This window comes from Dermacentor silvarum, chromosome 6 (assembly GCF_013339745.2).
Source record: "Dermacentor silvarum isolate Dsil-2018 chromosome 6, BIME_Dsil_1.4, whole genome shotgun sequence".
Lineage (NCBI taxonomy): Eukaryota > Metazoa > Arthropoda > Arachnida > Ixodida > Ixodidae > Dermacentor > Dermacentor silvarum.
The window spans coordinates 102,137,219-102,259,114 of NC_051159.1; the positions used below are offsets into that span (position 1 = coordinate 102,137,219).

Below are 121,896 nucleotides of genomic sequence, written 5' to 3' on the forward strand. Positions count from 1 at the left end.
TGCCCTTACGTGAAAGAAATGAGCGACCGAGCGCGCAAGCGGTGATGGCAGGTGTTTTCTATTGTTTCATCACTTGACTGACAACCTATAGGATTGTGTCGTCTACGTCTGCCCAGCAACTACAGTTCGGTGAGAGCACTTTGAGTTTGGTATTGTTTTCAGAGTCACGCTTACTTAAAGAACCTTGGCGCTGGTGAAGATAAAAGCAATAATTTGCTTTTGTAGTACAACACACGCGCCCGCCGAACTAGACGTTGGTGCTGCGGGCCTCAATGAAATCGGTGGCGGTAAGGGAAGCGTTATCCGACTACCATGCTGCTTATTGATTGTTCGCGCGTAGAGTAGATCAAGTGTTTGCGTTACGTTTTGTTTTCTCTATTTATTTCTTCTTTTTAGTTGCGTTAGACTGTGCCAGCACGTGTGCTAGCTCTCGTTATTTCGCTTTATGTACACAGTCGCAGCGGAAAAAGATTAGCACAACTGACTCGTGGCCGCCGCGGCAAAATCGCGATACGCGGCGCTGTTGTTACCGAGCGCGCCGATAGCGAGAGTGCCAAGCGCATTCCATTTTCCAGAACAGGGGTGGCCGGCAGAAAGCGAGCTATCTTAAAGCCCACCTATTAAGTGATATCTTACGCGGAACCTTACGGCAGAATCGTGCGCTGCCGTAGCTGCGCGCATGAACCCACTTTTCTTTTTTTTTCCATTTTTTTCCATTTTTTTTTTTTTGCGCTGGCATTGCGAGCAGCGGTGTTTTTTATCGCAGTCTTCTCTAAAACCAACAATTTTCTAGGCGATGCACTGTAAAAGGCCATTTGCGACAGTGCCTACGTCAGAGGGCAGCAATATTTTAACAGCACACTGTTCGCGTGAATTTTCCCAAAACGACATAGGATGCCGCGAATTGACGAGGCGCCAAGAGTCTAGGTCTTGACCCTTGTTCAAGAAGGTTGGACATTGTTAGTGCTTTTCGCGAACAGGGAAGGATTAAAGACGGTGCTCGAGATGGGCGCCCAAGATTGACCACAGAAGACAGGTAAATTGTGGCCGCTGCCTGCTGTGATCCTTTTATTACGGCCCAGGAGATACAAGCGGAACTTGGTCGTCAGATATCCTGAATACCATCAGAGAACGCCTTCGCTCAGTCGGGCACCACAGTACGATAGCTTGCCAGAGGCCTCTTTTGAAATGACAGCACAAGAGGCTTAGGCTGGAGTTTGCCACTAGGCACCTTTTGTGGACAACTGAAGACTGGGTGGACGTAGTGTTCACGGACAATTTGACCTATTCCAGCAAGTGGGACCAACAGCGGCGTGTTTGGCGACCGGTTCTCACCCGGTATAGGTCACGTGGTTTCCATTCTAGGAGGACAGAAGTGCGACACTTTCATTTTTTTAGGTATTTTATTGCCACTACGACAATAACAAATTATACGCCTGTTCATGGCAGCTACAGCAGTGGTCATATTATTTTTTCTTTTTATATTCTTCATAAGTTCTGAAATTCGTAGCTAAGGAATTTTTCAGTTCCATACTTCTATGATGGGTTTTCAAAAAGAATTGCTAGGCTGCCGGGTAACAAACAAGATGTTCATTTTTAAGCATGGAATGCTTTTAGCTCAAATTGTCGGTGACCTTCAAGTAACCTTGAGCCAAAACCCAGAGCCGTTAAATGAGAACATCCGGGCATCGTTGCTGACAAGCAAATTTATTTACCCGTAGGCATGCGTACAACTGTTGTACGAACGTAGAGTACAATATAACGTACCACACATGCAATACATCGTACTCGATGTAAACAGAACAGATGAGCAAACAAAACAGTAAATTGCGTCTGCTTGACATTGACTTTGCCACACATCAAAAACGCTACGACAGTGTACATGCAAAATCGTAAATGTCAGCCTCGGATTCATGAATGACACCCGAAGCACACACAAGTACAGTTTCTACTCAGGCTAACAAAATTTGGGCATTATTCTGGCTGTAGCAAAACTTTGCCTCGAGACACGGTTAGGTATACCGCGTAGATCAGCGGCGAAGAAACTCTGCTTCACCGAGCTTGAAGAGCTGTTCTTCAAGATGACCCCATATTATCCCCCGTAGTTTGCGCACTCTGGGGTACATTGCTCTATTTGGCTGCCGGGATCGTTCTGAAATGTTGCGGAAGCACCACAAAACGTAGCTCACGCTGTAGTAGACGAGTCTCGCAAACCGGTCTCGCCGCCGTGGTGCCCGCACGATGAATATTTCAAGTAATCTTCCAACCAGCTTCCAGAAGGTGTGCGCTACAACGCACTCATTTACTACATGCGTGTTGACCTCTGTTTGTGCTCAATGTATGCATTTATCATTCGCTACCATATCCCAGTGTTCAAGCCTGTCTCTTGTAGGTAGAATGCCCCACTGATAATGCCAGTGAAAATCCTTCACTTTAGAAGGCAAATCAGGTGAAGAAACGGCTGTCGATGTTTTTCTAGTAGCTGTCTCTGAAGGCACAGCCGTCTCACACAACATTTCACGAAGTCTTGAAACTGGTGTCGTACGCTACTTTGTATTCCTTACTTGCACAAGCTGGCTCTGTAAGCGCGCAGCCGCCGCATACTGCGGTGCTGGCGTTACCGCTGTCGGAAGCAAGTTGCCTGAACTTTGCGGCATGAGCGTTCGACGGCAATGACCCAGCCAATAAAGGATAAGTGGCCTACCTGGATACTCATCATCATCAAGTAGGTCACATGCACTCTTAGTGCACAGCAGCCTACCAAATGTAACTATACACGGCAAGCTCCATCCTCCGCTGGCTTTCGGCAGACGCAAAAATTGTCGTGCTACGTATTGTGTCTTGTTTAGCCAGAACCATGAGAAAATAATTTTGTTTACTACGCGTACTGTTGGTGACGGCGGAAGAGCCACTCTTGCAGCAAACCATAGTTTACTGCACAATACATTCTTAATAAAGAAAGCCCTTTCTGGTAGCGGCAGTGGCGACGCAGTCACTGCTTCCGACTGTGCTTTAATACAGCTGATAATGTCTCTCCATGTGTGAGGTGACACACCATTTGTAGAAAATTTTATGCCTAATATTTGCATATGCTCGGTCTGTTTAATATTTCCTGGTAATGTTATTGCACTGCGTCCTAAATTTAATGCTTCGCATTTCCTCACATTTATTTTAACCCCTGACAACGATGCATATTGATTATAAATACGAAATACATCTACAAGACTGTCCCCATCCCGTAAGAACAAAGTAATGTCATCCGCATACGCTGACACTTTTATGCACCCATTTCCCGACATAGGAAGACCCCTTACGAGCGAGCTCTCGCTAAAACGCCTTAACAATGGGTCAATCGCAAGCACAAACAATAGAGGTGACAAAGGACAGCCCTGCCGCACTCCCCTTGTCACATCAAACCTAGGAGTTAAAGTGCTGTTGAGTAGTACCTCGGCTGTTGTTCCCGAATACAACATCCGCAGGATATCTACAAAGTCTTCGGGGAACTTATCTACCCTCTACCACACCACATGGGCATGCCAAAATATCCCCGATAGCTCCCCAAATCGAAACGCAACACACGAGCAGTGGGAGGTGGTGCTGACCAGCTCGGCACTGGAGGATCAGCGAAAGCTTATCGCCAGAGCCGAAAGCGCTGCCACCGCCGCTGGGGCCCTGGACTGAAGACTCCACCCACCACGGAGATCGACGCTTCTCCGTGCCCCATCAAAATAAAGTTTTCTCTCTCTCTCTCTCTCTCTCTCGGGGAACTTATAGCATCGTAACACCTCAAATAAGTACTGGTGTTCTATGCGGTTGAACGCTTTGGCTTGGTCTAAACTTACCAATACTCCTGAAGCTTCACGCTCTGTTGTGTATTGTACGATATCACGTGTTAAGTGGAGTGATGAAAATATACTCCGACCAGGCATGGAACATGTTTGATGCACACTGACTATTTTAGGCAATAATACCTTCATGCGATTTACAAGAAGGGTTGTGAATATCTTATAGTCTGTGTTGAGGAGCGTTATGGGCCTCAAGGATGAGGGTTCGGCAAGGTTGGAGTCTGGCTTTGGCAAGAGTATCATGCGGCCCCGATTAAACGATTTAGGAATACCTTCCCGTGCAAGAATTCCGTTAAGAAGATATATATACTGGCCGTGCTTACTTCTGGCCAGTATATATATATATATATATATATATATATATATTGTCGCGTATACTATGCTATAGAAAACACGCCGAATAAGAATCCAGGCAAGCGTAAGCGTCGACGCGCGATGCCGAGACGAACCTCGTTCTCTTCTTTCTTCAGTCCCCTCGCTGTGCCACACCATGTGGCATTACCCCCTCTTCAAAAACAAAAAACAAAAAAGGAAAACATATATAGGCTTGACGTGAGAGCGCCGAGATGGCCTAGGACGAACACACAGGCTGTAGTCACAAGACACTGAGGGACGAGAAACAACAAAAATTAGCCTAAGCTGCTGAAAACGTCGGCTATTAGGGGCTATAGTACGGTTTCAACCGCACAACGTGCACAATCTCAGACTGCGGTTGTCGACGTCGGGGATGCTGGCTTCCGTCAGGAAGGACTTTGTAATTCACGTCACTAATTCGCTGCAACACTCTGTAAGGTCCGAAGTAGCGACTCAAAAGCTTCTCAGATAGTCCTTTTCGGCGCACGGGAGTCCAGACCAAGACTTGATCACCAGGTTGGAACTCGACTTGCCGATGGCGGAGATTGTAACGGTGCGCATCGATGCTCTGTTGTTTCTTTATGTGCACTCGGGCAAGCTGACGGGCTTCTTCCGCGCGTTGCACGAAAAGTTCGGCATCTTGGGCGAGATTGAGATGAACGATGTCGTCGCACGGCAGCATTGCGTCTAACATAGTCTGCACTTCACGGCCGTAAACGAGGTAAAACGGGAACTTGCCGCAGTCGTTTAAGGTGGTCGTCAAATGTCGCCGAAAAAACAACCACGTCGTCGAGGCAGACGAGGCAGCTTTGCCACTTCAGACCAGTGAGAACGGTCTCCATCATTCGCTGGAAATTGGCTGGTGCCGAACAGAGACCGAAAGGAAGTACTCTGAATTCGTAAAGGCCATCTGGAGTGACGAAAGCAGTTTTTTCGCGGTCGCGTTCATCTACCTCAATTTGCCAGTAACCGCTCTTGAGATCGAGAGACGAAAAATACTTGGCTCGCCGCAACCTGTCTAAAGAGTCATCGATACGTGGTAGTGGGTACACGTCCTTCTTAGTAACATCGTTCAGGCGTCGATAATCAACACAGAAACGAAGCATTCCGTCTTTTTTCTTCACCAGAACGACCGGGGAAGACCACGGACTGTGCGAAGGCTGAATGACACCATCATCTAGCATCTCCTTGACTTGGGCTTGAATTGCCTCACGTTCTTTCTGCGAGACACGATAAGGCTGTTGTTTGATGGGGCGTGCGTCGTCGGATGTCGTTATTCGGTGCTTCGTGATTGGCGTTTGGCCCACCTTAGTAGACCGAGCGAAGCACGCGCGGAATTCATTCAAGAGTTGCTGCAGTGCGTTCTTTTGGTCGTCGATAAGCTCAGAGTTTACATCGATGTCTCTGAGCCAACCGTCGTCTGTGTCCACTTCAGAAGCAAAACACTCGACGATCTCCGTGGATGGTTCCGCGTAGGCGACGGCAGTGCCACGAAAAATGTACCGATGCTCAAAAGTGAAGTTGGTAACGAGGACCGCTGTCTGGCTATCACGAAGTTCCACAAGGCTTCGCGCTACACCTTGGGTCAGCAGCATAGAAATGTTGCCTTCTACAATGGCTTGACCGTCTTTTAGCTCGTCGGACTTGACCGGAACCATAACACTTGCACGCGGCGGTATCGTGATGCTGTCGTCCGAAACGCGAAGTGCAGGATCTGTGTCCAATGGCGTCGTTCTGTGCTGATGCCCTTTGAGTCGAAAAAGTGATGCAGCGCTCGCGGAGGTCAATAATGGCGCCATATTCCCGGAGAAAGTCCATCCCAAGAATTAAATCGCGGGAACACTCGCGTAGAACCAGACAAGTGGCAAAAAAAGCAGCACCGCGAACTTCTACTCTGGCGGTGCATACGCCAAGCGGTGTGACGACATGGCCACCTGCCGTACGAACTGGTGCCCCATCTCAGGGCAACGTTACATTTTTCAGAACGCTCGCCAGTTTGCCACTAAGAATGGAGTAATCGGCGCCGGTATCTACAAGTGCACTCATCTTTCTGCCGTGGATCAACACAGGTATGTCCAGTGACATCTTGCTCGCGGGAACTGGTTCTGGCGTCATCGTGTTTTCGTTGTTCTCCGGTCGTCGGGAGGATACGAGGTCTTCAGCGCGTCGAGTATCAGCGGCCCCGCCTCGGAAGGTCGCTGACGTCAGTTTTCTCGGCGTGGACTTGGTGATCTCCCTTGCGTCGTCCTCGAGGTGGTCTCACGAGCAGGGAAATATCGCCGCGGTGAGGATGAACGTGACTGCCGCTGCGATGTGTCCGGCCTGCGCTGCTGGTCGAGGAATTCTGCGATGTCGGGAGGCCGTTGGCCGAACCTAGGTCGAGGCGAATCGATAGAAAAACCCCGCAGTCCAAGTCGTCGGTAGGGGCACTCCCGATACACATGACCCGCTTCGCCGCAGTGGTAGCACAGTGGTCGTCAATCGGGTGCTCACCAAACCTCTGATTTCCTCGCGGGTATTCGGCGGTCGTCGAAGTACGGTAGCGGGGTTGTCGGAGCGGCTTGCGCCGCCTGCAACGCGACTGTCGACGCAACATAAGTAGGTGCAAAAGCTTGGGCGGGGCTCAGCAATGTTTCCGCGTAAGTCTTGCGCCGCGACTCGCTTGGCAGAGGTGATGCTTCGCTGCTGGAAAGAGATGCCTGTAGTGCCTGCTGTACTTCGTTGCGTACGACGCTGGCGAGAGAGCTGACTGGAGGTGGCGACGTACCGTGGTGCTTCTGCAGCTCGTCGCGCACCACGGAGCGAATCAGCTCGCAAAGCAAGGCGACGTCGCACCCGAAGCCTACCGGCGTATCCGGAGTGCAGGCGGCATTGACTTGCCGGTTGTACATGTTCGACCGTTGCTGAAGCGTCTTCTTCATTGCGGTGGCTTCGGTGAGGAACTCCGCAACAGTCATGGGCGGATTCCGAACAAGACCGCCAAAGAGCTGCTCCTTTACGCCTCTCATCAGATGACGCACCTTCTTCTCTTCCGACATGCTCAGATCAGCACGCTGAAAGAAACGCGTCATGTCCTCTACGTATACATCGTGACGCTCTCGTTGGGCTTTTGAACGCGTGATTTAAGGGGCCGCTCCGCTTTTTCCCGGCGATCGGGGCTGGAATAAGTCTCCAGTAGCTTGCGCTGGAACTCGGGCCAGGATGACAGGGCACTTTCGCGGTTCATAAACCACGTGCGAGCACCATCCTGGAGACTGAAGTAGACGTGCCTGAGTTTGGCGTTGTTGTCCCACTCGTTACACGCAGCCACGCGCTCGAACTCCGCCAGCCAGTCTTCCACGTCTTCAAATGTGTCGCCATGAAAAGCCGTTGGCACTTGGGGGTTCAGCACCGTTAGGTAAGTCGGTGTCACCCTTTCAGTAGAATTCGCAGTGGTCGCAGTCATCGCTTGTTCCTGGAGGTTTTCAAATTCTGGGGCGAGGCCTCGGATTCGCCGGCTTGTGCGGTGAACTGGAGTCAGCTCCAATTGTGGGGCAAGGTTCTTGCTGCCCAGTGGGGTCTCCTGCATAAGTTGAGCGTACTCAGCACCTCCACCAAATTGTCGCGTATACTCTGCTATAGAAAACACGCCGAATAAGAATCCGCATTCATACTCCTACAGTAATGAAACAGTAACGAAACTCGGCTCGACTAGGTTAGTAAAGCTTTCGCTTTAAAACAGAAGTAACGTCATTTTGTTGTCAAAGGCGGAAATTTGTTTTGGGGGCCTACCCAGCCTGCTATTAGAGCTGTATTCTCAAATGCCCCACAAAGCGACTCGATGGGCGTTTCGACCTTTTAGCCTGGATAGCAATGCAGCAAAAGGTCATCCGTACGGGGGTCGAAATCGCACCCATGCAGGAAACATTTATTGGGGGGCCGAAGAAAGCTTCGGGTGTTAAGCGCTGTTCGCATCATCGGACGTTAAACCCCTCAGCCAGCGCAGCCGCACGAAAGCAGCTAAAGTAAACTATTATCTGGTGATCGTTCCAGTTACTTTCTCAACAAAACGTCGAACAAAACGTCGTGTTGAGCATTGAAGCACAAAAGTACCCGGAACACTAATGCATTTCTCCGGAAATTTCGGGAATTAATATCTTGAAACTGGTGTCATCCTATGAATTCGTTTCAAGTGGATCCGCCTTATGAACTCCACGGCTAGAATTTGTAAATTGCAATATGGGCCATAATGTAATTTCTTAAAAACTTAATTAGTGTATTTTTATTATTATTCGATTATGCATTTCAATTTTTGTGCAAGTAATGTCCGCCTCTTCGAGTAGAGCAGAAGTAGAATTGAGCTATCTGCCACAGGCAACCTTTAAACTTTTTGAAACTGTTCGCTGAAACACCCTGTATACGGAGGCATGTTGTGCTAAATTCTGTGTTACTGCTTAAGAACTTTCAAGATAATGGAGAAATATTTTGCCGCAATCTAAGCACCAAAACGAGGAGCCTTTAGGGTGGTCGCATAAGACCAAGTGCACAAGAGGGCAACGCGAGGGAGCTAATATACGAAAACAGTTCCTTGCATGAGTGAGGTGAATTATTTTTAACAATGAGTCCATTCTGAAACGTAGCGAACTGATTCAGACAACGAATGTCCCGTGTGTGTGTGTGTGTGTGTGTGTGTTTTTTTTGCGACAATGCTCTTGGTTCACAGTACTTGTTGTCAGCACGCAGCAGCATGAGCATTAATTCTTTGGCGCCCCGCTCCGATTTGTGATGGAAGGAAAGGGTTATACAATGGCAAGTGCCAGAGTGGATACTTACAGGTAGAATGCCGCAAATACGAGAAGAGGCACTAATGTTGACACGATAGGAAATCACATCAAAGTCATCGTCACATGTCAACGCCACGCACTCTGCACTAATGATGCATATCGCTCGCCTGTGCGACTTATGAACGAGTATATGTCATTAAAAAAAAGAAAAAGAGAGAGAAGCAGCTTAGCCATGCATTTAGCAGCGTGTTCCGACATGAAAGCTGGAACCTTGTATACAAAGACGACAATGTGTTGTTTTGTTTCACTGAGAGCGTCCTGTCGAAATGCGTATCACCAAGGTCAAGGCGCCTATATGCATGCAAAAGCGCAGCTCTCGGCTCGCTCTCATTTGACTTGGTTTCAGAGTCTGCGTAAACAACAAATAGAGTTAATTTAAATGCTCCAGAGGGTTGGTTTTATTGCGCCTTCGGCAGCAAATGCTGAAATCGTTGCATTAATTACATGCAGTTTGCGCGTTCTTGCAGCGAATTTCCAGAAGGGAGAGCTAACGTAAGAATTTGTTGATCGAGGTGGGATAGCTATTTGCTCTCGACTGTTGAGCCGTCGCGTCTGAAGTTTGTTATTTTTCAGTCCGCGTTTTCCTTTACTTTAATTATTGCTTTTTTGTTTGGGGGGGGGGGGGGGGGGGGGGGTTACCTATAGTTCTCAAGGCAGGGCCAACCTGATGTTGATGTTCACTTTTTCAAACATGGTATTTTATAATCATGAAGGGCATTGGCCACACAACTACAAATGAAACAACAGCAAAATTTAAGAGATTTTTAAGTTTAACAGACCATGAAAGGAAAGATACTCTATGAAGTTTATAACGACATTTATGAAATAGAAGTAACAGTAAAAAAGACACATGTCACAAAAAAAAATCGCAGCAGACACGGCACCGCGAGCAACGTGGCCTTCCGGATGCTTCTATAAACTTATGAAGTACTTTGCGAATTGCCCTTTCGGTGCTTCAAACTTCACAGCTCCGAGTGATAAGAAATTTGTAACAGTCATCGAAAAACACAAGATGAAGATTCAATTCTAGGAAATCTTGCGCAAGGATTTCCGGCAGGAAAGAAGGAATGGTCAAGAACTTCTTCATCGCAAAAGAAGCAAAGGTTTGGAAATCGGGAGGCCACGGTCGAAGATGTTGATTCTAACCTACCTATTCTCAACTGTTGGTTAACTCCTTGTGAATTTTAAAGCTAAGCTTTCTTTTCCTGCTTTCCCATGTTTGGCCTGGATGCAATCTGCTGGTTAGGTCTGTATCTGGGTGGATATGTTTGGGGATGTATATACGTAGGTTATACATTCCCAAGAGAAGAGAAGCGCAGTCGAGGACGGCAGAAAACTAGGTGGGGTGATGAAGTTAGGATATTTGCAGGCGCAAGTTGGAATCAGCTTGCGCAAGACAGGGGTAACTGGAGATCGCAGGGAGAGGCCTTCGTCCTGAAGTGGACATAGATATAGGCTGATGATGATGATGATACGTAGGTTATATGCGCGCCAAATGGAAGTATCAGAGAACGGGCATGCCGCTCTGCGTACCGTGCCGCTGACCGACAAAGTAGGGGCGCTGAGTACACCTGTGTGTTGCTTAATAGCAAAATAAACGGCTCCTATAGACGGTTTCAGTGTTTACAAACAAACCTCGCTTGCCGCTGATTGGTTGCCCCATCGGAACTTCCGGCAGGACAGCTAGAAGCACTTCCCGCTATGTTGTTTGAAGGCATGCGCGACGTGAGGCCGGCGTGTCGATGTTTGCACTGCTTGGTGGAATCTGTGATGAGCTGATTCTACATCGTGAATATTGTCGAGATGACGAGCGACTACAATTTAAGGCGCTTAGCACCGAAGCAAAAGATCGGTATTGCCAAAAGCTGATGTTTAGAGGCAGAGAGCTGCCCGATCCGCTGGACGATGATGTCGTGCGATTTTCGTTTTCGCCGGGCTCCAAACACCTTTCCTCAGTTACAACCCCGGAGCAACAAGCGGAGCATCTTAGTGAGGACATGCAATGAACGCAGACTGTTGTCTTCAAGGCAGGTAATGGGACTGCCGAAAACTAGAAAAACTTTAATGGCACTTTTTCTTCTTTCTGGGGTTTTACGTGCCAAAACCAGTTCTGATTATGAGGCTCGCCGTAGTGGAGGGTTCCGGATTAATTTTGACCACCTGGGGTTCTTTAACGTGCCCTAAAACACAAGCACACGGGCGCTTTTGCATTTCGCAATGGCACTTTTATTGCTGCAAGATGGAGGATGAAGTGGTAAGCTGTGCATGTGTACATGCACATGTTTTCTGCGTCATATGCCTTGTTTCTGCTTTTCAATATGCATTCACAAATAACTGTACATTCTCAAAAGTCATTTAGTGCAAGAAGCCTAGGTCGACTGAAATGGGACTAACTTAAATGCTCACGAATTTACCACACTTCTAACAAAATGAAACCTGTAGTGTTGGGCACGAGATTGCAATCCATAATTGGCCTCCGTTAATTCGTAAATGCTTTTAGAATGTGGCCGAAACTTCCTACATGCATGCACGGAAATCGCTAACTTTTCTGCGATTCTGCGAATGCTCACATGCCGCCGCGGTGGCTAAGCGGCTACGATGCCCGGTTGCTGACCCGAAAGACGCCGTTTGGACCCCGGCTGTCGCATTTCGATCGAGGCGAAATGCTAGAGGTCCACGTACTGTGCGATGTCAGTGCACGTTTAAGAACCACAGGTGGTCTAAATTATCCGGAGCCCTCCACTGCGGCGTCCGTCATAGCCCGAGTCGCTTTGGGACGTTAAACATGATAAACCAATGCGCACATGTACCTAGGTAGTAAAGCTGCAGAAGTGCACTTGGGCCCCAGATACGAAAAACATTAAAATAAAACGGCGGCAGCATGGCACCCGCAAAACAATAATTTTAACTCATGTTCGTAGCATGCCGATCCACGCCGAAGCAAGAAACTGGACGAGCGGGCAAACTCGGGGCGAGAGTCGAGCTGCTCTCGCGTGAGTTACATGACATACGGCCAGAACAATCGTGCAGTAGCACTTTTATTATTCAGCATTATAGCAGTCCGGCTACTCCACGTAGTAACGTACCTTGTATGAAGCAAGCAGAGCAATTCTGGGAGCTCTTGGTAGGCTTCCAGATTTGAAAAACACCGTTGACGAGTAAACGTAATGAAAACAGTCGATGCTCCAAGAGCTACTCGCCGTCACGCAACACACTGAATGTCACAAGTCGCACTTATATCGATGTACCCGAAAAATAGCACAGAATATGCGCAGGACGAGCGCGCGAGCGAACAAATACAGCAAAAACGAGCAAAAGGAACGGCTACCGGAAGTTTCCTAGGGGCGCCGGCGCACAGCGTTGCCAGAGCGCGGTGGCGCTGGATGAAACCGTCTATAAAACCGGAACAAATAATGTCGTCTTACAGGTATGTTTAACGCCCACCGGTCTTTTAATGGAATGGCGCATTGTATTCAATGAAGTCTTTCGTTTACTTGATTTTCATTGATTTATTTATTTGGTATGTGTCATCGGGTGTGTGCCTACTGTTGCCCCATTCTCCATATTGGCCATGTGCCACTGTTACACAAGCACAGAATCCTTAAATGTACCTTTATATGGGTTGTATTTATTTGTATTTCTCTGTACATACACCTGCCATCACCATTCTTCCTGCGGCAAAGTCATACATTCTCTTCGTCCTCATGACATCGCTGCGCATCTACCTGATTTGACAAAATGACAAATGCCAATCCACCTAATTGTCATTTCGGCAGGACTTGTGAGCGGAGCAGTGCGTACACGTAAAACTTGTATGATATAAAGTTATGACCTTTGCGGTGGATAAACATAAACATTTAAAGAGGTTGTACGCAGCATATAAGATGAAAGCAAACAGAATTGTACGCAGCGTCGTTACTAGTACACGATTTTATTAAACGCGTCACTAAAGCTTCGCTTCACATATGTTACAACGCTGGGATCTGCATATTTTTATATTTTATATTATGGGATGCCCTATTCTTGGCCCTATGCCGCAGAGTGTGTATGCGTGACTAATACATAGGACCCTACATTTACATGATGGCGATGATGGTCGACATTCATGGACATTTGTGGAGATAAGCTAAGAATCGTGCGCGAAGGGGCTTTATAAGAAAAAAATCTTATCCCAAGAGGATAAACGAATAAAGAAATAACAAGAGGAACAACCGACAAAGCTACAATAGTATGCGAGTGAGCAGCCAGACTAGCTGAAAAAAATTATTGAAGAGGTATTTATCAAGCAGAAAACTAAGGCCACGTTAATAAAGAATTTTGATACATGATTTCAGTGAAACGAATAGGGATCGGAGAAGTATAATAGAGCTTCAAAGTAAGATTATCACGGCAGTCGTCTTGTATCAGTTGAAAATTCAAAGGCTGTGCATCAAACATCTCCGACTATAACTTAGTGTCGAAGCCACAAATGATAGCATAACCGGAACACTTAATCGTTATCCAGTCTTGCTAAGTGGAGCTTCGAGTAGTCTATTTCTCTAATTTAAATATCTAATACAGGCGGCGCCGTTTAGTCAGCCTCGTCTTCGCTTTCTATAGGGCAGGCGCGGGACATTTGATTCCATGGCTTCACTTTTATACCCCGCAAGTGATGAAAGAATTGTCATTGGATCCGATCAATGCACACATTTATGATGTTATTGCAGCAAAGAAGTAATCCAATCTCATTGTGGATTACATATAACAGTTTTCCCGGGGATGTGAAGCAACTTTCCTGGCATATTGTTAATGGCTTCAGTACCAATTGACGTAGCCTCAAACTAACGTCGCAACACAGACTGGTGCTTCTCGGTGGTAAGGGAAGAACAGAATATGAGTCTCTTTATCAACGCAAGATCAACGAAGGTCGACCTGTCCTGCAAATCCACGCGCCAGTGCATTTGAGCTATGCATGATTGCTAAGCAGAAATGAAGTCCCGCTTGATGGACCCACAAACGATCTAATTTCAAATAGGGGTAAAAAACGCAGCTCCGCTTCCTGTGTGCATGTCAGTGCGTTCCCGTCCGCATGTGCCAAGAGAGAGCTGGACGTGCCAGATGGTCGGCACCCTCACTTCCAACAGTGCCTACATTCTAGAACGTGTTTGAATGACCGGCAGGTTTTCGTCATGCGAGGCTTTCGATAGTTAATGGGATTGGATTCATGCTGCAAAGCATTAATCATGTATGATTACCTTATTCCAAATCCCTTATGGTCGCAATTGTTGAATGAAGCTACTTTATCTTCCAAATCTCTGTTAGTTGTCTATACAACGGGTCTGATCGTCTAATTGCGCTCTATATTTTTTTTTTTACTACTTTTTCCTTTATGTACATTTCTGAATGGTTTCCCCACTCATTTTAGTAGCGTTTCTTCCAAGCGCATGATCCTTCGCTCCTCGCCACATGTGCGAGTATTTGTTGTTGTTGTTGTTGTTGTTGTTGTTGTTGTTGTTGTTGTTGTTGTTGTTGTTGTTGTTGTTGTTGTTGTTGTTGTTGTTGTTGTTGTTGTTGTTGTTGTTGTTGTTGTTGTTGTTGACTTTGCCCTCTATCACTTTGGGATCATCATCGTCTTCATTATCCCGCCTCAGTGTAGATACGTGCCAGGTTTGCGGATCATCATCGACATCATCATCTGGAGGAGGAGGAGGAATAAACTTGTATTGTGGAACCAGCACTTTATGATGGCCGGGCCTAAGCCTCCCATGAAGGGACGTCGAGGGCTTGCCTCGCCGCCGCCTCATCATCTGCATTATTTTTTTTTTTTCATCTTTGTACTAGCCGCTCGAATTGCGGCACTCAGAGGTCGTACCCTCTTTTAAAGGGTACGACCACCATCAGCATCACCATCGCACGAGCCCAAAGAAGAAATTATCCGTTCTTGACCCTCCGTCACGCTCCACGACGACCTCTATTTCACAGCCGACATGACGGTGGGCAGCGACAAGGGCTCACAGGTTTTGAGGCCGCAAGGCGACGGGCCACCTAAAACCACCGTGGACGCTCTCAGCTCCACGCAGTCGTCACTATGGTCGTCTGAAGAAAAGGGCGACGGCCAGGAGGCGTTCGACAACAGTGACCTCGGAGGGGCCGGCACAGCGGGGATGCTATGCTGCCGCTACGGCCTGTTGGTGTCGACCATGAGTCTGCTCATGGTGGCCGTGGGCTACGGTGCGCCGGCCGTGGTGCGCGCGTACGCGCTGAGCTGCACGGACCCCGGCTGCTTGGAGCCCAACGCGGCACTCGAACGCTCGATGGCCGACGCCCAGGGAAACCCTTGCGACGACTTCTACGGTTTCGTCTGTGGAGGATGGCAGAGGGAAAACCCTGGGGTGGCCAGCCACTTCCAGGTTGGTCGGAAATCGTGTCTGCGACACACTCGCGGCTGTCACGAAGGGAGAAACACTGTCAGTCTAGAAATCTGTAGCAGTGTGCGAATAGTGATTATTGTGACCGAATCGAATACGAATCGAATAGTGCCAAAAGCGAATCACATCGAATCACATCGAATCAAATATCGAATAAGTTTCCAATAGTTTTCGAATAATTAACAGGTCGTTATCAAAATGTTCACATCCTAGTATTCTTAATGTTAGCAAGTTTCTGTTATTACATAGTGCATTATGAAGCGTTGTTTAATAAAATCACAACTGGAGCTTTAGGAGCGAACAAGTAGTTTCTTCGCACGCACAGGACTCTTCAGAGAGCGCGAATTATCGCTGTATAGCCTGTAAAGTGTGGCTACCTAAACGACGTAGCCTACTGCGCTACGCAAGTTGTCATGTTTTATGTCTCTACTATGCACGCGGGGGTGAACATTTACCGTACTTTTGCTACAGTTTTATATTTAATTGGGTGCAGTTGACGTCTTCAAATATTCAAAAAGTATTCGAAAAATATTCCCATCTGCGAATAGGGACCATTCGATTTGAAGACCAAATCGAATAGAATACTATTCGATTCATTAATCGAAAGGTTCGAATATTGGCACACCCCTAGAAAGATGTTGTCTCTTATCGAAAGAAGGGCACATGTATAACACGATAGTGAAATGATAATTATGTTAAGAACATTTCGGCGGGTCCCACAAGTAGAGGTTGCTAGCAGGAGTATAATCCTTCTGCCTAGCTTCGCTTAATAGGCTGTGTGGCGGAGAGTTAGTTGTAGCTCCGGATTTCCTTGTCGTATTGACCAATGTATTTTTAGTAAGTGAGACAGGCTCGATTTCCTTATCTACCGAGAAGAGATTTCTGCGTCGGTATATGTTTGAACCGGCTTTCTTCGAAGCAAGTTACCGAGAAATATGGGATCAGCTTCGGCCACGCAATATTAAATTGTTGTGTGCCAGGTAGTTTTTCACCTATAGCTGAAAGAATTTGTCTGGCTTGCACCGGACACATTCGCTGGAGCCAGCCAAGTGACGCACCGGTGCTAAGGCTTCACCTGCCCTAGCGCGCTGGCACTGACGAGGAGTCGCGGGTGAGGTACGTCATACACATTTAGTAACATAAACCGAAATGCGTTCTATGTGGTTGCCGCATTAGTGGCCCACTTTCTCCTACTTGTCACGTGGTCTACGATGAAAAAAATGTACGAATGCCGTGATTTTTACGGTATGATGGGCAAACGCCCTACTAGAGCAAGAGTGAACCTTAGAGGTGTCCCCGTCAGTTCGGCAGTCAACACGGAATACATTCCGAGGCAATGCGCGTTCACTACATACAACAGGGAACTAGTAACATTTAATTAGCGAGTCTCGGCATCAGAGTTTGATGTGTGGAGATTCTACCCTGAAACGTTTCTGCCTGCCGGAGTGTGTTAATTATACACCCGTCGCGATCACTGCATACAAGACATGCGAAAGATAACTTCACCCAGAACTTCCAACACTTGTGCGCTCCCTTTTCTTCGAGCTTTGTTATCAACGACGATATCGTTGGAGGGAAACAAAAGCCAGATTAGCAAAACACGTTGACTACTTCAGATCGTGGTCTCTCTCACCCATCCTAAATACCACAGCTCATTAACACGGTGGCCTTAAGGAAGCGAAACGAAAGAGAGATAAGCGGCCTGACAACACAAACGAGGCAACCGAACCGGAAAGTGTTCCGGTGGACGAGGAACGAAGTACAATGTGCGGACTCGAAAGTATATTGATAGCTATCTGGTGAAGATGATCGCAGCTTCACAACAGAATCAGGCACAACATAACACATGTCACTCAGGTACATCTTACTGCCCTATAGTTCCCCATACTAAAATTACTAGAGGGATCTCTGGCGCTGCATTCGTTCAGCTACCACGGTAATGTTGTTTAGTACGTGGATTTGTCTCATCTTCGGGCTTGTGGCTTCGGACGTTCTTGCAGCTTTATTTACAACGCTACATCTGCTCCTATTGGCCTAAATTTCGAAGAAGTCCAATTTTTCTAAACGCAGAAGGCGATAAATCACTGCGAGCATGCATATAAACATGAGCGATTCTGACGTATAGTATAACGCATTATCTTGTGGAAAGTGTCCAATTTAATAAGTCGCAAAGCCGTTTGAAGCCGGAAGGACGAACTTTAGGCAAATCCATGCACTAACCATCATATCTAGAGTGCACTAGGATATTCTAGCAGACTCTACGTCATCCCCCATGTTGTCTGAACCGCCATGTTTTCAGCTTCCATGGACACTATAGCGCCAGGATAGAAACTCTATTGTTACTTGCTAGGCTCTGATTTTTCTTTTTTCCTTTTTTCTTCTTTTTTTTTAGAGTCTACAGCAACGGGTCGCCACAGCGGCGATTATGAGCCTCGTGCTGGACGAAGGCGGGGATGGCCTTCCGTCGCACCAGGTGGCGCGCCTGTTCCAGCGTTGCGCCCAGGTAGCCTTCAACGAACAGAACAGGATTGACGAGCTGCGCGCCTTTCTGGACCGCTTCAACCTCAGCTGGCCCACGCCGATGTCGAGGTGACGTATACATACTTTGAGACACGAAGAAGTCATGGGACATATAGTTGCTATCGAGACGTTTCTTATTACCTATGACTACTTATTCTACGAAGGTGGGGAAAAAAACCCAAGAAAACGAAGGAAAAGCTTTTTAAGAGGCAGGTTTTATCTCGGGGTGAACTCCATTTCAGTACTGAAATGCGTTTGAAACGCAATGTTCTTTTCACTAGCCAGCCCGCTTAAACCATTTCAATGGAACTGGTTGCATCTAAGAGAAAATTTTGAAGGAAATGTAGGAAGCGCAATTTTAATTTAAGGCCTCTAATCTTCAACAAAAAATGCCCGGAATTGGTAGCTTAATAAAACTGAAACACAATGTTAAGAAATCCATAAGTCGGTTCAAGAAATAGAAATTGCAGTTCTGTAAGAACCATCGTCAAAGCATCTAAAGCGGGAAAATGTAATGCATGACTTTACACCGAAAGGGAAACCCTTACTGAATTTACGAGTCGCGGAATCAAATCCTGGCTGCGGCGGTCGCGTTTCGATGGGGCCGAAATACAAAAACCCCTCCGTGTACCGTGCATTGGGTGCACGTTAAAGAACTCCAGGCGATCCAAATTAGTACGGAGTCCCAAATTGCAGCGTGCCTCAGAATCATATCGTAGTTTTGGCATGTAATACCCCAGAATATATATATATATATATATATATATATATATATATATATATATATATATATATATATATATATATATATATAGTTTACGAGTTCTTCTGATCTGTGTGTACACCAGAGCATATAAGATTAATTTTACCCGCAAGCTTTATACATCAGTGTTATATATATATATATATATATATATATATATATATATATATATATATATAGTGTGGGAACGCTGATGTGGACAGTGGCATAAGAGCCAACTGTGGACGACGAAGATGACGGACGCGCGAGCAGTGGTGCGAGGACGTGCGAGTGGCGGCTGGTCACCCTTGGGCGCGGCCGGCCGGGACTGCAGCTGTGGTCGTGGACCGCAGGACCGAGGCGTTTTTTCCCACATTGGCACCCAACGTGGGGCGCCACAATATATATATATATTCGGGAACCTTTTTCTAAAACGTTGCTGGCGTCAATTAAAATTCACTTACTAGCAGTCGGTAGATTTTGCCTGTTTTCCTTTCGATGCAACAAAGCTAATCAAATTCGCTGCTGTTGATGCTTAGGTAAACGATTTTGCTCCTTTCCCTATAGCTGGCTCCCTGAGGAGCCAGGTGGGAGCTACCAAAATAAAGCTTACTCTGGAAGACTACAAGTAGATGCCGAAAACGTATGTGTGCGTAGTATACAAAGAAATGCGGCAAATTAGTTCAGCGGAAGCGCGCAATGAGGAAGGAAAGCTCATCAATGTGACAATTGTCATCCACACGGCGGCTAGCACGAAGTTAGAAAGGAAACACATAACGGGTTTTTCAGAAAGCTTCGCAGTTAAAGAAAAATTGTGCTATAGATCCGGGATTTCAACCCAGAACCTCCCACAGAACTGATTTGCCATAATCAGTGTCCCGGTGCTTGGAGTTGGCGAGTAATTCGCCTTCACTCTGCAATCTGCTACCTTCCTGGTATATCTCAGATGGTACAGTGACCTCACGGGAAAGGGGTTGCTCCCGGGTTCAAATCCCGGAGCAAGACGAATCTTTTTTTTTTCAACTGTGCAGCTTTTTTTTTCTGTTAAAACCATATGGCTTTCCTTTGTAGTTTTATGCTACAAGTTGGAAGCATGACAATTTTTTCCTTTCATTGGTATAAATAACCGTATTCTCTTTTTTGTTATGGTAAAATTGTTTTTTCTTTGCCTTAGCACACGCATGAGATACAACATCGTTAACATCGTGGGGTGTGGGTCGCGACTTTGATCTCGGGTTCTGGATTTTCATGTCATCTTGCAGTACTCGAAAAGCGCTTTCGCTGGTGCTTTTTGTCATCTGTAACGGCCTTCACAACTGTCTAGATCTGCTTAAGGTCAGTTTTCTCGAAAGCTGACAACAGGAGGATGATCTAAATCACTCTCATGCAGCACCGCTTGCATATCTTGGATGATTATATATGATAACTTCATATCTTGGATGATTATATCCCATTCGGCAACCGCATGCATTGCTGTCATCGCATGACACATATCCCGCATTCCGCACACCAGTACGGACACAGCGCGCGGCGGTCTCGTGCAGCCAGAACACGTGTTGCCTCTTCATAGTTGCAAAGCACCTCTGACCTCCACAATCCCATGTCTTCGTTTTCTTTTTGTACAGCGTAGCATTCTTTGCCTCTTATCAGGCACGGGGTCATGGGTAGGTAGCATACGGAAGAGTATAAGTAGGGAATGTAGGTTCGAGATCGCGGGATCGAATCCTGGCCGCGGCGGCCGCATTTCGATGGAGGCGAAATGCAAAAACGCCCTTGTACTTGCGTTGTAGTGCAAGTTAAAGAACTCCAGGTGGTCAAAATTAATCCGGAGCCCTCCACTACGGCGTTCCTCATAATCAGAACTGGTTTTGGCACGTAAATTACCAGAAAGAAGAAGGTTCCTTTCCCACCTTCGATTCGGGTCTCTTCATTGCATAGCAACTATATGCATAGCAACGACCAGTGTGCAACAATTACCGAACGGACTATAGAAAATAGATCCATGCCATTTCATGCAAAATGGCGTCGTTGAAAAGTTAACCATGAAGCCGTATAAAACTGTCCAAGTACCTTACGAAAGACGCGCGCTGTGGCTTGCAGGTCCAAGCTCGACACCCTCGACGTGATGGTGTCGCTGTCCTTAGACTGGGGAGTGCCGGTGTTCTTCCACTTGAGCGTAGACCGGTACTTCAAGCGTCCGGGGTTCCGCACGCTGCACTTCACCGGCAACCCGTACATGCTCGAGTGGTTCATGGCACGCAATGCGCTTCAGGAGAGAGGCGTCCTTCTCGCTTACTTCGACCGCGTTTCGGTCTTGCTGAACGGCTCGAGCGCGTCGAAAAGCGTCGTGGAAGAGGTACGTGCGCACACAATCGTGTTTTATACGATAGCAAACGACGCCTCATTGTATATTAATGAGCAAGTTATGCGGTACAACGGTAACCGCTTGCCTATATTTCAATCAATTGAGGAAAAGGAAATGAAATTGCCGCTGACCGCACTGTAACTGTCTAGCCACATATGCTTACACCTGAATGGGGGTCACCAGTGGGTAGGTATTTAGGGGGGTCGAAAGGGACAGGAAGCGAGGGTAGACTAGGAAAAAGGAGATTATTTACATATGAGATGCGGTAAAGAATAAATAAATAAATAAATAAATAAATAAATAAATAAATAAATAAATAAATAAATAAATAAATAAATAAATAAACTCAGATTGGCAGTACAAATATACCAAAACGTCCAATTGCTATGTTAAGGTTTGCTTCTGAGAAAACTACACTAACTTTTACGTAGTTTCGTGTTGTTAACAAGTGGTGCCAGCTTTCTTCTATCGTAAATACTCAAACCGTTGAGAGGAAACAGCTGTTGGGTACGGTGCTTTGCTACTGCTTTTGAATACGTGTTGTACTTCAGCACGTCACCCGCACTTTGGCGGATGAAAGCGGACAGTGTTCGTGCAGCTTCATCTGTGATGGGACATTGTTACCTGTCCGCATGCTGAACCCAGGTGTAGAGAGTGAACCGGAGAACGAATCCTATAGCACTCACCAGCCACGTCGCCCTCATCTCCTATTCCAGCAGATGGACACGTCAGTTCTTCTACCCCACTGCTTCACATGAGAGAGAACTATTCCGCCTCGCCATTGACGCTTAAAACATAACAGTAGCATATTCTACATTGTCCTATACTGAACATCTTCAAGCGTTTCGGTGACTGAGGCTCAGTGCACTTCGCTTTCTCTTAAAATGCCGAAAGTGGGCGGTAATGCTAGTGATGGTCGTAATCAAGACACTTTGTATCCGAGCCCTACAGATTCAGAGATTTCGTTTGCAAACAAATGAATCTTGCTTTAACCACAAGTTGCCAATTTGCTCCGTATACCATCTTTATTAGAAATTAGGATGATGGCCGTGGCACAGGAACATACTTTACACCTCTTGACGGCTGCTCTGGTTGCATATGCAGCCAACCGTGGGCTTGTTTCCTACTGTAGGTAGCGTTCGTCTTAGAATGTCTCACGCGAAAACTAATGCGCAGGTTCTCCAGCTGGACAACCACGTGCTCATGACAATGGTGCCTTCTCTGGTGGATCCGCGACCTGACACCGACCTAGTGTACATCGTCATGGAGCAGCTGGACTATATCACGGGGCCTTACCTGTCCACTGCTGAGTGGCTGCTAGTAAGTGCCGCTTCACTAAGAATCGCATTCGTCTATGAGCGAATGCCACACATGAAATATTTATACACCCTTAAAGTTGTTGGGTATTCCTGCCATCCCTAACACCCATACCCTTGAATCTGTAAAAAGTTTTGTTGTACACGACAGCAAGCTCAAACTATACCAGCTATGAGATAAGGCGTAGCTGGCGACTGTGCATTAATTCTGACCACCCGGTGCGCACTGAAATATTTGACACTAGAGTTTGACCGAGTTAGCTATTAAAGGCTATGACATGCAATTTTCGTGTCGTCTGTGGTATCATAAGGTTTACGCGCCACAAGTCCCCCCAATAAGAAACCTTTATTTGTCGTCATCAACGACTAGATCACCTTAAGTGTAAGTGTAAGTGGGCCACATGGGACAAACTAAACACCCTTCTTGCACTCCTAAGTGTGCTAAAATGTCTCTATTGTACAAACTTGAAAACTGCCGCGAAACATTGGCATGATCGGACCGTAGATACATTTAGCAAAATGTTCGCTTCCCGGGGTGTAGATTTGCGAAAGGTTGGAGTCAACGGTGTCCAGGGTGTCAAGGGCGGGCTAGGTTTGAACCACTTTCTCTGTGCTTTTAAGCTTCTTATGGTCCACTTCACTCACATTTCACGCGCCTTGATGTAACGCGTGCTCTGTTTTTTCTCCGTAACACAGACTATTTCGTCGTTTCCGTGGCAGCTGAGCCCCTGCGATTCCTGGAACCTTCCCGTCGCATGTTCTCTTGTCCACTTTCGCGAGAAACGGCACACATTTCGTCTCGTACTTGATTAGAAACAATCATAAATGTAATTTTTTGTTAGAGCATAAGAGGGCTCATGCTTCGATCCCATGAATGTAGAATTTGTGCATTTTGCGGCAGAAGTTATCTACATACAATAGTAAACTAAAGAGCGTAGTTGTACAGAAAAATTATGTTGCATTGGCCAGCTATTACGGCTTGCATTTTTTTTTCCGAGCCCACTGCATTTAGTGCACTCTTCCCGTGTAGCCTGTAAATAGCGAAAGAGGTCATAACGAGCTAAGAACGTTTATAGAAAAGGCAGAAGTGGCTCTTAGCCACCTTGGCGACAAAGCAGCACGTCCGTAAACATATAAGTCAAATACAGAGACCGAGGCCAGATCCTATTGCTAAAGGTCGTGTCGCAGGGCTAAGCTGGGAGACATAGGTGACCTTTGAGACCTGCAACGATAGCCCGATATTGTATTCGAGTGTGTGCGTGGCTCGAGAAAACGCAGCGGAGCTCTGAAGCCCGCAATAAAAAGCTGGAGGATAATGAAATCACTATAGGCCAAGTAAACATTGCCCCGCATTCTGCTTTGCAGGCTGCATGCGCCTGCTGGCATTGGAATTGCCATCAGTCATTGACATTCTCACTTATGGGCAAAGCGGAGCCCGCATTAACTTAACCAAGGATATAGTAGAACGTTAGGGTAAATGCGTAGTCGCTTTTTTGGGGGGAGCTCATGATCTCACAGCGTAACGGTTACCGATGTCATTCATAACATGTGTCGAAGGTCACACCACGTTGAGGATTCAGTGTTCGAATAGATGAGTCCCGGAAATCAGTTTAGTTGGATAATCTCGCTGTCATTGCTTCCTATCCTTTTCATAAAAAATGTAGTTTTTTTTTTTGACGCCATAGATTGCTTTGCGCAGGCTACTGGTATCTTGCGCGTACTTATTACGGGATCATATTTTGCATAGGTGCCTGTATTGCGGCGTTTTTATTGGTAGCCTGCAGCCTCTGAGTTCTGCTGATACTAGAAAGAAATAATACAATTTAAAACGTGTACGTCGCACCTGTATTTAGGTCCTAAACAAGCATTTGCCCGTGGAGCTGGGTCCCAACGACGAGATTTTCGTCATGAACCGGCGGCTGCTGCGCCTTGTGGGTCTCCTCGTCGGCAACGTGGAGGACACCACGAGTCTGCTCGCCTACGTCACCTGGCACGTGGTGCGACACCTCGCGAGCGTGACGTCGTACCCGTTGTCGCGGGCCCAGTTCGCCGACGCGCCCGGCGCCGACACGATCACGCTGGGGTACATGATGGGCCGCTGCTACATGGACGCCGACTCGGCGATGCCGTTCGCATTCGTGCACGTCTTCAACCGGCGCTGGCTACCCGCAGACTCCGTTCGCGACGCGAGAGGCGTACTGAACAGCATCCGGGCCGTGGCCAACTCGACCATGGCCTCGCTGTCCTGGATGGATGCCGAGACGAAGAGCGGCGCGCTCGAAAAGCTGGCCACCCTGCGCGCCATTGTGGGCAGCCTGGAGCGGGCCTCCGGAGAAGACTCCCTGCGAAGCCTCTACCCTTACGTGCCGGAACTGAGCGGCTCGTACCTGAACATGGCTCTCGCGCTGCGCTCGGCGGAGTTGCGTCATGCGAAAAAGTTCCTGCGCGTCAACGAATCCTCAATGGCCGCGGCTTCCGACGAAGTTAGCGTGCCGCTGACGCTCGTCAACGCATTCTACCTGCCCGTGTACCACGTGATGGTCATCCCGGCTGCCATACTGTACCCGCCGTTCTACGTCGCGGGCTACCCAGCGTCTTACAACTACGGCAGCCTGGGCCACGTCGTGGGCCACGAGATGACCCACGCGTTCGATCCGGACCTGGGACTGTACGGCCGCGACGGCCTCCGGCACAATTGGTGGACGCCCGCCTCCGAGGAGATGTTCCTCCGCAAACTGATGTGCCTGCGACGTCTCTACAACGAGATACCCTGGTCTGGAGGCGCCAACTTTGGAGAGCACGCGCTGTCTGAAAACTTCGCCGATAGCGGCGGCATGCTTAAGGCGTACAGAGCCTACCAGGCGAGTGCCAAAGAGCGTGGGACGGTGCCGCCGGGACTCTCTCGATTCAGCGACGAGCAACTGTTCTTCGTGAGCAGCTGCTTCAAGTGGTGCGCCAGCGAGGAGAAACAGAACGCCGGCCGGTACTCGCCGCCTCGCCTTCGCTGCAACGTGCCCTTGCTCAACATGCCGGAGTTTGCGCAGGCGTTTGAGTGCGGCGCGGGCAAGGCCATGAACCCGTCTACTCACTGCGACGCAATGTGATTATACGTAACTACAGTATATATACACGGCGATACGGCAAAAAGGTTGTTTCCACTCGCTGAGACTGTTTTCTCATTCACGTGACTGTCAATAATTCGCTCACACACGTACCTAGAAATTTCTTTTCAGATCTTTTGTGATTCGTCTACATTGTAAGAAGAATATTATTGCGAGTTAATGACGTGCATGTATTGAAAAGTGTGGTTTACGTTGTGTGCTGGCTGTGGGTTGTTAAATGCAACGCGCTTCGATTTGTACGTGTAAAGGGGAAGAGAAAAATTATTTCCTAGAGTTGTTCTTGACGTCGTCACCTACTAAAGTATTACGAGAAAGAATCCCTTGTCTTCCTTTAAACCAACATAAAATAACGAAAGAGAGAAAGACGAGGAAAAAAAGCAACGAAAGGGCGGACTACCCTTTGCTTGTGAACGTGGCTACTAAAAAAGCAACAGGCTTTGAATCACTGAAGACCCGCAGTCACTGAAAATTAATATTATACTATCTATGCTGTTTTCCTCTTGAGTGTTAAGCAGAAAAAAGGCGATAGAGCGTTCCTTATGGTCCATAACTGAGGCTGTCTGGCCGCGGGCAAGTGAACTGGACCAAAGCCATCTTCAATGCTTCCTACTTCGTAGAAAGTGCTAAGAAAGCTACGAAAATATGACTCGCATTATGATTTCCTTCAATTTTGCAAGGTTAGGTTTGCGGTCTCTATTTAAAAAGGTAATTTTTTGCATATTCGTAGTTCACCATTTAAACTTAACAGTATAGTGTGGGCCTGAAAATATTTGACGTCTTAGCAACGTGATGGAGTAAATAGCTGCTACATTATTTTGACATTTCCTTAAAGGCCGAAAAAAATTGACAGCCCTTCCACTACTGTGAAGAAGGGTGCAAGCGAAGCTTGTGTCGACTCTTTTGTGGCACGAGCGCGTGCCGACCACGAGCGCAAATCGAGCGGCGCCAACGAGCCAGCCGCGGAAGACTTCCACTCCGTGAAGATGGTTAACCAGCGAAGCTGAAACGTGCGGCCCCTGTGTTTATCACTGGGTAAATCCCGAGGGTTCATTAAAGTATTTCTCAATAATGAGGTTACGCACATGTTCGGCTGCGATGGAGAGAACGACGTCACTGGCGGTATGCCCGCAGTCCGCCGTTTTTGCTTGCGGTCGATGTCTCGAATTTGCTCGGCTGAGTGCTTAGCAGCATTCGCCCGCCATTGCCACTCGCGATCCTTCGAAATTAAATTGCTTGAAAATTACATCTGTCCGTTACCTAAGACAATGAATGGTTCATACCCCCTTAAGCAATGGTTCATACCCCCGTAAACGCGACCTCCCCCTTACGACGACAGAAAAGTGAAATTCTACGCTGGAATGATGAGCGGCAACGCAGCCAGCTGGGGAAGACGACGACGACGCTCGAGCAGCTCTGACATCAGCTGGTTTTTTGAGCGTTACAACACCGGCGCAGGCTAGCGTATACAAGCTTCGCTTAAAAAGCTGTCAGTTTTTATTGATAAAGTATTCTCTGAATTTTTCTTTTTATTTCCAGGTAGTAGGCTTATAGAGGAGAGACACAGGTAAATGTTCCGCTTGTTCGGATTTTGCGACGAAGCCAAACCGCCGGTACGTTAGTATTACGTCACAGATTTCAAACTACATTTCCGTTGTTCCATTGCGCGTAAGTAAAGGTCACTGACACCTGTTAAGTTCAGTCATTCACTCAATTAGAGTACAACCTAGTCCATGTTTGCCGATAAAGAACTGACGAGGCCTGAGAAGACGCTGTCAAATTCCATGTAATGTTTCCCTTCAGTGTTCATTTAAAGAGGAAGTTTGAATGCGTTGCGACGTTATTTGCACGCGGCCGCCTACTTTATTGGAAAATCCGCCAAATATTATATAACGAATCCTACTACTCAGTTTGCGCACATAGCGGTAGCGTTTGAACCCAGCCGCAGAAATAGCGGAAACATCGCAAGGTTAGATAAATGGCATTTGCTAGTATCTTACATATGCCATAACTGCTCAAGGATCGACATTTATTTCAAAAATGGCGAGGAAAAAAATAGTGAACCATGGTGAGTTAAAATAAAAAGTGTTGGATGCCAAATCGCCGAAAGTGCACAGTTGGTTTTGAGGAACGAGTTGTGTTTCCTCGAACTCGTACGCGGCAACTGCTATGTCTCTCTAAGGAATAAAAAGAAAGAAGGGGGAAAAAAGGATATCCGTAGGTATTCTGACACTATAGAAACATGCCCGAATTCTTCAAGAGCAATTCACCCAACAGGTCGTGCCCTTGAATTAAAGAAAAAGCGTTAAGCGCCACGTTAGGGACAAATGCTTCGAAAAAGAAGGATAACGCGGCACTCTGTATATGTTTCACTTGAATCTCGACAGGTGGCGCTACTATACCTTTCCAAGTGAAAAGCGGAGGCGCCTCGTAATTGTCCTTTGTAGCATGGCTACCCTGGGCAGATGCTGGCAACTGCAGTGGCTTTTGTGCATGGGCCGCACTGTCTTCAGCAAAAGTGGTGTTAGGGAAAACAGATATAAAATGAACAGGTCTGTTTGATTTCAACATAAAAATATAGGTGAACGCAGCACCACCGTTTGCAGCGACGTGCTTTACAGCCACTTACTACAAATCGGGGCAATTCATGTGTGACATAAACCAGCGTGAATATTCAACGTTCTAACTCTGTGCCGCCGAAAACGGTAGCGTGTGTTCGAAGTTTTTGGCAGAGAGATTGTGCGGAGATGGAAATAACGATCTTGCTTTTGAAAAAAATGGTGAATGGAGTATGTGTAGAAGTTTCCAGGTGTAGACAGGTCGGGCCGGAAGCCTCGTTGGCGCCTTCAGCGGTATAAGTCTTCGTCTTGGGCAAATATTGACACGGAAGCTCTTGTACTGCCGGAGTTGACTCCTGTTTGAACAAGGGTCAGTTCATGTCTTGTAAAGTAGGAACTCGCTCTCACGTACGTAAAATGCCTCTTAAGTTGTTCGCTTCTTTTCTTTCTTTTGTAAATCAGCAACCTGCTTGGCACATAACCTCCACGTCTGTTTGCGAAACTGAACGAAGTGGTCTTTCTACAAACCTACTGTTTGCCTATGCGGCTTCATAATGAAGGCTGCTTATTGGTTTTGAAGTCACGCTAGGACCAGTTCTTTCATTTCTTTAGAATTTTTTTCCCTCCATGAGCCTCATTCTGATTCGCACCTACCTGTTTCTCCCGACCAGCCGCGAAAGAAAAAGAAAAATATACAGAACCAATCACCTTACAATTTGAAATCTCAACAATTTTTTAACAATAATACAAGTGAAAATGCATATTTCTGGTTCATATTCCCTTTAAATACACGATGCCAAACAAATTTCGATAGTTCTCCTTTTCTTTTTTTCTTAACCGTGGAAGTGGCCCGCACGCAAATGTTGAAGTTACGATATCTTACCAGATCCACAGAGCATGTATTAGGGTAACAACAGGCGTACGATGTCGACAACGTTTCTCGCCGTTGGTAAATGAAAGCTTAGCCGGGGGCACCATACCTTAAAGCTATTCTAAATTGTTTTATATTCCATTACTGCAATCAGCACTCCCCGATTGGTGAAATATGTTTCGGGCCACCCCCACTTCAACTGTCTGTCACGCGAAGTCACGAAAACAGCGAAAATTCCCCATATAATATAGGGTGTACACACTTGTTATACATGATTAGACCGAACAAAAGATAAATAATTATTTTCGATTCTAGCCTATTTTCACCATTAGTCCTCGGCTATTGGCCAGAAGTTTTCGGGTGGTGCCCACTTTGCCTGTCTGTCACGCGACGTCACAACACCGCGAAAACTCACCCCGTCAAAGCGACGTGTACGCATTAAAGATGCATTATTATGCAAAAAAAAAAACTCAACCGTTTCGGCATATAGACGGAGACTGCCTCGTTGCAAAAGGAAAGGAACATTGCTGCTCGCCGATCGCTGTGGCACTGGTTACACAGAGCTGCCCTAGATGGCTGGATTTATTTGCGTACAATAAAAACTATTGCGTGGCCGCATAACGATGTCGAGCCCTTTCGGCGCGTATACAACATCGCTTTGCCAACTGTTCTTCGCTTGGGATTCGTTCTATAGCGACATGTTTGAACCTTCCGTCGCACTTCGCCGCGATTTTCCACAAGCCACGGCAAGCTATAGGCAAGAGGAAGAGGGACAATCGCTGACGCCGGCACCGCTCCCATCCCGCGGTTATCTACATTTACTGCGCTACTTCGGCCTCACCGAAACTCTCTCCACTGTTGCGTGCTCCTTGTCTCTTGTCAGTCAATTAGATATAAAAAAAAAACCTGTCCAGGTAGGCAATGCTTTGCGCTTTGAAAGCAAGTAAATGACCTATAAACGAGGAGAGGGTTTGATCGGGCGGTGAAAACACCGCTGCGGGACATGGCACGATGCTTGCGTCGCCGGTTAAGTAAATTTGACGTGAGTAGATTGGAATAGTTTACGTGGTATAGGGCCCCTTACCTTTGGCGTTATCGTTTTACCAACTGGTGAAAGAGTGGATTGCGACTTCGGTATTCAGTAGCTTTCATCTAACTACATCGATTCGGCTAGTAATAGACTTACACTGATCGTGCTCTGTGGGAAATTGCCCTCCCGCTGAACTGCTCAATAATGGAGGAAAGATCGAAGCACCGTATACGCCTAAAAAATGCCACCTTGCTGCCGTACTCACCCAGTGGAAGCACCACCACATCTATGTGCTAACTTAATGACCACAGCTCACAGGTGCTGCTGAGAAAGACGGTGTGAAAGTCGCGGACTCGCCTATAGTGCGAGACAATTGCAGTGACACGTAGCCCACTGTGCATCTTTACAGCCCAGCCGCCGCAGTGGCGCAGTGGCTATATGGAAATTATCTCGCTGAGCACGAGTTCCCAGGTTCGATTCCCGCCACGGGTGCCCCGGGGCAAAAACACAAGGAATGCTTGTCTACCATGCTTTGGGTGCACGTTAAAGCACCCCATAGGGTCAAAATGAAACCGCAGCTCTAAATGAAACTTCATACACAACTGTGCAGGTTAGGAGCAGAAAACGTCACAATGTAAACGTATTGCGCAGTTACAGATGAGCTAGCACGCGCAAACATTCAGTTAAATTGAGAGCTGGTACGCGCATGGCTGAACAGTGTGAACAGATATTGTTATCAATGGGGTGAACGGAAACGTGGAAAAAAAAAACGATAATACAACTGCACACGTGCGAAGCTTTTATTCAAATACTGCAGCTCTTTTTAAAGCCACTGACGGTGCACTCACACATTTGTCGTTCTTACTGTGTATAGCTCGGGCTTCCAGAGCTTCTCTGCTCGCCTGGTCTTTCTCCTTGCGCAGTACATGTGTGCTGGTCAATGCTAGAATGCATGGACACCAAAGATGTTATACTAGTACTTATAGACACCGGCGGCCCGATGATCTTCCAAATGTCCTGCTATTGTGCCTTAACTGCCGTGCGATGTTCTTGCAACCTGTCGTTAAGGCACCTCCATTCGTGAGCGATACAGCGTTTTCCGAAGGGCCACAGTATCTCGTAACGCCTCACTGGCAAAAAGCGTGCTTCGGGCTTCATTGCCCTGGCGCCATTGCTTTTTCGGCCGTTGTTCACGGGGTCGCGCTCTCGTACCGTCCGCTCAAGTTCGCAATTCCAATAGGCATGCAAGGTCAAAATAAAATAACTACACGTAGGTTTGAAATCGTAGAAATTCTACAGGAAGCTTCTCGTTCCTAAGAGTATGACCTGAAGAAGATGAAACAAACGCTGACCAATATGAAGAAAGTATTAAAAACTTGACGTTTAAAGCACCGGTGTGGGAGGCCTAAACCTCAAGTTTTTATTGAATTCTTTAGTTTAGCCTGCGTCTGTTTTGCTTTCTTCGCGATTCTTTTCGACCACACGACGTTTCGTCAGTCTCTCGACTTCACGTGTGTGAAACTTAGCAAATGTGAAAGTTAGAAACTGCTATAAGACTAATTAATTTGATACTAGAGCTGGTCTCGAAATACTAAACCTGATGTCATCAACTTATCGTAATGTGATGACACAGAACCAATTTCCTGATGCGGTTTGGCAATAAGGCTAGGTATGATGGTTCTTATAAAAAATTAGCTAGGGTACTGTGCGGGCTTCTTCGGGCGGCGCTCGCTTCTGAAAGATGCAAAAATAGATGGTGTTTAAAACAATGACGTGTTTCTGGCTCCACAATCGCTTCCGATGCATGCAGTTAGCAAAAGCATGGCCTTCGAAATCAGATTCTGTAACTCAGAGAGAAAGCCGTTGCTGGGGCGCGGATTTGGACGCCACCGATCGAAGGAACAGAACGAGCCAATGCATTATGACGTCAATACGCATCTACCTCCAGTTAATTAACACAGAAACTTGGTCGTAGTGCTCAATAAGTATTACGCTAATATTTTTTCGCCACTCTGACACTTGCTTATATATGTGCAGGGTTTACAGGTTTCGGAACTCAATTTGCCACAGAAATGTGACAACTGGAAAAGGTCATGTTAGTACTCCTTAAAGTTTGCAGCTTCAAAAAAAATTAAGGCCTTCGTTTATGTTGATACTCATCCAATTTTAAAGGCAATCAACATCATTATTGACATATCTCCACTTGGAGAAACGTGCACCGTAGAGTGTGGAAGCACAGCAAGAGTATACTCTATATGAGGTGTACTGAGAAATTTAGTTCCGACAACTAGGTATTTCATTGAACCCTCTGATTGTTCTCTCATTCGGGGACTCTGCATTATGATTCAGTCAAAATAGCGCGTACCTGAACATTAGCGATTATCTCGGTGGTAAAAGTAGGATTAATTTCCTCAAAATAATGATTAAGTCACTTTCGAAATGGACATTTGTATTCGAAATCATTTTAATACCCACAAATTTAGAGCTTTCTCCTGTAATCCATAAGTCTTCCTCGCAAATATAAGTAGCCTGGTTATTATTATGTTTCGATATTATTTCGACCACTTTCCCCTTGTCTTATACTTTCTCTTCTCTAAGCTTTTTATCCTATCCTTCCTTGCTCGGACCCAGAACAGCAACAAGCCCTGGTCAACCGAGCCCGGATGGCGGCAAAAGCCAATGGTCTTCCGGACTAGGAGGTCCGACCACAAAACGGCTAATTATTTTCACTAATAAATGTTTTATTCTCTCTCTCTCTATGCTTCCTTTAACAGCTGGCCTCTTGGCCGATCTTTCGTAGTGGGTAGACGCCTTCGATTGAGGAACAGGCAAGGCAGCAAGTCAGCAGCTCAGATTAACAAGAAGACGAAGAAGAAGAACTGTCATGGACCCGCCGTCGGCAGGAGCGAAGTCACCCAAGACTAAGAAGGGCAAGAAGAAAAGGGCGAAGCATAAGGACCGGGACAAAGAAACGCAAGACGGCATGGAGTCACACTTCGGGGCAGCTGACTGTGCGCCCTCGACCACAGGTGAAATGGAGATGCTCAGTGGTCCATCCACCCCGGCACCAGAAGCGTCGAGCCCAGCTTGCTACCAGCGTGGACAACGTGAACCACAGTCCGGCTCTTCAAAAGCACCGGAAGGGTGGGTCACTCCGACTAGCGCTTACCCGGAGACGCCAGCCGTGTGTGGAAGAAGCCAAGACAAACCGCCCAGTTCCACTCCAGCCGCAGAGCCGTTCCTTTCCCCGCGTTCAAGCCCTGCGATGGAATCGGGCAGACAGCAGCACTGCGAGCAATCAGGCCCGGACCAACTTGGCGGCAAAGAACACACACGACTCAAAGAGGAGAGCCTTGGTCCGTCCAGCAACATTCCTGGAACGTCAGATGCGACTAGCGGCGAGAAGAAAACCGTCCAGCCCCAAGGAGGAGATGTCAAACCGCCGAAGCATCACGAGAAGGTCAAACGTTCTAAACACTCAAAGAAACCTGGTCGCAGCACCGAAAATAGGTCGAGCCCAGCCAAGGAAACCAAAGATGAAGCTGTAGCTGCGGTGACCTCACGTGATCAAAACGCACCCGAAGAGAAAGACGCTCCGGCTGGCACTCTTGAGGAAGGTCGCGGCAGCAATATACAGCATCGGCCCAAAGTTCCGTCCTCGCAAGAGCAGACAGAGCCAGCGGAAGCCGTCGTCAAGGGCAGCGCCACAGTCTACGCGGTGGTGGAGAGACCCGACCAACAACAGGGCGCTGGGACAAATCCAAGCGATAAACTGAGGGCCGCCGACCGCGAAGCGACGAAGTCCAGTGTCATTGAGGAGCCGATATATTACGACAGTTTCAGGACCGTCACAAATCAACAAGGAGGCCCGTTGGCCGAGGATGTAATCGGGGGCTTCACCTCGAAGGCCGACTCTACCCTGCTGGCATTCCCTACGTACCTGATAGAGCCGGACAAATCACCGAAGATAACTTCGCGAGGATCCCGAAATTGCACTGTATGTTGAGAAAATTTCTGTATACCTGATTGGGCAAGGGGGAGGGTTGGGGGGTTGAGGGGCTGTCGATCCAGTAGAACATAGTTGTCATCTCGCAATAATGAAAGGTTGAACGGAACCGAGAGCCTCACATGAATGCAAAGTTCTATTCAACTATTTTTCCTTGCTTCTTGACTTGAAGCGTCCTGACGCTTGCTCAATACTTTCGCTCCCAATATTTTTTCATCATCTTGACCTGCGCAATTAACTAGTCCTTCGGCCCCATTATATTTCACCTTGCTCGGATCATGTTATAAAATCGGCACTCCAATTCATAGAACTAATTTATTCCTACAGGAGTAAACTTAGCGTGGACGTCTAAAGTTTGGAATAACCTTCCCAAACATATTGTAACAATTGAAGATCGTAACAAATTTCTGACCACATCAGCTGATATTTCGCAGCGTTTACTTTCGTGGAAATACTTTTCTGCGCTATAATTCATTTATGCTAACATTGTACAACAAGGCTCAATCGCATGCCTTCCGAACACTTTTCTTGTTCCTCGCGGCGTTTGGCCACGTGAATGAATCGGCCGGTGATCACTGCTCTCCTCGGTCGGCGGCGAGCAGCATGCCGCAAAAAAATTCCTCCAAGACCTATTCACTGCACGACAGGAAAACGTTGCCGCTCGCCTGTTTTCGCTGTGCGTGCTTTACCGCGTCGGTCACCCACCCCCCTTCCGCACGCGCCCTGCCGCGGGTGATTTTCTTGTTGATTTTTTTTGTTTAGTCGCTAGTATGGACGTCCCTTAAAGCCGCGTAGGTGACAGCGGTCACGTTTCTTGAGCCAAGGACCATATGAGGGGCACAGTGGCCGTGACAAGCTGACCCGATCCCGTGACCGAATACAGTATGGCATTTGCGACACCACTTCGGGCCGTGCTAGATGATCATCGGGCAGGATCGCTGCACCAGTACAGTCGCGATCAATTTGAAGGTGATCGCCTGAGCATAGACCGGCGTGGCTTTCAAGCTGCATAGCGGCGGATTTCGGAACTGCAAAGATAGAACCACGGCCGCCTGGATCGGCGAGCGCCCAGGCGGACGGACCGTGATAGAGATTGCGCGGCCGTCTTCCCTTCGTAGGCTCTTCCGGGCTACAACCATCACCCCCATGACTTAAAGCCCCTATATTTATAAAAGTAGCGCCATCCACTTCCCTCCTCCTCCGTTCCACTATCGCGCTCGGCGCGACCAGCGCGATCGAGGCGCTGGTCGCGCCGATCGACAGTGGCGCCGCCTGCGTCGGGCCTGCCGTTGCAGACGACAGCTAACGCGCTACCAGAGGAAATCCGAGGAAAACTTCGATCGCGCCCTGCGGAGACGTTTTTGAGGCGCGATTTTGCTTCGTCAGTTAGTAACTGGTCTCAATAATGCCGTTTTGGAAGTAGCAACGCGACGATGCGAGACGGCGCAAATATCAAGTGTGCAGCAAGCGTTTGCGCACGCCGGATGGTAAACAAAAAAAGCCTTTTGCCCTCGCCTTGTCGGTTGCGGCAACTTAAGGCGCAGAAGCATGCCATCACAACGAATTTCTTGTCCCTAACACGTTTGATCCGTTTGTGCGTACAGCACTTTCGTCGCACAGGCCCGAGAATGGCAGTCGGAGCGCGCTGGAAAGAAAAAAATATACAAAAGCGCGACGCGAACATCCACGTGACACGGATTGGCCAATGGGGGAGCGGAGGAGGCTGGGGCGACAGGAGGCGGCTAAGAGAGGGCGAGGAGGGAGTGCCGGGGTGAGCGCAGTGGCGGCAAGATCTAAGAATGGCGCTACTTTTATAAGTATAGGGGCTTTACCATGACTAACTCTCCAGCGTTTTCTTGTGTTTGTGTTGTTGTTGTGTAAGATAAAAAATGCCGCGTAAGGATGGTATTTCTTGCATGGGCTGACGCTCGCACGATAACTTTCCAATTGATTGCGTCCACTTGTGAACTTTACCAGCGCGCTTTTCTGCACACTTCAGAAGCTGCATTGCATTGCAAGTGAAGTGATAGCGGCGTCAACGCCCGCCGCTATTGGTGGGCGCTTAAGAAGGTATTTATTGATAATGATAAGGTAACATAGAGTTGTCTCTTCATTTCTCGCCATGCGTATATAAAAGTGATTGGGAATTTTATTTTCGTTCAATTAATCTAAGTGTGTCTCGCTTTACTTTAAAAAAAACGCTTTTTTTCTTTCCCAGTGTTTGTTCCCTCCAAATATAGTCGCACTTCAATCGCTGTTCCCATAACCACCATTGCTGATGTCAGTGACAATTTGGTCTGAACCGCTTTTCGCCCGAAGCTTCGCCACCTATGTTGATCAACCTTGCCTCGACTGCAGGATATTCAACTTTTGTCGAATTTTACGTCATTCTCCATTTCACGACGCTTTTGTGGCGCAAGCGCAGAACAATGCCCATAAGGCCTACCTATTCTGCTGCGCAGAACCAAGCTTGCGCTCGCAGGGTCATGTTATGCAGCGAACACGCTATATCTATGCCAGGACACTGCAGGAAACTCAATTCGACTTCTAGCAGAAACCACGCAGCCCACAAACTTCCTACGCGCGTCCTGCGCTCGCCCGTACAATGCACTTCTCTTCACCATGGTGGCCGGAACACAATGTGTGTACAGGCTTGTCGGCATTAAGCAAGAGGTCTACAGGTGGTGTCCGAAATGCACGCACCAGCGACGGTTCCATCTGAGTAACAAACGCACGTCTCGAAGCTAGAAACACATTATGGCTGCCATGTCTTAGGCACCGCCTATTGTCTCGTTCTGAATTCGACGTCTTGAGACAGGAATACTTGCCTTCGTCACGGCAAAGCTCAGCTGCCCCGTGGCTCTCGCTTCATAGCCAAAAAAAGTTGACCGCCAGTCCTATTATGCATTTTTTTTTCTTCGCATCTCTCTACTCGGTTTACCATCTTATGCATAATTATGGCTTCTGTGTTTACTTTTGTTTTTTCTTGTTGCTGGTAATACTAATTCCCTGCTCAGTGAAATTGTTTTGTGCCGTATCGGTGTCTTTATGTTACTCTTATTTTTCTGCTGCTGATTTCCAACTGTATGTGTCTACCTGCAATTATGCCCTGCCTTTCGAAGTGCCAATACATTCGAACAAACAAATTAAATAAATAAATAAATAAATAAATAAATAAATAAATAAATAAATAAATAAATAAATAAATAAGATCGAATAATCAGGGTTAATTTTTACTGTACACACAGCTGAATGCGGTACAAGTAAATGGGTAAAAAAAAGAAATAGGCAGAACTCAGTAGCACCGAGAGAGCAACGCACCGAGAGGTGGGAAAGGCAGGGAAGTTAACCCGAAAATATTCTGGTTTGCTACCCTGCACTGGGAGAAGAGTAAGGGGAAAAGAAAGGCAGAAATAATAGGGGAGAGAAAAAACAGCCACGAAAAATAAATAAATAAGAAAAATATAAAATAAAGGAGGTTGGAAACGTCCGTGAGAACTTTAGTCTGTCATATATAGTCCACTCGCACCGAGTCAATGACTGCGCTGAGCAGCTCCGTGGCAATGTATGATTTCGCATCACCTATCAGCCCCAGTCAAGAAGCTGAAGGAATATTTACGTAAGCAATGCTGAATACTGGTACCAATGTCCATACTTATCCTAATGTTTGTTTTTATTTGGGAAGTTTCGAGCATGATGTTAGCAGTAGCCACGATGTTAGGAGAAATGGTGATGTCACAGTGATATCCGGATACATAGCTAAAAAATTATGAGCGCAGTTATATCTTAATGTGTATAGCTGCTTGCAGTAGGTTAATGGTTTTCTTGAAACCTGCAGCGAAAGAGATATTTGATGGTTATGCCACTGAAGTATTTTCTTGTTGATGAAGCGCTTTATTTGTATAGGAGAAAAATATGCTGCTTACATCGCCTGTTTGTTGTTTCTTTCAGTACAAAACCAAGTGAATCAAAAGCCTAATACGCATATCCTCACAATATTTCTTACTTAATCAGTAGGATGCTGTGGGTCCTCAAGGTTTTTAGCTATGGTTTTTAGGCAACCAATGTGCTCCCGGTGGAGCTTTCACTTTTTCACAATTCCGACGCCGTACGAATGTCAACTGTGCCCCCATAATGTGATACCAACCAGAACAATAAAAAACAGTGCCTCTGACCACACCATTCCGCCCTTTCAGGTTCGCAATGTCCAGGTATCCAATTAAAGTTATTCGCAATTAAAATTAGGGCAATTCGTTGCTATTTAGTTGTTGAAGCCGTTGACTAGTTAACTCATGTCTGCTTAGCACAAATATGAACCCCAGCAATACTTTCGAGATGTTCGTCCTTAACTTATGCTTGGAAATGTCCAGGTATCCAATTAAAGTTATTCGCAATTAAAATTAGGGCAATTCGTTGCTATTTAGTTGTTGAAGCCGTTGACTAGTTAACTCATGTCTGCTTAGCACAAATATGAACCCCAGCAATACTTTCGAGATGTTCGTCCTTAACCTATGCTTGGAAATGTCCAGGTATCCAATTAAAGTTATTCGCAATTAAAATTAGGGCAATTCGTTGCTATTTAGTTGTTGAAGCCGTTGACTAGTTAACTCATGTCTGCTTAGCACAACTATGAACCCCAGCAATACTTTCGAGATGTTCGTCCTTAACTTATGCTTGGAAATGCATTGGTGTTCTAGTAATCAGTTTCGCAAAGTGCTCCCTCTAGCAGTTCGGGCCGATCTTAGCTGCAACGTCAATTCACCTTTTACCCGATTTTGGGGACGAATGCCTCGAAGGTGGTGCTGGTCTTCGAATTTTGCTGAGTAGACATTGTTTCGCAACTCCTCACCTTCATTTTCCCAATTGCAAGATCTGGCCAAAAGTGAATCATTAGACAATTGATTAGTGATTCGCGCAAGACAAGGGTAATTGGAGATCGATAGCAGAGGCCTTCGTCCAGCAGTGGAAATAAAATAGATTGCTGATGAATGGTGATCTCCAGCACATTGTTGCTTGTCCTGAAAGTATCATGTCCTCCTCTTCAAGTAATCCACATGAGCACGCCGACGCTGTGAAACTATTTAACATCATTTGGGGTTTATCTTCGGCCCAAGCAATAATAGTCATCTGTCTTGCTTGCGTATGCTTTTTTTTAACTGCTGTCGCTACTGTCTTTTTAAGAATGTTATGTCACGCTGATAACGCGCATGCCATTCGTGACCAGTGAGTAACGGGCCCCCAGCGTCAAATTAAGAAAAAGCACACAAGATAGATGAGGATTATTGTTTTGAGACAAGATAAGCCCCAAAGGGTGTGATTATTTCTTAGAGGGAAACTGGTGCTATTTTTTTAATCTGTTCTAACTAACAAAGTAAAACATGGCCTATATAAGGAAGCGAAAGTAAATTAGTTAACATGTGCTATCTTAGGGGGATACTATCGACTAATCTCCGCACACTTCGTATGTTATCGCGTACTATCACGTACTATTGACTAATATGTCGTGGCGCCTACTTTCAGATTATTTAAGTCGTCGAGACGCCAGGGACTCGACTTCACCTCAACGCAGCGCTTCGTCTTCGAAGGTGGAATATGCGAGACGAATGCACGGACTGGTATTCAGGAAGATCGCTATCAGTCCACTTCGGGCAACGGGGAAACTCATGCCAAGGGAAAGAAGGGCATTGCTTGTTGTACCGCGATGCGATTTCGCATTGTCGTTTGGAACTTGCGAACTGTCTCGCGAACTTTCCGCTTTTATGGGCACAACTTAGGTTTGCGTCTCCCAGCGGGAGCTTTAATCGCAGCTTTCTTTGAAAAGCCAATTTCTAACCTTAATTGTGGCCCGTATTTTTTTTAGAATGCAACCGATTCAATTATCGTGGTTCTTTTCTGTGTCCTTTATGTAGCTCTGTATTTAGTTTGTAGCTTTATGTTGCTCTGTGTAGTGCTGTGTAGCTTACACAGCCGCAGATAATATATCATTTTTTGTTTCTTTTGGAAAAACGTAGGCCATGTAGCTATTATTAAGTTACATATACTTACAGCCAAAAAGGAAAAAAAAACAAGAACATGAACGTATATAGCCATGGTGCAGATTCTCAAGAATTAACGCTCACGTGACGTCAAAAAATACGTACGATGATTGTTATTCGTTGCACTTTCAATGAAGTGCCAGGTAAGTTTATGGCGTCACGAACAGAGTAACCAGAATTTCGTGAATGGATGGCGACAATAACAAAATGAAGTTCGTTGTCATTGAAATACTCCTTTTTCCTTATTCTTGTTTGCAGCATTTTCTCACTCCGTTGCACACCCTATTTTGATTTAACATATGGCTACGTGATAGGCGTACTCATGTGTTTGTGTGGCGCATCGACACATGTTCATCCACCCGTTGGCTACGGAGGTTTTTCACCTTTCGTTGCGAATGAATGCCACGGAGCTGCCATACGTTTTCCAAGTGACCTCCACACGCTCCACACAGCACACACAGCAATGCAGACGCGCAAGGAATGCCGCTGAACGAGCCGCTGATGTAGCATGACGTTACAGACTGCCGCTTCTTTTTCCTGTACTGCAGAACGTATAGCGTAGAAGAAAGGTCTCTTAAGGAGCAACAAAACAGCAAATCATTAATGACGTGTCGCCGTTAATGTTGTGCGCAATTCTGCACGAGGAAAGAAAATGATAGCGCGCCGTGTGCGCATTTGTGTAAGGTCATTTGGTGCCGAATTCGAGGCTTTCACTTTTCCCGAAGTGATTTCACGACTAATGTAGGAGCTGCATATTTGAATCACGTCCCTACTCATGAGGGGCCGAATGCTCAAAGCTTTTCGTTCGTAAGCGCTCTTTGTCTTTGGTCGGCAGCCTTCGGTAATACGTCCAGCATCATTATTGGCTGTAGTTGGCCCTTGCGAAGAATTCTAGACTAAGAGAGTTTTGTGAATGTGGACCCTGACGTTGCTTTACGTACGTAGTACGTGTTGGGTCCATAAAATAAAATAGAAAGACGATTTGAACGAAATCTGCTTACGTAGGGGCGAGGGAGAAAACTGAAAACGCGAAGCGTGTTGCTTCATTAAGTTTTCGTCATCGTCACATACTGTAGTTAGCTCATAAAGCCAGGGGGCAAATAAAATGACGACTGACGCATTTCCGAAGGCTTGCGAGGTCATTCTTTCGACGTAGTTACGAGTTTCTCTGAACAAGTAGCCAGTCCCACCCGTAACGCGAACTTCCTCCGCGGCTTCACGGCCACTGCGACGCGGCGACCGACGCTTCGCCACAGGGTTCACATTGCTCCCGGCCTTCCAACGACGTCAGCCGAGCCGCTGCGCATTGAAATAAAGAGGAGGAAACCGGCACGGCAACGGCGGGAACGCGCCTTCTTGCAAGGATAGTAGGTATACGTATAGTATAGCAGTGTGCAGGCATCGGCAACAGCTGTTGCGGGCACAGCAACGGCCGCTCAATAATCGCCACCGGCTTCGACGCTGCCGGTGCTTGCGCGGCGGCTAACCTTGCGACCGCGCGCGCGAGCCTCCGATCTGCCAAGGTCGTCGCGGCCCGACGCCGCGCGCGAGCGCCCCGCAAGCGCCTCGGGGGCGGCGTGTAGACCACGCGCCATGGGGGTGGAAAGGGAGGTGGGGTAAACGTGTCCATCCTAGCGGGCGCATAAAATACGTAAGAGGCCACCATCGCGCACTTTTCTTTGTTTTATCTTGCCAAGCGCATCGGTTTCCTTCTCGTTTATCGCTGCAAGCGTCGTGCTCGTCGCCTCACCCGCCGGCGCTATAGCTCTCCCCGTGAAAGCAAGGAAACCAGTTTCCTAAGGATCGGCTCGACGTCATAAGATCGCCACCATCCTTTCCCCCCCGAAAACTCTCCACCGCCCCCCTAGGCGGCCAAACCCTGTCGCCCCCTCTTCTTGCGTGTCTTTCCCCGCAAAGAAAAAGTGCCATCCAAGTTAAATCAGAAGCGGTACTGCGGCGGTGGTAGCTGCATCGCGGTCGCCACCAGCCCCACTCTCTTTGTCGCTTACACACCACGCAGCCTAGTGCGCGCACTCATAGGTGACGAGCCTTCCTCCGCGTTCGCCGTTAGCGTCCCGACTCCTGTGCTCCCGCGCTTCCCGGTGCCCTGAAGATCTTGCGCGGCCCCGTTCGTGTGTTTTTTTTCTCCTTGCGCGTTACATTTACCGCTGCGCCACGCGCGCACGTGCTTTCGTTCTGTCCGGCGTGTGGGTGGTCGAGTAGCGGTGATAAGACCGCCGGGTAACGGTGCCCTGTCGACAGCTCGACATCAGTGAAGTGACGTGTTTGACGAAGCGTCGTCGCCGTTGGGAGTAAAGCGGGTACCATTCGAATCCGCCCCTTGCCTGAACGGAGTGCTCGCCGAGGCACGAAGAGGAAGCGAACAGGGATCAGTCATGGATAAGGAGCCCGTGCTCCTCACCATCCATCCGCTGGAGAATGGCAAGCTGGATGCTGCCTACTGCAACAACGGTTTCGACAAGCCCCTCAACTTGCTGCCTGAGATCGCCAAGAACTACTTGGAGGCGCCCAGATGTGAGTTGGGGCATGAGGGCCTGTACCTTCAGCCCCCTTTTTTTTTTTTCTGTGTATTATATCAGGTGCCCCAGCTAACGTTATCCGAGCGGATCAACGCAAAAAAAAAATAAAAGAAGATTATTTAAAGATCACGGTGCAAGACACGAGGGTAAGACCAACGGTTTTCGGTCGTCAGAGGTCGTGATGACCAAACACCGTAGGTCTTATAATCGTATCTTGCACCGTGTCCCCCCCCCCCTTTTTTTTTTTTAACAGCTTCACTAACGTTAGCTCGGACACCCTACACAGGAGGGTTGTGTACTAATGGTTCTTTTGGGTTGCCAGACTGAATGTGGAGTACGGAAGCGAGTTGGATAAATGAAGTAGAAGGAGGCATAATGTGACAACCACGTGTAGTGTATTTCGGACGTATCTGAAGCCCGGCGTCGCCGCGCACTGCGCAGCGACGGCGCTGTGCTTTGCGCACTGTCAAGAAGTACCGACGCTGCGCCAGTCAGGCGCCCGAAGTACGCTGCATGTGTTTGCCGCTTCTAGTGCCTCGGTGCTTCAGCACGTGCGCTGGCGGTGCGAGTGCTGCGACGAAGGATGCGCGGCTTCAGTGAGGAAAAGCCCACGTGAGCACTGAGGTACGATGCCGAACCCGGACTGCCTTCCTGCGTTTCAAGCGCTGGGGCGAAGGAAGTTCGCGCTTAAAATTTTGCTTAGCCTTCAGTGTGCCATCCTCGTTGTAAGTAAACTACCCTCGGCGCAAGTTAGCGCTCGTCTGTCGTGTCGTCCTTGCTGTCGTTGTGTATATCTGCGGTACGATTCACCACTATGCCAAACCAACAAGCCCAAACAGCCACATTACTGAAATTCATTGTCCTCATCGAAGGACAATGAATTCAGTAAGGACATCGAAGGACACCTAAATGAATATACCATAGCTAACCGGCTAGGTCACTATCTTAGACGTATGAAAAATAAAAGATGAGCATCTTTTACTAAGATAAGGTTTCGTACGACGCACGTGATGTCGAAGAAAGGACGGCGCCCCTGCCTTCAACTTTCCGAAGCAGCTCAGGTGAAAGAAAAGTTCACATTTCAAACCATTCTTTCTTACCTTTTTCCGTCTTTTTTTTTTCAATAACGAATGACTTAAATGCCGAGGTAATGCTGAACGTTTGACTAACAACTTGATAAGCAGTTAGGTTTCAGCGTATTCATATAGTGACTCAAAAACTTCAATCTATGATTTAGACGCTGCCAAAAAAGGCCCCGCGCACTCGAGGAGTTGCGGCCGGACCTAACAAGGGGCAACGTGGTTGCTTTAACGTAGCATACTACGGCGCTTGGGCTTAACTGACCACTATCAAGAGACGACACCACCAACGCCGCACTCTCGCTTCCGTCTCCTTTTACTACTGAGTCTCATAGGGGTCGTTCTTACGACCCCTATGAGACTTAGTAGTCCCGGAAAGGGGTCCCAATTTAATAAATACAGTTATCTTTCTCTCTCTTTCTCAAAAATGTAGAGCGAGAGATCGATATCAGTCCTACGCCATTTGAGAACTAGCTCGGTTAAATTTCTCATTTGCAAGGGATGCTCCGAAGCTCACAACTTGAGTTTTCTTCAAAGCTCGGAAAAACACTTTTATGTAGCACGCTTTGAGCAACAAAAAGCTGTATCGGGAGTTTTTTATGTTGCTCTACAATTTTATCGCTGACACTTTTCACCTAATTATAACATTTGAGAAGGCGAATGATTAATTAGGACTAACTATGTAATTAGGCGGAATGCAACAAATTACCTGAGTATCTCCAAGCGACGGCAAAGCAACATTATCCATGGTTCTGTCCAGCTACGTGGCATTTGCATAGTTTAAAATCTTGGTGCATGATATCCTACTTCGAGAGCCAGGCGTCCGCCGCAGCCAAGGAAAGGCAAGAGATACTTCTCGATTGAGAAAGAACCTTTCCCTTTTTTTCTGTTTTTGTGTGTGCAGTGTTTAGAAATGTTTTTATAGCATCCTTGATAAAACAGGCGGCTTAAGCGAGCATGGTAGAAAGAGAAAATCAAGACCGCCGAGACACGTTCACTGCCTCACATTTATGCAGGAGGAAGCCTGCGCTATTCCTCACTTGACGCAAGGTTGCATTAAGCGAAAAAAAAAAAGCCGACGCAAAAGAAAAAAACAAACACAAACTAAAACAAAACGATACCGAGCCCTTGAAAAAACGGAGAGCCGGCGGATCACGACAGAAAGTGCTCCCGACTATTTCTTTACTGCATAACCTTGTATTGCTTTTCCTCTAAACTGAGCCGGTGATTCCCGATACGAAAGTGCTTGGTAATGTTGATCCATGACTGTTATTTCTTACCGGGCAGAGTACGTACGCGGAGGGACTAACCAAATCGCGGAGTCACTATAACCAAATCACTTCTGCAAAAATCAGCAAGGCGCACACAGATTCGTACAGTTGACTTGCGCTTTAATGTCATCCTAAGACCTCTTGTGCAATGCATACACTTTTGTGCAATACATACACTGCACTTTTTTGATCTCACTCGCAAGTGATTACGGAAAATGCATTCTGGGTGTAAAGTACAGCGCATGTGCAACTGTAAAGAAGTGGTTTACTCATATTATTCTCATCCGCTTTCGAGCAATTTGACACTCAATTGATCTAGACCTCTGTGTTATCACAGACGGCCGAAAGCAAACTTGAGGTGTGTTTCGAAATCACTGAGATTGCATGACAATACCAAACGCGCCAGCAACATAGCAATGTACTACAAGTAGTTCCATCTTCATCTCAGCCTTTAAGGAATGAAATGCAATTTTTTACCATTGCAAACATGAGGAGATGAGATGTTCACGTACATGAAGACGCAGTTTTTTGTATGTAACCGAGGTACTTAAATTTTTTTTATGTTTTCATGTCCATAACATAACAGTAAACAATCAAAAACACTTGAAAGGTGATTATATCACATACGTTGTGGTCGGGTCTCAGGAGGATATAGCATGATATAGCAGGGAATCCGTCATTCTGCCTCCTCGGCAAAAAAAAAAAAAAGAAGCATCGCGGAACTTTCTAAAGAAATTTATCCTGGTCCAAGAAACAAAAGCAGGACCACAGCCGAATCGGGCCAGTCGGTGTACGAATTGAGCTAAGCTGTCCTGTGTGTTTAGCCCCGTTTGATTCTCGTCTATGTTTGCGCGATTCTTTCTCCAATGTAAGCTAACCCTGGAGGTTAGCTGTTGACATTGGCTGATCAGCTTACTCATGTGGCTGCTCACCCGTTATCCTGAATTTGAGTTCGTGAGTATGAGCAGCTGTACGAAAGGAGTGAGCCCATGTGGTTGGCTGTTTGTTGGTATAGAAACTACCACGGTCCAGTGGTGGTGTTCGATTTAGCTGTATGTCTTTTTTGTTTTCATGAAAGCCGAATAAATGGCCCCTATATGAAACCGAACGTGTCCAAACTAGAATTGAGTAGACCGAACTGAGCTCAATCGTCAGTCACTCAGCCTATAAAAAGATACTTAGGCCCATGACAAACCGACATGTTACTTTGAAGAGAGCTGTCACTTAAAGTGCCTTATCGCATTTCAAAGTGAAATGCAGTAGCAGGTATCGAGCATTTCTCAGCCCCTACACCCGATTTCCAAGTTAACTCCACAGACGTACCACGTATCCTTCAAAGTCATCATGAAAAAGTATCATCACCCCGTCAGGGCCCGCTACGATACGCGTGTATTATGCGCGTATCGTAGCGTCGTTGTATAGTACAAGAATGCCAAGTTGGACCCATTTTTAATGCAGTATAAGGAAACTTCGCAACGCAAAACATTGTCAAAACAACAAATTAGACCGCTTGTTGCACAGACAACAAAGCGTACGTAGCCTGCTGTAAAGTCACTGCAGACAGGTTGAAGAGTTCTGGCAGTGGTGAGGTTGAAAACGCTGACCTTACTTTTGATTACAGTGGCCTCTATGAAACATACAGTTCGCATGGGACGATTACGTATCCGATTACTGCAGTTCCGTCACAAAACGCCAAACACACTGCAGTCGTGGCATAAGTGGGCCGCATGTATTTTTAGCAGGTGGTGCAAATATGAGGGAATTATTTAACTGCCATTGCTGTTATCTATATAAAACTACCCTCGGGCACTATATGAAGAGAAGAGTTGCTAGTGCCACCTCAACGAACATAATTCTAACATTCTAAATTGTATACTAAAATGAATCTCGAATGACGTAGTTAATTTAAGTGAAGGATACATTATATCCCTAAGCGATAATTTTGAGGGAAACAATCTTTTTTTTTTAGTTTCCGTAGAAAACATTGCCTCACACATGAGAAGTTCATGGTCAGATTGGCCTTATAGTTAGCTTAAATCGGCAAACCTCGCGACATCAACTTGAATACCTGGTAAGCGGCAATTCAATAGCGACACGTAGGGTTGCTGCTCAATGCGTCTGAGAAAGTGTAACTCAGAAGGACCGTGGTATGTTGCTCTTATTTCTCACCAATGAAATTCGCGCGCTCTTGCCCGCTCTAGATCAACAACATTGCTACTCGGAGCGGCAATATTTCATTACACTTTCCACTGGCGTCACAGCAGTTAAACTGCATCGCTAAACGGAAAGCTGTAGAATTTTTTTTTTTTTTTTTTTTTTGCTAGGGCAATCGAACGGCGGCACGCTCGACAATATGGTGGCGGCGTGTCGCGCGGTAGTGGATCGGTGTCCCTCAGAGCCGGCATCGGTTGGGATTTGCAAACAAATAACGTGCGTCCGGGCCTCCTTGACCGAGCGCCACCTTGGCGACGGTACAGCGGTCCTCCACGTGCCCAAGCCTCGCTTCGATGCGACCTGTATAGTACCACTGTCCGGCTCGAAAAAAAAAACAACTAATAATAAGCGAAATGAACGAAACCTCGTCACGTTAATTGCTTCGGTACAGGCACCGCGAGACCGTGAAAGTGAGGCGAATAAAAACGTGCGCGGAGTGCAGACAAGCGTATTCGAGCCTCGCATAGCTTTGATGTTCGATCTTGCTGAATGTCGCCAATGCTGTCAAGTTCGAGCGGTGTAATGGCCCGAAGTTTGAACGGATTGGCTTGGAGGTGCGACGCTGATTCTCGCACGTCTGCATGTTGTAGCGGGAAGTAGGTCCTGCAATTATCGCACGCAAGAAGCGAACTACGTCGTGTTTCACGTGTGCTCCTGCATGCCTGCCGGCGCGGGTGTTGGACGGCTCGAGGCGTTCGTTGTCCTTCTTGCGCGGCAGTCGTTCGTGCTGTGTATACTTGTCGATACACGCATCGTTTGACATCAACACGTGCATGCACGAGGATTACTGGAGTTATGCTATGCCCGACTTTATATGAACGCGTGCCAAATCAACAGCCCCCCCCCCCCCCCCAATATTGTTTTTTTTTATTGTTGCCAGCAAATTGAGCTTTAGAATTAAAATCAGCTCACTTGCGCTGCGTCAAGCTAGGAGACGGTGAAGCAGAGTTGCGAACATTATCAAAATGTATCCTATCTAGCTTAAAGAAAACGGCTATTCGATAGGCTGAAGAGCACAGCCGATAAAAATAAACCCTTTTGTTGGGTACCTCCAATGGCACGCTGTTTACTACCTTGGGTAGATGACATTGTAAACTATTGACCATAACATCAGACGCCTGCAAAAAAAAAGGCTTTGAAAACGAAGAGATTCCACTTACACTTCCTACTCTGCCAACAACCGCGCTCGTCGCTCGCCCGCACCGTCTCTTATCTCCACACGGCTCTGACCTTTATGCACTGTGCATTCGCCGCTCAGTTTCTGTTGAAGCGATAGACCGCACGTACCTTCGCCCGCTGCAGCGTATGGGCTTGCTGCCAGCGTTTTGACAGTCGTTGTGTGCAGTCATTCAGTGTGATCTATTCATGTTGTTTGTGCGCGCTCACACCACGCTTGTTCAATCAGTTAGTAATAGTCGGGCCACATTTTCCAACGCACGCTACACATGCAATGCTGCCCGGATCGGCAGTGCAGCGCTACAGGTGTGTCCCTTCGCACGCGCTGCCCACGGGAAGCGCTTCTCATCAACACCACCGTTTCACACGCGCCTTCTCGTGGTCATCGAGTCTCTCTTCATGTCGGTCTACTTACGCCGCAGCACACCTGCTTACTTAATCAGCTCATGTTTACTACAATTCATATTGCTACCAAAGCCGCTCACGTTACTTCGTATGACATTGCTGTGTTGCTATCGCATTCATTGCTTCGCCCTTAGGGCGAAACTGTGACATTTTTTTTATCATATTTCCAGAGTGGAATACATCGCATTCAGTCGGCAATGTGATACCTTTGGATAAAAATCGGCTTTGCTTTATTTTCTTGTTATAATTCCTGCTACGTTGATAGAGTGAGTCAATATTGAGGCATGCATCCTAATTGCACTCACCTAAAGAAATGTTTGAAGTGACCGACTAATTATTTGCCTGGCTTCGTGCATGATGCAACTTATTTTCAGGCTCGTAAATCACGGATAAATTATTTGGATTACATTGAAGCCTGAGAAAGAGAGACAAAGAAGCGTTTCATTTCCCCAAAACATGTTGTGTTATCAGTGGTTTCGATTCAAGGCATCACTTGCGGCATTCGTTATTATTCTCTAGACTCCTGAAATTTCGCGATAAACATGGTGGTTGTGGGTAGGGTCACTCATTTACTTTAGTAAATGCATGCGTGGGAGAGAATGAGGGTGTGGCTAACTGGGTGGCGGGTCACTCTGGCTATTATCGCAATTCCCAATGCCCTATATGGCAGTGTCATCTACCAATAGCCGCATTCAAGGGAAACGTTCACCGTGCAAATTGCATTTGGGGCTCTCTCCAACAGTAGGATCGAGTACATCAACTGCTTTGTTGATCTATACCAAGGAGGTTTTGGTACCAACACGGCAATCTTGCACAGCCTCTAGCGTCTGTGCAGGAGTACCTTTATGTACCTTTATCGAGGTCATTTACTCACAGGGCATTCTGATCATGAGAAGGAAATTTACAGAAGTATAAAAATGGGTTGGAATCCATACGGCAGGCATTACTAAATCTTGACTGGGAGCTTACCACTGTCATTGAACAAGAAAATGGTGCAATCATTGCATTCTATCAGTGCTAACATATTGGGCAGAAATTTGGAGGTTAATAAATAAGCTCGAGAACATGAGAACATGAAAAAATGTTAGGCGTAACGTTAACAAACAGGAAGAGAGCGGTGCGGATCAGAGAGCGAACGGGGATAGCCGATATTATAGTTGACATATCATTATAGAGAAATATTTGATATTCTAAAGATAAAAATGGATCTGGGCAGGCCATGTAATGCGTAGGGCATATAACCGGGGGGCCATTGGAGTTACAGAATGAGTGCCAAGGGAAGGTAAGTGCAGTCAAGGATAGCAGAATATTAGGTTGGTTGATGGAGTTAGAAACTCGCAGGAGCAAGTTGGAATCAGCTAGCGCAAGACAGGGGTAAATTGGAGATCACTGGGGGAAGCCTTCGTTCTGTAGTGGACATAAAGATTGGATGAAGATGACAATGACGACGGAAGTTTTAACATAAAAATAAAAATTTAGGACCTCGTCCATCTAAATAGTACTACCTTGGCACGCGACGTATATATATATATATATATATATATATATATATATATATATTATAAGACGCCAACAACCCACCGTGGTTGCTCAGGGGCTATGGTGTTGGGCTGCTGAGCAGGAGTTCGCGGGATCGAATCCTGGCCACGGCGACCGCATTTCGATGGGGGCAAAATGCGAAACACCCGTGTACTTAAGATTTAGGTGCACGTTAAAGAACCCCAGGTGGACCAAATTTCCGGAGTCCCCCACTACGGCGTGCCTCATAATCAGATCGGGGTTTTGGCACGTAAAACCCCATAATTCAATTTTTTAAGACGTCAACAAACACCAGGGATAACATAGGGGCAATTACTTGGACTTACTAATTAAATTAAAGAAATTAGAGAATAATGGAAATGAAAGTGGACGAAAAAACTTGCCGCTGGTGGGGAACAATCCCACGTCGTCGCATTACTCGTGCGCTGCTCTTACTAACTGAGCTACCACAGCGCTGTTTTCCCATCCACTTTATGGGGTATTTATGCTTTACTACTAGAACTACCCTGAGAGTGTTATCCAGCGCCACCACTTACAAACCTTGGCGGCGAATGTCGAACATCCTTTCTGCTGCAGTCGCCACGAGTACGTGATCTTTTTGGGTGAAGGCAACTAGTCAATAAACCCACACATGCTACCTGAAGGCATCATGGTTGCCGGATTCGAGACCCTCGTTATGTAATGAGCGAGAAGAAAGGGAACCGAGGGACCCGATTTTTATTGATCATGTCATAAGAAGCTACAGAGGTACAGTTCATATATATATATATATATATATATATATATATATATATAACTGTAGCTCTGTTTGCAGCATCATATTGTGTGGAGCAGTTCACCGCACCTTTTCCCAAAGAAAAAGCCCTAGGCAGACGTCCGCCCTTGGACATCTTTGACATATCTGCTGGTAGGGGGGGGGGGGGGGGGTAAAAACCAGGGTAGCGTTAGCGTTCTAAATGCGTTCCGTGTGACCTCATCCGTGTCTTCCCCCGGCGAAACGTTACAGTGTGAGTCACGTGTCAGCAGCGAAGTACAGATTGATCAAAAGTTGCCGTTACGTTTAATCTATGGCACGTATATTCGTAGACGCGCACCTAAATTATTGTGCCCGTGTTCTGTGCCTGTTTGACGTAAGTGGTGCCTATTGCGGCTTTTTTTTTTCTTTCTTCTTGTCCTTCTGGAAGTTTATTACCACTTTTAGTTAATCAACGCCACAGCAGTACGTCAACCATAGCCAAAGCATTTCATCACGTCTAGGATCATCTTGGAGTTGCCAATACATTCATCGCGTGCATAATTATTCTGCATCACACCTCTTGAACCCGAATTGGCACGATGTGAACACGCTTCTAAGAAAAGACGTCATGCTTTTCATTGCTCAATGCTTTGCACTGAGTGGTGTCGTCTGTCCTGGCCTGATGAGAATCGCACGTACGTGGGTTGCGTTCGAATGGCCCTCGGCGCTTGCTGAAGCGTCACGCCGCGAGGGTACTTATGCAAATCGCGTGGACACATCGTGCCTTCCTGCGAGTTGTTAGTTCATTCTCGTTAAGCAGTCTACCCACGCCGACACTGCAATGTTACCCCATCCCTTCCTCCTCGTATCTCACGGTAGGAGGTCTATACATGTCGCGCTGTTGTGGTGGTGTATTTTATTGCGGCAGTAGTTAGAAGCTAATAACCGGGTGACCGGTGTCTGTCCGTCCGTCCTTTCCATTACACTGCCGCCGTCAGTGTTAGGCCACCTCCTCAGCACTCCCTCGCCATCACGGAGTTAATACATTGCCGTAGGGTATAAGGCCGGTCTAGTTGGTGTTCCATCTTGTTTAAACAGCGCAAAACGAGACAACGGATGGCAATAAAGGTGAGACGAAGATAAGTGATGCCTTCCAACCAGCCTTTACTTTTCAAATGAACATATATATATATTGAATGAGAAGAAAGGGAACCTGAGGGGCCCGATTTTTATTAATCATATCATAAGAAGCCTACAAACAATGACACCAAGGACACAACATAGGGGAAATTACTTGTACTTACTAATTGAATTAAATAAAGTGATAAATTAACAGAAATTAAAGTGGATGAAAAAAAAACTGTCCGCAGGTGGGGAACGAACCCACGTCTTCGCATTACGCGTGCGATACTCTCACCATTGAGCTACCGCGGAGCCGTTTTCCCATCCACTTTCTAGGGTATTTATGTTTTACAAATAGAACTAACTCTGGGAGTGAACATAATTAGCAAAGTTCGCGTGATTTCCACCATTTACGGGGTTAATTAACAAACTTTTTCTAATTATCGTTTTAGTGATTAACTATCGTTTAGTGATTTTAGTTTTACCTTAGTGGAGATGCAATTGAAGAATTTAAACCAGCCAGTAATCAAAACCTATCCATCTTGTCAAAAAGCTCTTGCGCTAGTTACGAGAATTAAGCACACAATGTCTGCGGGAACGCGTTAATGTTATACTTAAGATATTTTCAGCGCTGTATAAAGAAATGCACTGCGGAAATACGTTAATTCTAAATATACACTTCACGGCACGGGTAAGTACAAGTGTTTTCTCTGAACTGGTGCTCCAGAGCTTTCTAGCAAAACGTTGTGCTTCGTGTGCTACCTGACTTCAATTCTGCAATCACAACCTGCTATCTAGCTAACAACGTTAATTCAAAAGGTAACTAGTGGGAACTTCACTAATTAATAGTTGTATTGGCGATTGCAGCGTGCTAAGTATAAGTCCTGTCATTGGCCTTATTAAGGGATGCGTGATTTTTAACGCTTCAAAGCGTCACTGGGGCTATGAGACGTCGTAGTCGAAGACTCAGTGACCACCTGTTTTTCTTTTTTTTTTTAACTTGCACCTACATCTAAGTACACCACAGTTTTCTTTTTTTTTTCATTTCGGCCCCGTCAAGATACTACCGCCGCGCCCGGGATTCAAACCCACGACCTCGTTCTCGGCAGCAGAATGTCATAGCTAATGCGCTGGCGCGGTGGTTATCAGTGGCATCAATCTTGGCCGACATAAAATAATTATTTTGTCTCGGATCGCATATTTTCCAATACAGTTGCCGCTGCAAGACGCGCTGTATCGTGACGATACAATTTTGATGAATGTTGGACCATGTAGGCCTTCTGGTCGGTGCTAAGTCGCGGAACCTGTCGGACGACTTATGTGATGTGAATTGGCAAAGTCCAATGGGGAGATAAAGTGCTCAGCCACATTGATATAGAGAAGTCGAGGCTGCTGGAGGGGCACATCGCAGGGCTTTAGTCTGTCATGCATTCAGGTGTGTGATAACATGAATGACTGCGTTCTTCCGGTAATGTTGGGACATTTCGTAAGCTGTCTCGGCTGTAGAGACCTGAGCGCTGTCAGAATGCGACGATCGCGATGAAACGGGCTTTTATTGCATGCACGTGACTTGGCGGTATGATCGCGCTCCGCGACATAGTTTTGTTGGTCACATTCGGCACAGTCGAATATATTGAATGAAGTAAGGACGTTTATCGGAAGTTGATCAATAGATGGCTTGATCCGTTCATTTATTTGTTCAAGGTGGTTCAATGTTATTTGTGTACACTTAGTGTTTAGAAACAGTTTATTATACATAGACTGTTAAAATCAAATAACATACTGCCTTTACAATGTTATTCACACGTGTGTGTACACTTAGTGTTTAGAAACAGTTTATTATACATAGACTGTTAAAATCAAATAACATTTCACTGCACTGTATATCATGTACACGACCTGTAAGATCCGGTATGCTGTAGTTCCACAACAATAACAGAACAGTGGTCAAGTTTGACTTACATAGACTTACGCAGTCAACGACATTGACAAAACATGTACAGTGATGTTGCACAAATATGCAGACGTGTACAATGGATATGCGTACGAATAGGATTAGATATGTACACCCTTGCAATATTTTAAGAATATTGCGAGCGTCGACCGCACGGCGCGCCAGCCGTGCCAGCAGCTTACTATTTGGTCTCGTCGACCGAATAAGATAAACTCCGTGATCTCATCTATATAAGCGCAGTAGTCAGAGTTGCATGCAGTGTCACTTCGCCGGGACCAAATTTCGGTACAAGTTTGGAAGGGCACTCTACACTGAGTAAAATATAACGTATCGCACGGGCAATACATCGTACTTGATATAAACAAAACAAAGGAGCAAACAAAACAGTAAATGCTGTCTGCTTGACGCAGGCTTTGCCACTTTCACTTCAACAACACCAATACAGTGTACATGCAAAAACATTATTGTCAGCCTCGAATTCATGAATGACAGTCGGGGCACTATGCAAGTACAAAGTCTGTGCTCATGCATGCGTAATTTGGGCATCATTCTGGATGTAGGAAAACTTTGGCTCGATAGACGGTTAGGTACCGCGAAGGGCAGCGGCGAAAAAAGTCAGCTTCACCGAGTGTGAACAGCTGTTCTTCTAGATGACCCCACACTATAGACGCGCTAGGAAATTACGATCACATATTTGCCTGACGTAAGCGGTTTCAGATGTTTAAACAACTGTTTTCTCCGTACAGATTGGTCTTCGTGTCCCTGGTTTCAGGATAAAACCTGAATGCCTAGGACAAATTTTATGTGTCATCTTGTTATCACTGCTTAATCATGGCTACCTTTTTAGCTTGAAACAACCAGCTTTTGTTTTCCAATCATCTCAGCATTTTTATTAGCAGAACAAAGTGATTAAGCTCTGAGCGGACTCCAGCAGGCTCGGCTATCTTTCAGACGAGGAGGGCAGGGGCGGTATTCTGTAGAGAGAGAGAGAGAGAGAAGTGACTTTATTTGCACCCGTCAAATAGATGACGGGGTAGAGGCTTCAGCCTAAACCCACACTCATCCTCTCAAACCGTCGACCTTTGGCTCGATAGTTTGGGACGCGGCGGCGGTCAGGGCGAGACCGATGACTTGCCGATGAGAATTTTCTTTTTCGTTGAGTAGCAAGGACTCCCGGGATTCTCTGTATCTATCTGTTTCATCAAAGCTATGACAGGTCCAAACCATCTGGGCTAAGTCCGCTATACCATCACAATGCCTACCCCGAGGGCTATACACCGAGAGATGCCATTTGCTCAACAGTTGTGGGTTCGGAAATACCCTTGTTTGCAGCTTCCTCCACATAACTTCCTCGCTTTTGGTAAGGTTCTTATCCGCTCTCGGGTAAGTCTTACGCCCCAGCTTATAATGGTTAAGAATTTCTTGAAAAGTGTTCAGTTCGTCAGCGTTCTGTAGGGGTTCCTCGCTTGGGGGTGTTGTCGAGACAGCGCTGGAATCCCGGAAAGTGAAACCTCGGGCCAGCCCGTGCGCCTTCTCGTTCCCTCGCAAACCCTGATGAGCCGGTGTCCAGAACCTGCTCCGCCGGGGGCTGTCCGACCACTAATATGTGTACAGATGCGGCGGAGATCCTGCCCGCATCAAAATTTCTGATTGCAGATTTTGAATCACTAACAATAACTCTCACATTCTTTTGAGTCAAAGCCAGCGCAATGGCGACTTCTTCCGCCTCCGTTGCTCCTAAATGTCTGACGCTGCAGCACGAGATAGGGCCTCCGTTTTCGCGTGTAATTACGGCTGCGTATACTTTGCCTTGCTTGTATTCGGCCGCGTCCGTGTATATCACATCCTGCCTGCCTTCCAGCCTTTTCTGCAGCGCCTCAGCTCTGTCCCTTCGCCTGCCCTCGTGATGCACCGGGTGCATATTCTTGGGCAACGGGAGTATTCTCAGCCTGTCCCTGACTCGCGGTGGGACTTTGCCTGTCTGCTTGGAACATGCCTGGGGCTCGAACCCCAGCCGCTCCAGGATCCTTCTACCAGTCTGAGTGCGCAGCGGTCTCGGATATTGCGATACTGTCGCCGCTTCAATGAGCTTGTCTAAGGTGTTGGACACCCTTAAACTTAAGATTCTGTTCGTTGATGTGTTCGGGGGAAGACCGAGAGCCGTCTTGATACCCTTCCTAATAATGATCTCGACCTTGTCTTTCTCTGCTTTGGTGAATTTCAGGTAGCGGGCTACATATACGACCCTGCTAATTACGAAATATTCCAGTAACCTTTGGAGGTTCGCTTCCTTCATACCCGCGTGTTTGTTTGCTATTCGCTTGAGTTATCGGCACGTCTGGCTGGTACTCGCTTCCCGTCGTTGGATCGTCTCGGCGTTTTTGCCGTTCGCTTGAATCCGCAAACCCAAGACCCTGATACTGTCGACTGTGCGAATAATGTTACCGTTTACCCTCAGCTCGATGCCGTGCCCCGGGTCATGTCCCCTTCCCCGTCGCCGTGCCTGTGATGTTAGGAAAAGGACCTCCGACTTCTCCGCCGAGCACCTGAGGCAAATCGGCTCCAGATATTCCTCGATAGCTTTGATTGCCCTCTGCAGCGTCTCCTGAATGTGCCCGTCACTGCCGCTGCTCATCCATAGCGTCAGATCGTCCGCGTAGAGCGTATGGTTCAGTCCTTCTACGCCTGCCAGCTTCCCGGGGAGACCCATCATCGCGACGTTAAACAAGGTGGGCGACAGAACTGATCCATGCGGCGTACCCTTGCTTCCCAGTTTAATACCTTCCAATGACTGCCCTCCCAAGCTGATCGTTGCCGTTCTATTCGTAAGAAAATCCTTTACGTAATTGTAAGTCTTCGTGCCCACATTGAGAGCTCCGATACTCTCCAATATGGCCGAATGCTTCACATTATCGAATGCTTTAGAAACATCTAATCCTACGACTACCCTGGTGTCTACCGTTTTGTTGTCTATCACCTGTTCTTTGAGCTGGAGCATAACGTCGCATGCCGGTAGATGAGACCTAAAACCATTCGTGGTGTCGGGGTACAGTCCCTGATCTTCCAGAAACCTATTCAGCCTGCTCTTAATAACATGTTCCATTAATTTGCCCTCGCACGAAGTAAGTGAAATGGGCCTTAGATGTTCAAAACTAGGTTTCTTTCTAGGCTTTGGAATGAAGACGAGGTTGGCATCCTTCCACGCCGGCGGAAGCTGCCCTCTGTCCCAACAGTCCTGCATGTACGCTGTCAGATTTCTGACCGACACATCGTCCAGATTTCGGAGCATCTTATTACTTATCCTATCCGGCCCTGCAGCCGTCTTCGTCCTCAGACGGTTTATCTCGGCCCTGACCTCACCTACCGTGATCGGGCTGTCAAGATCTGGGTTCTCTAAACCCGAATACTCGGGCAGGGACCCAGACCCCGCACAGCTGAGATATCTATCCCTGACCTCGGCGATGAGCTCTTCGGTCGTTCCTTCGTATTTGTAAACGAGCTTTTGTAGCTGCTGCCTAGCCTCTAGCTTGGATTTGTCCGGGTCTAGCAAGTGCCGCAGCAGATTACAGGTCCTTGCACTACCAATTTTGTGGTCCATTTGGTCACAAATGCTGCTCCAGTTTTGCTTGGTGAGGGTCAAAGCGTATTCTTCTATCTGCTTATTCAACGCAGCCAACTGCCTGCAGAGATTTCTATTGCCTCTTTTCTGCGCGAGCCTCAAGTTGAGCTCTTGCTTTTTGCGCCACAGGTTTATCATGTGTCTGTCAACCCGTTCCTGGTTCTCATCCACCTCGATTTCCTCAGTTGCATCGTGGACCGATTGAATAACTCCCCTGCTCCATTCATTTATGTCTTCTATGGCATCCTGGCCGGACCGACTGTCCCTGAAAGCATGCCAATTCACAGTTTCTAGCTTCTTCGTGCGAGCTACTGAAGGACCGTCCTCTATGACTGTCTCAATTATTCTGTGGTCGCTACCCAGATCTTCACCCGTGTTGCACCATGTAGCCGAGATCTTGCCTCCAACCAGAGTGAGGTCCGGCGTGGTGTCTTGCGAGACACTGTTACCCTGTCTTGTTAGCCTCAAGGGATACGTCAAAAGAGTCAGACCGTTCTGCTGCATGCTATTTCATAAATCCTTCCCTTTAACCTGCGCAAACCTGTATCCCCACGCGGGGTGATGAGCGTTGAAGTCACCCACTACGAGGAGAGGGCTGCCCTTCGCGATCATCCTGACTTTGGCGAAGAGATCGTCAAAACCACAATTACGCCTTTGCCTAGGGGAGATGTACACGTTTAATACAAAAAGATTTTTATCCTTCCGCTTACGAGGGACCTGCTCGATCAGTACATGATCCATCTGCATCGACCCCGTCTCGTGCTGCAACACTGTGACGTCGCGTTTGACCAGAGTGACAACCTGAGTATTGACCCATCGTCCCGCATACGATTTATAGCTATAGCAAGCTTCGCGTTCTTTCCACATTCCTGTAACGCTATGACGTCCGGCTTATCCCCGTTGGTCAGGAACGACTGAAGAACGGCTCGTTTCCGTGAGAAACCCCTACAGTTCCACTGCCCGATTGTGTTACGGTGCTGGGCCATCTTTAAACTTCTGAATTTCCTGGCATAGTCATTGCCATTGCCCGTCTCTGTTCGCGGCCTCAGCCCTCATTTGCTCATTCATCTGCTGAATCATACCATAAAGCAGCTTCACGTCTTGTTCAATTTTATCGAAACGTTGCTCGTAGTTGTTTACAGTTTCCACATCCTTCACCCGCTTCTTTTTAGGAGTAGGATCTGCACGTGGTGTTTCCGACACCGATTGTGATACCTCTTTCTCGGTCCTTCTGCGCTCCCTCATCTATGCGCTTATTTAGCCAAGTTATCTGCTCTCGGAGCTCTCTGTTTTGCTCCTGCATGTTGTTGTATTGCGCCTGCATGGTTCTTATCTGTTTCTGCATGAGCCTGTTCTGTTCTTTGAGAGCCTTTACCATTGCGGAATCCTGAGAGCCCTTGTCCACCCAACCCACCTGTGAGTTCGGTGGTGCACTCTTCTGTGAGTTCTTGGACTGGTGCTCGGGACGAGAAGAAGCCTCTTCTCGCGTCGACGGTGTAAGCCTGGGGAACGATGCCGAGCGGTCCCTCGGCGTGCTCTTGGATCTGTCTCGAGCACCGTCATGACGACTGCATCGCACCTGTTGTTGTTGCTGCAGCGCTGTTTTCGGCGCTTTCTCTTCTGGTTCCGCTGCTAGCTTCGCCTCCCACTGTCGTTTCTTGACAATATATGGCGTGCGAAACAACATCGTACATTTCATATCTCCAGTCAAATGTTCTTTGCCACATAAGCGACACTTTGGCACACACTGGTGGTCCTCCGGCTGTGATGACATACCACACCCGCGGCACTGGGCACTGGGCGGGCACTGGGCTTTGCAAACGTCCGATCTGTGGCCCAGTTCGCTGCACCAATAGCACCTTCGTAGCGTTTCTTGAAGAGGAAGCACTTCATGATCATGCCGAAACACACGAGCGTACGCGGCACCTCTGCTTCCGCGAAGGTGATGACGACCGTGGTAGATCGGCCCATTCTTCTGATCCCAAGAATCTCTGAGTTCTGTTCGTGACCGGCGAAACCCTCCATTATCGTCTCCTCGGTCATGCGTACGTCCATTCCATGCACAACCCCTTTTCCACAGTTTTCAGGTGCCACCATGTACGCGGTCACCTCATGGTCCTTATCTTCGATCTTTATAGTTTTGATACTCATGACCTTCTCCGCACACTCAAAGTTCAAGGTATGGAAAAGAATCGTACCTTGTTTGTCGTTCACGAAGAGAAGATCAGACTTTGCCTTCTTCCACTCAAGGGACGCGGCACGACGCACAGCTTCGCCGAGTATCGGTTGTGAAGTGTTTTTGATCACTGCTAGACCCCCTTTTGGTCTGATAATCACTTTACATCCGTCGTCCGGGAGCTTCGAGAGACGCGATGCCACAGATCGTTCAGCTATCTTCCTTCCCACTGCTTTGTACGAGCGAACGCCGCCACAGTTTTTTGGCTCCAGCTACCTTGCAGCCGGCTTCCTCCCCACCTCCGCTGTGCGCCGCCGTCTTGGCGTCGCCGACGCCTTCTGGAACTTTCAAGTCTCGGCGCTTTTCGACACACTTTTTGAGTTTGACGACCCATCCTTTTCCTTCTATCTCATTCGGTTTGATGTCAGTACCTTCCACCGTAACCTCCATCGTCATCGTGATACCACCACGGCCGTTGTGGACTGGCGACGGGGCCCCCTGGTCGCCCTCCTGGCCGTAGGCGTCGCTAGGCTTAAAGAAGGCCTAGCGGAACGCACAACGCGTCGGCACGAAAACGACGATAAAATCCTCAAAAATGCACTCACACCCTAGAGTCTTGTAAGCACGGGTTCATCGAAACTTCGGGAACACGATTCCACCGCCAAATCAGGTGTCCATTGACTTCTAGAGCCACAAAAGCAGACATTCGACGGAGCCGACGCGACACACGTCCGCACCTTCCGGCCCCCTGGCGGCCTCCACCCGGTATTCTGTAAGAGTCCATTTAGTGGACTGTCCACTTCGACTTTCACCATTGGCTGCTGCTTCACGAGCAGGAAGGTGCCAGCCAGTCTCCTTCCTTCTCGTGAAGCAGCAGCCAATCAGCGACAGCCGAAATGGACAGTCCACTAAATGGACTCTTAGAGAATACCGTCCCAGGTGAACTGCGTTTTTGTGGGAGGAGCTTGTTTGTAATTCTTAGGTTGCCACCGATTATAGAACACCTCCCTTGTTCGCCCATCTCCTTAACCCTGACAAAGAGCTCCCGCGTCGTGCGTGCAAGTCAGTGCAGCTGCCGTGACTTTTGGCGCAGCTCTCGCGAGTTACAATCTCGGCTACAAACTCGTGTGACCTGCACCTAACTTAAACTACAGTGGACAAGCAATAATAATGCTTGCGCGTGGCCCATACGATTAATGTCTCGCACCCCTGGGTGATCTTACAAAAATTAATGTGAAGTTGTGTATAGCTCATGTGGTGAGCGTTCGTGCCCTATGCGGTGATCCCATGCCACGTAGCTGTAGAGTGCGTATAGGCGGCATTGGCGGGAGAGAGGTTGTGATGTATAAACGAAGGTTTTCCGCTGCAGAGATAGATAATGACTTTACATCCGAAGTGGCGACTAATCAGCAATGGAGTTTAGTTGCGCAATGTCACTGGGATCAATGCTTGGCTGCATTCCAACAAGAATTCCCGTCTGCTCAGGTTCAGGCACGGTGGGTTCAGTCGTATCTATGCTTAGTAACCGCAAGTGGTGAAACTTATTTCGCAGCTTTCGGCTCAACCCCTCACAGCCGACTGCGTTGGCTGTGACGCTATGGGATGTCAAAACCGACTAACGTTTCAATGTTACGCCCCGCAAAAGTCAGTGTGCAACTCGCAGCTCTCGGAGGCGGAAGTAACCGTTGAAGAATATGGCTGCTGCTGTGCCCGACACTTGGTCCCCTGGCATGCATAATATAACCGATGTGTGCACGTGCCTCTTATGATCCTCGAGTCCTTCCTGAGAGTACTACTGCGCCTACGCATTCCTTGATGCGAGGTATCACAGCTTCCTGCTCAATTAACGCATGGAATCTGCAGTGACTTAGATGCTTGCTTCTCAGGCTTACCTCTCCAGTTGACCTTTATGACTAAAGCATCGACGCCCTGACAAACGGGTAGATGATCATCAAGAGATATATTACGTGCCTGCCTTAGATATTACGGCGCTCTAATTTGTCCGTTTAAAGTAGAACAATCTGAGCTAACAGCTCCATGCCTCCTTTTTCTTTTCTTTACTTCTTTTTTATTCACAAGCCTTATTTTCACACAATCAGAACTAACGTGTTCCGATGCGAAAGAAGCGGGCCAGGGTGTTTGTGTTTCAAGGCTCTGCCAGAAGGCCTGTTCTGTCCTAGGAGAGGCACGGAATAGAGAGACAGTTTGTACCGTGCGCAACGCCGCGTACTACACACCGAATCTGTATTCGAAACAGGCGGCAACCACGAAGCGTAATCTCGCGACTGATACCGCGGAGCGCGATTGATCGTCTCGCCCGCATGGCATCCAACCGAGGATGGCGTCCTTCGGTCGTAGTCGGTGACGTGCTCCGAGCGATTCCTCGAAAGATACATCGCTCCGTACAACCGCCGGGCATTCCGCTCAGACGCGTGCGGGAGTGTCTGTGTTCGGAAAGGTATAACGCTGTGGCCTGTGCATCCTTTAGGCGGTTTACAGCAAACGCTTCTTTCTGTCTTTCTTCTTTTTTTTTATATTCTACGTGTGTCAGCCACTCCTCCGAATCTTAATTCTTTCCTTTGCATCTCTCGTCGTATATACTGGATCTTTTACCCAGTGCGGGGCAGTGGTTTTTCTGGCGTTCCTGAATAACGAGAATTCTCGACGTATGTAAAAAAAAAAACTTTCTGTAGGATACATTGGAAGTTCACAGCGATGGATTTGGGGTGCGTGGCCTCACTGGTCTTGTAGTTCTGATTCATGTTAAAAAAAAAAGAAAAAGGTACTCGACGAGGTAAAGAAATATGAACGTCTCAGTGACTCGGGAGAAACCGTGCCTTAATGAGAAATCCTGGGAAACACAACGAGATAGTACGGCTATAACGTGCAGCCCGCCTGCGTGCCAAACCGGTGGGCCTGTGGGTTTTCTCGACGATGATCAACGTGCGTGCTCCGTGTGCCCGCGCGATCATTGACATTTGCTGAGGAAGGAAGCTGCCAGGTGAGGAATGCAACTACATGTATATGCTGCACGCCTGGGTGCTTACAGTGGAACCAGGTGAAAGGCCGAAATTCGGCTCAGTTCCGGAGCAGTAGGAGACTACACCCAACGAGCTTCAGAACTGGATGCAATGAAACAGAGGGCATGAGGCCGGAGGTGCTATTCATGGCACTGTCCAATTCCGTCATGACGGCGTCTTCAGCCAATCAAAGAGGCCGTAGCAGCCCTCAGAGCAAATTACAGCTGGCATGGTGGTGAATTAGACAATATGGCGGAACTTGACAATGTCCCGAATGGCACCCACGGCCTATCAAAACTATTATTTCGGAGTAAGATACCTGCTCCCGGTTCCATACCAGAGCTGTTTTCTGCCTGGACGCTTGAAACATCTGTCTTGACAATGACTACGACAGTTCAATGTATAAAGGGTGAATCAAGAAACCCCGTGCGAGCATTCAAGTATTTAGCGCTTGAACGCATTTTGTGTTCCTACGAAACACAACTTATCCCACACCGATCGCTCGATAACACCGGCAGTGTTACATCAATGGGCAACTACTATTCCCACTAAGCTGAGTCACAGGACCTCCAGCAAGGCCTTGGAGCTTTATGCACTGCGTAAAGCTTTCAACTGCATCTCAAAAGCAGCCAGCCAGAGCCTGGATAATCTTTACAGACTCACGTACATCCATTTTTTTTTTTCTCTGAAGTCTCCGCGCGCTGATGGCCAGCTCGCCAATGGCATCAACTGTTTGTACACCACGGCCTGTGGGTTGCCTTGCTACACAGGATAGCCAGCTGGTACTTACGCTGGCTAACCTCCTTGTCTTTCTTTCCCTTTCTTTCTTTCTCTATCTCTCTCTTGCCACACAGCGTTGCACAGCATTGGCTTTCTTCTCATTGTGGCATAGTGAGCGATTCACCCGTGCACTGTGCTGCTGGTTCAGCACAGAGCAGCTACTCAGAGCAAATCCCGATTTCTTTTTCTGGGAGGGACGGTTCAGCTACGCTGTCTTTTGCAGCGTGGCGCTCACAGCGGGCTATCTGGACCGACGAGTAATGGTGGTAGATACCTATTTTTTTATGTATTTACAGTACCTCGAATACCTCTGCTGTAGGGGTTTTACATGAGGGATGGGCGAGTATAAAAATTAGCCGAAACACAATACTACTGCAGTAAGCACTGAAATGAGTTACAAAAACAGCAAGGAAGAAAAAAGTAAGAACTGCAAGATTGGCACATGCAGATGTTAAGAAAAAGAAAAACCTTGACCTTATGAAATATTACAATGCACAAATATTGAACGTAATGTGTACAAATAATGGAAGTGACAGATTTTTAGGTATGAAACATGGCATGCAAAAAAAGGAAGGCCACTCGCTAACACCTATTCAAACTTCATGAGCTAGTGGGGGAATTTCGCAAGCTACGTGGACTTGACGGGCTTTAGCGTGCATGTCTGCACAGTATTCGAGTATACAAAATACTTATTACGCATACTCAAGTGGCTAGTGTCCTGCGTGTCCTGTACGAGAATGTACGAGAGGAAATAGCACACTTAATCTGCAATTGCAACCTATTCGCACTCTAAAAGAACGTCTTAATGGTCGCACTAAACGTACTTAGGACTTCACACATTAGGCGATGACACGTACTTGGACAATGCACTGGAGCCGCCTGTAGGCTCCGCACTGCGAAGGCGCTTTAAAATTTTCCACAAGACACTGGTCTTAATGAGATAATTTAATTATGTATTTTGTTATACGCGTAAAGTGTAGCATATCCTTGTATGTACCCTTTCATTTATCCTCGCATTCACGTGGAGTAGCATGCTAGGCCTGCCCCAAGGCAAACGTCTCCGGTTTTCAATAATGAGCCCATCTTTCTCCCTCTGTATCGAAAACGATCTGAAGCAAACGGTGACCCAGCCAAACAGGCTAAACTCAGCTGAAGACATCAGCATGAGGTTGACTTGCGTCTACACAGACACGGCTCCATCCTGCTTTGGCGTTTCAACTGAACGTGATTTACAAAGAACAGCGCAACGAATCCGACCCTTCCTCGCTCGTTTAAATAGTTTGCTCTATGGAACTGGCGCAGCTTGCGTAGCGCTACATTCATAACGACCGAATGATCTAACAAAGACAATAGCAATTCGTTGTGGCGATGCCAGCCGCTATATCCGTATTGTATATTGGTGGCCTTGCACACGGGAACCTCGAATGCACGTGCCACTAATTTGCTCTAGCCGCCACACTGCACAAGTCTTTGCAGCTTCGGATCTCGCTTTATTCTCCTTTCCCCCTTTCAGCTTTGAATTCCAGCGAGGTCGGGAAGAAACGCGTTTACTGCGTGCGAGGCAGCTGATTCGCACGTGTTCTCGGAGTCTCGCAAATAGACGCTGTCTGTAGACGTAACAGCTGTCTGGAGGCAACGAATGTTCGAAATTGGAAGCGGCGTGATAAGGAAAGGGTAATGAGACAAAACAAATACACATACCTGCGAGGGCGCCAGCTCCCCCTTTATCGGTCACTCCATCTCCGGGTTCGCCGTTTACGGTTGCCGCACGTGGACTTTCGAACGCGAGAAGGCCTGCTTGTAAATTCGCCCTTGCAGATCAACGTGCGCACACTTGGCAGGCCGGTGTCCTCGGCCTCGCGAACGGGGCGGCCGCGACACAGATGGTATTTCGTTTTATTAATGTTCTTATTCAGATTATCGAAGCTCACGCGGGTTGCCTTCCTGAAGCCGCGCGGCACTGTTGGGATGACGCGTGTAAGCTATGTTGATGGGCTGATGTCGAAGTGCTGCATACATAGACTAATAGTTTTCTCGTGTTTATTTCCTTTTAGTACGCACTGGATACATGATTTAACTGACACTGTGTAAATCGGCGCAAGTGAACCTTAGGTGAGACGTTAAGACGAAAAGATGCATCACGAAAAGAGATGCACAGCGGATTTCTGCGATGAACGCGTCCGTCATAGATAGCAGGCCTGGACACTCTGCTTTATGACGTCATGCTACTTAGACCAAAATTTTCATTGCCAAGCCCGCTGTGACAAAAAAGGTGACGTCAAAATCGCCGTACGTGGCTTACTCGGGAGCGTCCCCATTAGACTCTATGACAGTCGGGCAAGGTAGAATGACGTCATGGATCGAAATGCACCGACCTTGTGCTATCTAGGAGGGGTTGTCCACAACCGCTCTCATACACGACGTTGGGCCTCACAGAAACCTAACACGGCGTCATCAGCGACCGAACAACCTAACTTCCGGACGTCACAGAGAAAGATTCACTAAACACGCACACCTCAGAGTCCTTCTTGGGCCTCATTACCGCAACTGTTTTCCGTCCGATGCCAGCCGGACGGAAATTTCATGGCTTTTCGTGTTCGCATTTTCTATCTACCGCTGAGTGACGTCACTCAGGCGACGCAGGAGCCTACCAGCTCCATCGCCACGGGACGCCACCCTTTTCTGCGCGTTCGGTTTTGCTCAACCGACGAAGCTGCCACCATGTGCAAATAGCGCCTTGAATGCTTGCGGCTGTGGTGAAATGGATAGAGAATCGGACTGGTACGGCTGCATCCACTTTCGAATCATACCGCCGGACGCGCTTCCCTGATTTTTGATAGTGAGGAAGCGTCTACTTGACGAGAACTCTCCAGGGACCGACTGGCCCAGCCGAAACCACAGGATTCTGGCAAGGAAAGCTTCGCTTAAGAAATAATCTCGGCCCGCGTGTTCTGCACTGCGAATGCAGGCGTGGATGAAGGCCAGACGACGAAGATGAGGGATGGAGTGTAATGATGACTCCGCAAAAATACCAGTCTGGTGTTAAGACTAACGAAGGTCTTTAGACCGATAGCAATTATACAGACGCTCGAAACGCGTTCATACAGTTGGTACTGCCACTGCCGTTAAGCCGCCGCCGCCGTGCTGTCGTGGTATCGACAGGCACGCGCGGCCCGCGCGTCGAGGCTTTACAAGGTCGTCAGAGTCACGCAGTGCGTTTGGCTACAAACGCGACGAAGCAAGTGGATGCCGCGTAACGCTTCGCTCAATCGGCCTAATTTTAATTTGCCGAGGGCAGGACAGTGTCATGGCTCCCGCTCCTGGCACGAGTGATGTGCGCGCACATATTAGCATTCCTGCTGAGCAGCTGTGTGCATACCACACCGTGGTAGCAGGTGCATACGCCGGTCTTAACGAAATGTGCAGCAATTAGTCAAGTTGAATCTGCCTGATCCTCTCTTTGGGCGCTGAAAGAACAGGAAATTGGTGTTGGGCAAACATAATTTACCTAAATAAATATGAAGCTCCATGCCCTGCTTGTCACGCCTAGGTATCACAGGCTTCAGAACTCAAATAAAATGAATTGTACATGTTTCAAAAGTACATTTCTAGGGAGAAAAAAAAGAAATTTATTCATTTAAGAAATATCTACAATCAGCGTGATAAAACCGAGGGGACGGGGTGGTTGCCGGCCTTACTAATTAAAATATATTAAAAATACAATGAAATAACCTATAATACAAAAAGGTCATCTTGGCTAACATTTTTCTTCGAATGATGAAGACGTCCTGAGATGTTCAATGAAACGATCGATGGCGAGGTTCTTTCTTTCTTGATTGGAAGATCGGGATGTCCGGCAAACGCCGACGATTTTCCTTCGGTCTCCACTCGTGCACCACTGAGGTGCAACGGGTGTACGCGCCACCGGCGGCGCTCCTCATAACGCCAGTGAGCAAGCTCTGAACAGAGCTTGCATGTAGGCTTCCTACGCCAGTGTTCCGAGACGCCTTCAGCACAACGCCAAACCTTGATATCGCTTTCAATGCTACTCATTCGGGCGATACGAGGTGCATTTGAGCCGTCGCCGTTGGCCTAGCTGTGCTGTCCTGCTATCCATAGCGCATGCGCAGCCTGCGCGTGAGGGAAGGCCTCTAGAAACGCGCTGTGCGTTTGGCTGCGAAGCGACGGAACCGAGTACTTGACGCTTACGGAGACTCGGGCCTAACTCTGTGTACCAGGGCTGGCATCTAGCTATCTTTCAATGACTGTATCATAAGCCTTAAATATTATTTGAATTATCACGCGCCCATGCGCATCTTCTATACTCTATCTTCATAGACTTTAGTCGAAAATCATGTGAACAACAGAAACGCCTGCAACGCCCCTGGCTGCGTACCTCGGCACATACAACATATCGCATACCACGGCCCGTACCAGCCGTCACAGATCCAGTGGCCCCTGTGGCCCCAGACGCCACAGCGGTACATACCCAGGAGATACCCTGCCGTGGGTACTCATTGGCCCCTGGGTCACATGCCCCAGGGGCCACTGAGTATAGGCCACTATGTATGTGCCGCGCTTCAATGAACTTCTTTGATGCCAACATTGGCCAGTGGTTATCACATCCACCACGAACACCACCTACGTGGTGACATTAACGTAATGCGAGAGAATTACGTAGATGTCACGTAATATGACATTTACGCAATGTGAAGCGGCACTTAAATGTTTACTGCAGTTGAGTTTGCATGTATTTTTAAAGTGTCCTTGTCAGGCAGAGGGCGAGGACAAACACGCGCATAGGAATGGCCACTTGATCCCGTTGATGGTTATCGGGTCTTTCTTTCTCGTTCTTTATTTATTCTGTTGTTATTGTTGTTGGTAAGGAATGTGTTCGTAGTGTCCAGCGAGCCACATCAGCGCGATGTGACTCTTTATGTACAGGGCGTATATGTGAACTGTCCTAGTGTTTAAGGAATCTGAGTTTCAGCACCTGTCTCTGCTACACAACGCTTTAATGTTAAATAAAGTTCCGTTTGTTAGCTTCATACTTTGGAAACGGGCTTCGCGCGCCATGTAATAAAAAAGCTGGCAGATCCAACGCCCTGTGGAGCAGAGTGCGGGGAGCCGACCAAGTTAACGGAACGGCCACAAAAGCACTAAGACGCAGGCGGCTGTTTCATGACCTACATGACACGCATGTCATTGTCTTGACCTATCATTTATGTCAGAACCCCTTTGAGTGGTTTTTGAGTGTTAATCTTTTTTTCGCTGAGTCATTGTCATTTTTGCTGAGTCATGCTCATGACTATGATTTCTAGTATCATCCTTTAGTGTTTCCTTCACTTAGTACCTACGTCAGAACCCTTTTGAGTTCTTTTTGAGTGCTAATGTTTTTTCGCTGGGTCATTGTCATTTGAGGCGACTGTTTTGTGACCTACATGACACGCATGTCATGACATTCCTGTCATGACCTATCATTTATGTTCGTCATACAATGTTGTCATACTATGCCAATTTTGTTACCTTCCAAATTAACGAAATGACCATGAGAGCACCAAGACGTAGGCGGCTAGATAGAGAGATAGATACTGCCAAAGAGGGAAATGTTCGCCAACATGGCGGCCGCATTTCGATGGGGGCGAAACGTGTACTTAGATTCAGGTGCACGTTAAAGAACCCCAGGTGGTCCAAATTTCCAGAGTCCCCCACTACGGCGTGCCTCATAATCAGATCGTGGTTGTGGCACGCAAAACCCCATAATTAAATGTTCGCCAAGAAATGCTTCGCATTTAATACTATTTCCGGTGAAGATTCAACGTGTTAGTCCGCGATTATGTGCGGCAGTTTTCCGTTTAAAATTCGGCTACTCTGCATCCTGCGATTATGTTTGCGATTGGTAGGTGTAAAAGCTTTCTGTTGTTGAGGAAGGGTAATGATGTAGACCATGCAACCCAGATTTAACGCGAAGGGGGGGGGGGGGGGGGGGGGGGGGCGTCTGTACCGTGTTTCCCTGACGATTGTGAGGAGCGTTGTGCGGAGGCTGCGCGTTTTTTTTGTCGGAGTACGCCATTTTGTCTTGCCGGCTCGCCAAAGCTTCGCTTGGAGCGACTCCCACAATGCATGTGATCTGCATGACCCTAAAGCGAATGATCGGAAAGGTATGAGGCCTCCGTGAAGCAAACTAGAGGAGCAGAAAGCGCTACTGACGCAGCCGTTGGCGCGTGTCATCGCCGTAACGCTGTCGTGATTTCATTGTCACCCTGCCATCTTGGTCATACTGCTGCCGTCGCTGTCGTCAGCATGCTGTAGTGCCGTCTACCAAAGCATGTCGATGATTATTTGAGCCGCCATCATCGAACCCAGTTATCGACGTCGGCAATATGCTTGAGAAGTAATGCTATAGAAGAAGAACGTAAACTTTATTATCAAATCAATCAGATTTGAGTCCGACGTCTGTTTAGTGGGTCTGGGCACCCGCCGTGGACGCGGTTCCGAGACCTTGTCTCGAAGCGGCTTCCTCGGCTCGCTGGACGGCCCAGAGTTGTACTGTCAGGTTCGAGCTTAGCAGTATAGAATGTATATTTGATTTCTGCTGTCCGCATAATGTATTTGCCTACTTTCACAATTATCTTAGAAATTTCTGCAACACACTCACATATATGTCAGGGGGGCTATGTAACATGCATTGGCCGAGCAATCGCTAGCATTTGTTGCTCTTCCGGTTCGATGTTGTGTGCTCTTACCTATATTGTTTATGAAGCCTACTCAATATATTTACGAGTACGGCATATGGTACATTTCAAAGGAAGGCTAGACTTTCTTGCTTTCCTTTCATTCGGAGTGAGTAAATCGTCCTGCTAAAGGTTGACGAAGCTCGTTGGGGGACATACCTGAACACGCGAGGCCAGGCCACTACGGTAAGACATCCCCCTAAATACGCGTAATAAGGACAATATGTCTACGTATATTATTGCAGTAGCAAATGCAGTAATATTCTAAGTTATAACGTTGTATGATTATAAGTACCATGCCAACAAAGACAACATCGAAGGGACGCAGGTGCCGAACTTACTGCTAATAATAAAGTGAATGACGATATTCAACATTAACCTACTACCATTGACTTGGATGCAAGGATACAGCTTTATGACAAGTTCAGCAGAAGGTGTCAGAATACTGCGTTCAACTCGTCCTCGGCAGTGAGGGGGAAGTCCTGTGGTCTGCTCCTCACAGTTACAATGTCACCTGTGCCACTTCTAGTGAAACGTAAAAACCTGCGTTAACATCACGGGTGGGTACCTAATCTCAAAAAAGGGCGACCTCCGCATTGTAATAGCCCAAAAGCATCAGTCTTACTCTCTACTTTAATGGTTGAGGTAGGCTAAGGATATATAAGTGCACCTATATCGGCCAGAAACGTATGCTTATAAGGCAAGAAATCAGCGTTCTTCCCAAACTTTCCAAAGCATTTTGTGACTCATCCTGCCAGAAGTTGGGTTTTCAATTCGTTTTAACTTCACTTCGGTAAACGCAAAGCCTGAGTCGTGCTATAGAAACTACTTAGTTCTGAATGACTCCGTGCATTGGTTTTCTTAGAAACTATAAAACAGGCAGATAGGACAGCTTGGTGTCGTGTACGTCTTCCAAGAAAGAGGATATGCAAAATTCAACAATTCTGGCTGGAGAAGGTACGACATGGTTGAAGTTTTACGGCAATACCCTCGCTTTTGTCTTATCTTTAAACCCCGTGGGGCCCGAAAGACCGGCACCTCGGATAATCTGCGTCGTGTACGATTATTCGCCCTCTGCCCGCGGAAACGAAATTGCCGTGTGTACTGCCATGCATGACGACCAACTCTCGCTTCAGCAGTTACGAAATCGAAATCGGCTTGCTTCGAAAGTGGCTGGAGCTTCACGCTTGACTGAGTCTAGCTGCAAGCGCCTGGCAAACGTGCCCGTTCAAGAAGATATAAGCCAAAAGGCGCGATGCCATATTTCTTTGAACCGTACCAGCAGATAATGACTCCAGCGCATAAGAAGACTAAACGTTGCTAGTAACTGTGTGTTGCCTTACGCTCGGCCTAAATTTAACAAGAAACACTGACTGGTGCATTTGCTTTCATTGCAAGAGACTGGGATTTGGTTTTTCGCATTATGACAACCAGTGATATATGGAAATCTCAACTGTTTCCTCTAACCCAATGACGTCCCACCGATGTCGCACGCTTAATCAGAGAAGGGAAAGAACGTGTATTTTCTGAGTTTTTTCAATGACTGTACTCCTCTGTGTTTCTCAAAAAGTTCCCCCTTCTCCACGCCTTTAGTTCTTTTTTTTCTTTCTACTTTATTTCTTCTTCTTGCAATCGCGCCCTATAGGCACTTTGCTTACGACCAGGAACGTATGGCTGTCTGTGCAGAATTTCCGGTACAGCCAAGTAGACGCGCTGTTTTCCGTTTCCGATCCGAAGAGATTAGGCGTCATTCGGGGCCGGCAAAAAACGCTCCCGCCAACCTTGCGTCACAAGCTTATCGCCCATGCGCGCCGTATACACGTGCGCATAAACTAGTGCGTTCATACGGCCTCACACGCTCTCGCACCCCTATTTCCAACCTCGTCAAAGTGTCCGTGATCGAGAGCTTTAGACGAAATATTACCAGTGACGGAAATGACGAAGGACCCGTGATGCGTGGAGACAATGTGAAGGTCGAAAAGCTTCGGGACAACACGCCCTAACTCAAGTGAATGCGCACGACTGCTTTGGTCGACAGTGGAGGAAGTTATGAAGGCCACGTCACTAAGCTACAATTCTCGCCAATTCACTGACTATTTCGCTGAGAAGTTAAAACGAGAAGGAACGCAAGGAAGCAGTCTAAGTACGAGAGCACCCGTGAACAGAGGTTTCGTCGCGCATTTTGGTGCACCATCATCTTTAACTTGCGTGCAGATAATGGGTGCACGCTATGGATCAACTTTTATGGTGCGGGATACTTAATCGTATTTCTGAATGCTGGAGAAAGGGACTTTCTTTTCTTGACGTTTCTCATCTTCGTAACGTGCCTCATAATCAGATTGTAGTGCTGGCGCGTAAAACCCGAAAATAATTTTTTTAACACACATCATTCAACCGAAGCACACACTTGTCAATAGATGATATTCATGATTTTCAATGGCTTCAGTGCTTCACCACAATAAATGTTGTGTACGAACGTCGGTAAAATGGGCGCAGGGCAGCCAAATAAGCGTTCGCGTGCTTAAAACAAAAGCATATTACAGCCAATCGAATTCGAACTGACGTTCATGTGGCAATCTGTACTTCGGGGCGGGACACATTCATTAACCACTGCGCTACGGCGCAACATTCGAGCTAGATACAATGTACAAGATATTTGTACCCCCTACAAAAAACGGCGAGTGCGGGTGCGTCTGTGCACGGATTTTGTCGGCCACAACCTAGAAATATTGACGTATACCTGGCGAGGACAACTTTGTCTGCATCGCAAAGAAATTGTTCTTCAGAGGATAACCGCGCCAGCTGTGAGGTCCTGCTCCTATCGCAGTAAATGAGGGAGACATATGCATACTTTTTTGATAAGCTGCAGACTATCAGCCTGTCTGATCGCCTTGCCTGTTACTGTAGGTGCTGGGTGATAATTATGGTAGACACTGCAGTGATCAAATAGCACACAAACACGCACATACACAATAAACTAACCCAGTAAGTGAGTTTAGAACCAAAGGAATAGCTGAAGTCTGCCGATCTTTTTTTTTTTTTTTGCGGTGGCAATGAATAAGTAAAGCGGATGGAGAGACGATGACTAATTTATCTTCAGTTGCACTCACTGATAGCTTCAGGCAGATTTCAGATCCGTGCCAAGTCAAATGTGGCAGCCATTATTATATTTTTTTCGTTCGCGATCGTCTGTAAATACCGATACCGAATTAAACGAAGGATGAATTCATGGTAAGCAGTTCACGTGTGCAATGTTCGTGAAACCTGGTATTTCGCATGAACTTCGAGCACCACGACGGGGTCAACGGCTGCGAATCCAGCGAATCTGCGCGCGACGCCGTTGCTTGCGCAAAACAATCTTGCGACGCGCGGGGCGCGCGAGTAGACGCAGCGGTTTTTCCCAGCGTGAGCTTTGTCCCGAATGTTCGTTCAAAACACAGCACCTTATTGTAGCCGTGTTTTGTTGCTGTGTTCTCTTGCGAGCAAACGGGACATTCGAGGTTTCTTCTCCGCTGATGGCCGCAGGACGTGTTCCGAATGTTAAATGCATTTTTCACAATCGCAGAGATTCGATCTCAATCGCATACTCATAGCGCCAACGGGAAATTTTGCTAGGTCGACACCCGCTGGAATGGAGCGCTAATAGATTGCGCGATAGCCGCTGTTGTCGGCGGTGCTTCAGGCAATGAAAACACATACAGTGCATCATGCCCCCTCCATCTTTCCTGTCTTTTGACCTGGACGGTACACCGTGAGTGCAATGAATTCAAGTAGTCCCGTATGTCGGCGATGGTGACGATGGCGACAGCAAACACACGGCTAAACTAGCGAACTTGTACAGGTCTTATTAGGCACTGAGCATTTACAGAGGTTCGTATTTTGCAATGGTGAGGTAATCCTTGCTGCGCTTACTGTCGAGAGAGTCAGGCTAACAGTAAACGACATCCTGGTCACGCTTTCGGATTCTCACAATCTATCTATACACACCCTTTTTATTATTATTTTTTTTTTTGCACTTGTAAGAGAAAAGTACGGAGCCAGCTATGGTGACATACAACCTTGCTACTTGTTCTTTGCTGTCGACATTGCATTCAGAGTCTTTCGTTCGAGGAATATGATAGAAAAAGCAAACGAGTGGTGTACCAAGTGCGTTTGAAGTAAACAACTTATGACTGCAGTCAAGAGACCGGGAATCCCAATGACAAGACGGCTTCTTGTGTTCTTTTACGTTGGCCATGTTTTTCAAGCTGTTTGAACAACGTGCAACATTCTTTGAAGCGTTTCTCCTGTCTCGGTATAACCGGCGCCGACAAGCCGTAACAGATGCGTTCACCCACTTCCGATGCTTGCAAAACGCTGCCTCACTTCATGTCGTGCCCGTTTACCTCGACTAAGAGAGTTTTCTCACCAAGGCCACCTAGCAATCATACGAGATCACTCGCGAGCAATGTTCTGTCCCTATCTCTCCCTTTAAACGCATTATACTGGAATTTATTAGAAATTTGTTTAAGGTAAACAAAATGAGAATACCTAATGAATTTTCTAGGTAAGTAAATGCACAACAGCAAAATTTGATGTATACATAATATTTCGGTTTTGTAAATCAATTCTTCCTTGAAAAGTGATACTACTTACGTAATATCGCCCTTCGCAGTGCCTTAGTGTCGTGCTATTGTGTACAATGTTTGAGGTATTCAAGAAACTCACCTATGACATCGAATGAGGAACCGCAAGAACATTTCCCATCGTGAACTGCGCACTTAACATCACCCTGCCCTAAACATATACGAACGCGCAATGCATCAGAGGAAGCTTTACTAATTCGAGGCGAACTCCGGTTTCCCTATTCGAATACACGTAGCACGCAGAAATGCTCTTAATTTACGACCTCTGAACCGTTTTCAATTAACTTTGTCGCATTTAAGCGAGAAAACCAATAATACGAATGGTATGAAGCAGAATTTTGATTTCAGGAAACAATTTCGAAAAAAAAAATGACAAAAGTAGGCAACTTAAGAAAAAAGAATTCTGATTTGTCTTGTGTTTGGTGCTCGCGTGATAATTTTTGAAATCCGGGAGGGTTCACTGGACCCGACGTAGTCTTGCTCCATCCCAGGTACATGGGCAGAAGGGGCTGGAAGGAATTTAGACTCATATAAAAACTTGGCCACTGGCAGCAGAATGGTCATTTTTTGTTGGCTTCAGACGCGCAGTTTTTTTTTTTGGATCTGGTCCAATGAAAACATGGCTTCCTATTTTGTTTACTTGGCGAAACGTTGACGCGACCTTGTACTCGACCAAGAACATCATTAGTGAGTACGAAACGACCTTTACAAGGCATAAGAAAGAGGAAAGAAACGACCTCATTTACTCGTTTGTAAATACATTCGAAGTAATCACAGGAAAGATCTGTGTCTAAGAAGAATATTTTTCTATGTTTGAGTGCATTCTATATTACGTTTAGATTCTAAATTTTTTCAGGTCTTGTTGGTCGGATTTAGTAGCGCTTCGCTCTCCGATACCGCAGAGGACTTGGGGGAGGATTTAGCACAGAACTGTGAGCAATAACAGTAACCGCAGTGAATGAATTCGTGGAGGGAACTAACAAATGTTCAAGAGCCATTCGTTCATCGTTAGCGTAATATTCTTGCGAAACATTTCTTGGCTTTATTTCTGCAGCCGTTAATGGAAATAGCATCCTTAGCTTACTTCAGCCACTTTGGATCTATTCATATATCTATATCGCTTCTTTACACCGCTCTTGAATGAAACAAATTTCCACCAGAACCCATCTCACGACGACTGCCGACGTAAATGCGATGACCATTCCACCAATATAGCGATAAATCACAGTGCCAGCGCCGAAGCGCGTCATGGATAGGCCTTGCGCTGCAACCGGACTCCTCTCTCGCACTTCTCCCTGCACACGCTGCGCAATCTAGCGGTACACTCCCGAAGTGTGCGCGAAGTCCGCCTCCTTCATTGTGTGGCCTCTGAGATGCTAGCATGCCGGTGCGTCCTAACGTTGAGTGTTGATCGCCCGCTGCGCGCGAGCATTCGTGGTGCAGAGCGTGGCCTCCGAAATGCCGGTGCATCCGAGCTCTCTCTCGTGCCCGATGACGGTGACGTTCGTTGGCATCCACTGTGAAACGGCGCGGTGACAAATAGTCACCTACAGTTCCCTCTGGACTCGGCGCGCTATCTAGCGGAGCGCTCGAGAAAACCGCGTCATGTCCGCTTCCTTTTCAATTTTTCTTTCTTTCTTTTTTCTTCGTTTTGTTTTTCTTGCGTGGCTTCCGAGTTTAGTTCCGTGCCGGGGATGGCTAAGAATCAGTCCCTCACTGCACATGGAACATTCGTTGCGCAGCGCTAAAGCGCCGTCGGTCCACTGTGCCCGAGAAACCTGCCGTGTGTGGCGGCTGTTCGATTCCGGCCAGCACGTACCGTATAAATATTAAAGGAACTTTCAAAGCGAAGCTTTCTTACCGAGTTCGATGCACTTTTTTTAAGACGCATCTGACCTCTAACGCTGAACGCGTTTAACGTGATTGGTGGCGTCATATATGAACGGGGCGCAGCCAAGAAGCGGTTTACAGTTTCAAGCATAGGGCTTCATAAAATAATTACTAGCGGGAACTGTGGCTCTAGCGTCCACGGGAGCTACAAGCAGGCCGATTCATTCACCATGGGAATGATGGGTATTACACGGATTTGCCTAAACTTCGTCCTTTTGGCTTCAAACAGCATTGCAACTTTGCGATCTCGTCATTTGCAACACAGTATGGCGCGATAAATAATTTTTAAAAGTACGTTATTATAAAGCTGCCCGATGGCAGGATTTGAACATAGGACCTCTAGTACGCGAGCCTGGTATTGAAACCATTACGTCACTAACGTATGCATCTGCAAGCGGCGTAGAACAGCCTTCTCGCGGGCAAGCCAGCGCGTTGAGACGCTTGGCGCGTTTCGATCCACAGTTGCACTATAAGAACCCGACGCATCAGAAGCACCACGAGTGCGACATGGCACTGTGGAGGCCACTGAACATTTAAACAAGCAATATGCGTATGATGTACGACATGTAAATATGTGTATATAATATCCAGTCAGTCTATAATTCACTGCAAATAAAATCCTTTCTTCGTACAACATTCTGCTCTTGAATACTAATATTTATAGCACAAAAACCACAATCCATATATACAAACACCTGTGGTTCATGAACCAATCACACCAAGAATGGTTCGCTTTACGTAGATGTCAACTGGAGTTGGGTCGGCCTGTTTTTTTTTTTTTTCTTTTTTTTTCATTTAAGAGCGGCGTTAAGGCGCTAGATAGATAGATAAACCAAAAATGGCTGAAGTAGGCTAAGAAAGGATAACCCTAATAAATAATCAATTCAGGAGTATTCCAGGAGGATGTTTTTCAGCGGCAGTGTTCTGTAGCAAGTGATTCTTACCTAATGAAGTACATTTGAAGTGTCTTGAAGCTATAAAATTGCTCTTACCCATCTAGTAACGTTATACATCAACTTTCTCTTCGTCAGGCGACGACGAAAGTTTACAAATGTTGCGTAAATATTAAAACCCAACTGCGGAAAAGAGGTTTTGGCATTGCAGAAGTAAGATAACTCAAGGCTTTTCTTTTATTCTGTGCAGTGACTGTGGACGACCAGCGGTCGATAGCAAGCTCCATCGACAGCAGGGCAAGCGGCAGCCGAAACTTCGAGAACATCAAAATAGAATGGAAGAACCTGCGGTTCACGGTGAAGAATGGAAAGGGTAAGTAGAAGCGACTGATTGAACATTTCTTTCATGAATGACTGATTACGGAGTTAACCTCAAGCATTACAGTTTCTGAATGCATTATTATTATTATTATTATTATTATTATTATTATTATTATTATTATTATTATTATTATTATTATTATTATTATTATTATTATTATTATTATTATTATTATTATTATTATTATTATTCAGTTTGAAACCAAGACATATAAAAAATATTGACGACCGCAGAGGAAAATAAGGAAAGGAGCAGCCTGGCAACTGCCATAGAAAGGAGCACAACGCCTCCCTACTCGTTAGGACGGAAGGGATAGAAACATAAAAAGAGGAAGATAGGAAGAAGGGAAGAAAAGAGGAAGCAAAGAACAAGCTGACAGCGCACTTAAAGGCTCTGCCCCCTGGGAAGCATTCTCGTCACCGCCTTGAGCTGGCATTGTAGATGCAGCCAAGGAGCGTCCGCTGCGTAAATCCGTCTTGATACTTGAAAAACCCACACTCTCCACCAAAATGTTACGGGGAGAAAAGCCGCTTGGCAATATATTTACACGGTATATACAACGGGCAGAAGACAGGCATCCAAGCTGAAGCCCGTGCGCGCTACTATCAGCGATCGTCGTTTTCGTCAGTCCTGTCATCATTGCTCGCTAGTGCAGCGCCTCGTAGCACTATGTTGCGTACCAGCAGCACAAAAGTGGAATTCTAAAGGGGAAAATGTTACTTTTTTTTAAAATCAATAACAGCAGAATCTACACGTTTCAATTATGAAGCTTGTGGGGGGCCGTTATCTCTTTCCTTGACGACTGAACTGCCGAGGCATACCAACGGGCATCGGTGTTCGTGACAACGCGCCGCGTGATCGGGTTTTCCTGCCTACGGGGCAAAACAAAGTTGCAGACGCCACCCCGTAAGAGAATCACAAACAGGTTCCTCACGCCAAATCACCCTGGCACTTTCGCCATGCCCTTCGCGTGACTCAAACTTCCTTCCCTCTGCGCTCATCGGATGGAGGCGAGGCTGGGCCCAACCAGAGTTACAGTCACTGATCACGCGGCGCTTCAGGATCTTGAGAGGCATTTCAAGGTGCATCAACCGTCAGCTTTCTTGTTCCTCCTCTCATCCACCATTATAAACCAAAGCTGTAACATCGATGTTAGGGGTGCGCATATGAACATTAGGGGTGCGCATATGAACAGCGGTTTAGAGTAATAGTTAGCTGATGATAAATAAGTGGTAAGAAGCAATTTCAAGTGGTTGCAGTCGGAGAGTCGGGAAGGCTATTCCAATCACGTGTTCTATGGACTCAGAAAGCTCGCTGAAATGTGACTGTGTGGGCACATGGTCGAACTCGCGTGACTCGTCCGTGGAATCCGCACGTGGATTTTCGCATAACTGGCCCTGGCAATGCGGTGGCCCGGAGATATGGGCGGGTGATGAGGACGTATCACACGTACCTGTTGTCCTCAGTGCATAGCTCATTGCGCTATCGCATTCATAGCACAAATTAGCAAGGCCAGTGTTGGGCGCAAGACTAGTGCATATCTAGCTTTCTTTGGAAGCAGTCGCATAAACACGCATTACTGCCCGCACACTTGTCCATGCACATACGGATAATTGGGTCATAAACAACCGTCCAGGAGTTCAATAAAGCATATCTTCTTGTCTTTTTGAAGCATGGAGAACTTGCCTTCATTATCTAAATAAAGTCAAAGTGCGATATAACAGGCAAACGTGTCTGAAATTTAGGGAGCGTTCGCCGCTTCTCTGTCGTGTACACGCCTCGTAAACATGCCCTTGCAATGGGTTATATTGACATGATTACTTCGAATAAAGTTTGCGGTAGTTCAATATCGAGAATATGACCTTCCTCTGGACACTTCTTTAAGTAGCGCTTCTTCGCTTTTCATTATACCGACCATATATACTGCCAACAATTTTATTATTGCACAAAAGGCGGTATACGAATAGAAGATTCGAAATATTGTACGCGTGATGATTAGCAGCTGCACTTTTATATGGACGAAGGAAAATATCGATGGAGTACATCTTATTCAATTAAGATAAAAATTCATCAAGCTTGGGGGTAGCTGTAATAAGATTATAGAACTATATCGCTGCAAAGCCTAGACACACAGCTGAAACTAGTATAACTTTGCAGCGCTGTATGCCAATGATAAGATAAGCAAGCATATGGATACCATCTGCTACAGAATACTGGCAGAGCCATTAAAAAAATTTATCATTACAACGAACGTTAGATAGGTGTGTATGGTCGGTGTATATTCGGCGTCTTTTCTCCCTTCTGATCTTGCGGAGTCTGAGCACCCTCAACTTCGTATTTTGTGTAACTAACCGTTCACCTTGCGAGCTTATCTAATAGTCGCTAGGTTATTGCCTTAATTCTCAAGAACATTCACTATCCAAGCACACCAGTTCAGTAATATATTAACTGAAATACAAATATTACCAGCGACCTCAATTTCCGCAAGTATGGTCATCATTGCACAGGCCTTCCCCTATGCGTTGTGCTGCGATCCTTCCCTAATCCTGCGTTCAGGAAAAGATCCGCAAACAGCTTGACAGCCACTGTTTGTTGTCACCGCGAAACAGTACAAACATGTGCGTCAGACGTAAAGGAAGATGTATAGGTACGCTGTTTCTTTAAGGGCGTAACCTCTTCCTATAATAGAAACAGGAAGTCCAGGTGGGCGGCCTTCCTTCTTTCTGATCCCGACGAGCGTGTCGCTCACTGTGATGCATCAGGCGAAGCAACATGCAGTAACGTACATGGGGGAGTTGTTACTGGGCATTCTTTGGAATCTTCAATTCTGGGCTAGTTAGCTTGATTGCATAAGTAGAAAGAAAAAAACAGCGAGAAAATTCCAGCGAGAAGGAAATGAACCAAATGGCACGATCACGGGGTGGACCTGAAGGGTCACTGAATACTCACGGATATACAAACTCCAGTGTTCTACGGAAATTTGTCTGGTTGAGTAACGTGATGAAGAAGTAGCGGCGGCCACTGACCAAATCAAGGTGCAAAATAAAAAGCACAGAGACGTTTCAGAGCCCTTACGGATTCCTTGTTCGCACTAAGGCAGCCAAGAGCGGTTTGTAGTTCTTTTTCTCTCGAAGATATGACATAACGAGCGGCAATAGATAGCTGGTAGGTTTCTATCTATCTTGTTAAAAGTGTCGGCCGTCGTTTGGATCAATAAAAATTATATCAGATTCCATGCCATTAGGAGCCGAATTCACAAAAGTTTTGGTGTTTAGAACTTTTTCTGATTGGTTGGTAGTTATCACTAATGATATTTTTGCTGTCCCTATTGGACTATTCTTGTTCTTACGAACTTTACTAGCGTAGGAACCTTTTGTGAATTCGGGCCCAGATTCCTTTCTTCGCCCGTGATGGCGGCTATCCCAATCGATAGGGCGAACGTAATTATCAACGTGCTCGGCAAGGTCATGCTCGTCTTCTTATTCTGGGATACATACATCCCTTTGATGAGTTGTCATTCCGTAACTCAGGTTCCGGGACGTAAAACCCGCGCATAAGTTATGCGTATCTCTCTTTAAGGTCAAAAACCGTTCTCGCCGCATCAAAACAAAATACAGAATTCCGATGTTCTTTCCTGGATACGTTTGCCAACATACGGAACGACCTAACCGGGGTTCTCGTACTTTCCATATAACGTATCTCCATGAAGTGTGTACGATCGGAGTCACCATAGGCGGGCACATTTGGCGTGCGCGTGCTCTCATGGCGTATAGTTTTCTGCTTTTCATTTTTTGTATACGCTCGCCTGTCTGCACGTAAGCAAAAGAAATTAAGACCGGGGAAAATTTCGAACCCGACTAGGTCTGGACTTGGGGGCAATATACTGTGACGATTCCGTTCTTTCCATAACGCGCATTTCGTAAGATCCGTCGTGCTGAGTTAGGCGATAACGTCTATAGGCATGGTGGCACGCGAGTCGATGGCTGAGGGCAATAAAAAATATAACAACAAAACCAATAAAAAGAAAAAATTCTTACAACATCTGGGCCCTGCCCCTCACACATTGAAAATAAATGTCTAATGCAGGAAGAGATGCGTCGGCGTGTGCCTCCCAGCAAGGTTACGGCGTCATTGCCGCTTTTGATCCGTAATTATATAGTCTCATCATGTTTACCACTCAAGTCTTCTCGCCTAGGACACCAGCCGTGAAAATGGTTAGGAAAACAGCGATTATTATCAATCACACATAACAACTACAACACTGGCGTGTAGTCTCCTGTATAATGCATTGCAAAAAATCTATATTGACTTGTATTACTAGGAAGCAATGTGTTTCGATACTATCCGCGGTAATTGGCAGTCCTTTCTTTATCATTTGTGTTAGTCGCATGAAAAATAAAATACTAAGCTACTGCACAGGCTTGAGGCTTGTTTCTATATTATTCAGGATAGTATGCATATCGTGCTGGTTAAAGACAGGACGGAGCAAGAGCAACAGGATAACGCTTTTATTCTTCGTGGTAATATGCTATTTGCTGTATAAACTGCTAGTGGTGATGTTAAACGCAAATACTTATGGTTAAAAAAGGTTTTAGCTCGTATAAGAGTTAAATATGCAAGATACAATATGCTTAAGCGAAGGAAATATATTTGTTGCACGTAGCGTTTATTGAATTCCATGCTCACGTCATGCATATAAGAGACGGCGCGTTCTATAGCATGATAGAGTAACATTCGGTCGCTTCTTCAAAATTAATAAGATTTCTTTGTTAGAAAGAAACAAAAATTAAGTCAATATTACGTGTAAGCGTTAGATCTCAGCTACATAACCAAAATAAAATTAATAATCATGTGCTTCGAATCACTTTGATAGCGGAATACAGCAAGAACAATTTTAGAAGGTTTTATTACAGAACTACTTGTTTTAAGGGTGAAAACAGAACTTGAAGTAGACTTCTGCCTACGATTCCAGCATTGCTTCGTATTTCATCTTCACTGCATGACATTCTGCAGTGCAGTGAACATTCGGACAAAGCAATGATTGGGATTCCAATTAAATTTTTATGGATTATCAAATGAACTCGCAGCAGAATTCTAATTTTGCGCGCCCAAAGTTCACAGGTCAGAATTTCTCGCAGAGTGTATTTCTTTTTCTTTTTTGAGAGCTATCGCGATAGCTATCACAATTACTAAAATAGTTTTTTTTTTTTTTCTTTTCTTTTCTTTTTTTTTTTGGGGGGGGGGGGGGGGCTATCCTACTCTCGAATAGACATCTGTGAAATTTTTCCGCTATGAGCGCGCATTTCAAATCCGAACGTTCTGGCGTAGACAGCTTGCAGCAGTTTTCTTCAATGACTTGGCATATGTAAACTTGCTAACGCCGATACATTGTTGTTCTTCACGGTTGTCCAGCGCTCGACAACAGTTGCTCATTCACGCACTTACAAATTGGGCGCACGCGTAAGCACGAAGTCCCTTCTGCTCCTCCAGTTCGCAGCACACGCATCTATATAGACATGTCTGCATAAACAACTTGCGGAAGACGAGCTGCGGGAGAGGACACAAAGAAAATAGAAGCATTAACAGAAGCGTGTTTTCGTGTAATGTCATTAAGGTGAAAGAGCCGCGTGGGCCGCAATAAGCAGGTAACAGAGCAAACTGTAGAAGAAGACAGTTAAAAAAGAAAAGAAAGGGACAGCCTTGTCTGCGCTATTGCGATGGCTAAGTACGCCTAGAATAAGTAAGACCTGCAGAGTGTATAAACACATAATGAAACCGAAACGTTCGCTACGCTAAGAATACCTTCCTTAATGTTCCGCTGGGCTCAGTCATGCGTGTTTGACGATTTTGTACTGCTTGCTTGAAAACAGAACCTACTTCAGTCATGATGGGATATTAATATCCCAGCATGTCTGAAATAGGTTCTCCTCTCCAGCAAGCAGTACAAAATCGTCATTATCTCACTGAACAGGCCGTACCTCTCCCTCCTTCGGTGAGATCCAAAATTACAGTAGCTCCAATTCCCAAGAATATGCATCCCGAGTACAACAAGGAAAGGCGCAAAGCACGCGCACAACATATTCAATCGATGTACTCCAATAACGCCAGGTATAATATGTACTACACGGACACAGCTGCGTATTCAGAGGCTACCGGGCAGCGCTACCAAAGGAAATACGCCCTGGCAGTGGTGAACGCGATCAGCCAGCAGCAAATTACCGCGTCGACCTCGGCGGGCTCCCCCACCTCGGCCGAAATGTTAGCAGGGGCGATCGCGCTCGCTCACGCGGAGCGTTCGGAAAAGGAGTCGGTCGTGGTCACTGACTCCCGGGGGACATGTTGCATGTTTCTCAAAGGGCACGTGACTGGGGATAGCCTCGAGATAATCCCCAAATCGTTCAACCACCGCCATCGCCTTCTCTGGTGCCCGGGACATGCGGGGGTACAGGTCAACGAACAGGCTAACGCGTTAGCTCGAGCGTCTACTAACCGAGTGATGGCGTCCTCTTCGAACCCCAACCGCTCACACTATCCCATCAATTTAAATGTCAAAGACATCCTTGCTCATCAGCGCAGAGTCCGCAGAAAATACCCGCCGCCTCCCCCACAACTTGGCGGGGAAGAGGCTGCCGATTGGCGCAAAATACAGACCGGGGTATTCCCCCATCTAAAACTGCTAAACGCCATGTATCCCCCCCGCTATAGGGCCACGTGCCCTTGGTGCGGTGGCCTACCTACACTAATACATGTAACCTGGGAGTGTACCAAGCACCCTCATAGGCCAACTAATAATATCACAATGGAGCAGTGGGAGGCACTGCTCACCCGTTCCGACTTGGCAAGACAAAAGTCCCTAATTACCCAGGTCAGGCAAGCGGCAGAGGCCAGTGGGGCACTGGACTGAAGGGCTCCGACCACCGCTCCTTAAAATATTTTCCAGTCAAATAAAGTTTCTATATACTTAAGACATTGCATGGATACTCCGTCCGCGGGTATCAGCTTTTGACTAAGATCGGAAATACTGTCGCCCAAGTTCCGATGATTGTTATCTATGAACTACATGTGTTCGACGCAATCACGATGAGGAATGACCCGTTATAATTTTTTATGTACAGTTGGCAGGAAAAGCTTGCGGGGCGCGAGTTTTGCGAGAAAGTCGCACTGTGCTTTCTTGCAGCGACTGAAATAGTGCGTCGTTGTATATATTGTCTGCTTGGGCTAGTCCGCACTGCAGATTATACCTTTGCGCTGCGTGTCAAGACTGCACAAGTATGTAGCTTCTTGCGATGTCCCGCGCGCCGTTAACTTTTGACGCCGACCGTACGTACAGCAGGAGAGGGTGCTAGTTATTGTTCAACTGTCCGAAAAATATTATTGTTACAAACAACTTCCGCGGGAATCTGCGCTTTAGTGCTAACACTGCCACGCGCATGTTACTCGGTGGGTCACCGTGACGCAGAGGGAAATCTATATACATTGAGATTGAAGTGCATTTCGCGGCAGTTGCCTAATCAATTCTTGGTGTTCATGATTCCTGCTCGCTTAATTCTAACGTGGGCTGCATACAAGCCTTAGCTGAAGCAATTAAGAAACGCAGTACACTTATTACTGCGAATTTTAATAGATCGCTTAAGTTGTTTTAAATCTAGGATTGAATTTAATTATTTGTTGCACCCATTTCAATAGGCGCGCGCAGTATTACATGAAGACCCAACGCGTTGACTCAGTCACTATATGGCGCAGCGCTGCTGACCACAAGGTCGTGCGTTCGAATCCCGGCCTCGGTGGCCGCATTCCGATGAAAGTGAAATGCAAAAAGGCTCCTGCACCGTGCTTTGAGCGCACGTTAAAGAACCACAGTCGGTCAAAAATATTCAAAGACCCGACACTGCGTCATAGCACACTGCAGGAAGTTAAACCCCACGATTTAATTTAGTAGTAAGTGAGCTATTGTGGGACTTGTAGAACGTTGATTACTTAATGGCCAAAGTCTTATGTTCACGCGTCGTAGTGTTCTTGGCGTGGTTGGTCACCAAATATCCCACATGTCACTTAAGTGCGCCAAAAGTTGCCGCAAATCGAAGCTGTGGCCTTCGCAGATGAGACACAATATCTACAATTTTGTTTCATGTTTTGTAAAAATATCCGTCTCCCTGTCGGGCTGTCGTAATTACGTTCTCCTTGAACAAAAAAAAAAATGCGCTTCAAAGAGCCTTTCGAAGCAAACAGTGACTTGGAGGAAGTGCCGTATGTCACGATCGAACCGACGCCTTATGTCGGACATTCCTTCGCGCTTGCATAACAAGACGTCGCTTAGAAACGAGGAAACTAGCGAGGCGTACAACTTGGCAGCCTGAAGAAACGCCGTCAATCCTAGCGGCTAAGCATCCCCTCGCCTACCTCAGGCGCTTATTATCACTAAAAGAGAAGGAAACAGAACAACCGAAAAGGGACACCGATCCCTTAGTGCAGGAGTCGTTTCGTTAATACACATTTAGGTTACAGCGCACCCGACTGACCCTTTCGAAGGCTTTTCGCGAGCCGTTCAATTGCACAAATGTATCGCTCGCCGTCCATGTCTTTCCTTCTTTCATTTTTTTTAGCTTTCCCTCTGTGAGCATGCCCGATTCTTTGTACTGGGTCTTCCCTTAAGCATACATATTCATAGCGCGCACGCTTTGGCGGAGTCGCATTAACGTCATTTGGACGTCGAGGCTGCAGCAGCGGCGCGTCGATATTTTCTGCCCAGTCTTCCCGGTGCAGGTGCACCCGACTTGGCACGTTTCTCGAAATTGTGGCTTGCGCCCGTCTGATGACGAGAGGGCACCCGTTTTTCTCGTTCGCTCGTTCGCTTCGCGTCATTTGTCGTTGCGTATCGGAAGATGTTTTATGGAATGCTAGCAGAAAAAGACGTCACCGGTGGTGCGTAGGAGTGTAGAAAGCCGCTAACCAGGAGTGCAGGAGATACGGCGGTTTATTTTACGAAACGTAAAGGCAGGTGACGAAGTGGTGCGTATAGCGCAATCCATACGCTCGGATTCACGTCACGTTTTGACCGAGACTTAAAGAGCAGACGGCATTAGTGTTGCCCGCAAATCTATGCAACGAAGTACTTCCGTCCGGACCCATGATAACCGTCATACAACTTTGCTGGGCTATAGCTGATCCGTCCGTCGTCCGTCCGTCCGTCCGTCCGTCCGTCCGTCTCGTCCGTCGTCGTCCGTCCGTCTGTCCGTCTGTCGTCCGTCTGTCTGTCGTCTGTCTGTCCGTCTGTCTGTCCTGTCTGTCTGTCTGTCTGTCTGTCTGTCTGTCTGTCTGTCTGTCGGTCTGTCTGTCTGTCTGTCTGTCTGTCTGTCCTGTCTGTCTGTCGTCTGTCTGTCTGTCTGTCTGTCTGTCTGTCTGTCTGTCTGTCTGTCTGTCTGTCTGTCTGTCTGTCTGTCTGTCTGTCTGTCTGTCTGTCTGTCTGTCTGTCTGTCTGTCTGTCTGTCTGTCTGTCTGTCTGTCTGTCTGTCTGTCTGTCTGTCTGTCTGTCTGGTCTGTCTGTCTGTCTGTCTGTCTGTCTGTCTGTCTGTCTGGCTGGCTGTCCTGTCTGTCGTCTGTCTGTCTGTCTGTCTGTCTGTCTGTCCTGTCTGTCTGTCTGTCTGTCTGTCTGTCTGTCTGTCTGTCTGTCTGTCTGTCGTCTGTCTGGCTGTGCCGTCTGTCTGGTCTGTCTGTTGTCTGTCGTCTGTCTGTCTGTCCTGTCCTGTCTGTCTGTCCTGTCTGTGCTGTCTGTGTCTGTGTCTGTGTCTGTCTGTGTCTGTGTCTGGTGTCTGTGTCTGTGTCTGTGTCTGTGTCTGTGTCTGTGTCTGTGTCTGTGTCTGTGTCTGTGTCTGTGTCTGTGTCTGTCTGTGTCTGTCTGTGTCTGTCCGTCCGTCCGTTTTTTACCATTTTTTGTTTTGCTTGTCCAAGATGTCTTGAATCTCTGAAAATGCGTCTGAATCCTATATCTGCCTGTCCATATCAGGTCTGTCCTGTCTGTCCAGCTTTCAGGCTTCGATCCCTGAAAGTTGTCTGTCATTCGTGACCGCATTTGGCATTCCTAGATCTTTGTTCTTCTGGGAATGCCCTATATGCTCCTGTATCGCATTAAACATTTTAGCTAAAACGCGTGAGTCACAACACTCACGTCACAACACTTTCTGCTGTGAACTCATTTCCCCATAAAGGTGCTGTTTGTGCTTTGTAATGTTCCTGTAGCACCACTGATGAAAATCGATTCACATAAAAGTTGATTAGTTATATCCCGTACTGACAAAAGTCAGTACAGAATGTCATTACAATATTTGTTGTTGTGCATTTGGAGATCATACTGCTGCAGGACGCCAACTTATTATTGTTAACCAAAAGGACCAGCTGCTGTAGCAGTGCTTAAAACAGCAGCTCACTTCGCATTCCTTTGTAATATGTCGCCAATATACATAGTTCTAAGGGCGTAATGCCACTTGTTTACTCTCGATATATGCAGCAGTGCTAATCGCATAGAAGAAACTGTCCCTTGTATTGTATTCAGGACATGAATCATAATTTGAGGCTGCGTACAACCTTAACTCCTTCCCTTCAATAATATAACTGAGACAATCCACTCAGCGTTTCTTGTTGTGCAGCATGTATTGAGCAGCGAACCCTTGTTGGTGCTGAGGTATCAATCAAGGAAAATTGAGACAAACATGATTTCCAACCAGGAAAATTGCGTTCTCTATTTGGAGGCGCCGTCAAACTTTAAGTGGCTGTCGCAAATAATTAACGTATAGATATACTTTAGGAAATCTGTGCGCTGTCATAAAGGCAATATTTTAGATATGGATGCTGAAATTTATGTTTACATTTTCCGTCTAGCATGTACTTGGCCTGTAGCGTCTGTATGGTTTTCCCATGCCACCTCATAACTTTGGAATGACAGTCACTAATTGCGTTACCCTTTTCCTTGTCTTCTTCGGCTTCTAAATAAATGGTTTTAAAATTGCAAATAAATTGTCCGAAGTTCAAGCGTAATGTATGCCCCCAACCGTTGCTATTTGAAAATAGTGAGCACAACAGCTTCTTCGTAGACAACTGATATGTGCTAGTATGACTTCAGTGACTGCGGATGGCTTAGAGAAGTACTCGATAAATACTTTCAGTTCCCATTGCTTTAAACCTCGCATGGAAACATCTTAAAACCGAGGGTACAGAACACTTTCGACCAACAGAACACTGCCATACATCAGAAAAAAAAGCGCTGTCACAACGAAGAGCACGACTCTAGCTTTCGCCATGTGTTGAGCGAAAAGAATAGCGGGCACAGCCGCACGTTCGCCGCGTCGCTATCAGTGTGACGTAAAAGCGTAAAATTGATTTAATATATAAGCAATAAAGAAAGGAGATTTTAGTATTACTGTTTGATAGAATTTAGTATTATTGACCCGAATAACTTTCCTATACACTAATACGTTTCCCATTACTAATACGTTAATTATTGTCTTTATACTTTTCATTGTCATCCTTCGCTGCGAGCCGGCATAAAAAAAGTGGAAGTGCTGTATAGCTCACCTAATGTTGCCACTGCCACCAATTATTTCGAATGAAAGGGTTAAATATGATAACTATTTAACTACTCACAAGGCTGACATAAAATCAGGTGGGATTCCAACCCACGCATTCCACATAGGGAGGCGGAGACTACCGCTGCACTAAAGAAAAGGGCAAGATAGCGGTTCCTTGGCAGATAATTAGTCATGCTGTCGCAGATGTTCCATAATCTTGGTAACACTGTGCTCAATCTGGGCTTCTTAAGATGTATTTTCGTTGTCATTTTAGGCTAAATATGCGCGGAACTCGCCTATAAGACATTACCGGAATCTGCCGGTCGCTTCTAAAGACACCTTCCTTTTGCAAAACTTCGGAGAACCACCGCCTTGACAATGGTAGTCGAAGAGATGTACGGCATCATAAATCACTCGAATACCTGCTTCAAGATGCAACTGCAAGATCTGGGATTGCCTGTTGGCTCAGTAGTGTTCAAGCTGCTTGCGTAAAACTGCCGCCATTCTTTTTTTGCACTCGTGAGACTCCAACATGTCTGATACCAGTTCGCTTGTAGCTCTAGCTACTGCAACATACCACCAATCGCCACGTTTCTTTTTTGTCTTGTTTATTTCTAATGCTACATTTAAATACACTTGCGTCGATCCAAGTGGAGGCCACGCTTTCTTGAAAAGGCGTAAATGGTCGCCATACGAAGCACGTAATTAGGCGGCAACCATCAATTTCTGTTCGTGTCGTCGTCCAACTTGTCTGCCGTCACAAGCAGGCGAACCGGGATCCAAATTTTTTACTCCGGACGTCTGGCGATCACCGCCGCATGAATCTCGTCACTTGGACGCCTTTAATTCGCTCTATGTACTCCAGGCTTAATCTGCTTCTCTAGCTTGATGTCATACCTACAAATAATTTTTCAGAAGCCATTGCTGCTCAACGTATAAGAAGACGCGAGCAGCGCACTGAGCAGTCCTTAATTGATCACCTGCAAGAACTTGCCTGAACAAGCTTTTCTATTTCGTTTTGCTTTGAATCAAAGCTTTGGGGCGGCATCATGAAAGAACACCTGTTGACCAAGATATTATTTGCAGCAACGACTGTGGTCACGTCGTCTTGCTGCAGTCGGAACGGGAACCACGCTTGCACACTGTTGGGTCTTCTGAAGGCATCGTGTTGCTACATATAACACCGAAATAATAGCAAAATGAACTGATTGCATGCCAGTCCAATAGGAATACAGCCCGCACCAGGCCAGAGTATACGCGAGCTTCTAGTTTTGTTTCGCGGGTCGCACAAGAACGCATAGGCCAGTGTCCTCAAACCCGCGTGATATGGCAAGTCGTGCGTCCATGCTGTCGTCCTTAACCATTGCGTCTTTAGAAACACGCCATTTCTGTCGATCGTTTATCCGTTCTCTTGGAACGTACTGCACCTTTAGGGTGATTGTCGAAATGCGAGCGCTGCAACTGTGATGCCAATTTCGACCACTTGCAGCTGTGGTCGAAGTAACATAACTGCAACCTCGTTCGAAGGGATAAAAAAGAACACTTTTAAAGGTGTACCGACACCCCATATGTGAATTCACTGTCGTGACTGAGGGTGCGAAAAGTTCAATAGCTGGTAAACAGTCATCATCATCATCATCATCATCATCATCAGGCTATATTTTATGTCCACTGCAGGACGAAGGCCTCTCCCTGCGATCTCAAATTACCCCTGTCTTGCGCTAGCGTATTCCAACTTGCGCCTGCAAATTTCCTAACTTCATCATCCCATCTGGTTTTCTGCCGACCTCGACTGCGCTTCCCTTCTCTTGGTATCCGTTCTGTAACCCTTATGGTCCACCGGTTATCCATCCTACGCATTACATGGCCTGCCCAGCTCCATTTCTTCCGCTTAATGTCAACTAGAATATCGGATATCCCCGTTTGTTCTCCGATCCACACGCTCTCTTAATGTCTCTTAACGTTAGTCCTAAGATTTTTCGTTCCATCGCTCTTTGTGCGGTCCTTAACATGTTCTCGAGCTTCTTTGTTAACCTCCATGTTTCTGCCCCATATGTTAGCACCGGTAGAATGCAATGGTTGTGCACTTTTCTTTTCAACGACAGTGGTAAGCTCCCAGTCAGGATTTGGCAATGCCTGCCGTATGCACTCCAACCCAATTTTATTCTTCTGTAAATTTCTTTCTTATGATCAGGGTCGCTTGTGAGTAATTGACCTAGATAAACGTACTCTTTACAGACTTGAGGCTGACTGGCGATCCTGAATTCTCGTTCCCTTGCCAGGCTATTGAACATTATCTTTGTCTTCTGCGTATTCATCTTCAACCCAATTCTTACACTTTCTCGATTAAGGTCCTCAATCATTTGCTGTAATTCGTGTCCATTGTTGCTGAATAGGACAATGTCATCTGCAAACCGAAGGTTGCTGAGATATTCGTCGTTGATCCTCACTTCTTAGCCTTCCCAGTCTAAGAGCTTGAATACTTCTTTCTAAGCATGCAGTGAATAGCATTGGAGAGATTGTGTCTCCTTGCCTGACCCCTTTCTTGATAGGTAACTTTCTACTTTTCTTGTGGAGAACCAAGGTAGCTGTGGAATCCTTGTAGATATTTGCTAGGATATTCACGTATGCCTCCTGTCCTCCTTGATTACGCAATGTCTCTATGACTGCTGGTATCTCTACTGAATCAAATGCCTTTTCATAATCTATGAAAGCCATATAGAGAGTTGATTGTACTCCGCAGATTTCTATATTACCTGATTGATGACATGGATATGATACATCTCTCCCTTTACATTCCTAGAATCGATGCCGTAGTTGCCAAATGCTTGCTCACCAACCGGTCTTTTCCACACTTTTGCATTGAAGTCACCCATGACTAGAGTATACTGAGTTTGCACCTAATTCTCATTGCTAATTCAACATCTTCATAAAATTGTTCTATTTCTTCATCATCGTGACAAGAGATTGGGGTGTAGGCTTGTAGTACCTTCATTTTGTACCTCCTATTCAGCTTTATTACGTCGACTGCTACCCTCTCATTAATGCTGTAGAATTCATCAATGTTGCCCGCAATGTTGTTATGGACTTGAAATCCTACCCCGGATTCTCTCTTATCTGGAAGACCTGTGTAGCAGAGGACGAGGCCGTTAGTCAGAACTGTGCAAGCCTCACCAGTACTTCTAACCTCACTAAGGCCAATAATATCCCAGGCAATGCCTGGTAAACAGTAAGTGGATCAAATTCAGTTTTTTCGCTTCGCACCGTACCAAAGGCCTCAAAATGTGGAAGATCCGTGATGAGAATATATGTAGTACAGAATTTTACAATGAACACATTCCCCATCATTCATATATATGTACTTTGTTCAAGCTTGTAAATATGTTACTAATGATGGTTTCCTTGAATGTGCTTTTTAATTTCATGCCATGAAGTTCAAACCGGGTCGTCATATTTGTCGTGCTGTGTGTTTCCGTTCTTGATTGTTTCGTTTTCTTTGATGGTAAAGCGGTTACTTGCTAGAGAGGTCCACGACCAAAGGTTGGTGTTGCGTTGTCACGTCTATGTTTGCGACGATCTTGCAATCCTCGGCTTCTGCGGAATCTTCTTTCCGGTATAGAAAAAAGGAAATCGGTTTGTTTTTGCCTGCGCTCTTGTAAGTTATTAGGTGCTATGGCCTCTTTGGTGGAGAATGATTGATGCAAACATGAGCGAAAAGCAACTGAAGGAGTCCAGTAGTTTGCTCCCTTTCTGCCCTTCTTACACCTTGTTTCCACAAATCACAGCCATAGCGCTTTCTTTTATGACTCAATGTGTCCGTCTTTAGAGCATGCTTATGGAACTGGCACCACGCAAGAAGTGCTTCTCAATTGTTGACGAGCAGCTGCCCGGGTTGTTCGCGACACAACGCTCACGTGAGCCCGATTTGGAACGTGTCCACTGGCTAGCACGGCTCGTCTGCGAAGCTACGTGGTTAGGCTATCCTAGTCTGCGCAGCAAGGTCTCCGGGGACGTTTCCTTCTTTCCGCCCTACAAGCTGCAATTAGCGCGTTCGCTTCGCTGCGCCCAACGCTCGTTACACGTGCCAACATGACACTTGTTTCTACCCACCGACGCACACGTCGGTAGGCTCACGCTGTTTAGAAAGGAATGGCGGGTCATTTATTCTTCTTGTCAAAGCAGGGGGGCTGGAAAGGTTGGAGTGGCCACTCCGTAATATTTGGACTTACGCACTTCGCGAATAATGTTGGAAAGCGTTGTAATTGAAATATTGCCTTTACCTCTGCCTAGAGCAACAGTGCCTTATCATTTTCCAATCTAAAGCGGGATGCAGTTTTGGCTTCGTGGTGTTCAGTACGCATACTCGTCAGCGACTTTTGTTAAAGCAACGAGAATGGTACAAAGAACAGTAAACCTTCTCTTCTAAAGGAGTCTGGGCTCAAGTTGCAGTTTTCCTCATTTCAAGTCTCCTGGATCATATTTTCCTCGAAGAGCGTCTCATGTTTCCCGCACATTTTTATGAAGCACTTGTTTGTTAAATAAGGTGGAGTAAATCTATGAAAAAGGGTCTTGAGAGATTTGCCTTGCCGATAACTTTTCAATACAAGAGAAACGGATAAACGTTTTCTAACTTAACTCTTAAATTAGCAGGCAAAGAACTTGACAGTGTGATTTCAGATGACTTTGACATTTTTTATCAATAATCAGTGTCATTGCTTCCCTCCCGAATGTTTTTGTCTAAGGTGGTCTACTCCAGTTAACATCAACACTTAGGAAGCTTTTGTTTTATGGGAACTTGCTTAATTTTTCTTCCTTAGTCTAATTGTAGCGTCGTGGTAGCCTTATTTGCTCATTTCTTTACCAGAAACAATCATATTCTTTAGGCTTTATTATAGATACAGAGAGATAATTAAAGCCGATGAATATTCGTCAGAGAAATAGCACGACGTAGCCCGAGAATGCGTCATGATGAAGGCGACCAAAGATAGATAATAAGCTCCAGAACGAAGCGCATAAATTTAACAGTTAGATTGATTAGAGCTCTACGTTGGGAGAAACTGTTGGTAGAGGCTTTACATGTGGTTAACGAAAATCTAAGAGAAAATTAAGTTGACTTGTATCAGTGAATTACCCTTATACAAAACGACAGAGCTACTCTTACGGTGATACCGTCACCGCAAGAGTAACTCTAAGGTATAGGAGCTTGATAAGTTAGAATGGACGCAGATACAAAAGACGGGTGGCCATGCCTCCTTGAAGTTCCCGCTTCAGCTCACCATGACGTCATGGATTTCGACGGCATGTGCTCCGGCCTAGTGAATTTTTTTTTATCTGTGGAGATGGACGACATTAAATTTTAAAGTAGATAAGGTTTCGAACTTAGCAATTTTCTAAGATATTTATGTGCGCCACAAGGGCTGAAATTCAAGAGGAACTTCGCGACATCACACTCTCATGCGGGCGCTTTGTGGTTTCGGCGCGAAATGAAAGCGCTGGAAATTTGATCTCAATTTTCTCATTTGATACTTAGCCTGCTACCCAGAAACAAACGCGAATATAGTTTTCAAACAATGTTTTATAAATCTATGAACTATTTTGGTGTTTCTCTTTCGTCTCCCTTTAATATGTTAGCGACTTGAGAAATTCCTCAACCAGCGTGTTCCCGTGTCAAACGTTCACTTTCAGTTGCCAGTTAGCTTGTCATATTGGACAAGCACAGGCACAACGCGTCGTAATCGCAGCAACGATATCACAGCACTCGAAGGAGGCAAGTTCCAGAAGAACAGGAACACCAGCACAAAACAGCGAGAATGTGAGTGGTACACAAGTCGAGAGACCGTTCGTTACTGCTCGCAAAAATCTACGTATCGCACTGCGAAATTATAATCAACGCATCCGTTGTATCGCACACTTTAGCCACAGTCTTGAAATTGCGCTGTTCGAATATGCATTGTACTATCCACGTTTTCTTTATCGTTTTTTGTTGCATATATTAGCACATTGCGAAACTTTTGCTGTCCCTTCTGTTGCAGAGGGACTTAAGTAGGGCATCGCAAGCGTGCCTAAGTACACACTGTGTTAATCTGAGAGCGGCATTTAATATGCGATTAAACGCTTTCTGGCCGTACGTTTGCTCCCATTCAAAGGAAAAGCCGTGCCTCTTCCAACGGAAACGTTTTTTTTCTAACGCTGTTCACGTAATTAGCCTTTGGCGCTACGTTAACATTAAGTGAAGTTATGTCGCCTTAAAGATAACATCGCGCTCGTGGAAGCTAATTATGCTTAACGTTTCTCACTACGTCTCATCCGCCCACTCGATAAGAATCATCGTGAACATGTTTGACGTAATTCAGGCGCCTAATGACGTCACATAGAAAGCCGCCTCGCCCAGACGCCTTACGACCTTCAATGCGATCATTTGCGGACGCCGAGCAACCCCACCCGGAGACGGGCCTTCGTACCAGAGTCCTCACTTTATTGTAATAACGCTTTGCGTCACACTTTATTTGAGTGTACCTACATATAAAGGGGGGCCCTGATCATGAGAAGGAAATTTAGGGAAGAATAAAAATGGGATGGAGTGCATACGGCAGGCATTTCCAAATCCTGACTGCGAGCTTACCACTGTCGTTGAAAAGAAAAGTGTACAATAATTGCACTCTACCGATGCTAACATATGGGGCAGAAACGTGGAGGCTAACAAGGAAGCTCGAGAACAAGTTGAGGACCCCACAAAGAGCGATGGAACAAAAAAATGTTAGGCCTAACGTTAATTAAGAGACGGGAAGAGAGCGGTGTGAATCAGAGAGCAAACGGGCATAGCGGTTATTCTAGTTGAAATTAAGAGAAACAAATCGAGCGGGGAAGGCCATTTAATGCGTAAGGTAGATAACCGGTGGACCATTATAGTTACAGAATGGGTGCCGAGAGAAGAGAAACGCAGTCGAGGATTGCAGAAAACTAGGTGGGGTGATGAAATTAGGAAATTTGCTTGTGGAAATTGGAATCAGCTAGCGCAAGACAGTAATTGGAGATCGCAGGGAGAGGCCTTCCTCCTGCAGTGGGCATAAAAATAGGCTGCTGCTGATGATGATGATGATGATGATGATGATGACGACGACGATGACGACGACATGTAAAAGAAGCCGACAGCATTTATAGGCGGTGACTGTTGCCTATAAATGCTTCTCCTTTATGGGATGGGAGATGCGGCACAATACACGATAGCACTTCGGGTTCGCATCAAACTAGTAGAGCTGGCAAATGCCCGAGTTTCACACATACACGCACATGTTTCAGAGAAGCTCGCAAACGGTTTGTATTTATTTGTGACAAGCGCGTGGCTAGTGCCTTCAGGCACGTATAGCACAGGTCCTTCGGGCATTCATATTTCAAATTATGGGAAGTTTATCGGCCATGTCCGCAAAATGCGTGTGGACAATTACCATGGTGTGTCTAGAGCCAACAGCAGGTTTGTGGACATTCTGTGAAACATAACTTTATGCATGACCAGATAGATGTCCATGAACGTACGGTTGAGTCAGATTGTATGTACCGACGCTTCCGATCAACAATTCAAGTCAACGCTTGTCCTTCAGGAATTTTTCTAACCCGTCGTTACTTTCTGCATTCTTAAATTAATGTATACAGAGTGAATTGCATTCGCTCCCATCAGACACAAGCACACTAACAAACGCACTTCCCCGGCCACGGTAGCTTAGTGTCTACGGCGTTGTACTGCCCATCACCGCCGCGGGCATTCCGATGGGGTTCGAATGCGAAAACGTTCGTGTACCGGGCATTGCATGCGCGTTGAAGAGCCCAAGGTGGTCAAAATTAATCGGGATCCTCTCACTACGGAGTTCCCTTTATCAGATCGTATTTTGGCACATAAAGCCCCAGAATTTGATTGAATTTATTTAAACGTACTCCACCGAAAAGTGTAGGAGTTCCAGCAAAAATTAACTGAGCTTCAATGTTGGACAGGCCGATATTTCCACATAAAAGCGTCACCCTAGGTGCACTGATTTTTTTTTTTATCATGGCTGAAGTTGGCGCCAAATTTTATTCTGCCATATGAAGTATTCAGGTGTCAAAAACACGAGGAAAGAAAACAAATTCTGCAGCAATTTTCCTGCCAGTTCATCTCTGAGGTATCAATGATTTCCCCTCCTCTAGAGGACAAGTACCTCGCATACAGCCGACGACGATAGGGGGTACCGACACCCATATGTACGCAGGAGGTTTCTTGGCAAAGCGAAACAGTACTTTGCGTACGTTCTAACAGAGACAGAAACACATAACGAGTATAGCAGTCCACGACGCACATCTAGCTCAAACAAAGTGGACTCGGTGCGCTTGCACCTACGCGAAGCTCGCGTGGAAGGTCCCTGATGACTCTGAAAGCGAGACGCAGTGATGGAAAAGAAGGCGGTGCATCCCACAGGAGATGCGGCTATCAAAGAAACGAAGCTAACGTCGGAAGAAGGTACGTGAGCGAGAGAGGCGGTGTAGAAGAAAGAAAAAGAAACGACAACAAACATTACGAACATGGTCGTTATACGTGGCTCATCAACGGTATGTCGGTGTCCTCTCCGGTTGTGTCCTTCGTGCGTTGTCCTTCGCTTCGCGAAGGTGGAACTTTGTGTCTTTGCAGAGCAAAAGAAGAAGAAAAATGTGAAAGAACTGTGTGTTTCAGAGAAGGAAAATCGCAGTATATATATTTTTTTCTCACGCTATCTTGGTGTTGTTAGAGAACGAAGGTGCAGATTTCGATGGCTTCATACCCACGTTGAACCCACTTCTGTGGTTTTCAACAAACTAAGGAAAGAACGTGTGCATTACAAAACACCACTTCTGTCCTTAATGCCTCAACGTCATTAGATACATTGCAAGAGTGATAGCAAGAAACAAACAACATCTGGTAGAACCAGTCCCACTGCACAGTAGATGGTTTTTGCGCCATAGAGTATTCACAGAAGTCCTCGTCTTTCTATGCGGCCTACAGGCAATATGAGCAGTCTTTTGCCTCCAAAGATGACTTTGACTGAGCTATTTGTTTGCTTATCCTGAGCTCAGACTCGCTTTGTAAAGAAGCGAATCGGCATTAGGACCAACGACTTATGGCAAATATTACTGCTGCGTTAAATATGTTAGGCGCCCGTATCTACAAACAAATCAAAATCGGCAGGGATCAGCAGGGACCTCGTCAGCTTGTAAAAGCAAAGTTATACTCTACGGCGTAAACCATTATATGCAATGCCACCCCGCTCACGCATCCTGCCGCACCACCATTGGTCACTGAAACAACTGAGCATGCAAATCGAGAGACGTCTTCAAACCTTGTCATACAAGTAAACATTCAATGACGCGGTGGCGGAATGATAAGCGTAGATCTTCGGCTCGTACTATGTCGCCGGTATGAAACAAGGACACGAGAAAAGAAGCTAGAGAGGCGCATTTCTCTTTTCACCTCGCCACTATGCGTGACATTGGTGGGATTCAGCCACATGCGGTAGTAATACGGCCAAGGTGTATTTTTCATCCCCTTACGCTACCATCATGCATCCAAACTCCAATCAACTAGGCCAAAACGTCTTATACTTCTTTCTGTTCGCATTTCATTCCGGTGATAAATCACGCAAAAATTACCCGTAATCATTACTTTCAATAATTTTATTATTATTATTATTATTATTATTATTATTATTATTATTATTATTATTATTATTATTATTATTATTATTATTATTATTATTATTGCATGGAAACATAAAAATCCCAGCAGAATAGAGACCTTAAAGGCTACTATCTGTCTCCTCACACTGGCACCACGCTCACTGTCTTGACGAGAACAAATGAATGAAGGAAAAGAGCCCATATAATTACACAATGACAATGTGGGATGTGGGAGCGCCATACCAATCATAGCCGAGTTCTGGAGCTGAAAGTAATTTACAATGTACTTCGAATAGAGTTGAAGCTCGACGTTTTAGGTATTAAATGTTTTCGAAGGCCTTAAACACCATGTCTTGAACGTCGCTCAGCAGCACAGAGCGATGAATGCTGAAGGTCGGGCATTGTGAATGCTAGCAATGGAGACTTTCGCTATGTACGGCATCCACAGGCTGGGCACTAAGAGCTTGCACACGTCTTTTCCGGCGCAAGTGATGTGCCACATTAATTTACCTTGCGCGCAGTTGGGGCAGAATGGCCTTTTATGTGACCACAAAATGGTGTAAGATATGGTCTTATGGTTACATTTTCAACCGGGTGCCAACTTTGTAGGTGGCGCCTTATAAGCATTTGTGCATTGCTCAATATGCGCAAGATATTATAAAGCCAACGTTGTTTGCTGTCACAATTGAGAGCATCAAGCGCTTCGTTTCTTAGGGTGCCATTTTGAAAATTTCAGCGTAAAGAACCAGTCATAATGTATTTTCTTAATTGTCAACAAGTGAATACAATGACATGTTTCTCGCAAGTGATTCTCTGAACCTTAACAATATAAGTCATTTCAACGTATGTTTGTGGAAGGCAGTGGTATAGGTGACAGTGCAAGCAGAAACTAAGTATTGGCTATTCCACGTCAGAAATGGGGTGTATACACATAAGGTGTTGTTCGTAAAGTAACGAACGCAAATTCCCAATCTGTCGTAGAAATTAATAAATTCTAGCGTTTTATGTACCAAAACCACGATCTGATTATGAGGCTCGCTGTAGTAGAGGACTCCAGGTTAATTTTGACCACCTGTAACGTGCACCGAATGGATGGTACACGGGCGTTTTTGCATTTCGCCCCCATCGAAATGCAACCGCCGCGGCCTCGATTTGACTACGCCACCTCGTGCTTAGCAGCGCAACGCTAAATTCACTAAGCAACCACGGCGGGTCCCAATATGTCCTCTTTGACACCATGTCCAGAAGTACGCGGGAAGAATTCGGTGCCTGAATGCACTTCTGAGGCATACCGTTGGCACCACTGATTTAAGAATGCAGAAGACTGATTACTGGGCGGCTGTAGTCTCGAGCTGTTGCGTTGTCGTGCGCAATGCAAGAAACTGAATATAGTTGAAAGTATCAAGTGACTGATTTCATAATGTTGCCATAGCACTGATACTCGTGATGTGAGTGCCTTCTGTTTTAAAGTTTGCCGATGGCTTCGATGCGGCACCGTCAAAATGCGATCACGTGACGTCGCTGGTGCGCAAGGCCGCATTCGTTCTCGAGGCGGCTTTCAGCGGTGCAGTAATTCCGAGTGGTCAACTTGCAAAGATTATTATTCGCCATTTTGAATGTAAAGCAAGAAAGCTTGTTGTTGCTGCTGTTTCCTATCACGCATGTGGTCCTACCCACGGTGGGCGATTGGCCAAGAAATGGGTGAAACATTCCAAATTAATATGGGGGATAGATTTCCGAATATCTATGGAATTAGCATTGAATAGCGTAGAATTATATGTTAAAGTAAAACAGGAAAGTCATCGTCGTGGTACCACCAACGTCGTCTTCGTTGTCATTTTCATACTTTCCTGTGCCTCTTCCTAAACGTGATTTCTCGCGATACTCTTGCTAGGCGACTAAAATCTTGCTACGCGCACCTTTCACGCAGGCACGAAGACGCTGGTGGACAACATGAGCGGTGCTGCACGGCCTGGAACACTGACGGCCATCATGGGTCCGTCGGGCGCTGGCAAGACCACGCTGCTCAACCTTCTCAGTGGATTCTAGTAAGTTAGCCCTTTGGCTCACATCTGCCCTTCCCTTCTTTGTAAGCTTGCTAGCCTTTGGCTCAACGTAACGGGATTGTTTACTGGTGCTTGTGTGCTCTGAGCTGAACTTACTGCTGGCTCTGTATTGAATCTGCAATGAAAAACTCCGGAAAAAACATTGAGCTGTCTGAATATTTCGGATGACGGACTCAAATTGCGGATATCCACTTGACGAAGTATCGTTCGAAGTTACAATCCTTAGCTCATTATGTGTGTGGCAATGTTAGCGATTATCAGAAATAGGTCTATATTTAATAATGCTCTATATTTGCACTTGATTCAAAATATTTGGCGCCGATGCCAGCGCCAATTCGCTTCGTTTAGCGAATAGTCGCGCTATGTCCTGCGGCAGAGTTACAATCAAAGCCGGTGGCCTGTAAGCACCGCTTATACTGGCTTACCGGCAAACCAGCAATAGGAAGCACCCCAAAAAACTAACTCCGCATCTACGTGTAACCCAAGACCAACTTTGAGGCCCCATGTTTGCTCCTCGCGAGCATATCACGAGGCTCGTTTGCTCTCTGATATTGACCAGTTTGCAATTTCGACACGCAAGCAAATCAAAGAAAAAAAATGACAAATCAATTTTATGAGCTTGAATACTTCGAAACTGGACGCGAGCAAACAGTTTCAGATTGTTCAAATATTACAACATAATTAATGTTTCTTTCTGTCTTCCGTAACTTTGTAGCTTCGCGTTTAATTTGTTAATGATTTAGGCGTAGAATTCACTATGTTATTTATTTATTAATTTTTTTTGTTCGTAGGAGCTGTTTGCCGTTAGCCTGCCACCTTCGGTGATGACATGTCGAAATTTAAAACCTTTTACCACCTGCTTTTATGCACCGTTTTAGCGTAGTAACCGTTTTTCTGAAAACCGGCGCACTTTCGAAGCAAGGTGCTCGTCCGGGTTAGTTGTTAATCCATGATGAAGTGCCCAGCATCGGCAGCGGACGAAGGACCCGAAAGTAACGACGTAGACAAGCGCTTGTCTACGTCGTTCTTTTTCATCCTTTGTCCGCGGTTGCGCTGTGCACATCGCCCGTTTCGAAAACACGGTGTGCTACGTACGCCCAGCAAAAGTGGTCACACCCTGCGTATACTGACATCTTTTTTTTTTTCCAACCGCGCAGTGACACCGGCTACGAAGGGGAAGTGCACATCAACGGCTACGTGAGGGCGCCGCGCCTGTTCACCAAGCAGAGCTGCTACGTGATGCAGCAGGACCGACTGTCTCCAACGCTCACCGTCCAGGAGGCGCTCACTATGAGCGTTGAACTGCGCATGCCCTTCCTGGACAAAGTGAGCAAGATGGAGAAGGTAAGAACGACGACTTCCTTGCCACGCAGACAAAGTTTACGTTGGTGGGCATTTAAATACCTGACACTGGACCAATCGTTGCTCCTCATATATATATGCCGGGTGCTCAAAATTAAGCTTTACGAAATTTTTAGAAATCGCCTGTGGCAGGTATAGCATAATTCTTATAGTTGGGCTGGGTTATTCGAAGAGGTGGACGTTAGTAGCACGAGAAATCGAAACAAATATTCAACTAATTAACGAAAAATGACTAATAAACTTCTTAGTTAATTACTTCATGACACATATTGCAATTTACGAATTGTAGCCGGTGAGCTTGTCAGGCGTGTCCACTTGGAATGAAGTTCCAGAATGACACCAGTTTGGAGATATGCGCCATCAAACTCGCCTTAGAAATGCACTGTTGTTTCATTTACTTTTTTACCAAAAGGGCTGTTTAATACATTGAAGCACAGAAGTAACTGGAACGCCCATGTATTTCGTCCCACGCTTTGGGAAATAATATCTCGAAATTGGTGCCATCCTGGAAAGCCATTTCAAGTAGATACGTCTTGAAAACTCACCGGCTACAATTCGTAAATTGCAATATGCATCGTAAAGTAATTAACTAAGAAGTTCATTAGTCAATTTTTGTTAATTAGTTGAATATGTATTTCGATTTCTCGTGCTACTAATGTCCGCCTCTTCGAATAACCCAGCTCAACGATAAGAATTAAGCTACCTGCCGCATGCGGTTTTTAAAAATTGTGTAAAACTTAGAAATGAACGCCTTGTATTGTCACTGAAATCGAATTGCATTAGCATTACATGCACTCCCGCCTATAGGCTTAGACACTTTACAAAATGCGTCTTAGCTGCTCCAAAAACGCCACTGATTTATCTATTAATTATTGCTTTCCGCGTTGAAAAAGAATGTTGCTGCACTAAGAAGCCGTCTCATGGCGTCAAACTATCGTACGGTAATTACGGTCTTCAGTGATTTATTCACGTTTGTTTATAATAATGTGCCACTAAGTTTAATCTTTAAGGTATTTGAAGAAACGAATTCCGCTTCAGTGCACTATGTTCCGTGAAACAAGTGAGTATATATAGGCTGAAGAAAGCAAGTTAACGATGGCAGCTAGGCTTAAGTAAGGACGCGCGTGAGAATTGAGTCAGCCCAACTTTGTTTTAGTTTTCTTGTACTTTAGTCGTGACGAACATGCTGGTAATTAGAGAAGTGATTACTGTCATCTCTCAAATTATGGCTTCAGCACGTGTCTGTGCTTTCGTCCTTGGATGACGATCTTCCTGCCGTAACAACAAGCACGAATCTGCCATCAACCAACGGCGCGAAAGTGTGACAACAATTACAGCGCACGTGTAACAGCCCTACTCCCAGCTTAGAACTGTAGGGCGTTGCCATTCGCCGAAGAAATTGATGTGTTGAAAGAGCGCAGGGTGGGTCAGCAGCGGCTGTCTGCGCGCAGCGGTACGCATTTAGGAAGCGCGGAATTTCCTGCACTGACAAATGGTTCGCGTGTTTTCGTGCTCCATCCGATCAGCGCTTGTCGCTCTGCGACCTGCTCCTTGCCCAACTTGAGACAGTACTTTCGTTATTTAAACATTGTACCACTTCGCCCTGATATCCATTCTACTGACAGCAGTTCCAACTGCGCTCGCCAATGATCTGGCAATATGTCAAATGCAAGGTGCCAAAGGATTGCTCCAACGGTCCTGTAATTGAGTACTGACAGGACATTGCCACAACGTCACTATGTCGACCTCCACCTGACGACCTCCAACGCGGCCTCCCGTGGGACCATCAAATCACGAGAGATATCGCATTTTAGTTCAGAAGCAGTATTGACACGCGCACTTATTTATCTTTTTTCTCGGGGACTGCATTTCATCCACTAACAAGGTTATCGCTCACCTCAAGACGCGCCTGTATGATTTCGAACTTACTCGAATGTAGTCGTTCATTCTATTCGTTGTGTATGTTCTCGCCGAACATTTTATAATTTGACTGTATGCGCGACGCGAATTGTGCCGTACTTTCTGGAAGACACGCGGGCACCATCGATTACGCTGGAACCTTCGACGTGTCATGTAAGAGAGCCGACGTGCTTGACCAGCATATCAGATTTGCGACGATTGCCGCTGTCGTTCTAAATTGAGTGTCACTTGTTTTCTGGGCATATGTTCGCCCAATAAACAGTTAGATTTGATTGCTCCAAGGTTTCACCGTTGTCTGCTTTTTCAACGTCGCACAACGGGACAATATGATGATGCCACATGCTAGCTCCAAAAAATATTTGAAGAACTTTTTAAGCTTTACGGCCATTTTTTTTTCTAAAAAGAATATGGCATATCACGCACATTGCATATCCCGAATATTGCATATCAAGCAGGAGGAGCAAAGAAACAACGAAAGTAATGCAAACGTGCGAATTTTTGTTTGATCTCCTCCTACCTCACCCCACCCTTTATTTATTTTACTCTTTTTCGTCGTCAGAACCGTTTTATCTTCACGCCATGTCGCATCGAAAGCAACTCGACCAAGCGTCAGCTATTCAAAATGTATATATCCTGAGGCAGCTAAAATCTTTTGTGAGCAGGTTGGTTACATGGGGATTTCGGTTCAACTTTCTCTTGAGGCTGCCCAACAAGGCAGCATGTTATCGGCTGATACTTAGTCTTGGTTTTCCTTTGCTAAGTCTGAAGCTTAACCACGTGGTAGTTGATCTATATATGTATAGTGAAGTTAGGGAACGTTCCTGCGCTGGCTAGAAGCAAAGGGAAAAAGAAAAGAACGAGTAGGTTTTATATGCCCCAAAGTAACCAAGTACGAGCCCACATCAGGCGAGAACGCAGGGCGACATTATTCAATGCATTTAACGTATTTTGTTCAAAGGTGTGCCTGTACTCAAAGTACATATCCCCATACTACGCTGCCAGATGCGAACTTGGCACTGTTCTAGCATTTCGCAGCCCCTAGCGTATGGGGTGTCCAGCTTCCTGTTTCGTGGAGGCTGTCGCGCACACGCGCACTTGTCGAAATTAGCCGCCGGAGCGCGATGCCAGCGGACATCAAAGTGCGAAGAAATAACAGCAACAAGAAAGAAAAAAAAAACTTCCAGCAAGGTGATAATCAACAAGCCAGCAGAAAATTACGTCCGTCGAGGAAAACGCACGACGTTCCTGGGAATTAATTTCGATTCGGTAAAACGCACAGCGAAAGCATCGAGATGACTGTTAGCCCGCGTGGCGTATGCCACGTGAAGTGTCGTTTATGCAACGTGCTATCATATCACGATAACACTTTTCTTTCAGTGACCCACGGACGTCGAAGGTCGTCCCGTGTAAGGTTCAGCGATGTGCCACTCGATAATTTAGTAGCGTTTTCTTGGGCGTTTGCCAAGTAATCCATCGCCTTCATTACGCATCCTGGCATCAAGTCGCGCAGGGCCGGTATTTTGTAGCGATGCCTTTAAAGTAATAATGCCTTTTCGCGCTTATCGCGCTTTGTCAGTGGTCGGAGCGACGGTCCGCTCGCGTTATGAACGGGATCCGCCGGCCATGAGTGGTGGATGATAAGACTAGAGTAGAATAAGTCATAATGCCTCGCTACAAAATCGCGGCCCAGGTTGTCATAAGCGTCGCAGAGGGAATAAAGCACCGTTCAAGTTAACTTGTGATGGCTTCCAATTTCTTAAAGGACGGTGGAGAGTGCGTACATTTTACGCATTTATGCATTATGCCAGTGCATTTTGCTGGCCGAGAACAATCTAGTGTGAAGCTCCAAGACAAATGTAAAGATCTAGCTGCAAATATTCTTCTTTGTTTATGAGGACTTAAAGTGTGCCCGCTTATTTACCATTCTCACTGAGCAAACTAAAGACAGCTAGCTAAAAATAAAAAGGAACCCCAGGAGGACTGACGAAAAATTGGTAGTCATAATATTTCTCCACGTCAAGAATAATACTTCTTGCAAATTTGCCGAGAGCTTTCCGAACTATTGTTTAAAGCTGTCAACGGTGAAGAAGAAGCGAATCGTCAATTTATTCGTCGGGCTTTTTGTCCAGGGTATGCCCAACCAGGCTTCCCCCCCCCCCTAAAATGTCGTTCCTTTAATTAAAGGAAGTGCTCTCTTTAGCCCGCTGCAGATCGATAATATCGATTCTGGACCACCAGCAGAGCCACCATCAAAAGACTGCCTGTTGACCTCATCTACTCAACTGGGGAGATCTACCCCCTCTAAGATGTATACCTTTAGGATTATTCGCCATACATTGATTAACAGTGGGCAACTGAGGGAAGCGAGACAGCCTTTTGGCCGAAATTTTGGTCCTCGCCTTGCTGAAGAAAAGTCCCATTGTCGAAACGAATAAAAGTCGTCTCGTCAGAACGTTGCTTCCGAACTCAGACTTTCCTCGCTCGCCCACTGTTGATCAATTAGTTTCCACATCTATGTGACACCGTTGCCTGGTGCGTCCTTCGTCATGCGTTGACTCGCGTCCGTTCTCTGAACCTTGCCATTCATTACGCAGGTGAACCACTCGATCCAGGGCTGGGGACTGTACGAATGCCGCAAGACGCGGACGAGCGACCTCTCGGGTGGCCAGCGCCGGCGGCTGGCCATCGCCCAAGAGCTCGTCAACAACCCACCCGTGGTTTTCCTGGACGAACCGACCAGGTAATGAATTGCAAATCGGCGTTGTTGATATGCGCCGCTGTTTTTCTGCTGGCAATTCCCCTGATAAACTCCGTACTTGATGCCCCCGTCTTCTTGTATTCGCGTGCTGCCAAAGCCTTTAGGTTCTCCTTTCCGTCATGCCCCTGGCCATGATGCTTTATTTATGGAAGTCTGAGTACACACGATCAAGGTAGCAAACAAAATTACCGCCATGTGGGAAACAGAGAACGAAGCACGAGCTCGTATAGGTACCAGTGGCCAACGAATGTCAAAATGAGGTCGACTCACCAAAATATTTTTATGCATTTTTTTTTACTATGTGATTATGTTTTTTTACTACCGACAGGATAGTGGTGGTCGTCACAGTACGCGCTGGTAGACATTCTCTACATATAATGGTACAGTAATGCGAAAGAAAAAGCACATTTGTGCACACATTCTTGCCTAGGAATAAACAGCAAATCCAAACTGATAATTAAACATAAGCATTGTCAAATGGAATAAAAAAATAAAAACGATGTACTTCAGTACGTATCAGTTACGACGCATCAGTTAAAAACGACGCATCAGTTACGTACTAAAGCGTACGTTTACGGCGTACATACGATATAAACACAAATGGAACTTTCACCAGCGCATTCACTTATTAATTTCATAGCGTTCACCAACGTATATGACGACACTACACCCGGCGTATCAAACTAAATGGCTTGGTGGAAGCCACTAGCGGTAAGGACAGGTGATCAGACACCTTATAATAGACGAGCTTGGCAGCTCAGTATCGAAGTCACTGGCCCCCGCACCGCAAACTGTGAATACATTTTACTTGTTCTGCGGGTGTGCATTGTACAATGCTAACTCGCGTCTTTTCATCACGCAGTGGTTTGGACAACGTATCTAGTCTTCTGTGCGTCCAGATCCTCAAGGAGATGGCGGAACGTGGGCACACCGTGATCTGCTCGATACACACACCGAGTGCCAAGATCTTCTCCCACTTTGACTTGGTGAGCAGAGGCATCTTTACTTCGTGCAATTACCCATCCTCCTTTGTGCTTTCTGGACTAACTTTATCGCTTCTGATTTGGTCACAGCAAAGCGAAACGCACCGCCAGGCGTCATTATAATACGCGAGTTTGGCACCTCGATACCTAGAATATTATTCAGCGTCTCTATGATCTATTATTGGTGATTCCGATATCTACCCCTTTCATTTTTTCCGATTCTTCATGCGGGGACGTAGAAGGCAGTTTATATCAATTACAGAAGTTTTTATGTACTTACAAGTTTTCCGATTGTTTGCGCCATCATTCAACATTTGCATTTAAGCAATTGCTACGACTCATATAACACGCTAATGCGACTTCAAGAGATACATCGCAGTGTGTTGTTTAAGGAGCTCGCTAAATGTCTATATAATGGCTGCCTTAGTATAGAGCAAGTGTGAAATGGTAATTGTCACAAACTGACACAGCTGGGATGCTAACTGATGCTAACAGGTTACTAACGCGTGCTAAGGGATACTAACGGATGATAACGGATCATAACGGATGCTAAGTGGTTGCTAACTATGCAAGTTTAAGCTCAATATTCTAACCCTAATTCGTGGGTGCAGTCAGGTAAACTCTGTTAGCAGAAAACCCAATCAAATGCGTTTGTATGTTTCTTTTCGTTATTTGTTTTTTTTTTTTTTGTCTAAGAAGGATTTTCGGTTTCTTTACAGCTGTACATGGTATCAAAAGGACGCTGCATATACAATGGCCCAGTGGACGATCTGGTTCAGTTCCTGTCGCGTCACAGCCTGAATTGCCCTCAATACCACAATCCTGCCGACTACGGTGAGTGGTGTACTCGCACGTTACATAAAGGGAACCCGCACATCCAGGAGAACCCATCGCCACGGAGTCGACACCTGTTCTCTCGTCTCCATGCTCATATATTTACATCTATTCTCATAGAGTAAGCCTTATTGGCCCTTTATTTCCCAAATTTTAGTTGTAGCCTATTTACAAGTCCGCTTCACAGTCTGCAGTTCCAATTCACTGACATCGTAAAACAAAGAAATTTCTCAGAGGAGCTCTACCGCTTTTTGAAGCAAGACTCCGCATAAGATTGTGCAGTCTATCTAGCCTGGGCGAGAGCTCTTTTCTGAGCGCAATATAGCTAGTGATGAAACAAAAAAGATGCCTCACCGTCTCCTTGCAGCCAAAGTTATCATAGGCAGGGCTGTTCGCTATTGCAGTGGTGTATGAATAGTCACTCACCGGGGGAAAAATATATATTCAAAGCTGACAAACCCTTAGCGCCGATCTAATTATATTACACCAGGTGGAATGGAAATATTTCAGCATACATTATATATAATGTACGATTTGCACTATCACGCCCATCGTGGCGAAACCGTAGCGCAGGGTACGATTGTGGTGCTGAAGGGTGCTGAGAGCGATGTTATGTTGCGTCCACATTTCATTGTCGTTCTATTTTTCGACCACTGTAGTTGCTGAAGTAGCCGCTGGCGACTACGGGGACTACACGGACGAACTCGCCAAAGAGTTTGAGGAGCCGCAACCTGAAGAAAAAGAATCAGGAGACCACAAGCGACGGACGATATACGGCGGCAAGATCATGTCCGAAAGGGTAAGCAGATTGTCATATCTGCTGGCTTTGTCTGCTGGATGCCGGATGTCTCTTAACTGGTCACTGTCTGGTACCGTTCAAAAAATATTACTCAAGGGTGAACGTTACAAGAACTTTCCCTTTGTAGAGTTCTGTTTATTAAAGCAGACTTCATTGTTTTCTTGAATTGGGTTCGCCTTAAAATGAATTTATGTAGAAATACACATGTGAACTAGCAAGAAACTACACCTTTATGCAACTTTTGTGAAAAGTCATTGCATCTCTGACAATTGCAAAATAAATTACCGAATGAAAAACTATTTTATAACTTACGAGAAGAAAAGGAGGTTAAGCAAGGGGCCTGATTTTTGTCAATCATATCGTAAGAAGCCAACAACCAAGGACAACATAGGGAAAATTATTTGTACTTACTAACTGAATTCAAGAAATTATAAATTAATGAAAATCAAGTGGGTGAAAAAACATATGGCCGCAAGTGGGGAATGATCCCACGTCTTTGCATTACGCGTGCGATGCTCTTATCAATTGAGCTACAGCGGCGCCGTTTTCCCGTCCACTTGCTGGGGTATTTATGTTTTTACTACTACAACTAACCCTGGGAGTGTTAGCCAGCGCCACCACTCACAAACCTTGACGGTTGATGTGGAACATCTTTTTTTGCCGCAGGCGTCACGAGTACGTGATCTTTTTTATACCACTGCTTCGGAGTAACTTCTCCTGTAAGACAAAAAGTAAACTAAGCGCCAAAAACGAGAGACGTGAGGCGTGTGAGATGCCTAGCGCCATCTCTCGGTGGTCGTCCGCACTGCGCTGAGTAACTCACTCAGGGGGTATCGGCAAAACCAAATTCATTCCGAAGAACGTAGTTACCAACATGTAAGCGTGAAATGTATTTTGAGTATGTTTGATATTATACATTTAGGAATATATTTGACAAATTTAAGGTATGTAATATTAGCCCTAATGTCTCTTATTAGTTCCTAGTTCGTAAGTAATAGCTTTAATTTGTCGACTAATGTCTAGTGTATGTAGTCTGTACAGTATATGAAGTAACAAAACGTGATGATCCCGGATACGTCTGTTAAACTTAGTCAATTGCCCATTGAGGTGTGAATCAATCCAGAATGCGAATGACCACCAGTTGCTTGTATGTTTGCATTTTGCAGCACATGGCCGAGGCGAACAAGCTCTACAGCTTCACATCTTCCAGCTTTCATCAATTAGGAATCCTGCTCAGGAGGTGTTGGCTCTCCGTTGCCAGAAACAAGGTCAGTGCACGAACGTGTTGTCTCTTACTGCAAAGAGCCAAGTATTGTTGTTTTGCCTTTGGATTCGGCGACCATTAGAGCCCGTTGTAGGCCCGGGTGTTGAGACGTTCACAAACGTTACGAAACCATGCGTGCCCTAAATTAAACAGGTGCCCACACATAAAACTCCATCCTTCTGTTTTATTCTGGCGTCCCCTGACGTCCGTCAACGTGGTGGCCCTCATTTGCCTGGGCAACTTTTGCTTTCGTAAAATCATTGGTCGCGAAAGCGCACTATTCCAACAGTTGCAGGCCCTGTAAAATGGGTGGATATTAACTTTGACAACTAATTTAAACACTGGTAAGTTGATTTCAGCGCCTTCTTCCGAACAAGCAGAGGGTGTCGCTCTTTTCAGGCTCACAGCCTGGTTGAAATAAATTGATAAAAATCGGAATTTATTGATTTACAGTGGACCCTCGTTGTACGCTTTGCGTTTCTTCGGACCCAGCTGCTAAGGGAAAGAGCGTTGCGTAGGACGAGGCCAGCTGTTAACGGTCGTCACAACAATTTTACCATTGTTACTATGGCTCTCTTAAAGCGTTGCCGCTTTTCACGAAACACCATCTATAACAACGTAAATTTTCTGTCCCGGTTCCTTCTTTTAAAATGACGATGTTCTGCATTTTAAAAACCACGAAATCGAATAATTTTGCTGTACGTATGCTGCTGGGGACCCCTCACAGTGAAGAATTGCGTAATATATATGTCATGACATTAGAAGTCAGCCCACAAGACCCTATCTCCAAAGATGAATTGTGACGTTTCCCGCAGGTGGCCACTCCTCTGAGGTTCGCCGCATACCTGGCGTTCGCCATCATGATGATCATGCTGTATTATGACATCGGCAGAAAAGCGTCTACCGTTATCAACAACGCGAACATGTTCTTCGGCATGTGCTGCATCGTCATGTTCCAGTCCATCCTGCCCACTGTGATCGTCTGTGAGTGCAACTGTCTGTTGAGGTGCTCTTCTACGGGCGATGCATTCAGTAGCGGAAAGTGGAGATTGTGCTGATACAAATTGAAAAACGTTTTATTGGGCCCACTAACCACGTACCGATCCTCTTCACTCGTGTGCCCATGTGGTCTCACCATTTTCATTGTGGCTTTTCGTCCGAAGGGCATTTATTGTAGTTGTTGCTTTAAGCGGTTGCCCTGCATTTTGCACGCGAATAACGCTACGGCGAGCGGCCTTCCAATAATCACGCTGACAACAAAGCGGAGAGCACGTTCAACTGCCTTCTATGTGGTTCCCGCTTATTGCCTTGGCATGCGAACAGCATCTAGATTTGGCCCTGGTTCAACCGTGCTAGGAGGACTTTTTTTGACGCACGGTTCTTTTTTGTTCCAAGAGCTTGACGGGCCACTGCGAGAGCTTGATCTCGTTGGTCCTCAAATTTTCCTCCGTGTAGCTGGGCTATTATTTATAAACAAGTTTGTATATGTGTTGTCCGTGACAGGTCAATAGTGCCGCGGCAAATGTCTATCAAAGGGAACGTGCGGTCATGCATTAGCGAAACACATAGTCTGAATCTACCACCCCTTCTTTCTCGTTGCTTTTCACGGGCCTACAATGACCACGCTCAGGCGCTTCAGTGAAGTGTAGATGCTCTGCCTGATGTACAAACGATACACCTTTCGGTAAAAACGTTAGTGTGATATTTTGTGGTGCACCCCGTAGACCTATATGTATACCCTGATGTGCACGAGAATGTTGCTCGAACCCTTGGCAAAGTCAAATATTTCGGCTCCTATAATCTATTTTCATATTTCCCAGTCCCGTGCCACGTTTAAACGGTGAGCAGACATTCCCGTTCCCGTACTTGAGGCTTGCGTGCGCTGTGGGACCACCAGGTGTTTCTCGTTAGAACACGTTTCGGGCGCCTACTCTTCATGCCTGTTTGATTTGCAAGGAAACTATATCTTGCAAGTGTGGCAGCTCGAATTGCAGCCGCAGCGCACTGTTGTGAGTGGAGCTTCGGCATTATTTACCTGCCACCGACAATGTAGAGTGGCTATTAAATAGACGCCGGTGAATCGCTTGAACGTATGAGAGATAAAGAGAAAAAAAGTCACAGGCCTGCGCGCCACACGCAGCACAGTCACAGCGTAAGCTGGTGCAGTGGCTCAAGAGTAGCACCAATTTCGGAACCACGCGCACCAGGGTCTTCGCGACAAAGTCTCTTCGCCTCGTTTTGACGAGAACGATCTGAACTGTCCGCCCGGCGTCGACGGCGAGCTGCGGCTTGTAATGCTCTCTGCACAGCAGTCTGCTGAGCCCGATGATGCCTGGTTGTAGCCGCGCACGTAGCTCTACGATTCACTTCTGCAGCAGCGGTTCGTACGTTGCGAGTAGACGCCATAACGTGTACCGAAGAGGTATCCAGAATACGTGGCGCACATCTCACATTGGAATCGCGTTAAATGCGCGCCCCGTCTGAATCGCATCTCGTCGTGTGCGCCTGCGCACGCTGCGTTTGCAGGCACCTTAACTAGATGGCACCACCATACTGGCGGAGGCTGGGAATCGCGTTTTTCTTTTTTCTTTTTGATTGCGCACGTCGTCTGAATCGCATCTCGCTGTCTGCGCCTGCGCACGCTGCGTTTGTAGGCGCCTTGCCTAGATGGCGCCACCATACTGGCGGAGGCTCGGGTCGTCTGCGCCTGTGCGCGTGCCTGGAGAGCATTTATAGCGCATTTTTCCGCTGCCCGATAGCAAGCGCTTGCGTGGGTCAGTGGTAGAGTATCTGGCTCCCACGTCTTTTTTCGGTACTTTTTTTCGCATTTCCGGCGATAGCGGTTACGGTCCCCAACGGCTGGCGGCGATAGGCGTCGGTGGCAGCGGTGGCGGACACCATCGCGAACCGAAACGGCTATTGGAATGAGTCCATAACAGCTTACACTGTAAAAGGATAAATGAAAGGCAGAGAGGGTAACCAGAACTAAGCCTGGTTGGCTGAACATGTATTAAGTCCCGCATTGGTGTATATTACACTATGCTGTTAGCGGAAGTTTTTTGTGACGCTGCGCGCAGCAGTGAATCGCATTGTGTACAGTGCAGCCTGTTTTCATATATTGTACTACAGCCCAGCACATTACCTCATCTGAGTTCATTCTCACCTGTACCCCGTGTATTGGGCCGGAGCTGAGCCTTATACGAATTTCCCAGTATTCGTGACTGGTGTTACGGTTCATTGTGGAAAATTTGCGCACACTAAACGACGACAACACAAAAAGGACCCAAAGGCCAGCGCAGCTAATCTACGCTGGTCTTTGTATCCTTTTCGTGTTGTCGTCGTTTGGTGTGCGCAAACGTTCCCCGATGAAGCCTTTCCGTCTTAATGGTGTTACGGTGTTTATGAATAGTGTATTGGGCAGCCTATTTTTTACGTTTTGTATCTATTTTCCCCTTTTGTACATATCAGACCAGACCGAGACCTCTTTCAGCTTTATTAAATCTCGTATGCTTTATTCTCCAGACTAATGGCATTTCTTCCCATTTATATTTTTTGTATTCCTGATATGCGATAAGAAGTATCTGTGACCATTATAGGATGAGTCAATCTTCTTTATTTACTGTCATTTCAATTTTAACAAGTCAGGGGGGAAAGAAAGCAAGAGTACGGTGAAGCGTAAGCCACCGTTCCTTGATCGTCGAGTATGCTCGCAGACTGGTGGTCTTATTTAGATTTCTCCACATAAACATAGCACGTATGGCCGCGTGAAGGGTATGTCTAACACAGATACTGGCAGAATCATTTCATTCTGTTGTGTGCTATTGTTTCTCCTGCAGTTCCCATAGAGATTTCGGTGCTGCAGAGAGAGCACAGAAACCGGTGGTACAGCATCAAGCTCTACTACTTGGCTCGCTACATCGTCGAGCTACCATTTTTGGTAAGCTTCCGGCGCGTTCATCGATCATTTAGAGTTCTTGTCTTATTTTGGAGTCGTAAAAGTAGCAGCATGATTTCCTGCATCCGCTTTTATAAACAATAAGAAAGGTAAATATTCAATTTGTGCACATATTACCTGAGAAGCAAGAACTTGGGCATGTTTACCCGAGTGCTAATGTTGCCCTGGGGCTTGATGAGAGCGGTGAGTGCGCACTTCTAGTGTGCCTGGTAATTCTGCCAGGAAGGTGTCCTAATAGAAACAGTGTCTTGAAGAATACGATATCTTTACGCATCAACTTTTAGTCCCACCTCACCGGTGTTCGCATCGCTAGAACTACGCAAAGTGTGCTTCTTCACTTCTCCAGGTAGTTAATCCGAAGCCTTAATTCCTGAGAGAAATATTTTTTTTTGTTCTCAGTAAGCAGGGCACGAATTAATGTAGTTTTACGTCTATGGGCACAATCAAGAACGCCATGACTACGAACTTGGACAATCTTCCACCATGGTAGTATACATCACTAACCACTAGCAAGAAGACAAAGCTCGCCGGCGTGCTCAACCGATTGCAAGAACTGCAACGACCGTACCTACGGGACGTTGTGTGGTATACGCGGACGCGGCGGTTAACTCAAGAGGAGGACAAATAGCCTTTTTAAGTCCGACACACCCTGACATCCAAACCCCTCGCAGCTATGCAGCACACTTTTCAGGCCCCTTATTATTTGAGCTGCAGGCTAGACACGATGCCATTGAAACCCTTGTCAACATGCCTAACATCAACGAAGCCCACATCTGTACCGACAGCCTCGGCGCAGTTAAGCATTTCAAACAATTAACGAAAACGTTGCGTATTTGTGAGCAGATAAACAAAATTCAAAATTCTACACGTGTGGATGTTACTGTCCACTGGGTGCAGGCACATGGTCATGACCACAACAATGACCTTGTGGACCGCATTCCTCACTCTTTCTCGACACCCGTAACTCCTCCTCTTTCCCTTCCCTCTGACCCACGCTCTGTTTTTCATTGCCCGAAAATCCATCCTCCGACGTAACACGCGTGCCCTCATCCCCCTGCGTGTCGGCTCCCTTCACCACAATCTTTCTCAGGTGGAGGAACTCTCGGGCTGGGGCTGCCCTTACACCAGCCATCACTTGTGCTTGGGGTCAACCGTACGAAGACATTGTCCAATGTCCGAAGTGCTCTGCTCCTGCGTCTGAAGCGGATGCCCGCCATATACGCGTATATATTTGGACGTACCCTGTGACGAAGACACTTCACGAAATTGAACTTAAAGGTGTAAAATTGAACAGTGATCAACTTGAAGTGTACGAAACATGGACTATGGACAAGACATTTTATAAGTCATTGTTGCAGTATCTCCATGAAATGCGCCTGCACGCTTGCACTTGGCTACATTATTACGTTATGCCGCGTGGCAACTCAAGCGCAAAAAAAAAAAATAATGTGTTCCTATAAAGAAAATTGTTGTGCTGCATAACCCGTAATATCCGCTAACCTGATATTAACATGTGGAAACCTCGTATAAAAATGTATGCTATTATCGGATGGGGGGGGTTATGTGCCATATGAGTTTCTTGGTATAGGGCTGCCCGGGTTTGTAGACTTCATGATACGACTAAAGCATTTCTAATATAGCGAAGCATTAACGAGAAACAGACAGCCCTAATATTTGCCCTTCGTTCACTGTACACCCCAATGCCCAAATCCCTCTTGTTTAGTTCCATTTCGTGGTCCTGGTAACCTTGAGCACGACACCTATGCACTTTATTAATTCTTATTCACATGTGCATTATCATGCTTTTTTACTAATTATCGTATAAGAAGAAAAAACAGCTACCCTGATATTCACTAGTGGGCACTCAAAGCATGCGGCACTCTTAGCTGCGACATATCTGTTGTATTTAGAGATGTCAAAAGAAATCAAAACGAGATCTTACCAGAACAAGATGTGTTCTTGGGCGTGTGCATTCATGATACGGAATGCGCTGAAAGAGTGGAAGAAAGACACGGACAAGACAGGGCACTCCTGCCCGTGTCATTGTTTGTGCTGTTAAAGTTTATTCCAGATCTTGCCTCTTCTTAAATACAGTTAATAATAAAATGAGATCTTACTAAATCTGCACGACTCCTCAATGGGTAAAGTTGACAGCATTGAATGGCTTGCGTTTCCTTACAGGTAATTCCTGTCATTATGCTCATAGCGCTGATCTACTACCCCACCTCTCAACCTCTTGAAGTGTGGAGAATAGCGAGCCTTGCCCTGTTCAACATTCAGCTTTGCTCCTCCATTCAAGCACTGGGACTCATCGTTTCAGCAGTCACAAAGCTGCAGGTAAGATGGAATACATGTACAATGTACGCTGCTCTCAAAGATCTGATACCTAATGTAACAAATTTATCTGGACGGTACAGTGAAAAGTGTTTCTTTCTGTATTCTCATTAGAACTTCCACAGATATTCTGTAAACAGATGGCTTTTTACCTGTTGTCGATTATTGTCTGTATACCTGTCGTGGCCAACGTGTTTTACGTCTGCAGGCAGAGATCGCGATAAATACATTTCAATTAATTTGTTTAAGAAAGGGTCTATACTTTCTATCGTCCAAAGCGCGTATATAGGAATGCAAAGGAATCCACATGTTGACCACATAGACAATACATCTGCGTTTAGACAATTCCCGAATAGAGCTTACGCCCCCCGACAGCTTTTCTTTCCCTATGGTATACGACAAATTGTTTCGAAGCCAATTGAGAACAGATATCCACAACATTCGGGGATAACTGCCGTATAAACCGGAATATAGGTTGGCCTGGAATATAGGTGGACCCCTGACTTTGAAGGGAAAGAAAAGCGGGAAGATTCTTAACCGAAAAGTACCAAAATACTCGTTTTTATTTACGCATCGCTCCTCCCTCATCGAAGCTCAGGTCTGCGTGAACTCACCTCGGCGCTTGCTCGGCCCGATCCCGTAACGGTTACAGGAACCCTGCGGTTGGTTCTTCGCCCACCAAATCAACTCGACCCAACTTTATCAGCTTGATGTAAACGTAGCTATAGAGTGTAGCAGTAGTGGCCAAATAGGCATGCTTGAAAATGGTCTTACAACATGTGGCTCCTCACATTTCTCCTTACAGACGGCGGTGTTCGTCGCGCTCCCGGTGGTGTCACCGTTCTTCTTCTTCAGCGGCTTCTTCGTGCAGTCGCACCTTGTTTCACCATACATACGCTGGCTGACGTACCTGTCGCCCATGTACTACGCTTACCACGGCATGTTGCTCTCGGTCTACGGCTACGATAGGCCGCCGCTCAGCTGCGACGACTTCATCTGCCTGTACGAGGACCCCAAAGAGTTCCTCCAGTTCACCGGCACGGCGGACAAGAAGTTCCACGTTCTCGTGCTGTCTCTGTTCGCCTTTGAGATTGTCTTCCGCACGATCGCCTTCATCCTTGCTCAGGCTCAGACTCAAGCAAAAGGAGTGAAGAACGCGTGACTAGGGGACATTTTGTGAGGACTTGGTCGTCCTGTTTTCAACGGGCAAACGTTTTTAGCCCCATGTAAGCGATGGATTGAAGGGGAATGTTGAAGACCTCGACCCGTACTGTGTGTTGTGTTCGATCAGTGACGTTCCAATAAGAGGACTTCTCATCTTCATTTTGTATAAGCACCATCTATGGCAGGGAGCACAAGCTTCATAATGTGAGGGCACGGGTGTAACCTTTCCTAGGTCACCGGGTTTATCGAACACTGTGTGCAGCCTTTCCTCATTTACTGCCTCCGGCTCGCATAGTCTTGGCTCGTATCAATGTGGGAATCAACTCAGAATATCTTTCCAGTTTTTTTTTTCTTTTTTTTTCGAAAGTTTACTGCTAAATTTGGCCTCCTGTAACCCAAATATACCCAAAATTCGGGTCAGAGACAAATGCAAAACCAGAAACAGAGATTACGGTAGGGCATAGGTTTCTGTGTTTTACCCTGCTTTTCGCCTGTATGAAATTTACTCCGTCTATTGCAATGTGTAAGCACCCAAAGAGCCAAACCAAAATGCTCAGAGCAATGTTTCCTGGTGTCTATCATGCATGTCTTGTTACTGCCAGTCTCAGTTTTCTCATTGCGATTGCATTGGAAATAAGCAGAACAGGCAAAATCGTGATGACGAGAACTTTGCATTGGTGTAAGTACAATAGGCAACGCCCTGTACGGCGTTCACATTTCTGTCGGCAGGCTCAGGTTCGACGAGCATGAGATGAACTCAGGTTATGTAGTTATCGGTTTTCTTTCTTCGAGAATTGTGCGGTGAAAATGATAACGCCGTGATAAAATAACTATGTTTGCCTGACCATGCAGTGATTATGCACGACACAGTTCTTCAGTACAAGTGATGATGTGACTTTTGATGAGACTGGATACATGTTTTTCCAGCCCGAAGAATGCTACGTACTTGCCACATTGAAGGTCAATAGTGAGAGAGAGATAAAGCTTTATTGTTCCTCAGTGGCGTTTGCTAAGCAGCTTCTTAGGCATAGGCCTCTTCTTTCAGCGTACTTCCCCGATGATGCGAAGTGCGCTGCCAGGTAATCTTGGTCCCGAAGTGCGCTTGCCGATTCCAACTGGCCAGCATTCTGGAAATTGAGCGGTTTGAGAATGACACTAATATCTCATGACAATTTAAGGGCAAGAATGCAGAATGATATGCGGCTCTGGAACAAGCAGGTCCGTGTAGGTGGGTGTGTGGTTACCCCGCCGGGTTCACTGCGTGCTAGTAGAGTCGGTGCAAGATGATTACAAACAACTAATGGCACAAAAACGTTTAGTTTTCTTACGCTCCAATCATGCGGCCTGGTTTTTTTTTTCTTTTTTTGTACAAGCGCGTCCTGGACTTGGAGTGTGAACGCTACAGTGCTCCCGATACTTTCATGCTACGCTCATAGACAGTGGAGGACCTCAACTTTCTCTCGGTGCCCTTCATCCAAAAACTTTTGTACTGGATTGTGCATGTGTGGTGTGTGGAATGGCTGTGTCTTAATATGGCTCCAATTTTTTTTTAAGTGTTCTTATTTTAGCAGGTTTTGATTGGGGCTACGTGTACGCGGAGCTATTTTGGCTAACCTTGAGTGAGAAGTAAGACGTGTCTCGTGTTTTATGTGTGGATCTTTCTTTATTCAGTATTTACAAGTTTTTTAAAGCTTGAGAGATTATGTAGAGGTAGCTCCGAACTTGTTAATACGGAAAGTAGGTAAACGACAACTTGCCTCATGTATGAAACGTTGTGTATAAGGTGTCCAAGCCGACTGTGGATACTGGTTTATGACTGTGAATCCTACGTAATTTTGCCTACTTTTCACTTATATTTGATGTTACTAGCCAGGTTTATTAAGGGATTGTGACGATCCGTCATTATATAGTTTTATTGGGCTCTTGTATCGTGTCATGTCATGTAGGCTATTCTTGTATTTTTTTTCTGAGAAGTGCTCAGAAGTTTTATTAGCTCCCGTTTTGCCGTACCGAATGAAAACGATGAAGCACCTCTGGAAGAGATCCAAAAATAAGTAAAGCAGAGAGGGACAGCGGGACTTTCCACTCTGCGCTTCAATTGCAGAAATTTCACTGCACGCTTCCCTGGGCTCGCTAGGAAGCGTACTGACGTTCCCGCAAATCATTCATTGATAATCTTATCTCTGTTGAAGCTTTTGGCCGATATTGAAGGCTTCTTTCCTCAAGTTATGGCACGGTAGGATGCCACTGAATATAACTAAACTTGTACGTGCGATTCATTTCTTCGCTGAGCGCCGATAAAATGCCAAGGAACTCGACAGAAACAACGAGCGTGCGGGCTTGATATAGATGAGTTCTTTGTTCCTTTTCGCCTAGAAACGAAGGTCACGACAACAACAAACACATCCAGACAATGACGTCACTCTTTTATGTGCACTCTAAGGTGTGTAGTCGGCGATGTGTGTCTGGATGACATAACGTTCCGCCATTTTGCGGGCATTTCGGATTTGCTTCGTATGGTGCAAAGACCACAGCGCCACTGTGTGTTTGACCTCCACGAGGTCTACCTTGCCCGGAATACTTCTCAGACCATTTATAGCCATCTGCGCTCATGAAAACGAAGCGATAAATTTGAAATATACTCATTGTCACTGTATAAAATGTTTTTATTCCCTGTCTCTTGTCTTGTGGCTTTGTTTTTTTCACAGCGCTCGCAATGCAACAGCCGTCGCGAGTTCCCTGCCAAAAGCATCCCTTTCAATTTCATGACCCAATTTTATCCAATAAGTATTATCATTTATCTTATATTCATAGAAAACAAAAAGGGGGAGGGGGGAACACGCAGACCCAACCCGTTGTTGGAAATTAAATGACGCGAAGCTTGTTTGAGTCAGCGAGGTGGCAGTCATAGAAGATGTCACCAGCACGGCCTCGTCGCCTGTTGCTGTTAGCTGCCTGCGTCACGAAGACAAATACGATGTATTATGCGTGTCGAGGAACGAATGTTTATGAGTGGGGCATGCGCAGAGAAATACGGCACATATCGAAATGCTTCGAAGGCTCTATACCCTA

At 46.3% G+C, this 121,896-nt stretch overlaps 3 protein-coding genes across 3 annotated transcripts; all 3 read left to right on the top strand.

Moving 5' to 3' along the window:
* The first annotated feature begins 14,988 nt into the window (after positions 1-14,988).
* Positions 14,989-18,022, top strand: LOC125946330 (membrane metallo-endopeptidase-like 1). Its single transcript, XM_049669085.1, has 2 exons — positions 14,989-15,411; positions 17,822-18,022. The coding sequence occupies exons 1-2, from the start codon at positions 14,989-14,991 to the stop codon at positions 18,020-18,022; spliced, it is 624 nt and encodes a 207-aa protein (XP_049525042.1).
* Positions 18,023-20,816: 2,794 nt separating this feature from the next.
* Positions 20,817-25,604, top strand: LOC119456804 (endothelin-converting enzyme homolog). Its single transcript, XM_037718622.2, has 3 exons — positions 20,817-21,047; positions 22,233-22,376; positions 24,226-25,604. The coding sequence occupies exons 1-3, from the start codon at positions 20,817-20,819 to the stop codon at positions 25,474-25,476; spliced, it is 1,626 nt and encodes a 541-aa protein (XP_037574550.2). The 3' UTR covers positions 25,477-25,604.
* Positions 25,605-41,918: 16,314 nt separating this feature from the next.
* Positions 41,919-121,500, top strand: LOC119455787 (ATP-binding cassette sub-family G member 1). The gene is made up of 13 exons (XM_037717250.2): positions 41,919-42,526; positions 78,015-78,137; positions 101,316-101,433; positions 102,609-102,795; positions 107,328-107,473; positions 108,354-108,477; positions 109,194-109,308; positions 109,968-110,107; positions 111,274-111,375; positions 112,187-112,355; positions 115,208-115,308; positions 117,508-117,663; positions 118,466-121,500. The coding sequence occupies exons 1-13, from the start codon at positions 42,388-42,390 to the stop codon at positions 118,820-118,822; spliced, it is 1,977 nt and encodes a 658-aa protein (XP_037573178.1). The 5' UTR covers positions 41,919-42,387; the 3' UTR covers positions 118,823-121,500.
* The last annotated feature ends 396 nt before the right edge of the window (positions 121,501-121,896 follow it).

Excerpts from the sequence above, each read along its gene's own strand:
- LOC125946330 (XM_049669085.1), top strand. The coding sequence starts at position 14,989 with ATGACGGTGGGCAGCGACAAGGGCTCACAGGTTTTGAGGCCGCAAGGC. Across the intron at positions 15,412-17,821 it reads GGGTGGCCAGCCACTTCCAG|AGTCTACAGCAACGGGTCGC; the intron begins GTTGGTCGGAAA and ends CTTTTTTTTTAG.
- LOC119456804 (XM_037718622.2), top strand. The coding sequence starts at position 20,817 with ATGGTGTCGCTGTCCTTAGACTGGGGAGTGCCGGTGTTCTTCCACTTG. Across the intron at positions 21,048-22,232 it reads CGAAAAGCGTCGTGGAAGAG|GTTCTCCAGCTGGACAACCA; the intron begins GTACGTGCGCAC and ends ACTAATGCGCAG. Across the intron at positions 22,377-24,225 it reads CCACTGCTGAGTGGCTGCTA|GTCCTAAACAAGCATTTGCC; the intron begins GTAAGTGCCGCT and ends ACCTGTATTTAG.
- LOC119455787 (XM_037717250.2), top strand. The coding sequence starts at position 42,388 with ATGGATAAGGAGCCCGTGCTCCTCACCATCCATCCGCTGGAGAATGGC. Across the intron at positions 101,434-102,608 it reads AACCTTCTCAGTGGATTCTA|TGACACCGGCTACGAAGGGG; the intron begins GTAAGTTAGCCC and ends CCAACCGCGCAG. Across the intron at positions 102,796-107,327 it reads AAGTGAGCAAGATGGAGAAG|GTGAACCACTCGATCCAGGG; the intron begins GTAAGAACGACG and ends TTCATTACGCAG.